Below are 144,179 nucleotides of genomic sequence, written 5' to 3' on the forward strand. Positions count from 1 at the left end.
CTCAGCGATAACTTGCAGGGTCCGCTTTAATATAAGGCAACATGTATTCATGTATGCGTTTAGATAGAGCGAAGAGGTGATAGAGCGCTTTACAGTAGAGCGAACAACATTCTCCAGTGGGACGATTCCACATATATTGCTGTAGGAGATTTTTACGGAACTGGAGCAGAAGGGATTAACGTAATGTGTACAAAAAAAAATATGGTGTTGTGATATTTTATTGCACACATACTTTAACCTGTTCTAGCAGGTGCACAGACTGGGAAAGGTGTAGTGAGTAAGTACAATGTGTTAGCTTGTATCCTGGCTTCACAACTCACCCCAACAAACCGTGTGATTCACGGCAAATAACGTTGCCCTCCGATCCCTAAAAAATGGAGAAAAAAAAAATAACTGCTTCAGTTACATATTTTCGCACGCTGGTTTAGGTTTCGCCTGCTGTTCTTTGTACAGCACCTTGATTTCGAGACAGCCTGTTACCCAAAAAAAGAAGAAAACAAGCACCTCGGGCGGCAACAGGAGGAGGCGCGTGCGCGCACCTTGCGCAGCAGCAGGGGGGAGGTGGGGGACCTGCGCGATTCACTTACGGGAGCGATAATTGCTACCATATGGCGCCACTCGCTCCCGCAAGTGAATCGCCACACGTGCACGTGTTGCCATTGAAGGCAATGGAACGTGTGCAAGTTTTTAGCTGAAAAGCTGAAGCTATTGCTAAAGGTCTTTTTGCCTATATTTTCGCACGCTGGTTTAGGTTTCGCCTGCTGTTCTTTGTACAGCACCTTGATTTCGAGACAGCCTGTTACCCAAAAAAAGAAGAAAACAAGCGCCTTGCGCGGCAGCAGGGGGGAGGTGGGGCGCCTGCACGATTCACTTGCGGGAGCGATAATTGCTACCATATGGCGCCGCTCGCTCCCGCAAGTGAATCGTCACACGTGCACGCGTTGCCATTGAAGGCAATGGAACACGTGCATGTTTTTGGCTGAAAAGCCGAAGACATTGCTAAAGGTCTTTTTGCCTATGCAGTGCATGTGCGCTGGTAGGCGAGACCTAAAAAACACTTATTTAGCCGGTTGCTGCACTAGGAAAGTCAGAGTCTTCGGTAGGCAGTAACCAGCTGATAGGATTTCCCCCTGCTGTTGGCGATGTGCTTGGCTGGTAATTGCTTCTAGTGACTTAATCGTGGAGTGGGGAGAACTCCAGGAGCAGAGGGAGGAGGTTGGGCAGAGCAACGAAGGCAGCAGGAGGAGGAGACAGTACGGGACTGCTTAGGCAAGGGTCAGGCATGCTCATGTTACACTGCTGCCTGCTTCTGCTCCTGGGTTCGAGCTGCCTCCTCTGTGCTCCTCCATGGCGGCAATAGCGTATGGTCAACAACAACGCCAGTGCTGGTTGTTCTGACAGCTAGATGGTGGTGACATCAACGCAGTGAGAAAGAGATTGCCACGATGGGACATGCAGTGCCTGCAACTAGTGCTATTGGTGCGCTTAATGCATTTTTTTATTAAAAAACAATGTCCCGGAATTCAGTGGCACAGTGTTTGATTTCCTTGACCAGTGAAAACTGGGGAGCCTCAGGGAGAAAAGGACAATGGCGAGATAAATATGAATTTTATGGATTAAACACAGTGACATGGGTGTAGGTGGGCATGTAGCACATGGGAGGAGGTGGGAGACATAGAGGGTGAGGGATGGGAGAGTAAGAAACAAACCAGTAACCTAGTCCCCCAAATGAGAGTAACGATACAGTAGTTAGTCCCTGCTCTTAAGGGGAGAAATAAAAGAGAAAAGAAGGAACGATTGAGCACTAACAAACACATATTTTTAAAGGACATTGAAACAGACAAATGAAAGCAGTGGGTGGGCTGAAAGCCCATATATAAGTACATATATAAGTATCTACTAAAGAATATGCAAGAGGTCTCAACTGCACGACCTAAAAATGTGTAACTTTTGCCCGATATAAATTATACATCTGCATAGGTGCAAGCCACAACTGTTAGTAGGTTCACAAAACTATCCGCCTTCTACAGGTGAAACTTCTACATATGAAATGAAAGCAATATGTTCCAATTTAAATATTTTGCCTGGCACTGTTCCTGTTCTTTTTACCCACTGGGAAAACTGCAACAACTGGTACACATTTGTCTTGGAGTTGCCCTGCCCCTGGCACACGCCTAGGAATTGTCACTAGAGCAATTTACATTAAAATGTAAGACTGCAAAATCTACTTATAAATTAGTGACAGATTATACCTATTGCATTTAGAGATGTCTCATTTTATGAATAAATTTTACAATTCAGTTGTGAATTACACTCTTTTCGGATGTACAAGTCACACTTACAGATTGGTAAAATTGGGTAAAATTTGCATAATTGCCTTCTTGGAAATTATGTGAAATTTCCCAACAATTTTTGCATTATTAGTTATTATCCCAAATCCTGATCCACCAGTTTTTGCTATTTTTTAGTGTGAAATGCTTCCTCTCATCCATTTTAGATGCAAGGATTCATTTCACACAAAAAATAGCGTACCTGGCACATGACACAAACAACAGTCAGTGGCTTTTGGTTCGTTTGTTGTTCCCCTGCCTCCACTTTAGGATTCTTACTGGAGAGAAATCTCAATTTTGTGAAGTGGTGTAATGGGCATAATCTTGCAGATTTTATAATCTATGCAAACTTCTGAATTTGTTCGTTATGAACCGGATACTCTGTTGAATAGAGCTGTCCGTAGTGATGGAGAAAAATCCGTGAGACATTATCCCTATCTGATACAACTTGTTCTGTAACCGGATCCCTGATGGAAGTAATTAGGGAGGATTCAATTTTTTTCCTGGAGGAATTGGCTAATAGCTTCCCCATCCGCTGACTCTCTTCATAGATGTTTTGCTGATAGATTTTAGAGTTACATATTTCCTCCTGGATAAAAAAATCTCTTAGTTCCCTGCTAGCTTTATTAAAGCAGTTGGGGGAGTGCACTAGGGCCCACAAAATCGTTAAGATGTCCTTGGTCTAATATAAAAAAATGTAGGCCCTTACTTGTAATCTGGGAAAACCATATCAAAGTTTTCCACCAGGGAGATACAGATACAGTGGTATTTCAAGTTTTGACCCACTAAATGGGGAATACAAGTGCCCATGGGGAAAGAAAAACAGCTGTGTAAATTCAATGTACAACTTCTGTCAGAAACACTTCTTTCTGCTTGCATCCTATTGTCAATAAAGCCATAATAAAGGCTTCAGTTGAAGGTCAGAAATGTGTAATTCATAGACTTGTGCCTATGAGTCATGGTAGCAGAAACATTTGAAGTAATTATCACCTGCCAAAAATATTGCATCCTAAATGGCATTTACAAAAATATCGCCCCACTGGAGTTAATGATAGGAGTGATTCTGTAAACGTTATTTAGACCAAAATACGTGTGTCATAGCACATTTTTATTATCTATATTCTGACATCCACCTGACCCAAAAAAAAATTAGATTTCTTACTTTCTGGAGATTTAAAAAAAAAAAACAGATTAGTAAACTTTAAAATCTATGCAAATCACACAATTCCATACATACACCTCGACAAAAGAACATATGCGGTAGATTGTTTGCTGACAATCTGAAAAGGCGTAAGTTTCTCGTATTTATGAATAAGGAAGAACATCTACTTAAAAAAAACATCACGGAAGAATTCACGAGTAAGGAAACCCCTTCACCTACAGCCCAATGCTAGTTTTTGAATTTCTCTTTAATTTCCCGTTATGCAAACACATCTACTCCTACCTACCGCAGCAGCGGTTTTCCGTGTGTTTACAGGTTAAGAAATGCCGTACAAAATTGTTGTTAATACACATAAAAAATTGCAAAAAAAATCTAGGGTCTTCCATCCATTTTGAATGACCATTGCACACGTCCACACTCTAAGGGGCATATGTACAAGCCCCTATCGCCAAGAGAACGTCACTTTTTGTGATGTTCCCGTGGCGAAAGGGACCTTGCCTTATGTACAAGGCAGCGTTAATCCACTTAACGTGGCTTAATGCTGCCTTGAACTTAAGGCACCCTTTCACGCTATGTTTAGCGTGAAAGGGGCGAGCAGTGGTTGTTGTGGTGGACGCTCCACCACAACACCCATTGTATTTGACACTGCCCCCTATGTACTAGGGTGGCGTACATAGGAGGCAGCTCCAAATTTAAGACCAGTAAAACCCTGGTCTTAAGGTGGCGATACGAGGAGAAATGCGTTATTTCTCCTCGTTTTTGCTTTTTCCATGAAAAAAGCAAAATGCCATGGTTTGTTTATGTACAGGAAGGTGTCCCTTGCTGTACATAAATAAACCTTTCTTTAAAATGCCATTTTGTAACATTCATGTGTGCTGCATGAAGCAGCACACATGAAAGTTACAAAATGGCATTTTAGGATTGGTTATGTGCAGGAAGGGACACCTTCCTACACATAACCAATCCTCCCCTGCACACAGATACCCTTGCACTCTGATGCAAGGGTACCTGTGTTGGTGCTAAGTTGTGGAACTTAGCGCCATCGCAGGGGGAAATGCAAAGATGCACCACATTCTTGTAAATATGGTGCAGCCTTGCGTTTCTGAAGTGGCGTAGCGTGTCGTTAAGCTCAGGAGGCTCCGCCACTTCGTCGTACATATGGCCCTAAGTCTTCTTATTCGTGATTTAGCACCGTAAAAAAATCATAGCTGCTTAGCAGGCCAAACATAATTTGACTATTTTAGACTATGTTTAAAGCATAGATTCACATTAATCAAACCTGCCCTGACTCAAGAAACATTAATTGTAATGAAGCCCTGGCGAATTAAAATATCTCCCAATCAATCACGACTAATCTTTTGACCTTTACTTAAAATTGATGTACTTAATGTCACACACAGAACCAAATCATAATTAGAGAGTGATGTAAAAAAAAAATCCAAATGCATTCACACGGTAAGGAATGTGGAAAGAAAAACATCTCTAATTTCACCTTTGCCCTTTTCTTCGCTATGTGTGAGATTGAAAAGAAGGTGCAATTTTTCCATTAATTTTTATCATTTTCTGATACAGACAGATGTTTTGCAAAGATATTTTCGTGCTTAAAATGAAAATTCCGGTTCACAGTCTTTTATGGAAAAGGTGTTGATAACTAGTCAGCACATCGTGTCCTGAAATCCAGCCAGCAGAGTTGTCAGTGGTAATGAACTTATGTTGATAATGTACGCAATCCCATTTAAGTGTGACACTAATTTTGCAGAACCCATGTCAATCAGTTTGCAAAGTTGTACAATCATCGGATGTGGTTGCATAATAACCAACATGGCCTGTTTTCCAGTCGCACCAGGATGTTATTGAGAAGAGTTCTTGAGGAAAAAATATTAGGAACTGTGATGCACAAATGAAGTTGTTTCACAAAGCAAGTGTGGCTGACCTTGCAAATGCAAAGTCTCAATTCAGAACAAACTTTTGCATTGCAATTTGTAATGAGCATTACATATGGCAATTCAGAAGTGGAGAAGTGTAATCTTGATCCCATCTGAGATATTGTAGGAGTGTGTCCTACTCATGAGTAGTCAGCACTGAAGTACCGGGGATTTTAGGACCCCAGCGGTGCCAGGGGTAGCACCCTATGACTTCGTTTTCCATGTTGGCGTAGTATTATAAAATTCCACTCTCATGGTAATATAACAAAGAACTTGGCAAAGAAGCTGAAATATGAAAAGACATCTTTATTAAACTCAAATGAGTGAGACTACGTCGCACAGAAGCCTTAGCAACTGAATGAGGCAGTCTCCAGAACAAAAACCAGTCTTCTCTTTTATACAGAATATTACGCTTTGGGCAACACCGCCCCTGTTTCACAAGTGGTCATTCACATATTTTGGCTTCAAAGAAAAGGCAGAGTCATGATGACAATCCCACATTCCAGTTCGTTCAGCCCACAATCTTTTAACCCAGCAAGGCTCAGAACCCTCATCAGATATCAGCAGACCCCAATAAACGGGCACCTCCTGCTCGTAAAACAAGCCATAAAGTAGGAAACAGAGTCAGATGTGAAAGAGATTAGTCAGGGAGTGTGGGAAGAAGGAATTTATGGTGCCTCGGGCCCTGATGCTAATCCCATTTGGCCGCAGTAAAAGGAACCGGCCGGACAGGGCTGACCTCAGGCAGTGGAGTCAGTTTGCACAGGTCACAGAGAAGTCACAGAAGGTGTACGTGTCCTTTAGGGCTAAGCATGGCCTTAGCACACAGCCTATGTGAGGGCAATCACAAAAATGGCTACTGTTCTAATATGGAACCCAAGGGTTCAATGTGTAGTATTATATATATATATATATATATATACGGTGAATTCATTGGTTTAAACATGACAAAAACACTTGTACATACCGCATTTGTCATTTGCCGTTTGTTAATACCAAAGTCGGCAGGGTAGGCAATAACTATTCTCATACTAATCTCAGTCCAGGTCTATATTCATAAAGTCATGAGGATGTTGCTGTAGCATCATCCTATTACTTAGCAACTCTCTCTCGGGACACATCTCCTTACACATGTAGTAGCACATAGGCCTCATATGGCAGGAAAAAATAAGGAATACCTCTATCTGTAGTGGGTGGCATCAGATCACACACCCAACAATTAGTGATATTCACTACTAACTAGTGTTGATGCAGAAGCTGTACAAAAGAATTGCTTACGAATTCTGATCTTTTAACCTGCTCATGTTCGGGAAAAGGGTGAAAAGAATGCAAAGAAGCAGTAGTAGGAAAGGACATAGGTTGGGAAGCGGGTGCAGAAGTCAATTGACAACGTCATGTTTAAAAAAACTCTAGAAAACACGTTATTAAGAACATATAGGCAACGGGAGAAAGTAGTGACCACTATTACAAATGAAATAATAATTTTTCACAACCCTAAGCAGAAAGCAAGTCCTAAAATTATCTAGTAACACCTTTAGGGCTCCTATGCATTTTATATGTTCAGGTGAAACAGTGGTGACCCTCATCAATGCTCTGAGGTGAAAATACTCTTTCCACAGAAAATTGACTTTATTCTGCTTTTACTAAACAGAATAGTACTTTAAAACAATGCCAGCAAAACAATCAGTCTCCTTAACACCTACTCTATACAATCACACGGAAACCTCTTGTGGAACCACCTATGCCCAGAGTCCGTTCAAAAAGCCTCTCTGGCAGGCTTCTATTGTCCATCAAATCTTCTTCTGTTGTTTTCTTTCGCATGGGCCTCTTCATTCAAGCCTTACATGAGAAAAGTACTGCTTAGTTGGAGTGCCCTCCTGGCAAACACCCACAGCTCACTCGAGAGTCTCAGTGTCTCAAGGCAGTGCACCTGTGTCTTTCCTCTGCTGCAGACACTACAAATAACATGCTCTTCATTGGTCATGGGCACAGATCATCTTGTGCAGACCCGGGACCATTCTCAGGATCCAACACTCATCATTCGGTGTCAGAGGACGCTCAGGCTGCTCTTTCATGGGCCCTAGAATTAGTGCCTTTTGTCAATCTTGGATCCGCCGGTGCACTGCACTTCCATTGGAGAAAAGGAAAAGAGGGGGTGTGTGTGGCCAAAAACTCAGGCCAAGGGGCTCAAGGGACTGCACACTGTCAGAGGTTACCAGCACATGACAGGCGCTCTTGTGCACTGAAATTCTGGTTCTGTGGCAAAACCAGCTCCACCTTCTTTTCTGATGTTGAACGCCTTCTGATGAAGCAAGTGCGATGCTTTAAACAGTTCATTGTATAACAAGGAGACTGCAAACAGGTGGTCTGCGAGTTTCAAAGGAGTGGCCACACGCCATGGGACAATTTTGGTCTAGAATATACTGTCATTCTCAAAAAGCAATACAACTATAAAGACAGTAGGCAAAACAGTGTCTCTAATCTTTTCAATTTGGTTTCCGTGTGAGAGCCTCCATCATCTAAAGGTAGATAACTACACGAGGATTCTATCTAAATGGATGACTTCACATATGGTGGCATTGTCTAACGGGGCAAACACATTTTTTTTTTCTGAATGATTACATCTAGGTGTTCCTAAATTCCTTATCCAGAACATCTCAATAGAGAAATCACATGGTACAAATTATCATGGGCATGTAGAAAACTTTCACATCAGGCGCAATATGCAATACACAGGCTAATAGTCAAATATTCAAACAAAAGACAAGAACTAGAGGGTCCTGATATTTGCATGATTAGAACACATCTGATCCCACCACAAATTAAAGCAGCAGGAACAAAAGGGTAAAAACCACATTAAAAATAGACATTGAAAATTCGTCATGTTCAAAAAGGTAAACGTAAGATATCTCCTATTGGGATGGAAAACTTGTCTTACTATAATATAATATACTTGAGTCAGTTAACCAGTCTATCGCTACCCTGACAGTCAGGCTGGAAAACATTGAAGCAGGCCTAAGGAAAATTCTTGGAAACCAGTCTGGCCATACAAAAGGGAATTATACATAAACATGCAGTCTGGAAGTGTGTACCTGAACAATACACCTACAATAATAAAAGGGCTGACTGGTGAAAGGAATACGGAAAAGGGAATTGGAACTAGGACACAACTAAAATCCCCAATAACTAAGCATGATGCGACATTGGTCAGGGGAGAAGAAACAAAAGAGAAAAAAAAATCTATAGGAAGACCAAATATTATTTGGGTGATAGTCAGGCATGTGACATAACACCAAGAGTACGGGTGATACACAAAGGCCAAAGTTACATACATTTTAACTCTACCGCTGGCGGCTACACCATATACCGTAATCCTAGCTCATGTTCCAGTTCCTTCTTCAGGGAAAAATGAAAACCTAGTTTTCATTTAAGGAACAAAAGCCATAGGCTACTTAGGAAGCAAAACATCATTAACTAATGTAATATAGAAATTAGGCCACCTTGAGTCACAGATCTATAATTTCATCCTTGGGTCCAATCAAGGATACATAAACGTAGGGCTGCCTGTTCCTTTAAGGGAAGGGGCAGTAACGTGACTAACTACAGGTGACACACTTCGATCCTGTATATCTCTTTTATTTTCCTTACCATTATAGCCAAATAGACATGCACTGGTAAAGTGTTGTCTCTCATGTTCACAGCATGAAATATCATTAGCTGTGGAATTTAGTAACCAGAACAAGTTCAACCAACTGTTGCGTAGCGATGGGCATCGTCATGACCATCCCCTCACAACACAGGTAAACTTGTAATAGTATCAAAAGCAGCAACAAAAACAACGAAAACATGCAAAAAATAATAAAAACGCACAAAACGTCAAGCCATCAGATATACTTGCTGTATATCAAGCACAAAAAGCATAGACAAAACAATAGCATATGTAAATAAGCGGTGACACACAACACCATGTCATGTACTTTTATGCACTGTAAACCTGCAGCCCAAAACCCAATATACGGGCCTGTTTAATTTGTCAGGTTTAAAATCTTTACCCTCCTTTTGACAGCAGATCACCAGGCAATGGAAATCTGCTGTCAAATATAACTTTACTATTTCTCTTCTAACGTACAGGACCAGCAAGAACAATTCATGATAGGACCAAATACACAAAAATAAATTTCCATTACTTAACTGTTACCCTCTCGTCAGTTACCTGGCAACATCAAGCCACCGTAGTTTTACCTTTCTGAAAGTAAAAATCGTTACATGACACTCCATATTAATTTGGCACCTACAGTTTCCACTTTGAAAAAGAAGTCTTAATTGGCGATACGTTCTCACTTAGGCATGTAGCCTTAAAAATTTTAGAAGTGGGCTGCATCTTATTTTATGTCTAAGACTTAATGCAACACTTCGTTTTCTGTTAATTAACACAAATGTGTCTGTTCTGCAAAGCATTTAACATGATGTTTGGGCTTTCAAAGAAAACCCCTTTTCTATATTTTCCCTTTGGAATTAAGTTCTTTAGTTTTAGTGATGTTGTTATGGAGAAACCAGAAACCCCACCTTTAGAGGCCCGTGTAGCAAGGTCATTCTGCATTCCACAGAGGCAAGGCCCTAATTTAAATGGTCATAAATGTCAACGTGGCAGCCTACTCCATTGTTTACGGGAAAACTAAAGATAGTATCTCAGCAGCGTAACGTGAGCCAGCCTCTGCAGCTCTCCTTAGCCCCCAGCTTCTGCCACTCTGAATTTGTCAAAGCCAGAAGGCCTTCCTAATTCCTCCTACCTTGCAATAATTCACTCTATTTTGTAAAATAATTTCTCCTTTTTAGGCGCTAAAAAAATTATCTCTATTCCCAGATTCTTAAACTACATGTACTGTGAATAATTCACAAAACGTAATAACACCCATACCAGTTTTAGAATGAATGCTCGTTGTAATCTTATGCAATGGTACACATTTCATCAACCTCAAATTAATGAACTTCTCAGTAGGCCCAGTTTAAGTTAGAACATTCAACCTTGATATTGAAACAAGCCGTTGTACTGGCACATTGACTCATTGAATCATAAGAAGGCACAACCTGTAAATATATATCAAACCTAAATGTAAGTATTTACTGAAGCCTGAGACACTTTAAAAAGTACTCTGAATGAAAGAAAATGCAGTTTAAACAGTGTTTTTACCCAAATTCGACTTTGATATTTCAGGCATTAAAAAATGAATATCCTACAATTTTCTTGCATAATATGCATTACCAGAATGTCTATTACATAACCCATGAGTCAGGCATTGGAAATAATAACTTATACTTTATAAAAATGAGCTTGTTTGCGCCTGCACCAAGGGAAAATTGTACACGCGAATGCTTGTCATTTTAGTGAGGCAACACAACTTAAATCAAATTTTAATGCTAGGAGGTCATAGTATGAGTATTAAGCTTTATAAATATCAAAAAACGATTTTGAAAAGCACTTATTTTTTTTAAAAATGATTTTTCCATGATTAATAATTTTCTTTAAAAAAAATCCCAATTATTCGTTTTTGTGATAATTCCATGTATAACAAGCAAGCTGCATCTCTTGCCTATCATATTGGACACATTAACTCACAAGCCTAAGCGCATAAGCCCAACTTGAAATGCGTCACATTTTTGCGCCACTTTCATTTAAAAGGACGGTTATGCAAAATTCCACCCGTGTTCAAACTGGGAAGGTGCTGGCTGAATGAACATTTCTATCAAATATACTGCAGCTGAAAAGTTTGCCTGTGAACATCTAATACAATGCATCTAAGGAAAATGCTGTAAATTTATTTTATTTTTGCAAAAATAGATAATTTCGTTTTTGGGGCCTTATTTATATCTACTGAATGTGTTTCTAATTTTATCCTTTAAGCATTTAACAGCAGTTTTGTTATATGTTAACAAACGCTCATTCTATAAATTAAAGAGCACCATATAGCTATTTTAGCACATCACATGGTTCATTTCTGGATTTCTTTTCTAAGTTTCTACTTGATATTAATTAACCAGCAATTTACTCACAGACTGAAAACATCAGAAGACCCACAAACACACATTGAGCTCATTTCAGACATAAACGGAAAGGGGGTCAAACAGACAATACAGCGCGCTTTAGCCATTTTTCATAAATAGCGCCGTCGCAATTTACTTACAGAAGTTGCACTAATGAGAAAACCACATAGACATTTAAACACACAGTTGACTTACAAATCAATACGCATGACAGAAAGAAAGAACAGCTCACAGACTATACTTGAACCAAACCATTTGCAAATACTAGTTGTAAGTCATATTTACAAGAAACGCTTCTCAATAGTATTCCAAAAGGCCGCATAAACAGCCCAACAGACAGATGTATGTCCAAGAAGTAGTGAATGCGCTCAAGTCACTAGCTTTGCCTAGCAGAACACCACACAAAATCGTTCTGCATATCTTTATTCATAAAACTGAGTACCACAGCACTCAAATATATTCTGTGTAATTAAAAATACTAAAAGGAGTGCCGTATTTCACATTTAAAGTATTCCATACTAGTGCATAGAATGTGATTAATAAGGTTTATGTGACATATATAGAAATTTGATAGGATACGTTAACATAGATTTGTCCCATTGTGAGGTTATTCAAATTAAATATGTGTAAACTAATATTTGAGCATTTGTACGGGTAACAAGAATTTAAGTTATGCAGGTGCATTTAGAATGACATCCTTGTAACTCTTTACAACTTATATCTGTATTAAGCAGCTGCCTTCATTGTGTGTGTAGAAATGTGCACATATTCTGTAACCTTGTGCAATACTTAAGTTGTCTGGACTGGGCCTCGAGAAACAGTTTGGTCCATGCTCACAGTTTAACATGTAATTGGTATTTAACTTTCAATGTGGAATGTGTGTACTTGTATTTTATTTTCACTGCAGATATGGGAAGAGAAAGCCTCATTAGTTAGCATAGAAGGGTTTTGTTTTCTTCAGATAGCAAGGTATGAGAAGATGAAGTTGGCAAGGAGAAGAGAGGTAACAAGCAAGGAGGTCTCATGGGAGAGGAGAGGAATGACCAAGGACAAGCGAAATTGCAATTTATAGATGTGGAAAAGCTGGTGAAAGTTTCCAGTTGTACTGGAGTTATGGAAATTCACTGGCAAAGATCAAGTAGGATTGTTCACTCTGATTGCAATTGATATTTTATGCTGAACAAAGTGAGGGAAAAGAGAGTCATCTTAGGTTTTCACAGGGAGCAGACCTATGCTTCTGCTTGTGTTGATTTATGCTACTTGACCCATGGTTAGAGTGTCTTCTTCTGAAGACTCTGACAACTGCCACCTTTCTGAGTTCACCCTTATCTTTGAGAGATTTGGTCTTATCTTGGTCTTTCTGTTCTTTTATATGATTATGTTGAGACTGGTCTACATTAATTAGTTTCTAAATTTATAATGAAACCCTTCTAAATTCTGATTAAGTTGTCAAGTGGATTATTGTGTGACCACATAGGTTGCACTGAAATGAGATGTTAACAAGTGACAGTTTCCTCCATTACCTCTCCTGCTGCTAGAAAGGTCGCACCTCTAGAGATAAATATTGGACTGGACCCAAGCTTTAACAGCTTCTACAGTTATCGGATGGTTAGCTCTCGAAGTAAAGGGAGTTAGAATCTAGCCTGGAATGATCTAAACCCCAACCCCAGTGGCCGTAGTCCAGAACACAGGTTTGAGATGTGGAGAATAGAGGGAGCTCCAGTGGTGACTGTTGAAACAGCAACACGGAGGAGTGAGTATCATTAGGGATGTGTGTCTGTGAGAACTATGTTTAGGTTGCTGTACAATATTGATTGTGTGATGTCTGACAGAAATTTTGTGAGAGCCATGTGAATGTGGTGTTAAATTGAAGAAGTTTTTGTTGCTATCGGGTCCAACATGACTTAAGATTCCAGGATATTTAATAAAGGTGAAGAAGACACTGTGTTGTAATTGTCTGCTAAAATGTTTTGGGGTTTGTCGTGAGACGTTATCGACAGCCCAATTGAGATTGGAAACTGTTGCATGCAAGAAAGAGTTGCAATTAGTCTGGAGAACCTTTTGCGCAGAAGGGAAACTCTAATGATTGAAGTGATTCCCCGCTGCTCCAAGTTTCATTTGTGAATATGTGTTCTTTGGATGAGTTATTCTATTGATTCTTCTAGTAGAGCAAACAATTGTTAGTTAATGTTTTAGTATATACAGAAGTGAAAGAGAGAGAGAGTGTGGGAAAGATTGTGAAGGAGGATGAACTGCTGCAAGGAGTGTGAGTGACGTCAGAGTGTGCCAGGCTGGGATAGGTTGGTTGGTGTATCGTCGCGCTGGGATTGGTTGAAATTGTCTCTTGAATACTGAGCTGCTATTGGAAATTGTATTGCCTTTGAACTTGAAAAATTGCTTGATTTGGATAGAATTTAAATTGTTTTAGATCAATAAGAGATTTGTTACGAGGAGATGTAGGTGTGCCAACTAGGATTGGCGAAGAAGTGCCACCAGATGATAAGCCAGCTCATTATATGGTGACAAAAGAAGAGCCCCATACTATTACATGGATTAAAAATTGCCACAAGATCACAGTGAAAAAGGTGCATTAATTTTTCCATTTTACAGTACTTTAAATCTGAGAATAATTGATCATTTGGGAGAGATATTATTTGCTATGAAACTATTACCTACACCTACACAGTGCATACAAAAATGAGAGACACATATCAAGGGAGGATGAAGAAAGCAATACGTGCACACTCAGACGTGAGATGAAGAGTAGACATGATTGAGGGAGTGTTATTATACCCTGCCATAACAACCAAGGGAAATGATGCTGAGAGAAGACGAAAGGGAAGGAAAAAAGAGGGAGAGGGAAATGCAGTCAGTGACAGTAAATGTAAATGTAAATGTAGTATACTTGTAAAGCGCACAGCTGCCCCAGCAACGGGGCGTCCCAGCGCTGTATACCGCTGGGGAACCCATCCTGGCTTTCCCTGTGAGATGGTCCCTACTGGGCATCTCCAAGGTGAAGACAAGCATCCCCGGCGCTGATGGGGCCGTAAGTGGAGATTAAGCAAGCTATTGCCCAGAGTTGCTGAGTGGGATCCATGGTTAGAGTAGGCACCGAGGCGAGAATTATCGAGTGCGCTGACCTTGGCCCAAGATAGTGATACAAGTGACAGTTTTTGGGATGGACAGTTAGCTGAACGTCCACCCCCATATCATCATACACACATGGGAAGTGGGGGAAATTCGAGTCTTACTGGTAGATCTAGAAGTGCTTCATCAATGGTTACTTCTAGTCCTGGTGTTGTAGAGGTTATATCAATTGGCAAGACACAAAGTACAGAACAAGCGACTATGAGAACCTGTGTCCAGGTTCTTTGGGAAATTGTAGCACTAATTTGGCTTAGAAACATCTGGATACTCTTGCATTACTGGTTAATATTAGGCCTATACTCCCTATGTTATGTATGATCCTAGTCTTGTGGGAATGAGAGTCATAGAGTGCCTGCTTCTACTGAAGCGAAGGGACCCGAAGTAGGAGCAGATAATCAGTAAATTCAATTTGTTCCATTGGTTCCAATTAATGCGAGCTCACCGTGTGCAGCAAGTGCAGATCCTTCAGTACTACAAAATGGATTCAGACCCATAAGGTCTTTTCCAAGACTGGCAGCAAAACTCTACCAAATGTACGAAATAGTATGCCCCAAGACAGCACCACACAAAAAATAACTTTTAAGAGTCAACATCTATTTGATGTCCAGGATTTAGAGTAATGGTTAAAGGAGCAAAATAATAATTCAAATGGAAATAGGAGTGCAGAGGTGAGTCAGGGGACAATAAAATCAGCTGTGAAAGTAGATTTAATAGATGTGGTTAAATTGAAAACTGAATTGGATGAAATGATAACTGGGAGTTTGGCGCTTTTTTGAATAGATACCTACCAACAGAATGAATTGTTGTTCATGAGTAAAGATGTCACTAGGAGAACGAGACAGGCACATGAGAAATTATCTGTATTGGTGAGAGATATGATGTTGATATAGAACAAATGATGGCTATACAGAAAAAGTATAGACTTGTATTTAGCAATCAGGACATAGAGAATCTGAGATTACCGGGATTGAAGATTCAAATTTGAGAATTAATTTTAAACACCCGAATTTGGACCAATTTAGACAAGTTGTAAGAATGATTGGCAAAATGAAAGGGTTCTAAAAGAACAATGGGAGAACCTCTTCCTTTGGGAGAAATGGGAATGGGTGTCAAGGCTTTCCCTTTGTGGAAAGTACAGAGTGAGGATATGTGCATGTACCTTGGAGTAGAGGTGATCGTGCAGCTTTTACTAATGATTTCACGAGGCTGAGAGAGAAGCCTGTAGAGTGGTTCAAGCAGGTTGATTGATTTGTGAAAATATCGAAAGTCTTGTGGATCAATCTGAATACGTTTTTTGAAATTGTGGTTCCTAGTGGTCTATGTTCAGCATGAAAGATAACTATAAAATGGTCTGAAGGAGACCCTGTGACACATGAGAGTCACCTGTGGTGATGAAGAAATATGAGCAGGCGATCACTTGGTTGGAGGCAAAGGTGCTACAGCAGGATATTGATTGGGTGAAGATTGAAAGGATGACCCAAGAACCTAAAGAGACGATTCATGCACTCTATGTAAGGTCGTTACAGATTTTCAAGCAGTATAGCAGGATGGACATGCTAGAACCCAAGGATATGGGAAAGTTTGTGTTCCGATTTGTGACTGGGTTGAGACCTAAAATTAATATGATGATAGAGCAACACTTGATCTGTTGGCAGAATAAGTCTGTTGATGGAATTTTGCATTATGAAAAGTACTGTTGTGATAAAATTGAAATGAAACACATAAATCTGAAGGAGAAATTGATGGTAGAACAGATGAAATCTGGTCAAAGGGATAGGGACAGACTTATTTAGGGAATACTACCTCTATGCAAGGAGTCTGGGACTCCCAAGCAACAAGGTGGGGGATTTCAGGGACTAGGAAGGGAAAGAGATATTCCTATAGATCCCAAGGCTGGGGTTGATGTTGCCACAGTAAAGAAGTCAAAAATGTCACTATTGAAATACATTGTGGGTATTGGAAGCGCAAATGTCACTTTAATCCTGCAAATCAAGAACAGCATGGAGAGTTAAGTCAACCTCAGGGTAATGTTACACAACCCCAGAATGTGCCCTGATTGACATTTCTAAATGCAGCTGGTTCCCAAAGTCATATGATGCAAGGGCCACAGCCCCCGATGCCACAGCAAGCTGCGAGCAGTGCCTGATTTAATCGGAATGCAGACATAAATGGAAATCAGAACATGTCCCCTTATTATGGTCCATACCAACAGTTTCCCATGTTTGAACCATCAAATGACTACGGTTCAGATCAGTCCTTATGACGTTGCCTAAAGGGGAGGAAGATTGTACACTTGGCGCAGTCTTAGAGGTAGACCGGAGTGGACCATATGTTGATGCTGAAGCAGATGGCCACAATGTCACTTTCCTGATTGACCCTGGTGCTACTCTGTGAAAACAGATAAGGTTACAAACCTACCCCTCTCAGGAAAAACAATCCAAGTTGTAGGAGTTGCAAATAAGAGATTGTCAATCCACCTTACTGAAGAAGTGTAGATAGGGACATTTGAGCATAATCATCAATTTGTAGTATGTGATTCTAGTCCTGTGTGCCTGGTAGGACATGACTTGCTGTGCAAGTTAAACTGCAACATATATTGCACATCAAAGGGCACCGAGCTTCAGACAAATGATGAAGACTTTGCTTTTCAGCTAGCAAGTCAGAATTTATGCGTCTCACTGTTTTCCATGTTGACAGTGGAATACTTACTGTTAGATCTCAGAGACACAGTAAAAGATCTAGTTTGGGATTCCTCTGGAAAGGAGATTGGACTCATCCGAGGAGTCAAGCTTGTTTGTATCCAGTTTAAGAAAAATGCAGAACACCTGAGGACACCACAGTATAACCTGACACCCGAGACAGTTGCTGAAATTACCCCTGTGATTGAGACTATGATTCAGCAAGGCATGTTGAAGGAGATCCTGGGGAGTCCATGTAACTCACCCATTATGGGCTTGCAGAAGCTGAGCGCTAAGTATCGCATTGTGCAGGATCTTCGCAAGATAAATAACATAGTGGTTCATTGTTGTTCCATGGTACAGAATCCATCTGTGATATTGTTTCAGATTCCATGTGAGGCTGAATGGTTCACCTTCAATGATCTTTGTCAGGCTTTTTTTCCATTCCCCTCCATTAGGAAAGCCAATACTTATTCACTTTCCGGCTGGGGAATCGTGTTTTAACATGGTGCCATGTCCCACAAGGTTATTTGGAGAGTCCTTCCATTTTTAACCAGATCTTGAAAATCTGGAGTCTCTTGTCATGCCCTCTAATTCTGTACTGGTTCAGTAGATCGATGACCTGTTGGTAGCATCGAACACTCGAGATGCATGTAAAATGGATACAATTGCCCTGCTGAACCAATTGGCTGAGAATGTACATAAAGTGTCCCCAAGCAAGTTGCAGTACAGTCTGAAAGAAGTTCTCTACTTAGGACATCATGTTGTGAAGGGTGCGAGAATGGTGTTACAAGAAAGAATATCGGCGATCATACAAATGAATCTACCTCACATGCAGAAAGAAGTAAGGATGTTTCTGGGAATGGTGGGCTACTGTCACCAGTGGATACCAAACATTTCCATGATGGCCTAGCCCCTACAGTAGCTGGCACACCAGGATGTGTCTGATCTGGTGCCTGGGGACAATGATTGCTTGAACGCATTCCTGGAACTCAGAGAAAGCCTTTTTAGTGCTCCTGCAGTAGAATTGCCGGATTACAACAAAGTGTTTTCGCTCTTTTGTAGTGAACGAGAAGGTTGTGCACTCTCAGTTTTGACATAGAGCCATGGAAGTGCCCACAGACCAGTTGCCGATTTCTCAGCTACTCTGGATCCAGTAGCATCTGCGCTGCTCGGATGTCTCAAATCCATTGTCGGCTGAGATCCCTGACGTACCGGGAAGACTGACAGCGCATCGGTTAAGCTCGTAGTGAAAGAAAAACGTGAAGCGAGCCGCGTTAATCACAATTGAAACCTGTGGACCAGAAGTATCTGAAAACAGGAGCATGTAGAAGTCCCGTCTGGAAATGTTAGACGTTTGTTCCATCATCTTTCTACAATCTGCCAAAAGAGTGACAAATTGAGAGTTTGGGAACACAGTAGAGATCGGCTGATCTCACAGCATATAATAAGCGCTTTGGTCCTGATAAGAATCCCGTATGTAAATGGGTTTGAAACGTGTCGATCTTTTTTTGTGGCCAATCAAGGAGATAAAAAATTTCTGTAAAAATTAAAAGTATTTGATTTAGCTAATTGTTATATGTTTAGCCCTGTTGTATATTGAACTTCTTTTTGAATCTTCACTTGTAATTGTTTAGATTGGAAACTTTGCAAGATGGGTATGGGTGTGCTGGTTTGTGAGAGGAATGTATTGAATGTATGATTGTATCGTTCAGTCTGACAGAGAAAGTAGTTTTTTGTGAGTGTGCATAAGATAAGTTTATATGGGTGGATGGTTGTCCCAATAGAGAGTCTGTGGGTTAAGGGAGCTTGGATGTTTTTCTAAACTTTTAAATTGACTGTTCTTTGGAGTTGGTAATTTATACATGTGAATTTTGAAAAACTCGATTAAATCTAACGGAAAAAGAGGTTTACGGTGGCATTGTTTCATTTCGATGCACTATGGGTAAGGTAGGAGTTGAGCATTAGCATTGGCACTTTGTTGCCAGCATAGAGAGTTGCGAAAGCATGGTGATGGGTCACCCTTTGACTGTCTATGTTCCCCACTCTTTTGAGATATTGTTGACTCAAACTCGTACTCAAAACCTAACCAAAGTATGAGCAGATACTTTTTGCTGCAGAAAATGTGACCCTGAAAAGATGTTCGGTCCTGAACCCTGCTACTCTGTTACCTTTACCTGATTGTGATGCAGATGAGACTGAAGTAAAGCATGAATGTCACTGAACTATGCACCAAACCCTTTACTGACAAGCCATTGTCTGAATCTGATTACAGCCTGTGTCTTAGGGACAGTGAGGGACACCTGAGGGCTGCTTATGCTCTCTGTACCGTTACGGAGTAGTGAAAGCTGCCTGGCTACAAGGAGTATTCTCCGTGCAGGTGGCAGAGCTGATTGCCCTTACCAGAGCATGCTGCATTTCAGACCAGCTAAAAGTGACAATATTTACCGATAGCCTGTATGGGATTTATCCCGGTCCACCGTGGATAAAATATGAGAAAAAAGTTAGAAGCCCTGTAGATGCCAGCACAAGTTGCTGTTGTTAAGTACTCTTCTCATTGTAAAGGAAATGATTTTGTGACAAAAGGTAATCGTTATGCTGATGAAGTTGCACGTTACTCTGCATTAAATGTTTGTACATCCAATGGTGAACACAAAAATAAGGGAACTGATGAAATCAAGTTCAGCCTTTTGATGATAATTGCTGATTCATGGGAGTAAGTGAAGAGGTTGTAAGAGGAAGATACTGAGGAGGAACAGGAAGGATGGGTCAGAGCAGGATGTGTAAAACAAGATGATGACATTTGGGTTCCAGAAGATGGAAGACCAGTACTGTTTAAAAGTTTGTCGCCACCGATGACGAGGTACTATCACAGGTCGATGCATGTAGGAAGAGTGCCTCGGTAAGGGGGTTTTTAGGCAGACTTCAATTAACCCGAAGTTTCAAGGGGTGGATGAGACATTGTGTTATCGATGTGTGATTTGTCAGCAAATTAATGTGGGAAAGCAAACTTCTGTTACACCGAGTCACATAGGGAGATCTGAAGGTCCTTTCAACAGAATACTACTGGATTTCATTGGGATGCCAGTGTGTAATGGATTGAGGTACATTTAAGTAGTGGTGTACATCTTTTCACATTGGGTAGAAGCTTACCTTACTCGAAGATGTGATAGCCTCACGGTCGCTAAGCTGTTATTGAGGGAACTCATTCCTAGATTCAGATTTCAACCTCGTTGAAGTCCAACCGAGGAACTCATTTTATTAATAAAGTCCTGAGAATGCTATGTGCAGTGTTACAAGTGGAAGAGACATTTCATTGCAGTTATCGGCCAGAAGCTTCAGATATCATGGAACAAGTCAACAGCACTTTGAAACTAAGACTTGCTAAAGTGTGTGCTTTAGCAAAAGACACACAATTGATGGACTGAATGCAGAACAAATCAAAACATTCACCCCCAGTCAAGAGATCTGGGTTAAATCCATCATTCTTTTGCTCACCATGCCACCCCAGTTTAGACCTGGCCATATGCAAATCAGTCTTGACCCTGTGCCTCATGGGAACAGTCCAGCCGAACTGCAAAGCCAGGTCCGCCCTTGACTGGAACCAAGCATCCTAGGACCGGTTTCGGGGTTTCACCCCTCTTCAGCCAGGATAGCTTGAGTCCAGTGGCATGGAGAGCATGGGACTCACGTCTGAGCATACCCGTCCCACTCACAAAGATTTTATATATTGTGAAAAAATTAGAGAACAATCGAAGACTACTTTGCAACTTGCATAGTTGGAGATCGACAGAGAAGATTCCCTTCCTGTTATTTCCCTACCCACTTGGTCTGTATTCAGATAGTATGGAACTGAATATTAATAGCTGTAGTTGTAGGTAGGCCTGGGCGGTAAATTCCTTTCCGCACGCGGAATTGCCCAAAATCCTGCGTTTTGCTGGTTCACGTTCTCAAAATGCATGTTCGCGAGATGTTTTCCCCGGAGCACACAAACAGCGTTCGCGAACAGGAAAAAAGCCTCGCGATCAAGCAATTCCACGTGTTTGCGGAATTTCTGCGTGCTCGCGGAGAATTTTTACCATTTTGCAGAGCTTTGCATAGCACGATTACGCAAATTCCAACCACCCCTAGTTGTAGGTACATAATAGCTATAATATTAACAATGCTAGTGATAGGCTTGGTTGAAGGGTTATATTAATTAGATTTGCACTGTCAGGATTCCGCCCACAGCTCACCTCTCTCAACTATCAGAATATACCAAACACAAGGATATGATGGACGGAGTGCTGAAACCTTTCAGACACTCAACCCCAGTCACAGATCTGGGTTGATTCCATCAACGTTTTTTAGCTCACTTCACCACCCCAGTTCAGACTCAGCCATATGCAAATCAGTCCTGACCCTGTTCCTCATAGCAACAGTCCAGCCCGAAATGCCAAGGCAGAACTTCCCTGGACCAGTACAAGCATCCTGGGACTGTTATCGGGGTAAGACGCCTCATCATCCAGGCTAGCTTGAATCGAGTGGCAAAGTGAGCAAGAGACCCACGCCTGGGCATATCCTGCCAACTTAGGGCAAACAATGCAAACACAAGGAGACGATGGATGGAGCACTGGAATGTTTCAGACACTCATCCCCAGTCACAGATCTGGGTTAATTCCATCATCATTCTTTAGCTCAGTTTTCCACCCCAGTTCAGACCCAGCCATACTCAAATCAGTCTTGACCCCGTTCCTCATGGGAACAGTCGAGCCTGAACTGCCAAACCAGGTCTTCCCTGGACCACAAACAAGTATCCTAGGACCGGTTTCAGGGTAGCATAACTGCCAAGCTTCGCCGGACTGGAAACAGCTGTAGCTGGTGTTTCCCAGTTTGTTGGAAAAGACTTAATAGCTTTTACAAATGTTTTACCGTGCATATGCAAGGTCAGATTTCAGGTCCACAGAAACATCAAGAAAATCCACCAGAATAAGCATCAAGCAACCGGCATAGATGACCTTAATATGAATCTTCCGGCCATCATCAAATTAATCCCCTGCACCTGTTCCTTGCTTTAAGCAATTAGAATGTGACCTTTATGAATGTTCTAAAGCAGTCTTATGTAAAAAGCGCCCACTCTCCTCTCCTTTGCTTAGCCCCCTCACCTGCCACTTCCCTGTTTCCTGACTTCCAGGGCTCTGTCTTGCCAGCTCACTTGATCCTCCCACTTTGACCTCACCTCAAAGAACATCCTGCATTAGTCTTGCACCTGGATGGAAAAAAGAACAAGAAGAAAAGGAGAGACGCATTAACAGAATTGATTTTACTACAAGTTGAACTCAGTCTCAACATCATGCCACAAACAAGATTAACAGTGTTGTAGTTCAACTTGTACATCCTGTTGGCTGGGCTCTTCCAGAGAGAACTTGGTTGACGCTAACCCTGTCTAAATTTGCTTATGGGTTTGATGCTGAAATCATGCACACTACAGTTTTGAAATGTTTGATAAAGGAGCCTCTCTAAATGAAAACAAAACAACAACAAAACTAAAGGTTGTTTGAGATTTGAAAAGCTTTTCTGAGGTCACACCTTAAGAGATAGAGTTAATACTAGACTAAAGCCTTATTATTTGTTTGTCTATAGTTACCATATCTGCCAGTACCATTCATCAGACTGGTGTGAATGTCTGATGCAGTGTTGCGATTGAGTAGATGACTCACAGCATCTTTGACTCTATACACTCTCTCCATCCCAGCCCCCTTCTCCCTGGGATTTGCCACCGGAGCAGTGTCTCCTCCTGTAAACCGAGGGCAAGTCTCGGGAGGGTTCAGGAACTAGAGTTGCCACCCCGTTGGAATCATCTTGGATCCAGGTAGGTGGTTTATGACAGAAGGCTAAGCCACACACCTAACAGTCCTTTTGGGCGGCACCATGACCAATCAAGACCAAATATTCACGCCCGATCTAGTACGTGCGTTATCAGGGGACCTCAATGACGCTAACAATCTATCTGAGTTAATGCAGCAGTTGCAACTAGATCTGAATAGGTTAAATGCAGAAAATGCACCACTTAAGGAAGAGTTGCAAAGAGAGAGGACACATTTCATACAATAATAAAATGCATAAGGACAGGTGGACGGGGTTGGTATGCTCTAAGTCGTGAAAAAATCATACCGTAAACAGTAATATCAGAAAATAATTGCTCAAAGGATATTGGGTACGACCACCCTACATTGCCAACTATGTAGACAGAAGACCACATATATACAAAACTCAACAATTAATATCCTGAGCAAAGAAAGAGTTCATAATAAATTGATAAGTCCACACAGTTTTTCTTCATAGAAGTCTTCTTAGGTCTTGTTTATTCCAAACTCTGTTCGAAATTGGTTACTTCGGCCATCAGCAAAAGAATATTTAGCCAATTACTCTGGTCAACATGTGTTTCGTCTCTGTGGAAGTATCCACTGACTTCTTCAGGGCTAAAATTAAACAGGTGAGCCCACATTATAACCAATATGGCCATAACAAAGGTTGTCTGTACATGCAAAAGTCACAGAAAAAAGGGCAAAGGCAAAGGGTCACATGAATCTAGTATCCATTATGCAAAAAATAAAGTAACGCAACAGATCAGAAAAGGAAATATCACCCAGTAACACCAAGAATACTGCCTCAGAAAGACACCCAGTGAGTGACTGAAATAACAGAGAAGGTGCTCTGTATAAACTAATAAACAAAAAGGAACCAATTAACCAGTGCACACAAACAAGAATCTTAGGAGTATCACGCTCCAGGCCAACTCACCAACTACTGCAAATAGTCTGGCAACATTAAGAGTAAACTCGTGTCATCATATTCAATAAGTAAAATCCCACAATGTCATCTAGGTAAAATCCTGCAATATAATACGCTCAATCATAAGCTATAAGCCTATCTTAAAAACGTGAATCATTGGGTATATAAATCATAACTAAATTCGGGAAATACTAGCTATATAAGCAAAGTGTAATAGTCATGATATGCGTAAATCAAGCACAGGAAAAAACAAGTATCCAAGTGTGACAGGATATACCACCAAGCCGTCATAGTAATTCATCCCAATCTGGAAAAAATAAATAAACTGAGAAGGTAACCCACCCAAGTGACAATTAGTTATTAATCCTACGATAAGGTTCTAAGGACCTGCTCACTTATATCACTACTTTCATTCGACAGGTGGTGGAAACGTGCTGGCCGAAAGAGAAAAGAACATCCTTACTCTATCAAGGGTTAAGAGATGATGATAAATATTCCCACTTGCACATCGTTGATACGGACAACAATTTTGCAGAATGTATTGATCTTGTGGTTAAGCTAGATCACCGATTGGGCGCGCGAAAGGGGGACCAATCTCGCAGTGACATCAGAGTAATTGTTCTGAAAACCGATAAGAAGCAGTTAGACAGTAAGACTCTTGATATTGAGCCTATGCAGATAGAAAGTATAATAAGGGGGTGTTGCGAGCCACTCACCTGAAAACAAGGCTGTTCAAACGGTGCAACTTTATTGCCCGAATATCAGTCAAAACTAACGGGGCAGCAATGAATAACACTTCTACCCCGGGTGCTCCCAAGGGAAAGGGAGGTTGGCATGAGTAAAAGAGACATGCCAGCTTCTTTTAGGATGTGGACCCTTTGTGTCAGAACAGGTGGGGTCAGGTCAGGGTAGCGTCTTGGCTCTGGGTTCTGGATCACAGGATGTTTTTTCTGTAAGGAGAAACATGCAGTTATACTCCTTAACTGAGAACAATTTGTTCAGTATTAGCTCCCATTTGTCAGAAACATACTCAGAATGCCTGTCTAAGAATAGCTTCATAAATCCATTGGTCAAGGTGGCAAACAACAGGAGATTTATAGTGATTATCAAGAAGTTGACAAGATGAAAATAGAACACAATCCAAATCTTAAACTTATGAAACCTGGTTTCAGTTCTGAATCACACCATACCATAACAAGTCTTTTAGAATTCACAATTTTCTGCAGTAGTTCCAAAGTTCACTTTGTAATGTTGCAGCTATTACAATAAATATGGCTTTCCAAATTTCAAATGCACTGAGAATGAAGGCAATGTCTCTTTGTAGATTCCAGAAACAACAAAGTTCCTAAATAGTCAAAATGTGCACTTTTTTAATGGTGCTGCTATTAGAGGAAATACGTCTGTCCACTGGGTAAATTCACCGAGTGAAGGTAGATACCATAAGCAATCAAGTGCCTTAAAACACAACAGTTCCAGTCTCTGTGTGATAATACAAAAAATAGGATTTGTTTGACCTGTTTCTGATCTGCAGTATACTGTCTATGCGACCAAACCAAGAGTCACCTTTTAAATATTATTCCCTCTTTTCTGATGTTCTTCTATTACAGGAACTATGGGATCTTGCAACCTGGCAGAAGAAAGGAGGAACACAACCAACTCTTGAGGCTGCTGATGCTGTGCTGGGGAAGAAGACCAGAGAAGAAGGGTGAAGAGCTGTCGTTGGAGAGATGCCAATGCTGGAATCAGGTAAGAAGCTGCTGCAATGTAATGAAGCCAAGCGCTGATTTCCTAATAGCGCGTCTTTAAATAACCACGGAAGGACATTGAAAAGCATGTGCACGTTGAGGTATTAACATCATTGGCCATATGCTAAAGTTATTAACATAATGGCACATGTTCAGAATAATACGGGAGTAGATAGGATAAAGGGGTGCCCAATGAACTGTTATGCAAATGCATCATTAGGGAAATGAGACACGTTGTTCCTTTTGACAGTTTATACAAGTCTATAATCAGGCAAATCAAGCACTGTATGTTGCTCACATGCACAATCTACCTTTCAACAGGCATTAATATATATACACCGTCTATCTGACAACAAGCATTGGTGCATTCAATTGGTTTTACATGCTTTATAGTAATACAACCATTGTTTCTGGGTTTGCATAACCAAACAATAGCACCTTATTGTTATTGCCCTAGGGTGCAGAGGAGTGCATTTGGTCAGGGGCACAAGACATGTGCTGAGGCGTTATACTCATGACAGGGGCCCACTATCGAATGAAGAAAATGATCGTCGCCGCAAATTAAGCCTATGTCTTTATTGTGGCAAAGCTGGTCATTTTGCTAGGGAATGTTCTTCAAAACAGACTAAGGCTGTGGCTAGTGTAGAGGTCGATCAAGAACAGGGAAAACTAAGGCTCTCGACCAGAATATAAATCGTCTTGTCGAGGGAAGCAATGCAGATCTCACAATATTTGACCAATGTAGGAACACAAATTCTGCGGCAACTTACTATTCGAGTCACAGTAATCCATTCCTCACAGCGGGGGCACATAATATCCATGCTTATTGACTCAGGAGCCACAGGCAGTTTCTGTGATCTGACCCTAGCTGCCAAGCTTGGCCTCACAAGAGTTCCCAAAGAAAAAGCTGAGCCTGTGCGAGCAGTAGATGATTCACAGTTGCCTTCTGGACAAATTTTTTTCAGAGAGAGGCTCTAACCTTAGTGTGCAATACTGGGTATACTGAATGACTTGTCTTTGATCTTATAGGCACTCCCACCTTTGAGGCGCTTTTAGGAGTATCTTGGTTGGAACACCATAATCCAAAAATCGATTGGGTACACCGCATGGTAAATTTGGATTCATCATTTTGCACTTCTCCCTGCTACCAAGAGGCTTCAGAGGTGGGAATACCTCTGCATTGCACCTTGGTCCAAGGAACAGATAATCTTAAAACTACCCAAAGAATACCAGGACTTTCAAGATGTTTTTGACCCCATGAAAGCCACCCAGCTGCCCCCGCACAGAGCCTTTGATTGCCTCATAGATCTCCGGGAGCAACGCACAGACGGAACCTGAAACTCTATATCAATGCAAATATCTGGATGAACTACTCGAGATAGGTTTTATAAGCCACTCAACGTCTCCGGTGTCTTCCCCACTCTTCTTTGTACCCAAGAAGAATGTGGAGTATATGGCTTTTATGAATTATAGAGCAGTCAATAAGGTGACTATTAAGAACCACTATCTTCTTCTGTTAATTCTGGTACTACTTGATCAGGTCAGAAATTCCACCATTTGCACAACTCTAGATTTACAAGGAGCTTACCACATAATCCATGTACGAGAAAGTGACGAATGGAAAACAGCCTTCAGGACTAAGCGGGCTGGTTGAGTATACAGTTATGCCCTTCGAGCTATGTAATGCTCCAGCAACATTTCAATAATTCATTAACAAGGTCTTGAGGGAGTTTTTGGATGTTTGTGCAATCGTCCACATAGATGACATTGTGATTTACCCAAACTCAGAACAAGAACAGGTACAGCATGTGTGAGCCCTCTTGCAGTGCCCAAGGGAAAACGCACAATAACGTCAAAGCTGATGCTTCTCAGGTAGCCGTAGGAGGAATTTTATCTCAAAAGCACTCAAGAACTGGCCACATGCAGCCCACATCCTTACCAGCAGAATAAAACTATACAGTGGCTGAAAGAGAACGTATTGCAATCAAACTGGTGTTCACTGAGTGGAGTTATTACCTACAGGGGGCTAAACATACAGTTACAATATTCTTTTTTTAAGTTTAAAAGAATTTTATTAAGTAATGAAAAAGGAAAATGCAATACAGAGTATCAATTAGGAAGGGGGGAGAGGGAGAGAGGGGATAGAAAAAGGGGAAGAAAGGGGATTGCAAAATACAATATGTAAGAGAAAGTACACAGCAAAACAATGATCATGGGATCATGGGTATTGAAAAAAAACAAAGAAATTACATCAATCATAATTAAGTGGTTAATTGCAAAGAGCATGAAAATAAAACAACAGGTTGGAAAATTCTGAACGTGAAAAGGGTATCATGGGGGCTTAGGAACTTCTTGTTGAGCAGGTGATGGACGGGAGGGGCGAGCAACACAGTTATCTAAATATAGCGTAATGGGGAGCCACAAGTCTGCACGTTTAGCTGCTAATTGAACAGGAAAGACAAAGGCATTATCAAGTCTATGGTTATGACAGACATTATACCACCAAGCTTTGAAAGAAATATCATGTGAAGTAGGGTAGCATTGGGAGCATCACACGACCAGCATTTGTCTGGGGTAGTAGGAAATCGCTTGTGAAGTGTAGAAGGAGTATGAAGTAATCGGTTATAAATAAAAAATAGGGATTGTGTCAAGGAAGCTGCTCTGGAAGTTTTACGTAGCTTTGTCCAGATTTTGTCCCATAGAGATATCGGCCAATCTATACCAAGGTCAGTTTCCCATTGAAATTCAACCTTGGATTTAGGTCTAAGTGACTCATGTGTGTGAAGGTGTTTATAGACAAGAGATGCTTTGGGGGTAGTGCGCAAGAGGGAGTGAAGTTGAAAAATAGGGATGCGTGAAATAGGGGAAGGAGGAGAAACCGAGAGTCGCTCATGGATCTCCAGGACAGCAGCTTTAAGTAGAAGATATTTGGAAAGAAAGGATTGGGGTAGGCCAAAGGAAGAACAGAGATCAGGAAAAGAAGTAAAGGTAGAACCAGAGAAGAGCTGCGAAATCCAAATCAAACCTCGGGATCTCCAAGATTTCCAATAAAAGGGCTTACGACCAATTAGGAGATATTTATTATGCCAGATAGTGGAAGAAAGGAAATCAGCAACGGTCGTAGGGGGATCAGGAGCAGCCGATAATAAAAGCTTAAGGGTATACTTGTGAATGGAAGTAGGAATCAAAGAGGGTTTATGGGAGTAGGCAAGATACTCTGCAAAAGAAAATGGAGAGAGGAGAGTACGTTCAACCTTAGTCCATAGAGGGCAAGGGGAAGTGGGATCTTGTAACTAGAGGGAAGCTTGACGCAATAAAAAGGCCTTTTGATATGCAGGGAAGTCAGGAAAGTTGACACCACCCTCAGAGGCAGGACGGATGAGTCTAGCAAGAGACAATCTGGGTTTTTTGAGGTTCCATAAAAATGAGGATAACGTTGAGTTAATCTTTGTAAAGAATTTCGTTGGGATGGGCACTGGGATATTGGAGAGCGTATAGAGAATAATAGGAGAGATCATCATTTTAATAGTATCGAGACGACCCCACCAGGAAAGGTATAAAGGATGCCACCTAGCAGTGAGGTCTGCAATCTTTTGAGCGCATTTGGACATACATAAAGAAACAGTGTCTGAAATTGAGGGGGTAATGTATAGACCCAGATATTTAATGTGAGAAGGACACCAAGTAAATCGAGAGGCACTAAATTCTTTCTTGAAAGTAAATTTGGTCAGGGGAAGGATCTCACATTTGTCATGGTTAAGCTTATACCCAGAGATAGAGGAAACATTTCTGACTTCATTCAGAAAGGAAGGGATGGATTCTGCAGGGCTGGAAAGAAAGAGTAAAATATCATCTGCATAAGCAGCGAGTTTAATATGAGAGTCTGCAATCTGGAAACCATGGATGGCAGGATTTTGACGCAGCCTGGACAGAAAAGGCTCCAAAGCAAGGTTAAAGAGAAAGGGGGATAAAGGGCACCCCTGGCGAACACCTCTGCCTAGGTCAAAATAGGAGGAAATTTGACCAGTCGCAAATACTGCCGCTCTGGGACGGAAATATAACAGGGAGACTAAAGAGATAAATCTAGGGCCAAAACCAAACCAGGTAAGAGTGTGAAATAGATAACGCCACTCAACCCGGTCAAAAGCCTTTTCGGCGTCGAGGGCAATCGCTGCAAGTGAGTGCTGGCAACGGGAGGATTTTGACAAGATGTTGAATAAAAGTCTAGTGTTGTCCGTAATATGTCGACCCTTAACAAACCCAGATTGCTCCTCGCCAAGAAGATCGGGGAGAAGGTGGTCCAATCGAATTGCCAACGCTTTAGCGAAGAGTTTGTGGTCAATATTGACTAAGGATATGGGTCTGTAGTTTTTACAGTATTGTGCGTCTTTCCCAGGCTTAGGTATGAGGCAAATATGGGCATCCGAAAATGTCCCTGAGGAGGCACCGCAGGTAATAAAAGTATGGAGAAGAGAGTGGAGTCGTGGAATCAACAATTTAGAAAAGTGAAGGTAGAATTCGACGGTAAAACCGTCAGGGCCAGGGGCTTTGTTGGGTTTGAGATGTTGCAATGCATTTAGTAATTCCTTTTGTGTGACGTCTGATTCTAGAGAGGAGAGATCTAGAGGGAAGTTGGCTGGTGCATGAATAGTAGAGAAAAAACGAGCAAGGGAACTGGGAGAAGATTGAGTTTCGGAGGTATACAAAGTTTCATAAAAACGTGAAAATTCAGCGAGAATATCAACATCCATATGTTTAAAATTATCATCAGAGTCAAAATCAGATTCAATATTTAACTTATTATGCTTAATCTTCAAATAATTAGCTAAAAGCTTTCCTGCTTTGTTCCTACCCCCATAAAATTTAGCAGTAGACCTCAACAGGTACAAGGAGGCATCCTCTGTAGACTTCTCATTAAACTTCATTTTTGCTGGAACAAGGGCTGTCAGGCTGTCAGCAGAATGGGAGGTGAAATACGCATGTTCCAATTTCTTAATGTCAGAAAGGAGGTTTTTAGTGAACCTACGGGCATTCTTGCGTTTGTCCGCAACGTAACTAATAATAAAGTCACGTGCTGCTGCTTTAAAAGCTTCCCAAATAGTATGATCAGGGAGAGTAGCGTCATCATTAAGGAGGAAAAATTCATCAAAAAAGGAAGTGAAGGTGGTTGTAAAATGGGGATCTGCAAGAAGGAAATTGTTGAAACGCCATCTCCTAGGGCCAACATGTTTAGGGAATACATCAACGCTTGTGAGGACAGGAGCATGATCAGAAAGCAATATCGGGCCTATCTCAGAGTGTAAGAGTGATTGAGCGAGATTGTGGGAGACAAAAATGTAATCAAGTCGTGACTGGGAATGGTGACAGGGAGAGTAAAAAGTGTACTCTCGCAGCTTTGGATTGCAAAGGCGCCAGGAATCTACTAGCTTATGCTGGGAAATAGCATGACTAAACAGTTTGTGGGGTTTGTTGGGAATATGAGGGGCCATAGACATCCTATCGATAAAAGGATCGAGAGGTTGATTTCAATCCCCCGCTAGAATAAAATTGTGGTCCATAAATTTAGTCAAGAGTGGAGAGAAATCAGCCCAAAAAGAAGGTTCACCCGTGGTAGGACCATAGACATTAAGGAGAGAGACTGGAACACCTCTGAGTAATAACTTGGCATAAACCCATCGACCAGAAGCATCCGATTCATGGGTAAGGACCTGAAAAGGAAGAGACTTGCGACAGAGGACTGCCACACCATTGCGTTTACCATCACCTTGCGAGTAACACAGTTCACCCACCCAACCACGTTTAAGCTTAACAGATTCTGCTTCAGTTAAATGCGTTTCTTGGAGGAATGCAATATCAACATTCAATTTGGCAAGGTGCGACAGAATCCGTTGACGCTTAATCGGAGAATTAATACCCTTCACATTCCATGATAATATATTCAGCGACATAACAGTAATTTATCTACAAAAAATGTGAAGAACAGAGCTAGTAAAAGAAAAACCCATGAAAAGTAGAGAAGACAGAAAGAAAAATGAAAAACTAGTGGAAACACGTTGAAGTAGAAGAAAGAAAGTAAGTGATCAAAAATGTGAGCCATAGCAAGAGAGGAAGAGTAGAATGGAACATTGTCAAGAATGACCCAAAAAGCCAAAAATAAGGAAGAGGTGGAGAGAAAAATGGAGCTAGAAAGACAAGGAATGTAAATCTCACAAAAGACAAGAGCAAAAGCATTAGCGCAGAGAGGAGACTATAGAAGAGCAATATAGGTGCTGGAGTAAGAAGTCAGAAAAGGGAAAAAAGTTGAGAAATGAGTGTACCAAGAAGAACAAGGAATGCAATCCTTACATGAACAAAAGACTTCGATCAGAGATAATAACTTACAATAAAAATGTGTGAACAAGAACATGAACAAGAAAAAAGGGAAAAGGGAAGAAGAAAGGGAAAAACCAACAGGAAATAGGGAAGAAACATACCTACGAAGGAGAGATACGAGAAAGGGTGGAGGGAAGAAGGAACCACAAGGGTGGGGCAGCACATCCGGGAGCAGCGAGGCAGGGGTCGAGAGACATCATCAAACACAAGGACAAATTCCTGTAAGACGAAAAAAGGAGAACAAAGGATTAAAACATACCGGGGAGTCATGTTGAAACTATGACGAACAAGGAAAACAAAGAACAATCGTCATGCCTAGACAATAAAGAGTTAACAAAGTGGGCAACTGGAGAATCAGAAAAAATTCAGGTGAATTACAACCAAGAAAAAGTTCTGAAGAAGCACAGCAGAAAATGCAATAGCCATATGAGAATTACAAAAGCAGCAATCAGCCATAAGCAGAGGAAGATGATCCGGAGGCATCCATGGCAGATGATTTGTGCGCATTGATGAAACTTTGTAAACGTACTGGATCTTCATAAGTTATAGTCTTATTATTGTGAGTAACTTTGAATAAACATGGGTGATAAAGGCCATATCGCGCCCCCATCGCCCGCAGATCCGCTATTAAACTCAAAAAAGCCTTTCGCCGAGAGGCAGTAGCCTTAGCATAGTCCTGTGCGAAAAATAGGGACGAGCCAGACCAGGTTAAATTCGGAGATGATTTGGCCGCCGCTAAAACCATCAAAAGGTCAGTATACTCTAAAAAGTAGATGATGACCCCTCTGGGCCTCTGAGATGAAGAAGTAGAGGAAGGTGGTCGACCCAGCCTGTGAGCTCGTTGAATGTTGAGAGCCTTGTCCTGTGCCAGATGCAAGAGCTTGGGGAGGAACGACTTGAAGAAGGTGATTGGGTCAGATCCCTCAAGTCCCTCAACCAGGCCATAAATACGAAGGTTATTGCGCCTGTTTCTGTTTTCCAACTGCTCCATTTGTTGTTGAAGATCTGAAACTTGAGCTTTCAGGTTGGAGACCACTGAGGATGTTTCTTGGAACGACTGAACAGATTTTTCAATCGAAGTTACCCTCGTTTCCATTTGCGACCAATTATCCGTGAGGACCTGGAGCTTAACATTAGTCTCTTCCATAAAAGGACGCAAGGACCTTATCTCTTCCAACAACAATTCCAGGGATACTTGCCCCGAATGCTTTGGAGGTGAAAGAGAGTTTGACTTGAGTCTTTTCGTGTTAGACTTAGAAGTATCCTGCGGGTTCCTGGGAAGATCCATTGGTGTATCTGAGCCAGATGAGTTAAGAGAATCTTCTAGTTGTGAAAAAGCAGAGAAAACCTTGGAGTTCTTCGCAATCTGAGGCTTGGTAGAGCGAGGCAAGAGCGACATTGACTTAAGTCTGCCCATGTAGCAAATCTGTGGAATGGTTAACACAGTGGAGGTCACAGGAGGCAAGAACGAAGACAGCACAAGAAAGAGCACAGCAGAAATGCGATGGTATCAGAATACTGCAGGAAAGGAATGCAGCCAACTTCACATCACTTCAAGTGAAGGCAGTCGTCAAAGCGCATACGAAAAGTGGAAGAGGCCGTCTCACAGGAGTCTGCAGTGAGTAATGGCGCTGACAGCAGAGGGCCACCTGGCGTTTTATAATGAAACAACTTGCCGCTTACAAAGAAAATCAGAGAGAAATCCACACAGGGCGACAATAAAGTTGTGGCTTAAGAGAGGGCACAGAAGCAGGCAGGTGAAACAAGAGCACTTCACAAGGAGACGTTATCTTTTCGCTTTAGAAGGAAGTAGCAAATTAATCATAATGCAGACGCTCCGTGTGGGAGTGAGGAAACATCCAGGCAGGCAAATTATAAGCCATTGGGAACGTGTGGTTCCAGGCATGCGGAGCGTTGGGCTTACATTAGAAGAACCACATCGTAATGCGCTTCGCTCGACGGGCCCAAGATGGCGGCCGCATCCGAGAGAATCCTGACAGGACTTACGAGTGACTGTAACAGCGTCGCGCGAACTCCGAAACACTTTCGTCGAAGACGGATGGGGTCAGGGCATGTTCCGACATTCCGTCAGTTAGTCATCTTTGGGAAACAGAAGCAGGAACCGGCGTGTCTCCCAACACCGCCCCGGAGCCTCACACGAGTGCCGCCATCACCCGTAGGCGCCTAGCCACGCCCCCCCAGTTACAATATTCTCACATCCTAAATGTTTGCAATTCTTCAGCTCCGTTAGGGCTCTCACCCCCCATGAAATGCGATGGCTGCTATTCTTTAAGGGGTTCAATTTCATCATCACCTATCGCCCAGGGAGCAAGCAATTACAGCCTGATGTTCTTTCTAGAGTGGGTTATGCTCGCTCTTCCCATTCCACATCAGACTCCCCTACTATCATTCCACTGGAAAAGATAGTCACAGTCAGCGAGGGTGACACCTTTATGGTGGACTTACATAACGAATATAAAAAACCAGAGACGGGAGAATGGATAAAACACCTAACCATACTATCACAGACAAGCTGTTCCTACACGGTCACAAACTATACACTGCTACTATAGAAAGACAATAAAGGGTGGTCAGAGTACACCTGTGTTATCACTGTTAATTTTGACATGTTTACCAAAGAGTTAGATCAGTGTGCAGTGTCTGATAGTGTGTACCTAATCACACCTGACATAAACTATACCAGGGGGGACCAGCCTGTTGAACCTGTCTGCTGGACTCAAACACGCGGAACTATGTATGATATACAATTGTTTACAATAAACTGTTTAACACGATCATAAAAAATAAAATTCACTGAGTTTTGTTCAAAGTTGGGAAACTATTTTACTCAAAAGTTTTTTTAGATTCAAAAAGCATCATCACCATAATGCTCAGTTAAGCACAAAATAATGATTACAGTCATTAAACATAAACAATTTTTTCGGCTGTAGATTTTATACAGTGAACAACGTAGATGTCTTAAGCCCAATGGATTTTGGGGCTTAATCGTCCCTTCTTCAGGGGAAACACTGCAACATACACAGTTACGTATCTATCAGCACCAAACCCATCAAAACTGGTGGAAAGTTAGATATAACATGTGTTCAATTTTTAATAAAGCAAAAAGCAATATAGGCTTCAGAATGGACTGCTCATGCACCTAATCCGAAGTAAATGGAGTAAAAAGACTGAAACCAACGTGAAAGCAGAGTAACTAGTGTATAATACCATCACCAGTGCTCAAGATAACAGTGAACCTTAGAAAACTCACTCCGCGTAAAAATACGAATCACGTTTCGAGTGATGCCGAACAGAGGAAATAAAACCGAACGTTCTGTGGAGTGAAGTAACCTATTGTTAGAAAACACAGTTACAACAAAACTAATGTCTAAGAACACCGAAAGAGTACGGGACCTTACTTACTTGCAATCAATGCTGAGTGAATGTCCAACCTAAAAAAAGAGAAGAAACAATAAAATGCGAACCCGTTAGCAACCAGTTCCTTATAACAACCCATAACACTTTACCTTGGAAAGAATATATATTCATACCGTAAAATAAAACCAATGTGATCTTCGCATTCTGATGCATCCGTTTCGCCATTAGATGAGTCTTGGACGCCAAGAATCACGTGGTCAAAGGACGTTACAGCGTAATTTCCAAGGTAACAACTAACCAATTAAAGCTTGCGCTCTTTATCACATGGTGATCAAAACCGGAAGACGCAGAGAAACACGTGGTCAAAGAATATTACAACGTGGTTGCCATGGTGAACAACTAACACATTTAGGCATGCACTCTATAGCACGTGTTACTCAAGAAAACCGAAGAACTTTATCAATGCCACTCAATGCGACAATGTGTCAAAACACAAACTAAAACCCTGTATTACCAGCAAACATCAAGACCGGACAGCCATTCATAAAACCGCTATCCTAAATGTAAGACCGATTACAGATTCAACGCAAAAAAAATGTATAAAGAAAGGAAAAAAGTCTACACAAAAAGTCACCACGTTGTGTGTAAAATATCTTTACGTGAACAATTCACATATTGCAAAAAAGTGCAATGTGTAATTTGAGAAACGTTAGATAGTGTAAGAAGAAAGTCAACATAAAAAGTAAGGGTGGGCGTCGTGCTCCGCTTCTCCCACGGAGTGCACGTAGCGCTGCCTGCTTCGCCGTTTACGAAGCCCTCATTTTAAACTACTTGAAAGAATACAAAAAGTAAAAAAATGTCCTTACCTGTAGTGCGGCGTCCCGGGGCTCCCTCTTCCAGCTTGCCGGTAACTTCTTACACAAATGCGCATGCGAGGACACCCGCACATGCGCATTTCTCGCAAGAAATGTGCATGAGCATGCGCATTTGTGTAAGAAGTTACCGGCAAGCAGGAAGAGGGTTCCCCGGGTCGCCGCACTACAGGTAAGGACATTTTATTTACTTTTTATATTCTTTCAAGTAGTTTAAAATGAAGGCGGGCGGGAGGCGGGTGGCGCATAGTGGGGCTACGCGGAGCGCGCGAGTGTGCGTAGATTTTGCCACACTACGCGCTGCTCCACATAGCCCCACTACGCCCACTACGCCCAGGGTTAATAAAAAGACATCCCTTCATATTTAAATTAATTTAGCATGAGCAGTTTACATATTACACAAGCCGAGAACATACATTATGGCTGTAAGACATTACTTTATAAAAAACAGCTCATTTCAACTCGATCATTAAGACCCCCTGGGATCATTGTACTTAGACGTTTTATCCAAAAGGTCTCTCTCTGAAGTAACCGTTTATCGATGTCTAAACCTGGGTAATCTCATACAATCTCAATAATCTGAAATCTAAATTGAGCTATCGTATGGTGTTTTTCAGACCAGTGTGTTGCTAATAAAGAAGTTACGTCTGGGTACAATGAGCCCAGGGGGTCTTAATGATCGTGTTGAACTGAGCTGTTCTTTATAAAGTAATGTTTTATAGGCATAATGTATCTTCTCAGCTTGTGTAATATGTAAACTGCTCATGCAAAATTAATTTAAATATGAAGGGATGTCTTTTTATGTTGACTTTCTTCTTACACTATCTAACGTTTCTCACATTACGCCTTGCACTTTTTTGCAATATGTGAATTGTTCACGTAAAGCTATTGTACACACGACGTGATGACTTTTTGTGTAGACTTTTTTCCTTTCTTTATAAATTTTTTTGCGTTGAATCTGTAATCGGTTTTACATTTAGGATAGCGGTTTGATGAATGGCTGTCCGGTCTTGATGTTTGCTGGTAATACAGGGTTTTAGTTTGTGTTTTGACACATTGTCGCATTGAGTGGCATTGATAAAGTTCTTCGGTTTTCTTGAGTACCACGTGCTATAGAGTGCGTGCCTAAATGTGTTAGTTGTTCACTATGGCAACCACGTTGTAATATCCTTTGACCACGTGTTTCTCGGCATCTTTCGGTTTTGATCACCATGTGATAAAGAGCGCGAGCTTTAATTGGTTAGTTGTTACCTTGGAAATTAGGCTGTAACGTCCTTTGACCACGTGATTCTTGGCGTCCAAGAAGACTCGTCTCATGGCAAAACAGATGCATCAGAACACGAAGATCACATTGGTTTTATTTTACGGTATGAATGTATATTTTTTCCAAGGTAAAGTGTTATCGGTTGTTATAAGGAACTGGTTGCTAACGGGTTCGCATTTTATTGTTTCCTCTCTTTTTTTAGGTTGGACATTTACTCAGCATTGATTGCAAGTAAGTAAGGTCCCGTACTCTTTCGGTGTTCTTAGACACTAGTTTTGTTGTGACTGTGTTTTCTAACAATAGGTTACTTCACTCCACAGAACGTTCGGTTTTATTTCCTCTGTTCGGCATCACTCGAACGTGATTCATATTTTTACGCGGAGTGAGTTTTCTAAGTTTCACTGTAATCTTGAGCACTGGTGATGGTATTATACACTAGTTACTCTGGCTTTCACATTGGTTTCAGTCTTTTTACTCCATTTACTTCGGATTAGGTGCATGAGCAGTCCATCCTATATTGCTTTTTGCTTTATTAAAAACTTGAACACATGTTATATCTAACTTTCCACCAGTTTTGATGGGTTTGGTGCTGATAGATACGTAACTGTGTATGTTGCTGATATATGTATATATGTTTTATTGTCTTGCAGTGTTGTCCCTGAAGAAGGGACGATTAAGTCCCGAAATGCATTGGGCTTCAGACATCTGCGTTGTTCACTGTATAAAATCTACAGCCGAAAAAATTGTTTATGTTTAATGACTGTAATTATTATTTCGTGCTTAACTGTGCATTATGGTGATGATGCTTTTTGAATCTAAAAAATCTTTTGAGTAAAATAGTTTCAGAACATTGAACAAAACTCAGTGAATTAATTTTTGATGATCGTGTTAAACAGTTTTTTGTAAACAATTGTATATCATACATAGTTTTGCGTGTTTGAGTCCAGCAGGCAGGTTCAGCAGGTTGACCCGTCCCCTTGTATACTATAGAAAGACGACATGAGGTAATTTAAAGGAAACATGACACAGCATTAGCAGGGCACCCAGGTATAATGAAAACCTTCTGGTGGAACAACATGTGGAAGGATATACAAGAATACGTTTCTGGTTGACCAACTTGTGTACGAAACAAGAACACCCACACTGCGCCTGCAGGCTTATTACAGACTCTGCCTATAACCCCATTTTTTTGTGCACACCATTAGTCTGGGTTTTATTACTAACCTTCCAGCAAGCACTACCTTCACTACCATTTTAGTAGTTTTTTGAAATGTTATCAAAATGGCACATTTCATCCCCCTCAAAAAGATACCCATCGCCGCAGAATTTAGTCAAATATTCAGTGATCATAAGATTGCATGGTCTACCAACTAAAATCATCTCAGATTGTGATATTCAGTTAACCTCTACATTTTGGAGAACACTCTGTGATAAGTTAGTGATAGAGGTAGCCTTATCATCTGCCTTCCACCCACACACCGACGGGCAAACTGAACCGGTCACACAATCTCTAGAAATTACACTAAAATGCTTACAATCCACATACACAGGACAATTGGATGAGGCCTTACCCCTAGCTGAATCCATTTATAATAACATCTTCAAAAAAAGGGGGTAACCCAAATAAATAACCCTCCGGCATCTGGGTAAATAAACATAATTATATAAAGATAACAATGCCTTAGGATAAATAACCACAATGTACAATAGGATGAAGAGATAGTTCAATTACCCCTTCCTATGAGTTTTATTCTCTTTGAAAAATCTATATTGCATTTCAATCAAAAGTCAAAGGCAATTCCACAAAAAGTATGTTAATTTTTTAAAACAGGCTTTTCTGTATGTATTGTACACTTTTCATGATCTATATAATTATGTATTCATCTTTTTTCATATGTACAAACATTTATATCACAAAAATCTATATATAATATTTACATTTACACAAACAAACTAACATGTATATTTACACCTTTCTCATTGCCCTACTAATCAATAAGGATGCTCCTAATAATTTTTCACGTGAGCATTCCTTTGGACAGAAGATCACTCTTCAAGAGACACTTCGAGGTCCATTACTCCATCCTCAACTTCAATTTAACTGTCGACGGTTTTCAGCCTCAATATTCTCAGGCCTCATCAGGACTAGGGCAGTTGAATGTGTAACTATTCAAAATTCAACCTAGAAAATCAAATACTCCTTTTTATCCATATATACAATATATCCAATCTTGTTTATATACATACACATAGGAACATAAGGCTCAATAATCTTAAGTAGATTTCATTACATTATAATTTCTGGGGTGGCGGACCTCAAAAGATTAATTAATTAACACACCCAAGTGTGCACTTAAAAAACTCTTTTATCGTGCTGTACATCGCAAAGAAAGGGAAGTGTGTCTAGAAAAGCCTCTACCAACCCCTCTTCTTAATCTCATTCCCATTTAAAATCACTTAGCTCCATGTCTAAAGGAATACCAATAATATGTACCAATTCTCAGCAGTTTCACTCGGACTATACGGATATCCACTTTCTTTTTTCCTATATCTTGAAGCACTAGAAACCAAAAAGTACTATATTAGACATAATTTCCGTTACTCAGTGACCTAATAGAGACAGGTAAGTCTTCTCACTTACTGGTAAGGGGCGGTATATTTCCACCACCACAGCCTCTTGGGAACTTTACTTTCCAGAGTTCTTTAAAGCCAGTTCACTTTGACTTCACCTTCAAATTCACCACTACAGCAGAAACGTGCAACGGATAAATGAAAACTGCAACTCAACCAAAGAGCTTTATAAAATAGTAGAAGAACTTTGTAAACCAACCAGCATGTCCCAAACCATTCCCCCCTCTGCAGAATCCTGCGAAAAAAATAGTAATTTCTTTTCAGACAAAATTAGCCAAATATACTCCACTTTTAATCCTACCACAGAATTAGATATCTCGAATCAGAATTTTCAGACACCACACCCAGAAGCAATGTCTGAAATGAGCAAATTCGCCCCCCTCACGGAAACTGAGGTGCTGAAGGCAATGGGCAAAGTTAAGTCAGGATCCCCTCTGGATCCCTGCCCACACTTCATTTTTGCTCGGACAGCCTCTACCCTCTGCCCATATGTTGCCCAGCTTCTCAATAAATCACTTAACACTGCCACCTTCCCAGATATTTGGAAACAGGCAGTAATTACTCCTCTGTTAAAAAAGGCAGGGAGAGATGTTCTCAATCCCGAAAACTACCGTCCAATCTCCCAACTCCCATACCTATCCAAAGTTCTGGAGACACTGGTGAACAAGCATTTAACCAACTTCCTTGAATCTAATGACCTACTGGACCCCTCGCAGACGGGTTTCAGGGCTACCAACAGCACCGAGGCAACACTACTGGCAGTATCAGACAACATCAGGTCCTGTACCGACCAGGGAGGAGCCATCGCTCTGATACTTCTGGACCTGTCAGCAGCATTCGACACGGTTTCCCACAATAGATTGTTGGAAACCCTCTACAAAAAAGGAATCCACTCTACAGCGCTAAAATGGTTTGGCTCGTTTCTCAAAAATCGAACACAAACGGTCTGACTAGGTCAGCTCCAATCCAAACCCAAGATCAGGGAGCTTCGCTAAGCCCCACTTTATTTAACACATACATCTCATCCCTGGCAGAAATTAGCAGAAAATGGGGCATTGGCATTTGCTCCTATGCCGATGACACACAGCTAATGGTAGCCCTCGAAGAAAGGCCCGAAGCCACCAAAATAAAACTACATAACTGTCTCTCAGAAATGGCACAGTGGATGCAGAAGCACTGCCTGAAACTCAACACAGGGAAAACTGAAATCCTGAGGGACCAAGGGGATCTGGGACGCCACATGGTGGCCACAAACACTCGGGACTGCCCCAACCCCTAAGCATTGTGCAAAAAACGTAGGTATCTTCATTGATGACACCCTATCCATGAAGGACCATGTGCGGGCCCTTTGTGGCAAGGGTTTTGCCACCTTGAAACTGCTACACAGGCTTTTCCCTGGATCCCACTAGACTGCAGAAGAACAGTCACGCAGGGCTTGCTTATGAGTCAGCTCGACTACGGCAGTGCTCTATTTGTGGGCATGAACGAGTCTCTCTTCACTCGGTTACAGGTGCTCCAAAATGCCGCAGCCTAGCTGGTATGCAACAAAAACAGATTAAGTTCAGCATCAAAGTGCATGAAAGGCCTGCACTGGCTTCCCATGCGCCAAAGAGCGGTTTTTAAACTGCTCAGCCATGCCCACAGAGCACTATTCCAAAATGGCCCCAAAATACTACAGGGAAGACTCGAGTTCTATGTCCCGACAAGAAACCTGCGGTTCTCATATCTGGCACTGGCCAGAACCAAACGTATAAAGAAAGTGAGGTCCGGAGGGGGCTCCTTCTCATACTTGGCAGCCAGAAGATGGAACGATCTCCCCACAGACCTACGACTCACACCAAACTATCTGGAGTTCCGGAAAAAATTGAAAACTCATTTGTTCCCCATAAACTAACACTTTCCTGCCTGTTCCAGTAGCCTAATACCCTTGTTTTTGCTATCAGCGCCTTGATATCCCCTGGGATGAATGTCGCGCTCTATAAATAAATAAATAAAAATTAAACAACTAATCTAAATGTTTCCTTTCATAAACCATGTCTATATCTCTAGAGTAATCCGTAGCGGTTCCTACCTTCCATATATCAAATCTCCATCAGTGTCTCAATCCGTCACACTCTCCACTTATGTAAGGCAAATCCCTTTAACATCGCCACTGGGGGGGGGGAAAGAACATAAGGACACTAATCTAAGTGCTTCCTCTCTTGTTCAATTTCTTTACCTGTGGCATATTACGCAGCGTTTCCTACCTTAAATATCCCAGGTGTCTAAACCAGTCTTAATCCGTCTCCGAACCGCGAACTCGACTCGCGAGAAATCATGTGACGCGGAAGGACATGTATATACGGAAGCGGGAGCCCTCGACACTGAAGAGGGACCTGTTTTTTTTTGTATTAATAAAAAACGAGAAAAGACTCCCGGTTTCTAAAGGGCCCATTGTTTTAGCAAGAAACCAGACTCATGGTTACTGTATGTTTCAACAAATGATTGCGAAAGAATGAGTATATCAAAAAATGCTAAACCTAATATATTATAAACAACTTTACAAACAAAATAAGTGTGAGTGATTAAAGAACACCTTATAGCCCACTATTGTACCACCACTCCTTACAATCTTCACATCTATAATGATTTTCCATAGACAGTTGACAACCAAATATGTAGGACTATCTAATTCAGGCCTATGAGCTGGTAAGATATTGTATATACATATCTCATTGACTCCCACCTACTCTGATGGAAACAATATTACTGTAGAAGTGCCCAAATGTCATCTTTGTCATTGAGGACCATTGTAGCAGTGTGGTATTTTTCAATCAATCTAGCCTCCAATCTGTTGAGTTTCATTTGAAGTTCTTCTCTTCCCACATTTCCAATCACACACAGTACTGCCCATTTTATATCATTTTCAGAATGGTTTTGATTCTGAAAATGATGTACTAAAGGAGCCCCCTGTACTTTACATTCTATCCTTGATTTATGCTGTAAAATGTGTTTCTTTGAGGCTTGTGTCGTCTGGCCTATGTAATATTTATTACATGGGCATTTTACGCAATCTACTGCGTTCTTAGAATTGCAGTTGGAAAACACTTTTTGATAATGTGCCTGACCATTAATATCCAGCTGTTTGGAATCTTCTGTTAGCCTACATGCCAAACAATTTTGACATCGGAAGTGGCCAACCACAGGTGGTAGACTAAGTAGGCCCCTCAGGTCTCTTTTAGGTGATTCAATATGTCTAGCTGCTCTCACAAGTTGTTGCCGAATATCTTTTTCTTTTTTAAAAGCAAAAAGTGGTTTTGGAATTCCTACGGGTTCAATTAGTTTCCAATTTTTTGGGATAATTTTCTTGACTCTATTGGCTTTTGGATCGTATGTGAGTACACATGTCAAAGGAGTGTTCTTATCATGTTTTTTGGGGATCAGTAAAACTTCTCTAGGTGTATACCATGCTCTTTTAAGTGCACCCTTCACTAATTTCTTTGGATACCCACGGGCTATCAGTTTATTCTTAAGTTTCTCAGCATTGGTAAAATAGTCTTCTTTGTTGGTACAATTCCTCCTCACGTGAATGAATTGCCCATATGGCAAATTTTCCTTTAGCGTACGTGGGTGACTACTAGCAAAGTGTAAAAGGGTATTCCTGTCCGTAGGCTTGGTATACAAACTAACCCCTAACTGGTCATTCTCCTGTTGAATAAATACATCTAGAAAATGTATCTTTGTACGATCCCTGGACATGGTGAAATTAAATTCTACAGTTCTTGAATTTAACAAATTATGGAAGTCAGTTAATTGTATTTCTTCTCCATCCCAAATCATAAATATGTCGTCTATATAGCGACACCAAAACCCACCTGCACTATAAATGGGTTGGTGTCGCTGTATATTCATTTCTTTTCAAATTCTGCCTGTTAGACCTGGCATCATTGGCATGAGTCCCTCCTCCATTTTTTTCTGTTTGCCTCCTCTGTTTACGATGTTTTTGCTGGATTATTGCTTTGGGCACTGTGCCACTGCTGATCAGTGCCACAGTGCAAGTGCTCCCTATGCTAAATTGTTACGTTGATTGGTGTTACCATGATTGGCTTGGTTGACTTACTGTTCAGACCCTAGTCTAGTGCACTGCGCGTGCCAAGGGCGTGTAAGTTAACTGCTGCTGGTGGGCTTGCAGCACGGGTTGTGCCACCCACAGAAGCAGCGTGCAAAATGTGTCTCAGGCCTGCCACCGCGGCGCCTGCGTGCAGTCCCTGACTGCCATGTCGACTTGGTAAGGAAACCTACTTACCAGTCTCTAAACCTTCCCTTTGCCACATTTCAGACACCTCTATGGTAGGCCCTAGGGCAGGGTGCATTGTTGGTAAAAGGTAGGTCATGCCCTGATGTGTGTGGCATGACCTAATAGTGAATTACAGCCATTTTCGTTTTTCACTATTGAAGGGCTACCTGCCTCCAATAGGCCAGACTGGGCAGACTGATTATTAACTCCATTATAATCTATCTGACTCAGGGAGCATGGTAGCAAGTCGAGTTTAGTATCCCTGAACTCAGAATTTAATAACACACCCTTTAGGATGGATGGTTTTTAAATTCTATGTTTGAAAATAGCACTTTTAGAAAGTGGCTATTTTCTTGTCCAACTATCTACCGGTCTCTGCTGGTTTGGTGTGTGTGTCAGGGGCTGGGTGGCTCCAGAGGTCTGAGTGAGTCAGTGTGGGGTGAATGGGGCGTTTACACGTAGAGTGAGGGAAGAGTAGCCTGCCCTGCCTGACACAATACTGGCCCCGCCTCCTGCTGGGCGACTGATAGCCCTGCTCCTACCAGTGACAATACTGGCTCCGCCTCCTGCTGGGCGGCTGAGGACTCTGCCCTGCCCAGTGAATAGGCCAGGTGCCTCTGCCTGGCAACACCCACAACAAACCTGAGATGGTGGGAATCGCCCTGCTTGGACAAAGGGAACAAAGGGAAAAAGGGGTATAAGAGAAGGACCCCTGAACCAAGAACTCAGATCACTTCTGACAAGGAAACCTGTACCAAGGACAAGAAGCCTGCTGATCTAAGGACTTGCCTCCCCTTTCTGCCAGAGTGCTGTTTTGCTGTGGAGGAACCTGAAAGCTGCTTCTTTATTTTTGCCAAGGAACAAGGAGAGAGGAACTTGGTGTGTACTCTCTGAACACTTGCTAGGAAATCTCCAAGGACTGGAAGAGTGCCAGTCTCCTGCTGAAGTCACAGGGCCAAAGGACTTCACCATTTGCTGAATTGCTGGAAAGTGTTGTTTCCAGTACACAAGGGGAAATCTGCAGTCTCGACGCCGCCGACGCCGCCGAATCCAGCTCGACACCGTGAGTAACGGCTCCAGTGTCCCGAGCCTTCGACGCCGGCCGCCGGGCCCGATCGACGCCAGCAGCAACGCCAGTGAGCAGTGGGTATCGGCCCCGGCTCCAAGTGACCCCGTCTCGACGCCGGTATCGACGCCAGTGAGGAGTGAGTATCGGCTCTACCTCCAAGCGACCCCGTCCCGACGCCGCTGCTGATCGCATCGACTCGACGCCCTTCTCGACGCCGTGAGCGCTGCTCCGGCCCGACATCCCTCGACGCCGCTGCGGATTGACCCGACTCCGAGGCACGACCTCGACGCCGATCTCGACGCCGTGGATCATCGTTTTCTTCGTTTCTCAAGGTACTGTACTTGTGGGGTCTGTTGCAACTCCAGGCTCGACGTAGCGCTCCTCGCGGTCGACGCCGAACCTTGGGAATCTTGTAGACTCGACGTCGTGTGACTCCTGTGGGGGTTACATTGTTGCCGAAGAACTGTGCTCAGAAGAATACTTTGCTAAAGAACTATTTGCCAAGAAGAAACCTTACTTGAACTATTATTTTTTCTTCCAAAGAGTATTTATTAAGACTGTGGTATATTTTTGTCGTTATTTGGTCTTGTGCTAAGCCTTATATAAAAATACTATTTTTATAATAACTTCTGTGTCGTGTCCATCTGTAGTGTATTCACTTTATTACTGTATGTGGTCATAAATGCTTAACACACTGCCTCTGAGATAAGCCTGTCTGCTCTGCCAAGCTACCAAGGGGGTAGCAGGGGTTATCTGAGTGTGTAATCCCCTTTCCCTGACTAGAGTTGGTTGGTCCCTATTTGTCAGAAGTGTATACCTCTGCCAACTAGAGACCGCCGGTTCTAACATTGGTGGTCAGCGGTGAGGATTGAACTTTGCATTTATGACTCATGTGCAGTGATTAGTGTACGCTACATAGTGAAAGCAGACCATAACGCAGCCACAGTCTGTTTGGTAGGATATTCTATTTTTGTTCTCCGCTTTCCTGGAGCTTATTTTCTTAAACACTGCCAGTTTTGACCATGGAGAATGCCGGAGCTGCTACACCTGTGGAGAATGTTGTGGGGGAATTCGATAAGGAGAAGATAGATTCCTACACGCTAAAAGATCTAAAAGGATTTTGCAAGCAGTTTAAAGTTCCTACCACAGGTGTCTCCAAGAAAGAGGGCTTCCTCAAAGCGCTGAAGGCCTGGTTAGAGGCCAGAAATCCCTCTGATCCGGTGGTGGTACCGGAAGAGGAAGAGGAAGAGCCCACAGGTGGGCCAGTGTCATCTCCAGGCAGTAGTGCGTCCTCTAGGAGCCTTTCCCCCGAAGAATTAGAAGACAGGGAGAAGGAGAGGGGGTACAAGTTAGAAATGGCGAAACTTAAATTAGGAGGGCAGTTGGAATTAGAGAATGCGAGAAGCAAGAGAGAAGCTGAAATGGAGAGCAAAAGATTAGATTTTGAGAGAGAGAAATTAGCGTTTGAACGTGAGAAGATGGTGAGGGAGATGGAGCTTAAAACTAAGAGTTTAGAGTTGAATCCCTCTGGTGGCAGCACTCCATCTATGCCTGCAGAAAGTAGGTTTTATTTTCCTAAGGATGTGATCAAAGATTACAGTAAGAATGAAGATATTAGCCAATGGTTTAAAGCGTATGAGTTAGCATTGTTGGCCCACCGGGTCCCTGAGAAGGATTGGGGAACGGGGTTGTGGAGCCGCTTTACAAACGAGGGGAGAGATACCTTGTTGAGCCTTCCTGCTGAGGATAGGATGTCTTATACTCATATGAAAGATGCTTTAATGCTGAGATATGGCTTAACCCCAGAAAAGTACAGACAAACCTTTAGAGAATGTAAGAAGTTGCCTGGTACTACGTGGGTTGAATATGTGTCTTTTTTCTGCAGAACCATGGATGGTTGGATAAAGGGTAGCAAGGTTGATAGTTATGACGCTCTTTATGATTTGTTTGCTTGGGAGCACTTGTCTAATAACTGTTTTCCAGAGCTACGCCAGCACCTTGTTGACAGCAAGCTATCTAACCCTAGAAAACTTGCTGAGGAGGCGGACCGCTGGGTCAGTACCAGGGTCCACAAGGGTCCAGTGGGAGACTCAGCCAAAGGTGGGCAGGGTCCCCAGCAGAAGAGTGGGGGGGACAGGGGTAAACAGAGGGAGTTTCAGAAAGGGCCCCAAAGTAGTCCCCAAGGGAACCAAGGGAAGGGTTCCCAGCCTCCCCCTGTAAAGAAACCAGAGGCCCCGACAGGTAAACCTGTTCACAGGGGCCCCATGACCTGCTATGCCTGTAAGCAGGTGGGACACCGTTATTATGATCCCCAGTGTCCCATGAAGGATTCGAATGCACCGCCGCGTGCACCCCCTCGTCAGGTAGCGAGTGTAGCCCTGGGAGGGGAGGAGATGGGTGCCCCCGGTGGGTGGGGTCCCGCAGAAATGTCCCTGGTCTCTTTAGGAGACGTGGAAATGGTCCCTCCAACCCCTCTGCCTAGTAACACTAAGAAATATAGGCAGTGGGTGACCATTAATGGCCATAGGGTGGAAGCTCTCAGAGACACCGGAGCGAGTGTGACAGCTGTCAAGTGTCACTTGGTGTCCAGAGAGCAGGTGGTCCCTCATGCATTCTACCCCGTTGTAGCTGCTGACAACTCACAGAGTCAGTGTGGGGTAGCTCAAGTTCCCTTTGAGTGGGGGGGGGTCTCGGGTACTCTTCAGGTTGCTGTGAGGCCCGCCATGCCTGTTGATTGTCTCCTGGGCAATGATTTGGAGGACTCCCCTTGGGCTAAGGTGGAGAGAAAAGCGCATCTGGAAATGTTGGGTCTGCCTGAGTGGGTGTGTGCGACCACCCGGTCCATGTCAGTCAGTAAGGGTGTTGATGGGGGCCCGGAGCCTGAAAGTATGGCCCAGGTCCCAACCGTGAAGAGAAGAGGCAGGGGGCGCGGGAAACCGTCCCCCATCGTTCCCGCGGTCCAGGAGGGAGCAGACCCTGAGGGGGATGCCCTGGAACCGACAGGAGAACAAGTGGCCGAACTGGGAGACCTGCCCGAGCTGACCCATTGGCAGCAGGATGGTGGTCCCTCCAGGGAGGAATTTTGTGCTGAGCAGAAAGTGTGCCCTTCTCTTGTGGGTATGAGGCAGCAGGCCTCAGCCCAAACGACAGGTGATCAGTCAGGATCACATTGGGTCTACTGGGAGAACGACCTCCTGTATAGCGAGCCTAAGGCTGCTGAACCTGGGTCAGCCCGTGTGCTGGTGGTACCCCAGCGCTTCAGAGCCTTCCTACTGGGGTTGGCTCATGACGTTCCGTTAGCTGGACATCTGGGGCAGGACAAGACCTATGACAGGCTTGTCACCCATTTTTATTGGCCCCAGATGAGAAGGGATTCAGATATCCATTGTAGGACCTGTCAAACTTGCCAGGCAAGTGGGAAAAGTGGGCGGAAGCAGAAGGCTCCCCTCCAACCTTTTCCCGTCGTCAGTACCCCCTTTGAGCGAGTGGGAATTGACATTGTGGGGCCACTGGACCCCAAGACAGCCATGGGCAACAGGTTTATCCTGGTCTTGGTGGACCATGCCACCCGGTACCCGGAAGCCATCCCTCTCCGAACAGTGACGGCCCCCGTGGTGGGACGGGCACTGATGGGGGTTTTCTCCCGCATGGGGTTCCCCCGAGAGGTGGTGTCAGACCGGGGCACCAACTTCATTTCGAATTATATGAAGTCTCTGTGGAAGGAGTGTGGGGTAACCTACAAGTTTACCACTCCTTACCACCCTCAAGGTAATGGGCTGGTTGAGAGATTCAACCGGACCCTAAAAGGCATGATCATGGGTCTTGAAGAACCAATGAGGCGTAAATGGGACGTCCTCTTGCCATGCCTGCTGTTTGCTTACCGTGAGGTGCCACAGAAGTCTCTAGGGTTCAGCCCCTTTGAGCTTTTGTATGGTCACCCGGTAAGAGGACCTTTGAGTCTGGTCAAAGAAGGCTGGGAGCAATCCCCCAGGAAACCTCCCCAGGATGTATATAGTTACATGCTGGCCTTTAGGAACCAGACTCGGCGCTTCAGAGATCTTGCTCAGGCAAATCTGGAGGCCAGCCAGGAAGAGATGAAGCGGTGGTACGATCAGAATGCCACTCTGGTTGAGCTTCAACCTGGTCAGAAAGTTTGGGTCATGGCCCCTGTGGAACCTTGTGCGCTCAAGGACAGGTGGACTGGACCGTTTGAGGTTGTGGAGAAGAAGAGCGATGTCACCTACTTGGTGGACTTGAAATCTCCCAGGAACCCCTTAAGGGTCCTGCATGTCAACCGGTTAAAGCCCCACTTAGAAAGGTCCGAAGTGGGCATGCTCCTTGCCACAGATGCGGGGATGGAGGAGGAGAGTGAGCCTCTTCCTGACCTCCTGTGTGCAAAAGAAAAAGATGGGTCAGTGGATGGTGTTGTCCTCTCTGACACACTGACCCCTGAGCAGCAGCAAGATTGTCGCCATCTGTTGGTACAATTCCCTGATCTGTTCTCCTTGATCCCTGGTGTCACTCAGTGGTGTGTCCATGATGTGGACACTGGGGACAGCACTCCTGTGAGGCACAAGGCCTACAGGGTGACTGACAAGGTCAGAGCATACATCAAGGAGGAGGTCTCCAAGATGTTTGCCTTAGGGGTGGTTGAGTCCTCTAGCAGTCCTTGGGCCAGCCCAGTGGTCTTGGTCCCAAAGGCTGCAGCGCCTGGTGCTTCACCAGAACTTCGGTTCTGTGTGGATTACCGAGGACTCAATTCGGTCACCAAGACTGACGCGCACCCCATCCCCAGAGCTGATGAGCTCATCGATCGGCTGGGGGCTGCCCGGTACCTTAGTACGTTTGATCTAACGTCTGGGTACTGGCAGATCGCCTTGACTGATGGGGCAAAAGAGAGGTCTGCATTCTCCACACCAGATGGGCACTACCAGTTCCGTGTGATGCCCTTTGGGATGAAGAATGCCCCTGCCACATTCCAGAGGTTGGTTAACCAGGTATTGGCCGGGCTGGAAGATTTCAGCGCCGCCTACCTGGACGATATAGCAGTGTTCAGCGCCAGCTGGGAGGAACACTTGCGCCACCTCCAGGAAGTGTTGTTGGCCCTGCGCAGAGCAGGCCTCACAATCAAGGCTAGTAAGTGCCAGATTGGGCAGGGTTCAGTGGTGTACTTGGGGCACCAAGTAGGGAGCGGCAAGGTGGCCCCCCTGCAACCCAAGATAGATACCATCCTGGCTTGGGAACCGCCCAAAACCCAGACTCAGGTGAGAGCCTTCTTGGGTCTCACGGGTTACTACAGGAGGTTCGTCAAGGGGTATGGCAACATTGTGCACCCCTTGACCTCGCTGACTTCCAGGAAGCAGCCGAGACTTGTGATCTGGACTGACGCCTGTCAGAAAGCCTTTGACACCCTGAAAACTGCAATGTGTACAGCACCGGTCCTCCAGGCACCCGACTTTTCAAAAGAATTCATTGTCCAGACGGACGCTTCAGAGCATGGTGTGGGGGCTGTTCTAGCACAGATGAATGAGGAGGGCCGAGACTTACCTGTAGCCTTCATCAGCCGGAGGTTACTTCCCAGGGAACAAAGGTGGAGTGCGATAGAGCGTGAGGCATTTGCTGTGGTCTGGGCGCTGAAGAAGCTAAGACCCTACTTGTTTGGGTCTCACTTCCGGGTTCAGACGGACCACAGGCCCCTCAGATGGTTAATGCAGATGAGGGGTGAGAACCCAAAGCTGTTGAGGTGGTCCATTTCCCTACAGGGGATGGACTTTACGGTGGAACACCGCCCTGGTACAGATCACGCCAATGCTGATGGTCTGTCCAGATTTTTCCGCCTTAGTGATGAGGACTCCCTGGGTGAAGGGTAGTTCTCCCCACATTTCAGCTGGAGGGGACACGTGTTAGACCTGGCATCATTGGCATGAGTCCCTCCTCCATTTTTTTCTGTTTGCCTCCTCTGTTTACGATGTTTTTGCTGGATTATTGCTTTGGGCACTGTGCCACTGCTGATCAGTGCCACAGTGCAAGTGCTCCCTATGCTAAATTGTTACGTTGATTGGTGTTACCATGATTGGCTTGGTTGACTTACTGTTCAGACCCTAGTCTAGTGCACTGCGCGTGCCAAGGGCGTGTAAGTTAACTGCTGCTGGTGGGCTTGCAGCACGGGTTGTGCCACCCACAGAAGCAGCGTGCAAAATGTGTCTCAGGCCTGCCACCGCGGCGCCTGCGTGCAGTCCCTGACTGCCATGTCGACTTGGTAAGGAAACCTACTTACCAGTCTCTAAACCTTCCCTTTGCCACATTTCAGACACCTCTATGGTAGGCCCTAGGGCAGGGTGCATTGTTGGTAAAAGGTAGGTCATGCCCTGATGTGTGTGGCATGACCTAATAGTGAATTACAGCCATTTTCGTTTTTCACTATTGAAGGGCTACCTGCCTCCAATAGGCCAGACTGGGCAGACTGATTATTAACTCCATTATAATCTATCTGACTCAGGGAGCATGGTAGCAAGTCGAGTTTAGTATCCCTGAACTCAGAATTTAATAACACACCCTTTAGGATGGATGGTTTTTAAATTCTATGTTTGAAAATAGCACTTTTAGAAAGTGGCTATTTTCTTGTCCAACTATCTACCGGTCTCTGCTGGTTTGGTGTGTGTGTCAGGGGCTGGGTGGCTCCAGAGGTCTGAGTGAGTCAGTGTGGGGTGAATGGGGCGTTTACACGTAGAGTGAGGGAAGAGTAGCCTGCCCTGCCTGACACAATACTGGCCCCGCCTCCTGCTGGGCGACTGATAGCCCTGCTCCTACCAGTGACAATACTGGCTCCGCCTCCTGCTGGGCGGCTGAGGACTCTGCCCTGCCCAGTGAATAGGCCAGGTGCCTCTGCCTGGCAACACCCACAACAAACCTGAGATGGTGGGAATCGCCCTGCTTGGACAAAGGGAACAAAGGGAAAAAGGGGTATAAGAGAAGGACCCCTGAACCAAGAACTCAGATCACTTCTGACAAGGAAACCTGTACCAAGGACAAGAAGCCTGCTGATCTAAGGACTTGCCTCCCCTTTCTGCCAGAGTGCTGTTTTGCTGTGGAGGAACCTGAAAGCTGCTTCTTTATTTTTGCCAAGGAACAAGGAGAGAGGAACTTGGTGTGTACTCTCTGAACACTTGCTAGGAAATCTCCAAGGACTGGAAGAGTGCCAGTCTCCTGCTGAAGTCACAGGGCCAAAGGACTTCACCATTTGCTGAATTGCTGGAAAGTGTTGTTTCCAGTACACAAGGGGAAATCTGCAGTCTCGACGCCGCCGACGCCGCCGAATCCAGCTCGACACCGTGAGTAACGGCTCCAGTGTCCCGAGCCTTCGACGCCGGCCGCCGGGCCCGATCGACGCCAGCAGCAACGCCAGTGAGCAGTGGGTATCGGCCCCGGCTCCAAGTGACCCCGTCTCGACGCCGGTATCGACGCCAGTGAGGAGTGAGTATCGGCTCTACCTCCAAGCGACCCCGTCCCGACGCCGCTGCTGATCGCATCGACTCGACGCCCTTCTCGACGCCGTGAGCGCTGCTCCGGCCCGACATCCCTCGACGCCGCTGCGGATTGACCCGACTCCGAGGCACGACCTCGACGCCGATCTCGACGCCGTGGATCATCGTTTTCTTCGTTTCTCAAGGTACTGTACTTGTGGGGTCTGTTGCAACTCCAGGCTCGACGTAGCGCTCCTCGCGGTCGACGCCGAACCTTGGGAATCTTGTAGACTCGACGTCGTGTGACTCCTGTGGGGGTTACATTGTTGCCGAAGAACTGTGCTCAGAAGAATACTTTGCTAAAGAACTATTTGCCAAGAAGAAACCTTACTTGAACTATTATTTTTTCTTCCAAAGAGTATTTATTAAGACTGTGGTATATTTTTGTCGTTATTTGGTCTTGTGCTAAGCCTTATATAAAAATACTATTTTTATAATAACTTCTGTGTCGTGTCCATCTGTAGTGTATTCACTTTATTACTGTATGTGGTCATAAATGCTTAACACACTGCCTCTGAGATAAGCCTGTCTGCTCTGCCAAGCTACCAAGGGGGTAGCAGGGGTTATCTGAGTGTGTAATCCCCTTTCCCTGACTAGAGTTGGTTGGTCCCTATTTGTCAGAAGTGTATACCTCTGCCAACTAGAGACCGCCGGTTCTAACACTGCCATAACCAGATTTGCTATTTCTGGTGAAAAACTACAACCCATTGCTACTCCTGATACTTGTAAGTACAAACTTTCCTTAAAATTAAAAAAGTTGTTCTTTAGGCATAGGGTTGCTAATGATATTACAAAATCAGTAGGAACTTGATGGGGAAGGTCTCTTTGGTCCAATGTATATCTCATTACCGCCAATGCCTCATCTTGGGGTATGTTAGTGTACAATGATTCGATATCGAAGGATACCAAAAATTGTTTTTCTATATTGTAAGGTAAACCTTCAACCTTCGATATCAAATCCATTGTAACTCTAACATAAGACCGAGTTTCTTTTACCAAGGGAATTAGAAAGGTGTTGATGTACTTTGCAAGTGGCTCCAAAATTGACCCACACGCGGACACTATAGGCCTGCCTGGTGGATTAATCATAGATTTATGTACCTTAGGTAAAACATATATATTGGGTACTTTAATTTTGTCACTATTGAGAAAATCAAATTCATTTTGGCATAGCCAACCTTCTTCTAGCACTTCTTTGGTGATCTCTAAAATCACTGATTTCAGTTCAGGTGTAGGATTGGTTTCTAGTAATCTATAGTGTAAAGTATTAGACAACTGGCGTATAACTTCCTGGTCATATTTATCCGTGTCCCAGAGGACAATTCCTCCCCCTTTATTAGCCGGCTTGATTATTATTGCCAGATTCTCAGATAAATCTTTTAAATCTCTCATTTCTTGCTTATTGCAATTAGCATTATAAAAGATCTTCTTTTTTTGTAGGGCATCTAGTTCATGTAGAATCTATTCTTCAAATATCAGGATTTCTACTGGCAGTAGTACATTCTCTGGAATTAACTTTGATTTATTTCTTAGTGCACTGATGTTAATTTGTTCCTCCCTTTCTCTTTCTAAGAATAAAGCTTTAAGTCTAACTTTTCTCAGAAAATGCAAAATTTCAGTTTTAATATCTACAGGATTTTGTAAAGCAGTAGGTACAAAAGACAACCCTTTGTATAACACTGATCATTCCATTTCCGTTGGAATGTAGTTAGATAAGTTATAAATAGGTATAGTCTCTAATTTATCTGGCAACCGAGTATTGTTTCCATTCAGCTTCTGTATGTTTTCTTTCGGGTTCGAAAGGGCTCTGAATCGTGATTCTGGTATTTTTCTGGGGTCTGGTATTGGCCCTGTTGTTAGTATTGGCCTACCTGCGGGTTGTAGCCTCTCCATCCTACTCCTCCTCCTCTTCCTCTATACCTGCCTCTGCCAAAAAAAGGTTGGGATCTTGGATACTGGGGGTATGGATGATAGCCACTATATGACCCTTGATCGGAATCTGAAGAGGTACCTGAAAAGGTGATAAATTTACTTCGCGATCTACCTCTGTATTGGAGATTTAGTGAACTTGGATTGTTATTCTGATAAATGTCTTCTCTCAAATAGGGATATATCTCTTCTAACTTAAAGTTTTTTTATATCCGTAGCTACTTTAGTAGTTTTTTGATTTGTAGTGAGTACTTTAAAATCCGCAATTGTTTTTTCTGCAGATTCTAATAAAGGTTTGGAATCTTTAATGGTGGTATCTCCTAACATTTCTTGTTCCAATGCCTGAATTTCTTTAAGTTCTTCTTCGTTTAATCTTAGGGCGGTTTCTATTGATAATGCCAACCAATCTCTTGAACATTTTGTTCCCACACCACCGAATCTACCCAAGTAAGCTTTTTCTGTAATGAAAATTACTGGAATATTTCTCACTTGGAGTCCTATTGGAATACTATTGTTTTTTAAATGTTCTAACAATACTTGTGTGTGTAATTGAGTTCTTATATTTTTCTTTTTCAGTTGTTTTAATCCCTCTATTTTGTCCACATTTATGACTTGTGCCACTCAATATTGAGGGAATTTTACATCAGGCACTAATTTCTTCTTCGGTGTAGCTCACTATTACAGGCTCTGACATGTCAATGAATATCTACAGATATTCTATAAGTGTTCCAATGTGTATTCTACAGTATATTATTACTTAAACTGAACTGCCATTTGACTAGAGATATTCCTATTTCATTATTTTTACTGCATACTCGCTAAAGATGTATCTATTTCTCCTGCGCACCCTCACACTTCAACAAGTGTAATCTAAACCTCTTCAAAGGGGGTAACCCAAATAAATAACCCTCCGGCATCTGGGTAAATAAACAGAATTATATAAAGATAATAATGCCTCGGGATAAATAACCACAATGTACAATAGGATGAAGAGATAGTTCAATTACCCCTTCCTATGAGTTTTATTCTCTTTAAAAAATCTATACTGCATTTCAATCAAAAGTCAAAGGCAATTCCACAAAAATTATGTTAATTTTTCAAAACAGGCTTTTCTATATTTATTATACACTTTTCATGATCTGTATAATTATGTATTCATCTTTTTTTATACGTACAAACATTTATATCACAAAAACCTATATATAATATTTACATTCACACAAACAAACTAACATGTATATTTACACCTTTCTCGTTGCCCTACTAATCAATAAGGATGCTCCTAAAAATATTTCACATAAGCATTCCTTTGGACAGAAGATCACTCTTCAAGAGACACTTCGAGGTCTATTACTATAACCTCAACCTTATTGTAGTACTCCTTACTTATTTTACAATATCTTCAATTTAACTGTCGACGCGTTTCAGCCTCAATATTCTCAGGCCTCATCATGACTAGGGCAGTTGAATGTGTAACTATTCAAAATTCAACCTAGAAAATCAAATAAACCTTTTTATCCATATATACAATATATCCAATCTTGTTTATTTACATACACATAGGAACATAAGGCTCAATAATCTTAAGTAGATTTCATTACATTATAATTTCTGGGGTGGCGGACCTCAAAAGATTAATTAACTAACACACCCAAGTGTGCACTTAAGAAACTCTTTTATCGTGCTGTACATCGCAAAGACTGTGAAGTGTGTCTAGAAAAGCCTCTACCAACACCACTCTTCTTAATCTCATTCCCATTTAAAATCACTTAGCTCCATGTCTAAAGGAATACCAATAATATGCACCAATTCTCAGCAGTTTCACTCGGACTATATGCATGTCCACTTTCTTTTTTCCTATATCTTGAAGCGCTAGAAACCAAAAAGTACTATATTCAACATACTTTCCGTTACTCAGTGACCTAATAGAGACTGGTAAGTCTTCTCACTTACTGGTAAGGGGCGGTATATTTCCACCACCACAGCGTCTTGGGAATTTTACTTTCCAGAGTTCTTTAAAGCCAGTTTACTTTGACTTCAACTTCAAATTCATCCATTTATAATAACAGCACCCACTCAGCCTCAAACTACACACCCTTCTTCTTAATTTTAGGACAAAATCCTCAGGCCCTTCAACTACATGAGATTCAAAAAACACTCTAGGACAAGTTTAGCAAAAGCCAAATTGTTCATAAAGACACAAGCTGACAAGCATGGACCCCAGCACCTATATACAAGAAGGAGACAGGGTATGGATTTCAACATGACGCCTACAACTAGAAGGCCCAAGGAAGCTATAACCACGGTTTATAGGTCTTTATGACATTATCAAGGTAATTAATTCAGTTCCCGTCAAGCTACGGCTTCCCCTCAATACACTATCCCCCCAGGGTTTCCCGTTTCACTGATCAAGCCATACCCCCTGCCACACGAAAATAATCTAACCCCCACCCATTCTGTTTAATGGCGAACAAGAGTACGAAGTTCACCGTATTCTGGACTCTAAACATACTCAAGGAAAACTATTTTACCTTATAGATTGGAAGGCTTATGACCCTTCAGAGCGTTCCTGGGATTCACCCTCCTCGGTTCATGCCCCCCATCTGGTGAGACGATTTCATGCCCTCCATCCCACCAAACTATGGCCTGTAAGACTGCCTATGGGAGGGGCGACTGTCAGGATTCCTGCAACAGCTCACCTCTCTTGACTATCAAAATATACCATAGCAGCACTAACCAAGCCACCCTGGGTCAAAGAAAAATAGGAACGGAGTGTGGGGAATTCCCTTTTAGAGGACGAATTCCCTCACCAACTCGTAGGTGGCATGCTTCATCATCGGGAACCTCCTCACACTGCGAACCTGGTCACAGTGCAGGCTACAATCCCCTCACTGTGAGGAAGGATCTCAGGGATGTTTTTAGTTGTGGTTAATGAGAGGTATACTCAAACCTTCAGATGAGCCAGGTGTGGAGGGAGTGTGTAGAAGTGGTGCAATAGGGAGATGGTTTGCATATTTAGGAAATGGTATAGTCGATTCTATTTTGAGACCGTTTTTGATTATTGCACTTTGTGCAGTAATCCTGATTGTGGGTGTGAAGGTGTACTAGATATACAAGGAGCAAACAAGGAGCTAAACAAAGGTTTAACTTAATCTGATAAGATCAAGAGATAAGATAAAAGATTCTGTGATGGCTTGACTCTATTAGAGGGGGGGATTGGAGAAGTGTAATCTTGATCCTATCTGAGATATTTTTGGAGTGTGTCATATTCATGCGTAGTCAGCAATCAATGTGTGTAATTAATGTTTTTAAAGGCGGTGGAGAACTTCACATTAAAAGTATTCCACATGACATATTCGTGTATAGAACATGATTAATAAGTGTCTATGTGACACTTATATATTAATGTGATAGGATAAGTTAACATAGAGGCGTCCCATTTTACTAATATTTAATCATTTGTGCGTGTAACAAGAATTTATTTTGTGCAGGCGCATTTAGAATGACATCTTTGTAACTCTTTACAGTTTATATATGTAGAAAGGCACTGTATTTATTATCTGTGTAGAAATGTTCACATATTCTGTAACCTTGTGCACTACGAAAGTTGTCTGGAGTTGGTCTCGAGAAGCAGTTTGGTCCATGCTCAGATTTAGAGTTTAACATGTAATTCGTATTGAACCATAAATGCAGAATGTGTGTATGTGTATTTTGTTTCCACTGCAAGTATGGAGAGAAAAAGCCTCATTAGCTAGAATAGGAGGGTTTTGTTTTCTTTAGACAGCAAGTATGAGAAGACGAAGTTGTCAAGGATAAGCACCATGACAAGCAAGAGGAGAGTTCTAATGGGAGAGGAGAGGAATGACAAAGGATGAGAGAAGTTGCAAGTTATCCATGTGGGAAAAGTGGTAAAAGTATCCAGTTGTACTCGAGCTATGGAAATTTACTGGCAAAGATCACATGGGATTGTCTACTCTGACTGCAATTGATATTTTATGCTGAACGAAGTGAGGGACAGGAGAGTCATCCTAGGTTTTTATGGGGAGCAGACCTATGTTTCTGCTTGCGTGGCTTTATGCTACTTGACCCATGGCTGGAGTGCCTTCTTATTATTATTAAGTATTTTAATGCGCCTGGCTACCCTTAGGCATCCCCGCCCTGTCAGTGACAAGAAGAGTCGGAAGGCAGGCTGATTATGGCGTATTTTGGAACAGCCAAGTCTTCAACTGTTTACGAAAGGTAAGATGGTGTGGGGTGGAGCGCAATTGAAGCAGGAGGGCGTTCCAGAGCTTGGCTGCAAAATAGGAGAACATGCGGCCCCCGGATCTCACTCTTTTAATTTTTGGGACCACTGCCAAAAATTGATCTGCAGACCGGAGGCATCTCATTGGGTGGTAAAAATCCACCAGAGATTGATTTATCTTTGAACCTGTTCCCCATAGCGTTTTATGAGCTATGCACAAAGCTTTAAACTTGATCTGCTCTGTTTTTGGCAGCCAGTGAAGTTTTTTTAACACAGGCTTCACCGACTCACCATGGGGCACAGGCAAGAGCAGTCTAGCTGCACAATTTTGTACCACCTGTATTTTCTTTATAGTGGCCTTTGTGGTGCCCAAGTAAAAGGAATTTCCATAGTCCAGCCATGAGAGTACCAATGCCTGCACTATCACTCTTCGAGCTGGGACTGGGAGCAATGGGAGGATTTTCCTTAACATTCTGATGATTCCAAAGCATGTTGCGGCTAGCTTAATTGCTTGGCTATTGAAGTTACGAGCTTTATCTAGCCATACTCCTAAACTTTTTATCTGCTCTTTGGGGGTTGTTGGAGGACCAAGGCATTTGGGCCAGCTTCATTCCGCTGCCTCTATGGCCGCCCCGGGGTGGTTGCTTAAAATCATTAGCTCGGTCTTGTCTCCATTGAGTTTGAGTCAAGACTGATCCATCCACAAGGCCACCGCTTCCATACATGCTTCAACGTTGATCCGTGACTTCTTAGGGTGCTTTAGGGCTACCACCATTTGCGTATCATCCGCATAGGTAATAATTTGAATCCCATAAGGTAGGACTAATTCGGACAGGGGTTTAAGATATATCTTAAAAAGAGTGGGACTCAATGACGAGCCCTGGGGACTCCACATCAGAGCTGTAAACATTTAGAAATGCACTCCTCCTCGAACACCTGGAATGTTCTATCCTTCAGGAATGATTTGATCCATGACAGGGCCTTGCCCGAGACTCCAACCAATCTGAGCCTGTCAATCAGAATGTTATAATTAACAGTGTCAAATGTGGTGCTCAGGTCCAGTAAGATGACCGCCACTGTACTTCCTTGATCAAGACTTTTCTTGGATTCCTCCACAACTGCTAACAAAGCTGTTTCTGTCCCATGGTTTTCGACACGCGGCTCCCTTGACCAATTGGCTGTTTGCCCCAGCTCCCTAATATGTTACTTTTGTTTGGCGGGTATTGGGGATGTAGGCCCGGCCTCTGTAGTACTTCCATTTTTCTCCCTGAAAATAAGTGGGATAAAGCCAATGAAGGTATTATAATCATAGATGTAATCATATTCTATCGACTGCAGAGCACCATGCAGTGTCAATGACTGATTGGAGTGATACGGAGATCTCAAAGAAGTAAATTGTTAATGCATTGTCATGTACAGCTCTTTAAAGAGGTGTATCTTTAGCTCGTTTGTGAGCAGGGTTTGTGAGGCCCAATAGAAAGAGGAATGTTGTTTCAGAATGGTGTCCAATCTGTGTGCCACAGTACCGCAGTTGGCCATCAAAACTAGCCATGGGTGCTGCACACAAAGGGTATCAGTAGAGGACATGAAGTGTGGAAATGAGTGTCACTCCGTGTTTGCCTCCTGCTCTTGTGTGATTCTTCTGGCTTTGTGTAGCTCATAAGCATGTCTCCTTCCATGAGAACTATGTATATTATCACATGTATGCACCTGTCAGTGCCCTCAGCTACACGACAAATCTGTGTGCCTTTAGTTTCTTTCAAAGAAAGATTAGTAGCAGATAACTATCTATAAAACTGGCCAACAAATGAAGAAGCAGAAAAGCATATCAAGCAAACAATTGACAGGGTTTAATTCACTCTAGGCATTTAGTTTCTCTGCAGGACTTGAATGTTCCTGGTTCTGTGTCTTCTTGTGTGAGGACTTTAGGATTGGTACATGACTTGTGGCGTATCTCTGTGCTTGTTACATGACTGCTGTGGCATGTTTCTCTTCTTGTTGTGTGATTGCTGTAGCAACTCTCCATTCTTGTACCAAGATTGTATTGGCATGTGCATCACCTCTGTGGTTGTAACGTCTGCTGTGGCATATTGTTGGCCTCATGTACAGTGGGTTCCTGGATCAGCTTGCTGGGTTCTTGAAGTTTAAACACATTTGTAGTCGTTCTTCTCAATGTCATGTTGCTCTTTTGTCCACAGGATCACAGTTTGTGTTTGATTGGGGCGAATTAGATATATTATGAATTTATTTGTGCCCCTTATGGGCTGCGCGGCATGGTGCCAGCGACCTTCTCCACACTCCTATCCACTGAACAGCGGCGATAGTGCGCTCCATGGGGTCTGAGCTGCTGCCCACAAAGCAAAGCTAATTGAGCACTGAGCAGTAATTGTGAAAAACTCTGTTGTGGCACCCCCTGCCAGTACCAAGGTTGTTTTGGGGAATCTGATTTTGTGGTAGGAGCAGTGTCAGCCCCCCACATTCCAGTCTTTGCCTGCACAATACTCAATAATACTTTTTATCCTGATGATGAAAGTCTGAGCTCACCCTCTGGGCTTTGACTTTGTGCCCATATATATGGGAGCGTGTCAAAGAGTGATCCCTGTATTAAATGTTTTCAACGAACACAGGTGCAGCTCATATCTTTTCTGCAGATTGACGCCCCTCAAAAAACGCACCAGTCACAAATTGTAATGTTATTTGGATTGCTGCAGCCCCTGAATAAATGGCATGATTTTACAGGTCTTTTCCACTGGCTCTACCAGAGAGCATATTTACCCTTGCTGGAGATGAAAGCAAGAACGCATAACTTATTGAAGTGTCACAAGTTCATGCCAGAACTCATCTGCACTCCCGTCCCTCGGAGGTCAAAGTGCAGCTGGGCAGGTATTTTCAGTGTTTTGTTTATATTATTCTTCGCTTTGCAAGGCAATCTTGCCTGTTCGGTCCACAGAAGTTTAACGGAATTTCAAAATAGTTGAGCAGTCTCAGAACTTCCCTAAAGTAATGCCTATACAAGTTCGGGCAGTGCCTTTCTCTTAATTCACTACTACACATTAGGGTCTAAAAATACAGGTAGTGATGGGTAGTACACCCTGCAGTGGTTCCCCAGCTGTGTGTTTGGTGCGCGCGCCCCTGGCAAGTTTTGATGGCGCACTGGGGTGCCATGGTGCACAGATTGGGAAACACTGTATTAGCTGAATGGCCTGCAGACTAGGTACTAAGTCTGCTGCTTCCCCCTTGAAGGTGTTCTCTACATGTAAGTTCAGATCACCTAATAAAATAAAGTTAGGTGTTTTACATGCTAATCTAGCGGTGGCATCTATTAGTGATTTTATAAAGTAACCACAAGGGTCCGGGGGACGGTAGACCAGGATCCCTGCAAGGGAGCGGGTTGCTGTAAAAGAAATTGAAAATTACATACTTTCAGTCTAAAATAATTTTCGTCTCAGTGCGTCCCCTAAAATGTTTTTTCAAAATGATGGCTATTCCGCCTCCCTTTTTTTGCTCCCTATCTGATCTTAAAATATGATAGCCAGGGGCCAGCGCTTTTATTACATCTGGGTCAGAGTCCTTATGAAGCCAAGTTTCTGTGAGAAACAGGATCTCTGGCTGTTCCTAAGTCAATAGAGTGTTGATTTCCACCGCATGTTTCGGGAGGGACCTGCAGTTAAGGAGGAGCATTTTGTATTTATTTTGCTGTTGTGTTATGGCCTGTGTTGATGTAGAGTTTGCCAGGTCAAAATGACAGGGTGCGCAAAGTGTAGGGCCTTATGTGAAGCTGATGGAATGGAGGCAACTGTCTATGGTTGGGGGCTGCAATCTATACAATTTCGAGGCCAATTACCTTTGATTGTCTTTCAGTTCTGGGCCAGAGGGTCTTCTACTGAAGACTCTGACAGCTGACACCTTTCTGATTTCACACTTATCGAATGCTTCTTAGCTTAGGGTTGCCCCTTTAAAGGTAGTGTAGGGAGAGATACCTTGCTCATGCTTACTTTAGAGAATCATCAAATGAAATGTAACACTCAATTATTTTTTCTGATCATTTGCATCATCGTCATATAGTTAGTCATTTGCTTTGTATTATATAGGGCAAATCTCTTCAGGAGACTTGCTCTTATCTTTGTCTTCCTGTACTTTCATATGATGATGTTGAGAGTGGTCTACATTGATTTATTTCAAAATTTAGCTCATGACAAGAGCAGGCAGTAAACATTCAGAAAGTGTAAGCTCTCAAAATTTGCTTCTGCAGAATGTAGACTTTGGGTGGCATGAACAATGGTGCCATGTACCACTATATGTTCTCCCTAATGTCACTTTCAGAAAGAACTACGTTATGTGATTATGGGAGAGACAGAGATTGCAATGTAGGGGAATTTTAAATGAGAATGCTGCAGTGCCATCTTAAGGATTTGAGGGGTTCTGGGCAATATATATTTTGGGGGCCCCGTTTGAATAACCTTTACATTTATTACTGCCTTTCAGATCATTTAAGCCTTCATGCTGCAAAAAAATATTGAATTATATGCTGAACTTTCAGAAACAAGTACTCACTTTGATAAGGCAGTTTATTTTTCACCTTGGATGTACATTATTTTTATGTACAGCAGCTATAGCATCTTATGTGGAACTCAGGGCCTTATTTAGAGTTTGATAGACAGGGTACTCTGTCACAAATGTGGCACATGTCCTGTCTGCGTCTTACAAGTGCATTATATAGCTTCTTGCAATTGTAAGACTTTGGAAATAATATCAGATACATTTCTATAAGAGCAATAGGCCTTCAGTACAAGTTTGGTGGTAAATACCACCAAACCTGCACATAGGGTAAATACCGAGACTGCGGGGTTCGGTAAAAAAAATGTGTGTTAAATAACACTGATTATGAGTCTTTATAGTGCACCATGGAATAGTTTTGTGCTAAATACTAGGGGGCAGATTTACATGCCCCTGCGCCACTTTTGCGTCACTTGTAACATGAGAAAAGTGACGCAAAAGTGGCGCAAGTGGCTTGTAAATCTGCCCCTAAATGTGTTATTTGGCACATGTGCTCAATGCCTCACTGATGAATAGCACAGCCACAAAGCATCAGGAAGTGGCCATTTTTAGGGAGGTTATGCCCAAAGAGGTGGTGAGACACCATGGCCGTCTAATGTGCCATCTCATGCTGAAGGCGCCTCCAAATACAAAGAAAAACATGTTTGTTGAAGGAGCTAATGGACAAAATCAATACTGAATCAATAAATCCACATGATGTTGAGAATATTGAAAACAGGTTATAAACCATGAAAATCTAAGTACTTAAGTGAGTAGCATGGCAAGTGGTGTTAGTTCTCCATGTCAGCTCTACCTCAAGCTATAGAAAGAAACAACTTTGACCATACTCAACATTCCTGGAGTGGAATACATGAAAGAAGGCCTCGTGGCTGGAGGAATTTAAGTTGACAGTCACAAGAGTCATAATGGAAGTACATTTTGTGTTAAAAAGTTGACTTTGCTGAGAATCATCATCGTTGTGAAGAGTGGCCAGTGTAATTTGTTGCACATATTCACATTGTTCCATGTATATGTCACAGGGGCTAGAGATTCTCTAGGGGCACTACTGACGTGATGTATAGAGAATGGTCTACAGCACTCATAGCGCACTGTAATCTTGATGATGTAGTACTGATTTGTCTGCCTAATATCTTACGTAAATTGTGTTACCACTATATGACTAATGTGTCTGCTTATCATCATCATAACATTATGGTTTTCTACAGAACACCTAACATACCTGTTCAGTATATGCCGATCCACATCACACAGCTTTTGCACATAAATAGTGTGTGTAATTATACGCTTTCAGCACTGTTCTTTCTGTTTACCTGAGGTCACCACAAGTACGAGTGCAGCCAATTTGACCCTAGGATATCAGGAAATTCTTTTGTAGCACAGATGTTTGATTTGCTGGCATTAGCTGTGTGTGTGTCCAAGGGGAACTGTATATACTGTTCACTCACTCTATGCAAAGCATTCATGACTTAGCAGAATATTTTGCTAAAAGGTTGACTGAGAAATGCGTCGCACGAATCCTAATGTCTGCTGTAATGTGCCTGTTAAAAAGAATTTTAGTTCTTTGATGATTTTCAGGAAGAGGAGATGACTTTGGATCCCTATATTGGGCTCTAGGGTATCCGAAACAGTGAAAATATGTTTTGTATGGTGCCCAAATTGAGCCTGTTCACCCTCTGCATCTCAAGGTGACTAATGTTTATAGGTTCCAGCCTTACTCTGTCAATCTTGGCTCCTATCTTGTATTGTTGCACCATTAGAGTTCATTGATTGGTAGCCTGGGCTCCATCGTCATGCTGCATGGTTTGTTGTAGCAGAACATGGATCTGGCATAGAATGATATAGTAGCCTAACTGTGCTGCATCAGTTTGGGTGCACGGTAGAATGGAAGTCTGAGCAGCTGCAATCAACCTGTGAGAGATTCATCTGTCCATAGCTGGTACTGTAGGTATGGGCCTCTGTGCAAGTGTGTGTGCTGTTTTATTATTTGCAGCTGAAACAGTCCATTTACCTTGCTGTTTGTGCATTATTGAGTTGGTGTAGGTCTTTGATTTTTTTGATCTTTTTAAAAACATATTTTCAGTGTACTTTTCTTTATAACCACAAGAGGAGAGTAAATAAATACAAGCAAGATTACATGAATGATGAGGGGCTAAAAGTCAACACTTCTAAGACGTATATCATGGCCTGTGGGCACGGTTCCAAGAAAGTACCCTGTTCTATATACCTTGAGGGTAAGAGGTTGGAGACCACCGATAAATTTCCCTACCTTGGAATAACCTTTGACAGGAAATGCACCTGGCACACAGCGGTAAAAGCGAGAAAATTAGCCTTCTCGAGAGCGGTTGGCGCACTGCACAATTTTGCGGCTAAACTTGGTGGCAGACCAGTCAAAGAACTAATTACACTATATCAGGCAAAGGGTACATCCACGGCCATCTATGGATCGGGTGTCTGGGGTATTGAAAATATAACACTTATTCAATTAATTGAAAATCAATAGCTCAGATATCTGCTGGGAGCCCCAAAATCCTCAGCCACTTATCGTACCCACATTGAATTAGGTATCCCTTTTATTTCTGACACCATTAAAATTGCACCTATTCTTTTATGGCACAAGGTGTGGGTCACCCCGGAGACAGCTTTTAACCGCAACTTAATTATTGACTGTCTCACCTTGGATGGAGTTAGACATATTAAATGGTTGTCCCACGTGCAAGACCTGTTGACTGAGTGTGGCCATCCCGAGTTTTTCTCTACCCCATCTACTGTGGAATTGATTTCTAGAAAATCATTGAAACAACTGGCCATGAAAAATCTAGCTAACAAAAGATGGTCTATAGAAAAACTAAAAAACACTGTGTTGACATATCAGGAAATTACCATCAAACCTGGGCCGCAAATGTACCTCGCTGGTGACCTAACCTATTTCTCAAGAATGTTGCTAACACGCTTTAGATTTGGTACTTTCTTCCGTATTGTTACTTTTCCATCTTGCAATAATTGGTCGAGGGATTTGCCCACCTGCCCCTGTGATGATTCATCGCCCCAATCTAATTTGCACTGTCTCTTATTTTGTAAATTTTATTCTTGTCCACGAAGGATTATTTTGAGACCAATCCTTAAAGAGTGGGAACCTCCGCTCTTGAAGAGCTGCTTATGTGAGATTGCAACAGCTAGAGAACCACTCAGTGGCTCACGCTATATCCAGCTTTTTAAAACTCCTGATAAAATTCAGAAAGTCTATGTAATGCACTTTACTCATGTACACATCAGTTTTTATATGGTTTTTATTATATCTGTTTTTATCAAATACGATATGCTCGATCTGTATCGACACTGTTTTTAATCCTGTTTTTCATCTTGGTGATTTTTTGGTGTGTGTCTGTTTGTTAATTTGTATGCTTTTATGAATTCAATACAGAATATCGAATAATGCTTTGAAATTTGAATTTGAATTTGAAAAGGAGCAGTGATGTTCAGAGAGAGGGATGTAGAGAGAGTTGACATAAAGTGAGGGGAGTAACAGTGATAGAGGTAGATGTAGGCACAGAGAGTGATAGAGAGAGGAGCAAGGTCAGAAGAGAGGGGTAGAGGGAGATGAAGTCAAGTAAGGTAAATTGGGAATATTGAGAGATGAGGTAGCCAAAGATGAACAAAGAGAAAAGGAGCAAGAGTCAAGTTAAGAGAAAGAGTTAAAGTAAAAGACATGCGCTGAAGTAAAAAAGTCTATTCATGACCACTGCGATAGAGTCTTTCCATTGTTCTTTTAGTAGGGCACTAATGAAGTCCAGGGTAAAGTCTTCCCTGAGGATAGGGGTAGGGAGCGGCTGGAGATAGCTTCGCGTTTTAAAGTGATATGACTTGGCTCTGTTAGACGCTTCACATGTGTGAATATAGGTTACTACGTCTTTTCTCCAGCTTGGCCACCAAAATCTTGAGGTGACTAACTTAAATTTTCTGGTAGGACCAGAGTGACCTGCAAAGGGTTGATCACAGCACAAGTACATCATTTGGTGTTGTAATTTTTTGTAGGAATATAAGCTGCTTACCTTGAAATGGAAGTCCATCAATAATGGGTCGAGTCTTCCCTCTTGTTTGCCACTGAATCATTTCACGTACTGGGATTGCTTTCCTGATTCTGTCAAAGAAGATAGCAGAGACTGCTGCACCAATAATCTGTTCTTAAAACACCATATGGCCTGAATTCTTGTGATTTTTGGTCATAGAAGTATAATAGCGTGACAGAGCATTGGCCTTGTTGTTTGAGGTTCCTAGACAGAATGAGATGGGAAAGTAAAATTCTGCAAAACACAATGTCCATCACAATTGCCTTGGTGCTAGGGCACGCATAGAGCAATAATTGTAAGCTGCGGTGGTTGGTATACACTGTTACTGAGCATCTTGCACCTAGCAGGTAGTGTCACCACTCTTTAAAGGCCAACTGGATGGCTAATAGTTCCTTTTCAGCCAAAGTGTAATTTTGCACCACAGGTAGATGTTTCTTAGATAAATAGTCCACTGGGTGCAGTTGGTTTCTGTCACTGTCTCTTTGGAAGAGTATGGCTTCTATTGGAGTTTCTGAAGTGTCCACTTCAACTATAAAAGACTGTGCAGTATCTGTGTGCTTAAGAATAGAGGTGATGGTGAAAGCAGACTTTAATTGCTGGAAGGCTTGTTCTGTATCTTGAGTCCAAACACATTTTACCCCCTTTCAAAGTTACTTGGTTAGATAAATCATATATACAAATTTGCAAAGATCCAGAAAACGTTTAATGTTTTGGGCATTTCTAAATTGCTTGGATCTTATATTCAGCTATTGTGATTCCTTGGGAAGTGATAATGAATTCTAGAAAATCTACTTTGGTAGAATGGAATTCATATTTTGTCAATTTGCAACACAAGCCATGTTGTCTGAGCTTACCTAGAATGGTTTTAACATGCTCTACATGTTCCTTCCAGGAAGTTGAATAGATGTGAATGTCATCTATGTAGAGTATAACAAATCTGTTATTTACAAAGAACTGAAATGCCATTGTGGCATTGCACAACCCAGATGGCATGGTACAGTACTTAAAATGCCCTTACTGTGTGAAAAAATCTGTTTTCCACCCGTGTCTGGCACGGATGCATACCTAATGATATCCTCCATGAAGATAAAACTTAGTATAGATAGTTGCTGTTCATACTTGATCAAGTAATACCATAATGAGTCGCAGAGGATCTCTGTTTTTAATTGCTATATTGTTTAAGGCACTGTAGTTTATGCACCCTCGTAGTTCTCCCTTACTCTTTGGTACAAAAATAGGGGTGATGCAGCAGGCAATTTTGATGGTCTAATAAACTGAGTTGGCATATACTTACTTATCAAGATAGTTTCATAAGTGTTGATTTTCGTGTTCTGTTAGGGCATAAATCCTGCTTTTTGGTATTTTTGACCACTTGTAAAAGATCTATCTGAGAGTCATAATTGTAATGGGGTGGTAGAGTCTCAGCACTGGTGGCACTGAACACCTCCCAGAGCATTTCATATTCATCAGGTAATTTAGTTTCTTGTTAAGAAGCAATGGCTATCAAATTCATCTTTTGGTTTTGCAAGTATTTTTTCTTGGTCTGTATTGGAAAACGGCCAACTGTTTATAGAAAGGCATATAACTAGCAAGTGCCCCTGCAGCAATAGGCAATTGTCCATGTTCTATCGCCCTAAGAAGGGAAATTCATAAAGGTATTGATTAGTCTACCCTGGCTTTAGACTGGAGAAAGGATTGTGTTGGAAAATGACTATCTCTGAAAGGTCATCCCAAACTTTTTCCTTCTTCCTCCTCTTTTTTGACCTCATTTTTACTGGATTTGGTACTCTAAGCACTTTACCACTGCTAACCAGTGCTGAAGTGCATGTGCTCTCTCCGTAAAACTGGTAACATTGGTTCATAACCAATTGCCATATTTAATTTAATTGTAAGTCCCTAGTGAAGAGCACTACATGTGCCCAGGACCTGTAAATGAAATGTGAACAGTGACCCTGCAGCACTGCTTGTGCAACCCACCAAAGTAGCTGTCAGAACACAACAATGTAGTGCTTACCTGACAGCCCACACTGCCTGCTTCATAGAGACACTAGGAACCCAGCTCCATATACCCTACCTTGCTGCCTGTGATATGAATTCCCACGACGAGATGGGGTAGAATCTAGGAGAAGGGCTTTGATGGACGTCATTGTGGATGCCAGGGTATAGTTGTCGAACCTTAAAAACACTAAGAGAGTAAGGAAGGGAACTATCCCACATGTACTTGTACCCTCCCTGGCATATTGTACTGCAGTGTGTGTAGTCTCCCACCTAGCAGTGATCAACTATTGTAGTTGTGACGTCTGTGTAGTTGTAGGATTGGAAAATGTCCAGTCAGATTTGTCTCCGGATGGGACAGAAGTGGTGGTAAGTTTAGGTTAAAATATCTGTAAGCACTAAGCCTATAGACCGATGCTCCTCGAATGTATCTTCTTTCCTTTGGGATTATGTCTCACATTTTCTGGTTTGTGAGCAATTGTTCATGAATTCCAAAAATGAATGATTCTGCAGTTCTAAGTTGCTGCTGTACTCCAGCAAGTTCTATGGCATCATTTTTGGTTTGCTGCAGGCACCAAGTTCTGTTCACTTAATATAACAATTAGTAAACTATGTTCAATCGTGACTCAAACTATACATGCAATCACATCCTTTAGCATTAGGCGTAGCCTAAAGGGGTTATGTCCGCCTTGGTAAGCCTAGTTCTCAGTGTGGAAAAGAGGTGACTGGGCTTGCTACATGTGCTTGCTTGCATTGGGTACCTTAGTTATGTTGTTTGTTTCTTTTCTTTCAGATGTTCAGGAAGGCCGAGTGGCATTACTCTTCTGCGGTGAGCAAAGGACCAAGATGGCTGCTGGACGACTCTTCCACAGGTAAGTGCTGGGTCGAGGTTCCCCTGGAGCACAGAGGTGTTGCCCCTGAGAGTCTTTAGGCAAAGCAAGTTCTAGGCTGTTGGGTGTGGTTTAGATGGGAAACCATACCCAAGATGGCCGCAGATAGTTGCGGTGGTCTCGCAAGATCTCAGCAAATCCTGAGGTAGTTTTTGTAATGCAAATACTGAAACACGGAGCAACTGGCTCAGTTGCTATACATACCCTATGCGTCTGTCCTCAAGTCGGTATGCACTGCTGCCAATTCCATGAACGGGATATAATACAAATGTTACTGTGTGAATCAGAAAATAAGATGCAAGTACTAATACCGCTTCAACCCAATGTGTACAGCAGTCAATACATATGCATACCTGAATCACTGAATACCCTCAGTCACTAACTACATATGTATACACTAACACATGTGTGGTGCACAGCTTGGAGGGCAGGTTTTTCAAGCATGGAAGGGTAGCCATTCCTGTTAGTGGGTACCCATGCAGTGGCAGTAGTCCTCTGACCAAATCTCAGGTCTGCCATTTCAAGGTCTTAATGTGCAATTTACTGCCACTTCAACTTGGCATTTAAAACTACTTGTCAATTCTTAAACTACCCTTTTTTTAATTACATATAAGTTACCCTGTTTCATATGTTTGGAATGGTCTTGATACATCCCTTTTACTGGTGAAGTTGGATTTAAAATTACTGTTTTAGAAATGCACTTTTAGAGAGTGGACATTTCTCTGCTCTTAGCTCTTTTGTGCCTTAGAGCCTGCCTCCAATACACATCTGGATTGGGTGACAACTACACTTTGTGCATTCCCTCTAGACAGCCACAAACACATGAAGGTGAGGCTCATCGGCATTTGTCTGTATTCTGATGGATCTTCCTGGGCAGGGAGGGGTGGGAGAGTCTGACACGTCTTAAGGAGAGCTGGACTATGCCTTCCTTCCAAGTGATCTCCAAGGGCTTTCTGGATTGCCTCCTGCTTTCTGAAGTCTCAGGAACACAAAAGACTTCCTGCAATACTGCTTGTGCTGCTGGACTCTGCCTTCTATGAGGCCTACCCTGGCCTGAGGTGCCCCCTCCAAGTCCTCTGGCTCCTTGGAGCAGGTTCTGCAGCTGATTTGATACAAAATCATTGCATCATCACTACTGCACTGATCATAACCTACAAAATGCCCTTTGACGCCAACGCAGTGCTGATCTGGAGACAGCCCTAAACAGCTCAATGATGACAGGGGATCTGACTGCGTGGCTCAACTTCAAGACATAAACCCGACTGGGATGTTCGACGATGATACAACGCTGATCCGAGGTCCCTACTGCGAGTCTTGACTGTGACGCATCGACCCACCTGCATGAGTCAGAATTAACACATTTAATGGGACATTTCTTACCAAAGTGCCCTTTCTTAACAGACTACAGAGAATGCCTGCTCTTGCAACGTTGTTTTTTTTCCTCCTGAGTGAGTGGATTTCGAGCTCACCTATTTCCATAGGTTTACTATGCTCACTTGTAAAGTTACTTGGTCTTTCCTTAGGGCATACATAGACTTGTAGATCCATTCTTTTTCTGTATCCTATATTGTCTGGCAATCAATGATCTAATTGCAAGGTAAGTGCAGTCAGATTTCACAAATTGTAGGCCACGGGTCGATTTGGGATAGAAGATCATTGATGTTATCTTTCAAACCCTGATAGTTTAGGGCAGCCTGCTTACCCTCTGGACAAATAATTTAGGCTATTAAATGATTGAACTGGGTCAAATAAACTACCAAATTTTCTTTACCTTGTCTACGATCTGAAAGCTCTAGATCTGCTGATTCAGTAATGGTTCTGCAGATAAAAAGCTTCAGTTTTGAAATCTTTAAGGTGATATAACAGGGAGCCATCTGAAATAACCAATGGAACTGCCCACATTGCAGCATCTCCCTCTAAGTATGAAACGAGAAAAACTATGCGGGATTGGGCATCAGGGAAGACCATAACATGCAATTGGTCCTGGGTGAGAAAGGTTTACACATAGGAGGGGTCCCCGGTGAATCATTGTTGTGAGACCAATGGTACTGAGGTTGGAACCATTACTGACAGTGTGGGAATGGTTGGAGCTGGACCGAACAAGGGTGCGGTGTGCGCACTGGAGTGGAAGTGACCCTTGAACCTATTTGTCTCTTCAACTGAGCTACTTAACTTGCTAAAGCTGCAGTTTTCAAAGATTCAGAAGACCACTTTTTCTGCATGTTGACTGTTATTTTACATAATATGTCAAGTGTGGACACCTTGGCAGTACTGCTCTAGAGGAACAATGCATTATTAGAAATGGGGATCTCTAGTTGGGAGAGGTAGGTACCTTTGTCCAAATAGGAACCCTTCTTCCTAGTCAGGATAAGGGAGTTACATTCCTAAAATATTAACCCCTGCTTACCCCCTCTGTAGCTTGGCATGAGCAGTCAGGCTTATCTTAGAGGCAGTGTGTAAAGCATTTACACATAACCAACAGTAATACAGTGTAAGCACTACAAAAGGACACCACACCAGTTTAGAAAAATATCCAATATTTTGATATACTCAAGACAAGACCAAAAGCAATCCACAATACAGTACTTAGAAATCTTCAGTTATCAATATAACCTTAAAATACAGTTTCTTGAAGTCAATAGCTCCGTCCGGGGCTATGGCGGCATCGTGAACAAACAAATCCAAACAGTTCTGGCTGAACGCGGCGTCGCAGGCCAGCAACGGTGTCGGGAAGACCCGCAAAACAGTACTTTTAGAAATGCAGGGTGTCGGCGACCGCTCGTTGAGATTCCCAAAGCACGGCATCCACAGGCTTCGGTTCCGGAGGTCGGTGCAGGAGTCGTCGGGCCCTTGAAGTCACATGCATTGCAGATCGAACTCCTCGCAGTTGAAGTCAGGAGCGCTGGCGTTGGTGGGCATCAGGTGCTGCTGTGCGAAGTGCAGCGGTGTGGCATGCGATGCCCTCAGGTTGCAGTGCAAGCAGCGGCTCTGAAGTACTGGGTTTTTAAAACCCAGCGGTGCAGGGTAACACACCCTAAGACTTCGAGTTCTTCCTGTTTCAGACCCACAGAAACACAGAGTCTTCTAGGTGAAGTCAAAGATCGATTTATTGGCTGCAGACCAATTACAGGTATCCGAGAAGTACAACACAATGTATGTTCTCAGGAGACTGCTTAAAATTACAGAAACGGGCTTCTCCTTAAATACAAAATATCATGCTTCAGGCACACATTCCTCGTTTTACGATATGGTCATTCATATGTATTCATTACAAACGAAAAGGCAGAGTCATGATGACCATCCCACATTCCAGTTAAGCCAGCCCACAACTATTTACCCAGCGAGGCTCAGATCCCACATCAGATATCAACAGACCCCAATAAACACGGGCATCTCCTGTTTGCAAAACAAGCCATAAAGCAGGAAGAGTCAGATGTGAAAGAGATTAGCCGGAGGCTTGTGTGGGATGAAAAGGCTTTATGGTGTGTCAAACCCTGATGCTAATCACAGGTGGCCGTAGGACGGGGAGCTCGTGAGACCGGACTGACCTGGGGCGGTGGAGCCAAGCTGCACAGGTCACAGAGAAGTCAAACAGAAAACACATGTGTTCTAAAGGCCTGTGGTTATTTGTAATGTGTAGCCTATGTGAGGGCAACCATAAGATGGCCACTGCTCCAAGATGGAACCCACGAAGTTAATGTGTAATGTCGTATACAAAGTGCATTTATCGCTAAAACGTTATACAAAGCACTTGTACATACCGAATTGGCCATTCGCGGTTCGCTGATACCGGGATAGGCAGGGGTAGGGCCCTGCCTCCTACGCGGTCCCAAATTTGAAAGTACCACAGACCCTCCTTTTGCCCGAGTCCGGGTCTATATTCATAAAGTCATGGAGATGTTGCTGTAGCATCATCCTATTACTTAGCTCGTCCCTCGATACAGGTTTCCTTACACATAATGTAGCACAGAGGCCACATATCGCAGGAGCATACTGTATACACAGACAGAACAGGAAAAGAATGGCTAAGATCATTCCAATGACCATCAGAATCTTCCGAACCCAGGCAGATATCAGTTCCCAGAACCACCCCATCAGTGACCAATCTCCTTTATCCTTGTGTATAGATTCAGATATTTTATGCAGTTTGGAGATGGCTTGATAAACTGTTGGAGTGTTATCTGGTATGAAAATGCAACAGCTAGATTGGATAACCTTACATACCCCACCGCGGTCTGCAAGTATGACGTCTAGAACCATACGGTTCTGCAAAGTCATGAGGCGATCCGCTTGGAGCTCAGCTGTCAAATTACCAAGGGCACCAGCCGTAACATTAACAGTGGATTCAACCACACGAGTCAGTTGTCTCAGGTTCCTACTATTGACCATAGGTCCCCAAAACGGCAGGAAACCCAGAAAGAAGTCTCCCGCTTCCTGACCGGCAGTATCCTCCTTACTAACCACTCCTCTCACAACTCTGGTTTTGTGGTAATCAGAGGCAGCAGTAAATGTTGGCGGAAGCAAGTTTGCAATATAACATGTGCCCGAGAAATCAGGGGGCAACCATGTATATGCTCGGTCATTGCAGACAAAATATGTACCCTTGGCAGCCAAAAACGCAGGGGAAAACTGTGATGGAAAAGTGTACGTTTCAGTACAGTCACTTTTCCCCAGTTGGGCTCTTGGATTCTGACCATTACCTTGTAAACAGAACCGACCTATGTGGGGTACGACCCAAATTGGGGATGAAATTTTCCGCTGCCTTTCACCCAGACTAATGCTATACCCCGTCGCGTTCCAACCTACATAAGCTCGCAATTCATCCTTGGGAATAGATGAATATGCGTCGATATCTCTGCTCATATCGGCAACTCCTTTCATTAAGGCTTTATTGTTTGTGCTGGGTCTGATGGAACGCGGTTGTCGCGGGGAGTAGGCATCTAATGCAAAAAGAAACATGGTCTGGAATGCCCATGACGATCCATTATAGCTAAACGGCAGCACTAGATAAGGAATACCCTTGTTAATGGTGTGTGGCATTAAACCACACACCCAGCAATTGGTTGTATTCATGACCAGCTGGTGTTGGTGCAGGAGCTGAATAAATGAGTTGTTTACGAACTCAGACCGTCTAGCTTGTTCGTGTTCAGGCAGAGGGTGGAAAGAGTGCAAGGAGGCAGTAGGAGGAGGTATAGGCTGTACAGTGGGTGCAAATGGCACTTGAGAGGAGAAGAATACATAACCTACAGTAAACACCATCATACTAAATAATACAAACAGACATAATAATATAAAACGTTTGCTCTTCATGATTCTACATATTTTCGTTTTAAAGTTCATTTCCTCAGCGAGTCTCTCCATCTTGAAAAACTCCATCCTCTAATCGTGCCGCTCGCGGCGGGTGAGTATCTTCTGCTAAGGAGTACGCCTGTCAGTCCAGGGAACACCCTAGACCAACCAGAACCGTTGACCTAACGTCTTCGGCCTGTACCCCAAAGTCTTGGCACCGCGACCCTGCGGCTGAACCCGGATGGTGGTTCGAAAAATAAAAATCAAAAAGTCCTTCAGATGGGAGAGCTATAATATCAAAAAATAGTAAGGGAAGGGAATTTTAATTTGTCCATAGGCCTTGGTCTCAAGTTATATCGGTTTCCGCCAGGTACTGTCTGGTCTTGAAACAAGAGTTCAGGCTCTGTGGTGTCCAATTGAATTGACGGTCGCACAGCTTCTTGCAAAATATCGTCACTTTCTTGTTCTGAAGTTGTGCCTCTTACGCGTGCATCACTAAATGGTACAAAACGGGGTAAAGTGTCTGTTTCAGAATCAGCGATACCCTCCTGGACCCACTGGTCATATGGTAGGGGCAAAGGGATCTGTTTGCAGTGGGCGCCGTGAATCCAATTCTTTTTCCCTTTTACTCGAACTGCTGATCTTGTTGATAGAAGTACGAGGTGAGGGCCAATCCAACGGGGCTCATCGTTGCTCTTTCGCTGAAAGTTCTTCACGAGAACCCACGTGCCAGGGTCGATATGGTGTCCTGGAGCTTCAGAGGCTTGGTGAAGAGTATTGTGCACCTGTTGGTGTAAAACACGCAATTTAGCCGTCAATTCATACAGATAGTCAAGCAGTACTGGATGTTCGATTTCGCTGAATTTTGTCGGTCTTGGCACACCCCATACATTGGCCGGGCGGCCAAAAATGATCTCATATGGACTAAGTCCCACTTGTGAATGCACAGTCATTCTTGTGGCTAGGAGTGCTAAAGGCGGAGCGTCAGGCCATTTAAGACCGGAGCTCGCCTGGATTTTGGCCAGCTTGAGCTTCAGGGTGCCATTGTAGCACTCTACTAATCCAGCTGATTGGGGGTGATTTGCAGAGTGAAATTTCTGCTTTATCCCTAATCCCTCACACACATTCTTCATCACTCGACCCACAAATTCACTCCCATTATCACTCCACACCATTCTTGGCATTCCAAACCTAGGGAAAAATTCTTTCACAAGGGCTTTGGCTGTGGATAAAGCAGTGTTGTCTTTTAGGGGATATGCTTCTATCCATTTTGAAAAAGCACAAACAACAACCAGTACATATTTCAAATTGTTGCACCTTTCCATGTGGATAAAATCTAGCTGCAAAACCTCAAATGGATATGATGGAGGCGCAAAATGACCAGCTGGAGTCGGGGTTCCTCTACCAGGGTTGTATTTCAAACATATCATACAATTCTTGACCACATTCTCTGCACACTTGGGAATTCCAGCGTTCTGCCATACTGGAGCCAACAACTTACAGATTCCTTTCACACTGATATGTGCCATTCCATGTGCCATAGTAACCACTGGAAGCACATATGCATCAGGTAGCAACCATCGCCGGTGTTCTGACAAATCAATCCAACAACCATTCTCATCCAATTTACCCGCACTTTCTCTCCACTTGCTCAACTCTTTCTCTGTGGCTTCAGCTTGAAGGGACTTCACACTCTCTATCGTGTCTTCACACATTCCAACATCACCAACCCATCTTGCAGGGCCTGCCACATACATTCGAGTCTTCACATCTTTTGCTGTTTCTTTCGCGATTTCATCAGCAAATGCATTACCACGACCAACATCATCAGTGACTTTCTTGTGCGCACTGCATTTCATAATTGCAACTTGTAACGGTAGGGTCAGTGACTCAAGGAGATCATTCACCAACTTGCCATTCTGAATTTTAGCTCCATGTGAAGTCAGGAACCCACGTTCTTTCCACAATCGCCCAAAACTATGAGCCACGCCAAAGGCGTACTGGCTAACAGTATATATGTTCACTTTCATTCCTTCAGACAATACGCATGCTCTTGTAAGGGCAATTAATTCTGCTGCTTGAGCCGAATTATGCGGCACACGTGCAGTTTCAACGATCGTGTGCAAAGTCGTGATAGCATATGCAGCAGTCGTGTCACCATTCGGAAGCTTGAAGCACGAACCATCCACCCATAAGGTACCATCACACTCAGTCAGGGGAGTATCTTTAAGATCTATTCTCCCTTTTGTCTCTTCTTCTGTTCTGAACAGACAATCATGCTGCTCAATCTCATCTATGTCTGCTGGAATCGGCAATAATGTAGCTGGGTTCAACGTGTTGCATCTCTTTATGTGTATATGGTTTGCCAACAGTGTCAATTCATATCCTGACAATCGAGCACTAGTTAAGTGCTGTGTCTTGGTCCGGTTTAACAATGTGTCCACAGCATGTGGAACACTTACAATCAATGTGTTATCCATTACCAATCCAGCAGACTGTCGGATAGACATACCTGCTGCGGCTGTAGCTCTCAAACAACTTGGCAATGCCCTCGCTACCGGGTCCAAGGTTTTTTTTTTTTTTTTTTTATTGAAATTTTGCAAAACGGCCAGTACAGCCAACAAACATAGTAGTCCACATCAGCATGATAACGTAATACAGGGAGCTGTCAGGTTGTATAGAAAGAAGACATAATTCAATGGTCAACATGTCAACATCTGAAGACATCATTGGGCCAGGGAGTTAAATGCAATGGCCCGGGGGTCCCACCATCCCATCTCACCACGCAGGGCATTCCGGACAAAGAAAAGAAAATATGGGACTCGCGGCTGGGTGTCCCAGCTCGGCACGTATCATCAGCATGTTCTGAGACATCCGGGCTTCAGGCCGCTCTCTCCACTCCCCAGCACTCCGCACTCACACACTCACAGCTTCGTCCTCCACTGCCCCCTCCTGATGTGCTCGGGTCCAGCTCACAAACGGTTCCCAGATGTCCCGGGGTCGGGATGCAACAGGCAGCAACTCCCCAAACGTGGTTAGCTGCGTATGTCCATACGTGATGTCAGCCAGCCAACCCTTTACTGTGGGTATCCCACTTCTCCCCCAGTGGACCGCCACCCGCCTCTTAGCAAACAGCAAAAGCAACGCGTGCAACCTGCGCGCCTGCGGTGGAGTGTGTTGAACATAACCCAAGAGCCCGAGCAGGGGGGAAGGAGCATCGGAGCGACCCACAATCTGATTGATTAGGAGAAAAACCTGAGTCCAGTACCCCACCAGTTTCGGGCACGACCATGCTATGTGCAGAAAAGAGGCCAAGGCGGCTCCACAGCGCCAGCAGTCGTCGGTTTCCCGCAACCCCATCCTTTTTAGGCTGATGGGGGTTCTGTACACGCGATGAAGGTATTTAAAATGTATGAGACGTAGCCTGTAGTTCGGCGAAAGCTCTGTGAGCTGCCTACAGCAAAACTCCCACTGGTCTTCTGTTATCTCAGGCTGGAGTTCACCATTCCAACATTGCATGGATTTAGGCGACCCCACCAGATCGGTGTGCTGCATGTGGCGATAAAGACGGGTTACCAATTTCCGGGGAGACGGGGAGCCCACCACAGCCTCCAAAGCCGTAAAGACCGGAGGAGCATCAGGGAATTCTCCGGAGAGCGCCCGGCACGCCGCTTTCAGTTTGTGGTACAAAAACAACTCAGAAAAGGGCACCGCGCCCCCATCCTCCGGCTCCGGAGGAGGCATGAACCGGCCCTCAGGAAACAAGTCCGCGAACGTGCGTAGACGCCGCCCGACATCGAGGCGGCCGGCTATGCCATCCGCTACACAGGGCAGTAACGGATTGTGCCTCAAAGGAAGCGACGGTGCATACAACAACGGCACTCCGGCACTCTTGCGCAACTCCTCCCACACCCACTGCAGCATCCCAGCCGTGTCCACATCCACTCCCGGGCGTCGTGCCTTGGCACAGACCGCCACGCTCAATGGCAGGGGCGCAACCGCGTCCCGCTCCACCGCAACGTGGGGTTGGTAGGGGGTAGGGTGGGCCCAAAAATGTACGAACTGAGCCTGCGCACAGAGGGCATACAGCTTCATGTCAGGAGCACCCAGGCCTCCCTGTCTCAGCGGCAGCACCAGGGTATCCCACGCCACCCTGGCCTGTCCGCCCGACCATACCAGTGCCACCAAATGTGACCGCAAAGTAGCAAAAAAATGCGAGGTCAACGGAATAGGTATATTGGCGAATAAGTAAAGAAATTTGGGTAGTACTACCATTTTTGTCAGTGCAATCCGCCCAACAAGCGACAGGGGCAGGGAGGACCAGGATTTTACTTTCTCACTCAACCACATCATAGCCCTGCCAAAGTTGAGGCTCCATATTGCCTGTAGATCTCGGCTAATCCAGATCCCCAAGTATTTAACCTCTTCCGCCTCCCAACGCAGAGGGTAGTCAGAGTGCACCTCAGTAGTACCGTCCGTAAGGGGAAAGATGACCGATTTGGACCAATTAATGGAAATGCCCGCAAGGCCCTAAAAGCGGACAAATTCCCGCAAGACAGGATCCAGATTATCGGCCGGATTGATAAGATAAAGGGTCACATCGTCGGCGTAAAGTGAAATGAGTAGACTTCTAGAGCTGAAGCCTATACCTCTCGCTGTGTGGTGCTGTCTGATCCGGGCTGCGAGCGGCTCCATAGCTATGGCAAACAGCAGCGGAGATAGAGGACAGCCCTGCCGAGTGCCGCGGAGGATAGGGAACGGCGTCGACACCAGCCCATTGACTCTCACCCTTGCCCTTGGCATGGTGTAGAGCAGCCGGATTTTTTTGAGCAGTAGCGCACTGAACCCCATCCGCTCCAATATCCGGAAGAGGTAAGGCCATTCTAGAGTGTCAAAGGCCTTAGTGGCATCCAAAAATACCACTGCAGCTCTGACATCAGGATGTAGGTAGTGCAACGCGGCAAAGACGGTGCGCAGATTATGGGAGGTCGCTCTCCCCGGTATAAATCCGGACTGGTCTGGAAGGGCGATCAGCGGCAACATGGGCTGCACCCTGTTCGCGAGCAGTTTGGCTAGGATTTTCATGTCAACATTAATCAATTATAAAGGCCGATAAGAATTAAGATCGTCCGCCGGCTTGTCCGGCTTCAACAGTGTGATTATCAGCGCCTCCCTCATGGTGGCCGGTAGCACCCCCTTCTCCAGGGCCTCCTCGTACACCGACAACAGCCTCGGCGCCAGCTCGTCGGCGTACGCCTTGTAGAAAGCAGTTGTCAGGCCATCTGGTCCTGGCGCCTTGTCAGGCGGCAGGCTTCTAATAACTTGCGCCACGTCAGTGGCGTCGATAGGAAGGTCCATGTATTCCCTGTGTTTATTGTTGAACCACACCAGTGCGATGGAGTCAAGGAAGGATGCGAGACTGTCAGGGCACGCATCCTGGGTGTTGGTATATAGTTGGGCGTAAAATTCCGAGAACGCCCCCAAAATGTCTTTTTTATCGTGTAGGTGCCCTCCGTCCAATGTACTCAGCTCGTGAATATAAGTCGCGGATCGAGGCGGTTTAAGCATATTGGCTAAGGACTTCCCGGGATGCCCGCCCTCGCCATATCGCCTAGCCTCCGCGTATTTCCCCAATAACTTGACCTCCCTCATCGCCTCTTCATCATATTTCAGCAATTTAGTTTTTAGCTGCCCCGCCACCGCAGATCCACCATCTGCGAAGAAGGTGCTTTGAAGCTTTTTGATGTCAGCCTCCAGCGCCGCCAGAGTGCCTCGTATCGCCCGCAATACTCCTGCCTGCCGGGCAATACATTGGCCCCTAATAACGGCCTTAAAGGCCTCCCACAAGGTCGATTCCTCCGCTACTGAGCCTGCATTCTGCTCAAAGTAATCCGTGATATCAGTCCGTATCTCTTCCCTGAACGCGTCATCAAGCAAAGCATGAGGCGGGAGTCTCCACGAAAACGCCGGAAAGGGGTCGCCCGGGAGTAGCAGACGCAGCATGCAGGGGGCATGGTCAGATAGCGAGCGGGGCATGTGCTCCACCTGTGTCGTCCACAGCGCGACGTCTCGCGACACCAACCAGAAATCTAGGCGGGACCACGCTCCGCTATGTGCCGATATACAGGTACCCTCCCGCTGGGCCGCATGTCTCCCCCGCCAGACATCAACCAGTGCCCCATCAGCCAAAATGTCTCCTAGTGCAGCACTTGCCAGCGGGTTCAACGTACGAGCCGCTCCCCTTCTATCCATCTTGTCGTCTAGAACCGCATTGAAATCCCCTCCCCAGATAATCGTCTCACACCCAGTGGCCTTCACCTGTCCCCACAACTTATGATAGAAGCCCGGGGAGTCAACATTCGGTCCATACACCGCCACAAACACCACCGACACACCGCATACAATGCCCTGGACCACCACAAACCTACCCTCCGGATCACACTGAACCGGGCCCTCCCTCCAGTCCAATCCCCGACGTATGAGGATAGCTACCCCGCGTGCATAGTTGGAATATATGGCTGAATATACGTGTCCCCATCTAGTGTGTCGCAGGCCGCGGGCGGGGGCGGTGTTCAGGTGTGTTTCCTGCAACATGAAGACATCCACCCCATGGCGCACCAGATACGCATGCATCAACCGAGTCTTCCTGTGGTCGTTGAGCCCCCGAACGTTCCATGTTAGGCAGTTTAGAGTTTTATCTACTCCTGGCATTCTACATATCTATTCAGCAAATTGCAGTAGGACATGTTGACAGTTGGCAACTTCATCGCTACAGAACCCATAGTGACAGCTGGCAGTGTAATCATGCAGTGGACCTCAACCCAACAAAGAACAAACCATATCTCCCACCCCCCATCCACACCAACCCCCCAACGGGATTCTCCTTAAATACAAAATATCATGCTTCAGGCACACATTCCTCGTTTTACGATATGGTCATTCATATGTATTCATTACAAACAAAAAGGCAGAGTCATGATGACCATCCCACATTCCAGTTAAGCCAGCCCACAACTATTTACCCAGCGAGGCTCACATCCCACATCAGATATCAACAGACCCCAATAAACACGGGCATCTCCTGTTTGCAAAACAAGCCATAAAGCAGGAAGAGTCAGGTGTGAAAGAGATTAGCCGGAGGCTTGTGTGGGATGAAAAGGCTTTATGGTGTGTCAAACCCTGATGCTAATCACAGGTGGCCGTAGGATGGGGAGCTCGTGAGACCGGACCGACCTGGGGCAGTGGAGCCAAGCTGCACAGGTCACAGAGAAGTCAAACAGAAAACACATGTGTTCTAAAGGCCTGTACTTGTTTGTAATGCGTAGCCTATGTGAGGGCAACCATAAGATGGCCACTGCTCCAAGATGGAACCCACGAAGTTAATGTGTAATGTTGTATACAAAGTGCATTTATCGCTAAAACGTTATACAAAGCACTTGTACATACCGCATTGGCCATTCGCGGTTCGCTGATACCGGAATAGGCAGGGGTAGGGCCCTGCCTCCTACGCGGTCCCAAATTTCAAAGTACCACAGCTCGATGGTGGCTTCAGATGGCAGCGGCAGTGAGACCAGGGTCAGGGTGCAAAGTGATACAGTGCTCGTTCCGGTGCTGGCATGTCACGGTGCAAGCGGCGTCGGCGTTGTTGCCGAATCGCTGTCGTCAGCTGATGAACTGGAGTCGATGGCACCGGCGTCAGTAGGCCAAAGCTGCAGTGCGGGATGAGGGCTGTGCCCTCTAACCACGGTACAAACAGCGGCGTTGATTTTGGCGTGGAGCAGCAGCGTTGTGGATACCAAGGCGGTGTCGTGAAGTGAGGCAAAGAGGAGTGCGGTGCCAACAGGTCGCGGTGCGAGCAGCAACTCGGTGGCGGCATCAGCAGGCAGCGTCAGTGAAACCAGGGTCGCGGTGCGGCATTGCGGAGGTTCCCTCTGCAGTGCCTTCAGGACACGGAGTTGGCAGCGGCATCGTAGACGGCATTGGGTTGCTTTTCCTTCTGTTGCAGCACACAACACACAGTCTCCAGTGCTGAGGGCAGAAGAACTTGACGTCTTTGCTGTCTCTGAGACTTCTTGAACAGGGGGCAAGCTCTACCTCAAGCCCTTGGAGAAACTCACAAATAGAGATTGCAGAAAGTTTAAGTCCAGTCCTTTCACTGCCCAAGAAGGAAGCAGCCACTGCAGGTCAATACAGCAAAGCACTCAGCAAAGTGGCAGTTCCTCCTCACAGCTTCTCCAGCTCGTTTTCTTGGCAGTCTTCTTGGTCCAAAAGAGTTCTAAAGTTCTGGTCCCCAATATTTATACCACCAAATCCTTTGTTCTCTGAAGGCAGAGAGTGTCTGTACCCAGCCAAAACCAGTTCTGGCCTCACTGGTGCAGCTTCTTGGCAGGGGGTGGAGATGGAATTGTGCAAGGCAGACCAGGCCCATTCAGGTGTAAGGAAATATCCCCCCACTACTCTAGATGAAACCCAGGTCTATTCAGCCCAGCCCTGACCAATCAGTCTTCTGGAGCTGCTGCCCCTCTCTAGCCCCTGTCATCCAAAAGCCAGACATGCAATACACAAACCTAGCAGAGGCACACTGAATGGTTAGGCAAGGAAATACCTACTTTCTAAAAGTTGTATTTTCAAACACAGAATGTAAAAATCACCCTCACTAAAAGATGCATTAAAAAATCTGAGTTCAGGCATACTATACTTTATTTTCCTACCTTCCTATGGCCAGTTATGTTTATAAGATGTTATAAACAAACTCCCCATTCTGTCCTATGGGAACAGGCAGCCTTGCAATGGTGAAGAATGAAATACACTGTAATTCACCACCGGGACATGTCACATACAACAGTACATGTCCTACCTCTAACATACACAGCACCCTGCCCACAAGGGTACCTTGGGCCTACCTTAGGGGTGACTGGCATGTAGAAAAAGGGAAGGTTGGGGCCTGGCAAGTGGGTGCAATTGCCAGGTCGACATGACAGTTACAAATTGCACACAGACCCTGTGCTGGCAGGTCTGAGTTACCTTTTCAGGGCTACTTCTGTGGGTGGCACAACCAGTGCTGCAAACCCACTAGTAGCATTTGATTTACCAGCCCTGGCACTCTCAGTGCACTTTACTAGGGCCTCACCAGTAAATCAAATATGCCTATCATGAAAACACCAATCCATAACATAATTTACAACAGGAGCACTTGCACTTTAACACTGAATAGCAGTGATAAAGTGCGAAGAGACACTAAACCAGCAAAAAACAGAGTCAAAACCAGGAGGTCAGAGAGCAAAAAGACAGGAGAAACACGCCAAAAGATGCCAAGTCTAACATGCATCAGTTGGGCTCATTTTCCAGACAGGGCTGTTAGTTCCGCAGGAGCAGTTCCTTCAGTATGTCCCCCTTCTGGCAGCACCGACTCTGCAGTTAGACCTGCCAGAAGATCTGAGAGACCAGATGAGGGAAGAGTTTTAGGGATAGTACTATGGGGAGGGTGATCTGGAATGAGAATGAGTTCTCTGTTATGAGGGCCTCACTTACTGCATCACTCTGTCATTATTACCATAAATATAATTGCTAACCGTTAACATTCACTATGAATTCTCACCTGTGAAAATAACCAAAATGATACAGTAGTCACTGAGAAATCCCAAAATTCTGTGGCAGACCTTGATATTGTCCGATACCTAGTCTTTCACTGAACATGCTTGTCTTTAGCAAAATCCTGGTGCAGTTCAATAAGTCCAGTGTGTCTCAAAAGTTAGCAATGTCCTGGCACAGTTCAATATGTCTTGTATGGTGATTCAATAAGACTGATACAATCACCAGGGCAGTTCTCCTACCTTGGTTCAGTCGAGTTTGACAAGAACAAATGGTTTCATATGCATTTCGGCATTAAAAACTGGTCACTAGAACAGGAAATGGTCACGCTTTTTCCTGGACTGGATCGCTCTGAACTGCTCTCATAATCAGCACTCGGGTGAAAGGGCGGGGCTACAATTTATTGAGGGTGATTCCAAGATGGCAGCCAGTAATTGAGGAAGTCTCACGAGATCTTGTTGCAGCGTGTTCTAACAAGATCTCACAAACTCAAATCAAAGCAGCAAGAGAGCTCCTGAATCAACAGCCACGGAGCACTGCGATCCGAAAATGCACCCAAAACAAAAGCAAAAGCTTAACTCAAGATACTTGTACAAAGACAAAGCAAATATACATACTATGTAAAAGGTGTGTATAGAACTCATAAAAATTCATTTGCACAATGATTTCTTTTAATGTTTACTTCACATTAATCATTGCATATGCTTGGAAGTATAATCCGCATGGCACCTTCAGTTTCTATTCGCACCTAAAGCGTCAGTCAATTGGAGGCAAATTGTTCATGTACCATGGGCATCTAGTCTTTAGAACCTAAAGCACCAGTCACTTGGAGGCAAACTGCTCTGGCATCCACTGGTCCAAAACCCACCCGTCCGACCAACCTGAAAACGCCTGCTACGCCCAGTCTGGCCCTGGTGGCTGCCACTGGAATCAGGCAAATGTCGATGGAGTTGGTAGATCACGAAGAACCGAGGGGCTGATTATGATGACGGTGGGACCGCCAACGTGCAAAACCGGCTCCCTGTACCAAAAACGGCCCCCACTGGTCCAAAACCACTCCCCACCCTTCCGGCCCACTTGGAAAAAGTCTGCTACGGCCAGTCCGGTCCTGATGGCTGCCACTAGAATTAGGGAAATGTCTATGGAGTAGGTAGATCACCAAGAACCGAGGGGCTGATTATGATGATGGTGGGACCGCCACTGACAGCTCGTCGATGGTGGTCCCACCTCCATTGTGACCATGTCCTCCGCCCATCATATTAAAATTGTGGGGCGATGGTTGGCAGTCAGAAAGACCGACCGCCACACATCCGACAGGCTCCTTGAGCCTGCCGGTGCGGTAGAGGGGGTTGTATTCCCTAAAATGGCAGGCACCGCCATAGAGATTACAATGTCCATATCTGTCCGCCTTTTCATGGTGGTTAACCCGCCATGAAAAGGCAGGCGGAAAGGGAATTTGGGGGCCCGTTGCAGGCCCCCTCCCCCCTGGCCCTCAGCTGTGGGTTTTGGGCAGCACCTATGGTGTCTCCCCACATATCCCTGCACCATGTGGCAGGCACAGCATGGTGCCTGTCATGTAGTGCAGGGATATGCTAAGTGTCCCCTTTTTGCACTGCGGCTTGTGCTGCAGCCAGCAGCATGTGCCTCAATGCAAAACATAGGCATTGCGACTACCATGGTGGCGGTTGCCTTCTAATGCCTCTGGCAGCATTGCCAACAGCCTGTCGGGTGGTCCCATTTGTGAAAGGGTGGCGGTCGGATGAAAGTCTGACTGTCATCTTAATCAGCCCCTTAGTCCGGCAAGGAATGGAGGGAAGAGGGCATGGCCAAGGAGGTCCATGAGAAAAAGAGAAAAATGATACTGAAAGAATATTTTTCAATTTAATTTCCACCATCTGCCTGAGAGTGGAAGTGTTAATGCTGGGCAGGTCTGCCATGCACACTAAGAGACACAGACAGATTTATTATTTTTTAATACAACACATCATAGCAATTGAAGTTGTTTCACTGTGGGAGTGGGATAAAACAGAGCAGCGCTAAAAAAAAAAAAATTGCCTACTGCTGGTCACAAGAACTGCGCTGGCACAGAAACAGGCTACCTGGCGCCAAGCACAACCCGTGCACCATGGTGCAGGTGTTTGGGCAGGCTGTCTACCATAGGATTTGTACTTTGAACATACTCTTCCAGTACAAAATGCTATGCCTAGACCACTCATACACATACCACACATTGCATGTGTGCTGATCAGTGTAGCACTCATGCAATGTGTGGATTGTTGGGTGAATCTAAGCTTTTCTTTATTTTAGCACCTGCCTCAAGGAGGCAGTATTTTTTATTGAAAGCCTAGTCTGGCGAAGAAAAGAACACCGTTCCAGCGCAAAATACTTTTGGATCTGGAAAGTAACTACCCTAGCAAACCTTCCTACTTTTTTGCATCACTTCGTTTGACTTTGCCTTGGTGCAAACCCTCAGTACATCTGGCCCTAGGTTACTGTTAACCATGCTCATCTGTCAAATTTTAATTTAAAAAAGTTTCTTTTTTATATGAGCACCTTAATTATGGCCGAAATTGTGCCTGTTCCTTTTAGTTTACCATGGGGCGCCTTGGAACGAGGGGGCCCTGGGCAATTGCTCGCCTTGCTCATGCCTGAACATGTCCGTGGCATGCTGCTGTCTAAGGCAGTCCTCCATCCCAGCATTTTCCATTTCTCTCAAGGAGTTACAAACTAGGGGGCGTGGCTTGGCGCCCGAGGGATATGGCGGCGAACGAGTGAGGCTCTGCGACTCACCATGAGGATGTCGATATGCGAGACACTTTCCCCTGTGCTGAAGGCTTGAGCAGATGTTGGAAGATGCCAGGAGCGTAATACAGCGCTCGATACTCTTATTCTGAGGGAAATAACAAGTTTCATGCCGCAGTGAGTGTTCAACGGTTCTGTTTTCGTTACGGCCGCCATTTTGTAATACTCGCGCGATTACGCGCTTCTTCACAAGGAACCTGCTATCAAGTCCCCCTTGCCTGTGCTGTGTCACCGCGCCCTCAATGACTCTCACTTGCCATTTTTATCCCCTTTATTGGTGCAGGCATGGCGCTGGGTGCTGGGTCTTACTGAAGTAACCCATTCTTAGCACTCCCATTGTAACACTACTGACAGCCATTTTAGAGCATGTCTCACCCTCATATCTGTATTCTTTTTTTCTTTTTTATTTAGTTCTTTGCACAATGTTACTGCGAGGCACAACATCTGCCTACTTCATTTTATGCTCATCACGGATGTGAAATTTCTCATTTGTTGTCTTTAACCCTTCCAAGCTGGGATTTACTGTTTGTTGCATTTCCACGACTGACTTTCATATAAACACCGATGAGGAAAGTTTTATAGTGGCCTTTTTAGGCTCACCATTAGACTATCATCGTGTACTTTTTTGCCTCTCGCACTAAGATCCTAGAAGGGATAATCTGCTGTTTTATGACTAACTTTCTAAATAAAAAGAGACTTTTGTGTTTTTCGCTTTACAGTTCTCCTTTATACAATTACATTGTGTCTCTCTTTTATGACTTTTTCTTTTTTGTGTGGCCCTCACTGCTCAACGTCATATTATCCCTTAATTCACGAAGAGTGCGTGGTGTGAGATTTATGGGCAGAACAAAGGTGCCATACCATTCATCTTCCAAACCAAAGCACGTTTTTGTGAAAAATTCGAGGATTTTTTCTGAATTTTCCAAATTAGAAGACTCTTCATCGTCATCTTCTCAAAGCTTGGATGCAATAATGGAGCCCTCTCAAGCTGCTTTGGGGAAATCTAATACTAAGCGATTGAAAAAGGACCCTCCTTCGCCTCCCAAATCGGCGTCACCAGTGTCTATGGAGTTATTATTGGAGGAAATAAGAGCTCTTCGTCTCTTTATGGAAGAGACTAATACTAAATTGTAGGTTTTAACAGACAACTGGTCTCAACTTGAAACTAGGGTCTCTTCAGTCATGCAGAGTGTTGCCTCTTTTAAAGAATCTTGTGTTAAGGTCTCCCATCTCCAATCTCAAGTTACGATGCTCCAAAAACAGGTTGAGGATTTGGAACATCGCAATAGGAGGAATAATCTACGCATTTATGGTTTGGAAGAAGGACTTGAGGGGTCCGACTCCCTCACTTTCTTTAAATCATTTCTTCCAAAACTCCTTCACATGCCAGAGTGTAGAACACTAAACATTCAACGAGCGCACCGGCTAGGCCGTGTACCTTCTCAAGCCTCGCCTTCACAAAGACCAAGAGGAGTTATCTTGTATTTTTTAGAATACACAGATTTGTTGAAGGTATTGGCGGCGGTTAAATCTTTTCCAAAGGTTACTTGGTCAGGCTCCTCCCTGTTTTTTGCTCAGGACTATGCCTCAGCTACCACCAACCGCCGTAAAGCCTTTCTAAATATGAGAGCTGATCTTCGCTCCTTAGGAGCCAGATATGGTCTTTTTCACCCTTGCTTATTCAAGGTTACTTTCAAATAACCGAACAACTACTTATGAAGACCCGCTGCGTCTGCAAAGTTTCATAAACTCATGCAAACCTTCTGCCATGGAGTCCTCTGGCTCTTCCTCATCGGTTAATGTTTGAAACTTGTTTGTAGCTTGATGATGTTTTATTTCTCTCTAAATTGTTGATTGTATTTTTGCTCTCCTCACTACTATTTTTAATGGTTTGAAAATTGAGTCTTTTAAGTTTGTATAGCTCTTATCGTACAGTATTCGCAGTTTGATTTTATACAATTGTTCCTTTAGATTACTACTATTACTGCTGTTGTTCGTCCCAGTTCTCCTTTATCCTAATGTTTTTTCTTATCATTATCTTCGCTTCCACAGGTTCATTATCCTTGTTCGTGATGTCTTCCTGGTCCATTCGTTCAGCTGACCTTGGATGTGTCGTCTATTCCATGTGGTTCCACCCCTCCCTCTTGTCTACTTGTCTTCTCCTTATGTAGGTATGTCATTCTCCTACATTTTTATTCTACTTCTCTCTTTGGTTTTCTTTCTTCTTTTTCTTCTAACAAATCCTTCTTTTCACTTTATGGGTGTCATTGGCGTCTCTTCTTCATATGATATTTACCTTCTTTTTATTGTCTACTTTCTGTTTGATTTTTTTATTATTTTTGTCAGCTTCCAGCATCTCCTGTTAACAATTTTTATTTCTTTTTATTTACAATCACATCTCCTCTATTCATTCCATAACCTCTATTATGTTTCATCTTACTTTATTGAATTCATTTACCAAACATCTCCTCACCCCTTACTATTTTTGATATCTTCTTTTTTCTTTCCTCCAGTCATGGTTATTAATGGTAAGGTATTCTTTTTCGTAGGTACTTCACCTATTTGTTCAATTATTATGCACTCTCATTGGTTATTTTTATCAATTTCTATTCTTTCTAATCTGTTATGCCGCTAAGATTAGTATCATGGAATGTTAGAGGGCTAAATTCCCCCATTAAAAGACAAAAGGTTCTATCCCATCTGGCCAAGTTAAATGCAGATATAGTGTTCTTGCAAGAGACTCATCTCATAGACACTGAAGCCTTAAAATTAAAAAAAGGTTGGGTAGGAGATGTATTTTATTCAAATGGTGATGGGAGGGCGTAATGGAGTCATGATACTATGTCGTAAATCTCTCTCCTTTAAATTCATTTCGCAAGAATCTGATGCAGATGGCCGTTGGCTTAATGTTAAGTTGCAATTGAAGGATGTTCCAGTCTCTTTTTTTAATGTTTATGCCCCTACTGCTGGAGACTCTTCTTTTTGGCTCTCAGTAGCTAAGAAGATAACTTTACACATGGACGATAACTTCGTATTGGCAGGAGATTGCAATCAGACTTTCGATCCTTTCATAGATCGAAACTCTAAAGTCTCATTTATTCCCAATAAAGCACATAAATCTTTTATCCATACGATCACACAGCACAAACTTCTAGATGGCTGGCGATTATGCAGTACAACCACACGTGAATATACCTTTTACACCCCGATGCATCATTCACAATCAAGACTTGACTACTTTTTTGTATCGCATAACATTTCGCAAGCGCTTATGTGCGCAGAAATAGGGCCTATTTTGTTATCTGATCACGCTCCTATTTCAATGGATTTAGACTTTTTACCCAAAACTACTGCTTCTAGAAGATGGCGTTTTAACAATTCTCTTCTTCTTGCTCCAGTGTTTTCTTCCTCATTAAAGGCCTTTTTTGTTGATTATTTCCTTAGTAATCACTCTGAATCCCTACCGTTCTCAACTATTTGGGATGCTTTTAAAGCCTCTGCAAGGGATTTTATCATAAGTTATGTGGCAAAGAAACGTAGTGTTGCTCGCCACCGTACTCGTTCATTACTTCAGGACATTAAGAGTCTGGAGCATTCTTTTTATACATCTAATTCAAAAGTTGTTCTCAATCCCTTATACAAGCAAAGTTACAGTTTAACAAGGAATCAACGGATAATGCCTCGTTATATCTACTGAAATCTAGCACTAAATTTTATGGGAGTAGAAACAAGGCAGGGAAACTTTTGGCTAACTATTTAAAAACTAAACATAACAAATTGAATATTGATTCTATTTACGATGATAGTTCAGTTTGAAAGTTCAAAGATGTTGAAATTTTAGATGAATTTGCTTTATTTTACGAAAAATTGTATTCCTCCGAAACTCATCCCACAGACCCTACGCTATCACAATTTTTCTCAAACATACAAAAACCACATTGGCTCTCTGCTGATTTATAATTTCTGGAAACTGAGGTAACGCAACAAGAACTTCTCGATGCACTCAAACTCCTCAAAAAAGATAAAGCTCCTGGACCAGATGGTTTTACTGTTGAATTCTTTCTCCATTTCTCCAATCTATTAATGCCGAAACTTCATCTTCTAATTGACTCTTTTCAATCTTTAAAAAAATCTAGTGCCTTTTTTTCTGATGCTCATATTTGTTTAATACCTAAAGAGGGAAAAGATTCAAAGTAAAGTAAAAAAAATTAAACCCATATCGCTGGTTAATATAGATTACAAGTTTTTTCCAAAGCACTAGCTCTACGCCTAGACCCTTACCTCCCAAAGGTTATAGGCAAGGAACAATCTGGCTTTGTGAAGGGGCATGTCATACAAGATAATACCAGACTTTTTAAAACATTTTATCTAAAGCTTCGCATTTTAACCACTCCCTTGCAGCTATAGCCCTAGATGTTGAAAAAGCATTTGATAGAGTAGAATGGCAATACCTATTTTATACCCTCAAATGGTTTGGTTTTGGTCCAAATTTCATTTCTTTAATCTCACTGTTATACTCTAACCCTCGTGCTGCTGTGTGTGTTAACGGTCTAATATCACCATTCTTTGACCTTGGCAGAGGAGTACGTCAAGGATGTCCTCTATCCTCCTTCCTTTTTAATTTGGCACTTGAACCCTTTCTTTCGAAAATTCATCAAAACGCCCGAATAAAAGGTTTTCAGACTCCCACTGCCAATGTTAAACTTGCAGCGTATGCTGACGATATTTTGCTCTTCATTTCGAGCCCCAACAAATCGATCCCTGCCTTTTTAAAAGACACTAATCTCTGGTTACAAACTAAATAGCGATAAATGTGAAATTTTACCCTTGACAAAGTTTACCTTTAAGGCTGATTTTGCTTCAACTAACTGTACCTGGAAGCCATCTTATATCAAGTACTTGGGTTTAAATTATACACCCACAATTAAAGGCACGGTAACTTTATGTATGAATAATTGCATCAAAAACATTTCTGAGCTCACAACTAAATGGCATCCCCTTTATTTATTTTGGTGGGGCCGCCTGGATACTATCAAGATGATGCTATCTCCCATAGTTTTATATACCATTTCCAATATCCCGGTCCCTATATCTACTAAAGTATTTAAATCTGTTAACGCAATACTGTCTTCTTTTTTATGGAATACCAAGAAATCACGAATCTCTATCTCTAAGTTAATGCGCCCTAAAGCCGAAGGAGGAGTGAATTTCCCAATTTCTCTGTTTATCATAAAGCTTTCCTGTTGCGACAAGCCTCCTACTGGTTGCTTGACTCTGTGGACGATTGTCCCTTGTGGACATCTGTTGAACTTTCTTTTCTCTCTCCTTTTTCATTTCAAGTGTACCTTTCCTTTTCCCGTAAACCCCAAACATTATCTACCTCTTTGTTTATCATCATCAAATCTTTATTTCGGTCACTATGGACCATAAAAGATACAAAGAAGTACAATATAAATTTGGCAATAAAACATGAGCAATAGTAATTTCATGATGAAATAAACACTTTTTAGATGTATTGTTATCTAGCATAACATGAACAATGAAAAACTCATAAAAACAATCATAAAAACATTTAAAATGTAGTGTTATCTAGACATGAGGCGATTACGAATAAACCATGCTGTAGTTAGAAATTTGGCTACGGCACATACAATAGGGGCAGACAGATCAGATTTTAAGATTCTATATGCAGGACGATATTCCTTGAAGCCTAAGTTCCTAAGGAGTGGGACAAGCCAATATTTACGTGTGTTGTTATATGCAGGACAGAAAAAGATCATATGTAAATCGTCTTCTCGCATAAGAGGGCAAGCCTGGCAATTAGGTGTAGTCTGCGTTTTAAGCCAGTGCTCTGTGTGAGCCCTCAGCGGGAGTGTTCCATAGCGCCACTGCAAGTACAGTTTACGTGTTAGTGGTGGACCAACATCATCGAGGACCAGCTCCAGATGGTAATGGTCCTTAAGAGCGATGAAATGTATGGACAACGAGTCTTGGCAAAGTGATTCAATTACTGCCTGTAACTTGTACTCGCGGTAAGCGTCCGCCAGTGATCTACGAGAGATCCTTGGGCAGGCACTCCGCGGGTCAAGCCACAACTCTGGCTTCCTCATCATTTCAAAGGTGTTCTTGATGTATTTAAACCAGGGTATATGCAGCACCTTAGGGAAGCGCAAAATTTCTTCTAGTTCTGCTCTATAACTAGATAACTCTAGAGAACTCCAGACTCTGCGCCAGTACATCAAGGGCCTGAGTCCCAATTCTTCAGAAATTGGTCTTAGGCTGAGATCCAGTCTCAGCGGGAGGAGCGGGGTGTTTGGTGGTAGGGCGGTCAGTTGTCTGATGAAGTTGTTCTCGGTTATCTGCAACTTCTGACACGCTACATGTCCCCATATCTCACCCCCGTAGATTACTGCCCCTCTAGCCTGTGTTTTATAGATGTGGAGAGGTGGGCCAAGTGGCTTGTAGGAGGACCTAGATATCAGCCTGGTTATACCACCTGCAAGTTGGGTAAGTTTCAGATTTACTCTGGTAATGTGCGTATCCCAGGTCAAAGATTGATTCAGGGTGACACCTAGATATTCAAATGTGGAGACCCGGTCCAAACTTTCATGTCCAATCGTGGGGTTTGGGTGGGTTGAAGGGGGTGGGTTGAAGGTCATGAACTTAGTTTTAGTTGCGTTCACCTCCAAGCCACGAAGCTCGCAAAAATTAATGAATCCATCCAAGATTCTCTGAAGGCCCATTGGTGATTTTGAAAGCAGGAGGGTATCATCCGCAAACATAATTGCGGGTACCCTCCTGCCATTCAACACTGGGGCGTCAATATAACTTAGCCCTGTCAGGAAGTCTATGACACCGTTCACGAAGAGGCAGAACAGGGTCGGTGCGAGCACACAGCCCTGTCTGACCCCCGTGTCTACGGGAAAATCCTCTGTTAGAGCACCTCCCTTGCCACATCTGACTTTAGCATAATTGCCCTGGTGGAGCCTCATCAGCATAGTTAAGATGTCGCCCGGAACATCTAGATCTTTAAGTACTGTCCATAGTTTGGCACGGGGCACCAAGTCAAATGCTGCCCGCGGGTCAACAAAGACCGTATACAGCGTGCCTCTGCCCACAGTCACAGTTTTCCAATATAAGTAATTGAATCGGAAAATCTGATCTATTGTAGAGTCGCCCTCCCTGAACCCGGCCTGATATGGGCTCAATATGTCCCTCTCTGCAATCCAAGTTTGGAGACGGTTCAATAATAGTCTACCAAACAGCTTTTGTGGGACGTCTATTAGGCTTATTGGTCTATAATTGGAGGGGAGCAGAGGGGACCCCTTTTTGAATATTGGGACAATCTCTGCTCCCAACCAAGTATTTGGGTCCTCCAAGCCGCCCAGAATGGAATTAAATAAGCACAGCAGGTATGGCGCCCAGACGGCTGGTTCATTTTTGAATAAGTCACCAGGCAGGCCATCTAGACCAGGTGCCTTGCCTGGTGCTAGTCTGTCTATCGCCTCATGTACCTCCCTGAGGGTAAAGGAGTGCCCTTTGATATTTTCAATAATAAAATTGGACGTCTCCGGTGTATTTGGTGTGCTGCATAGGGATTTAAAATGATTTCGCCATGCAATAGCTGAAATATTTGGTTCAGTTGCATCAGGTAGTGTATCTGTCCCTGTGTTTACAAGGCGCCAGAATAAGCGGGAATCACCTTTTGCTAATGTCATTTTTAGTTTCTCCCACCTATTGTGCTCCCATTCCTTTTGTGCAAAGCCAATCATGCGTTTGTAAGCTGAACGCCTAGCCCTGATAACCTCAATCCCTAGACCCTCTTTCAATGCAGCCAGGAGGTTCAATTTGGCCTTCCGGCATGCAGAGTTATACCAGCTGGGAATGTGTAAGCATTTAGTGGGTCCTTCCTGTGTTGTAAAAAGGATGTCAGATAATGCCTGGGTTAAGTCTGTATGAAGTGTCCCCCACTCAGTCCAGTTATCGGGGCGATCATCTCGGTCAGTGATTTCCAGAGCCTTAATCAATATGGGAATCGCCCGGGCATAAAGACTGGGGAGATTGTCTGGGTTTAGAAGTAGTCTTTCCCATCTCACTCTCCGTCTATTATTGGCAAGTGTTAGACCCGCCCGAAGGGACGTGGTCTGCTCCCTCATAGCCGCGCAATCTGAAAAAATGTATTCTGCTTCAAGAGCGCGGTGGTCACTATCCACACCTGGCAAAACCCTAAAGTCTTTGATGGAAGACCAGGATGCTAAGGGGACAAGAATATAGTCCAATTTTGATTCCCTCCCACTCCTGCTAAATGTGTGTTTTGGTGGGATATCGGATTTTTTCCGGCCGTTGCAGGCCCGTAAACAGAATTTTAAGGTTAGTGTTGTGATTTGGACCGCAAGAGGTGTCCATGCTTTTGGTCTGGGCGCCTCCAAAGGGGGTATGGACCAGAGCGCATCCTCTTCTTCGGCCAGACCATCTAATAGGCCAGAGAGGGGCTCATAATGACAATTGAAATCGCCACCAATTAAGTAGGGCGTATCCGCAGGAATTTCGCTTAAAACTAGAGCGAGTTCCTCTATAGTACGGGATTACAGCCCGTTAATTACTGGGCGGGAATAGACATTTACCAGCATGAGTCTATTAGAGTTAGACCATTCCAGTAATACCACAAGGATATCCTCTGTGGAAAGTGAATGTAGGACAGCACTGCATCCCAAGTCTGCTGCTAACCATATTGCCAGTCCACCCGAGGGTCGTCCTTTTACTCCCCATTTTGCTTGCATGGTAAATGATGCGTATCCTTGATACGTCACCTCATCACAAGCCCAGGTTTCCTGGAACATGCAGATGTCCTTACTCCTGATGAATATATTCCATTCTGGGCAGTGCAACTTGTTAACAAGGCCCGCCACATTCCACGATAGCACTTTTAGAACGTGGGGGTTAGTATTGCCAGCAGATTCATCTGTAAATAGGGTACTACCCAGATCATTTATTGGAGATGTACTCATAGCAGGGACAGGGGTTGTGGTAATCACCACCTCAACTGGCGGGATATCCGAATATAAAGAATTGTGGTCTACCAGGTTCCTGGGCTCAACCTTCGGAGGGTTGGGTTCCTTTGTTAGGGCAAATGGGACACATTCCTCTTTATTGCTTGTCCAAATCAGTCAGTCCACCCAATCTAGACTCCCAAATCTATTCTGCGTGGGGAAGTAGTCATGGTGTGATTGGTCGTTCATATAGGGGATACCCCTTTTCACATAGCTCCGCCTGCAACCTCTACTGCGTACAAGTTCCCAGTCGCCCTCACCCTGCACTTGTACTAGAGGTGGGTAAAAGAAAGATAATGGTAGAGCTTGGATTGTGGTTCCCCTGTCACGGTAGGGCCAATTAGATATATGGGAGACTGTCCTAGGGTCCCGAAAATTGACCAAGACACAGTCTCCCTGTATAGATTTCTTTAGGCCACCCAACCATTGGACTCTTCTTACCATCAGAACCTGGCTACTTATTCCGACGGGGAGTGGTCTGTTAATTGTGAGCCAATTGATAACCTTATTTTTGAGCGATTCAACTGACTCTTGGGTTGGTTCTTTTAGGGCAGGAATACCTGCTAGAATTACAGTGTATGGGCTAGCCTCGGGCGGCAGATTAATGATCGTTGGTTCCCCACTAATGCTCTTGTTCAAGCCCTTAGTGCAACGTACAGATGAATTCTTATTTGGGCTTCTGTTTAGTATTAAGTCAGTAGCTGGTAATTTGGGTGGAAGAGGCGGGATATAAGGTTTAGAGGGAAGGGTGGGAGGATTCAGGCTGGTAGCTGGGGGGGTAGGTTATTCGTCGCACCACTCGAGACAATATCTGGGGCTGTAGTGTCTTTTACGCAGGCAGTTGTTAATTTAGTCATTTCATTAACAATACGATTTAGGGAAGTTTCAATTTTCCCCAGACGTGCTTCCAGGGGATTAAGTAGTCGCCTCATCAGATTATGGATATCTGAGAGTGTGATATCCTCCTCCCCCGAAGTTGGACCAGTATTATCTGGTTTATTCGATGGCAGATTAGATGACAGGAGCCCTTTGGATTGTAGTGGTGTTTGGCGTTTGTTAGTAGACTCAGATTTCTCGGTCTGTGGTGCGGTTAATAGTTTGGTATTTTTACGTTTTTTCCCCCATGACGTCTGGGGCTTCTTGCTATTTTTAGGAATGGCTCCTTCCCTCACCCCTATCCCGTTGCGATCAAGCTGCGTAAACCCCAAGCTATTTTCCTCCCTGCGAAGTACGGAAGTGTTGGAGCTAGTCTTAGAATGGGGAGGCTTAGGTTGAGGGAGGGGGAGGGGCAGTATGCTAAGGTCAACGTGAGATAAGATAGTACAATCAGAGTTGGGAGTGCCTTGTAAAATGGGGCATGGCAATCTAGCCGATTCAAACATTTCATTTAAACCCTCACTCCCATCCATTTGTTGACTGACATCAATTCTCTGAATCGGGGTTGTTGCTGCGGCTAGAGGGCCCAACGATGATCTTCTTACCCATTCGATTTCTTGGGAGATACGTCGTTCCAGTGTGGTAATATACTCAATTAATAGTGTGCCAGCTTTGGCAAAGTATGAATCCAAGGTGCATTGGGAATTCCCAGCAGCGCTCTGAGTCTTACTTCGTGTCTCCCTCATGGCCATTATTCCGAGGCTATCCTCGGACAGACAGCAGGGGGCACGGGAGGGCAAAGAAACAGGGTAACTGACCGAAACCGATCTCGACCGTCCTCGAATGGCCTCAAACGGCCCGCTCTTTGCCCGGTCTTCGCCCCGGGCTGCGTCCCGCGCGCGTACCGCTGGCGCGTAGGGACAGGAAAGTTAGTAATAGGAGGAAGGGCGTGGAGGAGGCGGGGCCGGGAAGAGGGACCAGGTGTGCAGGAAGAATTGGCAGTGTGCACCCTGGGCCTCGCAGTCCCATGTGATAAGCCTCCTTGGTGGGTCCCTCAAATGTCAGCAAAGCGTCCTCACAAGGCAGGTAGCAGCGAACCCAACAGTGTCCCAGCACTTTTTAGCGGCACAGGAAACAACCGGCCTACGAGCGGCACCCACGAAGCGGGGGCCGCGAGGCGTGGAGTCGGTCAGCAAAGCGTCCTCACAAGGCAAGTAGCAGCGAACCCAACAGTGTCCCAGCACTTTATAGCGTAGCATGGAGTCGGTCAGTGGAGGCGGGGCCGGGAAGAGGGACCAGGTGTGCAGGAAGAATTGGCAGTGTGCACCCTGGGCTTCGCAGTCCCGTGTGATAAGCCTCCTTGGTGGGTCCCTCAAATGTCAGCAAAGCATCCTCACAAGGCAGGTAGCAGCGAACCCAACAGTGTCCCAGCACTTTTTAGCGGCACAGGAAACAACCGGCCTACGAGCGGCTCCCGCGAAGCGGGGGCCGCGAGGCGTGGAGTCGGTCAGCAAAGCGTCCTCACAAGGCAAGTAGCAGCGAACCCAACAGTGTCCCAGCACTTTATAGCGTAGCGTGGAGTCGGTCAGTGGAGGCGGGGCCGGGAAGAGGGACCAGGTGTGCAGGAAGAATTGGCAGTGTGCACCCTGGGCCTCGCAGTCCCGTGTGATAAGCCTCCTTGGTGGGTCCCTCAAATGTCAGCAAAGCGTCCTCACAAGGCAGGTAGCAGCGAACCCAACAGTTTCCCAGCACTTTTTAGCGGCACAGGAAACAACCGGCCTACGAGCGGCCCCCGCGAAGCGGGGGCCGCGAGGCGTGGAGTCGGTCAGCAAAGCGTCTTCACAAGGCAAGTAGCTTTGTTTAAACTTACTTCCAAATTATTAAGCCCTGTATGCTCCCTGTCGCACGATACTCCGGATTCTTTTTTAAACTCACCCATTTGGCACAATTCCACCCTATTGATACGCAACAAACCCATTTACTGGAGAACATGGAGGCAGCGTGGCTTAATATGGGTTCACCAATTATTCTTAGATAAAGAATTTCTTTCTTTCTCCTCGCTTCAACAGTTATACTCCTTACCTAACTCGTTTAGCTCTAAATATTACATTCTTCGTAAATTGATTCTTGATACTTACACAAAGTTATTGGATAAAACCTCTAACGATCGGATCACTCCTCTGCATAAAGATCTATCTGCCCTTTTACGCATTCAACCCAAAGCATCTATCCTATATGCCTTTTTCCAGTTCCCTGACACACTGAGGCCAAAATCAAACACTGAAGTGGCATGGGAGCAGGACTTTAATACTGTGTGGCCCTTACACTTGTGGACTAAGATTTGGACTAAGAAACGCAAATCCTCAAGAGCAGCTAGTTTGACGCAAACACTGTTTTATATATATATTAGGCTTTTGTTAACTCCGCAAGCCATACATAAACGATTTCCTAATACACCAGACAACTGCTGGTCCTCTTTATCCCCAAGCGCTGATTTATATCATATGCTGTTCTCATGTTCAACAGTATATAATTTTTGGAAACGGATCTGGTCTCAAGTTAATTCAATTTTTGGCGCTAATGTTCCGTTCTCTGTTGCAAATATCTTCTTAGGTAGCCTCTCACCGGTTTGGGACAACATTAAGACTAATGTCAAAATAATTGATTTACTAATAGCAATCGCCTTTCAACAAATCACTAGGCATTGGAAGGATTTTACAAAAATTTCATATAAGGCCTGGTGGTATGATGAATGCCACAATCATAGATTGGATACGTTCTCTAATCTACCCACTTCTATGGTTACTAAAAGACTTCAGTTATGGTTACCTGTTACTACATTCTTTGAAACTCATGCCAAGCAACATTTCTCTCCACATCCCTCCCAACAAGAGGTACTTAAACCTCCGTAAACCCTCTAGACATTCCATTAAACATTATGCAAATATTATGTAAATCTATATCATTTCTCTTTTTATTTTCTCATTATAGTGCCTGTTATTTTGCATTTTTATTCATGTATTTATGCTGGAACCTCCTTATGACATGTTGTTTGATGATGAATCATTTTTTATTGTATATCTACACCTGTTTATTTTTCAATAAAGTTCCTCTTTAAAACCTGAAAGGAGTTACAAACTAATTCCTTCCTCATTCATATTCATCAGGTGAGTGGGTTGTGACTTTTTGCAAAAAATAAAAAAGTGTAAGTGGGTTTCCTCCCTCACACCACAAAGGAAGCGGCTGACCGTGGTGCAATGCAAAACTGCTTTGCAAACAGCCTATTTGTGTATCAGAACTCTATGTGAATCGGCTCATCATTAGAAGTGCCTTTAAAGTGTTTATGTTGCACTGCTGTAGGACAGCGTGGTGCCTGCTGTCACTCTTGTTTTAAGAGTTGTTTTTCAGTTGCATGTGCATCCGTGGCAATAAAAAATATGTTGTCATTATTTGATGCTAAGCTTCCCACAACTCTGTAAATTCACGGATTTCCAGAGGTCAAAGCCAGTAACACAGGACAACCTTGCACATACAAAAAACAACACATGCTCGAGTCCACACTTGAGGCCTTCAAGCAGGGGTCGGAATATATAGCTGTGATTGGGAGGTATGTAGATTCCTATAATAATAGATGGTCTGGTTTCGTTGCTAGGCTGTGGACTTTGCTTTCTAAACATCAAATCCTCGTCTTAGCACACCAAACATTACTTTAACACGTAACATTTCCACTTTGATGTGTGAGGTGTTGACTTGTGGCCACCTCCTACAGATGTAAGGCACCCAGTCATTGCACAGTATTGGGTCTGGGCTCCACCAATCAGTTTTACTGCATAGTGCTTCACTTCCTGTACTGTTTTGCCCATGCAATTTCCTGTAGACATTATCTGGAGAAAATTGTGCATGAAAAAAATTAGTTCTAATGGAATTTGAACAACGCCACTGATTAAAAATGAGGTGCAAACACCATTAACAGCCAATGTTAGTGCAACACTCAGAATGAGTCTGTCAGTGTGACTTTAGTGTAACCTTCTGAAGCCTCCAAACCGTAGACACTTCTGGTAGTGGTAACTAGGCCCGGGTGTAAATCAATTAGGCATGAGTAATCAAAGTAATTTTGGTAATTACGCATTACTCTTTGATACAGAATTATCGACAATTACCTGATTACTCCTGCTTGCGTAATTAGGTGTCATTTGGGAGAGGGGATCCTTCCAAGAGAGCACATGTACGGAGCATGAGCAGCAGCTCCTAATTCATGTTCTACTGTATTTAGCGCTATTTCTGAGCGCAAAATGCTTCGTCATGTCCATCGTGGATGCGAGGGTGCATTTCTCACTACGCAAATAGCTCTAAGTGCTGGGAGTTGGTTGGGGAACAATCCTACTCCAAGAGTCCTCTTAGCGAATATGAATGACCCCTTACACTCATTATTTGTGTTCTGTTTCATTTAGCACTATTTCTCAGTGCAAAATGTATTTTCGCACCACTTTGGATGTGAGGAGTCATTGCGCTAAAAATAGAATCACACTTCTCGCATAATTAATCTCGCTGAATTCTAAGGTAATTCTGTATGTTTACGCTGCACTGAATTATGCGAGTTATGGCCACCCCTAGTCGTAACTCTAGGAGAAGTGATCAAAAGTGCTCACTACATTTTTCCAAGTGAGATTTTCACTCTCCTCCAGCAGTTCCAGCTTATCGAGATAACCATAGACTGACAGTTTCATTGCATGATGTCTTTATCTCACACCTTCTGAGAAGCAAGGGCGTAACACAGATCCTTGCACCTCTGCAGCGCAGGAAGGCCCCATGCTTCAGAAGAGCTCCCTCCAGTCAAAAGCATGTCGATAGTGGTGAGATGTGGGAGTCTCAGGAGCAACACCTTCTAGAAACTGGAGAGTCATTATGCATTACAACACTTCCGCGCAGTACACTCTTTCCTGTGGTTGCAGAGGGAGATCAGAGTGGCACAACATGCCCATACTTTTTTTAATTTAAGAAAAAAAGTTCCCCGGTCCCCCACTTTCTTGTGAAAAGACAACTGCCCCAGGACGGTATTCTGAGAGTTCAAATGCTTCAGATGAAATGTAAGACAGGCAGTGGTTAATTTGTAAAATAAATAGTGCCGGGGCTCTCCTCGGTAGGCAGCGCTAACAGGAGAAATGTGCTGGTGGAAACTGCCTCCTGACTAGAGCCCTGGCATTTATTATTCTGGGGAAGACTCTACCTAATGGCTAAAGCTGCGGATTTCGGAGCTGGGGAATCCAGGTTCGAGTCTCTGCGAAGCGCAACACCCTGTGATTTTGTGGAAAATCATGTGCCTTCTAAACGAGTGTCTTTAACTGGTGCGATAAGCACCGGTGCTGAGGATTAGGTGCTGGTGCTGAGCACCGGAAAGCACCTGCTCAAATTAAGCACCGAAGACAGGGAGTCTTTGTGCTGAGAAGCCAAGGCAAGGGCAGAAAGCTAAAAAAGTCTTCTTGCTAAGGTGCCTGCTTGCTTGAAAAAATGTAAATGTGCACAAATGTAAAGGATGATTGGAAGCCGGTATTGTCTTTAATTGATGGAATCCCTTGAAGCTCCCTGATGAAACAGATTGATTCTTTTAGAGTGGTATTGCAAGGGAGTTACCAGCTGAACTGCGAAGTGTATGCTTTTAAAGGACAGTCATGATAAAAATTCACTATCTACAGTCTGGGTATTACTAAAACCTAGATATTGGAATCACTTTTTTATCTTGAATCCTTTTTGCGCATTTTGTAGCAGCCTATCTCATACTCTGAGTAAGGCAAGTTTAAAATATTGACTTACATATTCACAGCGCTTTCTGTCACAGACTTGAACCTCGTAACACTAAACATACACAAGTCATTATTCTCCACTGCACCAACCACTATCCAATTCTGTGGCTCACTGGCTACAGACACAGATCGCTGCAGTGCATTAACTAATAGGGGTTTTATAATGTACAATAATGCATTTCCCAATGACTAGCTTAACTTGCATTTATTTTTCATTTAAGCTGTGCCTTATTTTATGTGTGGTTACCTGAAAGGTCGAGAAATATATCAGAAACTTTTGATTTTTTTAGACGCACCTTTGACACAACACCACCCCCCTCACTACCCCACCTCCTCTGCACACAGCATCACAGTTCCCATAATTTTTTTTGTGCATTTCGACCACTGACTCTTTCCCATAGTGCATCTGAAATGACCAAGAATTCAGTGATGCAAATTCACCTGCAGGTGGTTCAAAAACTGTGGTGGAAAGAGGAATGGAATTGTATTCAAGGATAGGATTGTCAGCGATCAGAGTTTCCTGGTTGTTTTTTAAATTCTTAAGTGTGTTTGTCGGAAAAGTTAAAATTATCGCCGCTCTAGCGGCAGAAAACTGCCGCTAAAGCGGCGATAATGGGCTTGATAATATGCTCTATGGAATTCCAATTGAAGCCCATGTTAGATGTGAAGGACATCTAACCTGAGTTTCAATTGGAATTCCATAGAGCATATTATCAAGCCCATTATCGCCGTTTTAGCGGCAGTTTTCTGCCACTAAAGCGGCGATAATTTTATCGCTTGTCTTGATAATATGCCCCTTTGTGAGGACAAATGTAGGAAGCGTGCAGCACTGGAGCTGTAGACAAACCCCCGTTCACCCTCAGGGACTGGATGCAACTTACAACTGCTCAGTGAATAATTAGCTGTAATTAGCGCTAGCAATTGATGCCTTTTGAGATAGCCTGCCAAGTTTTTAAGCACTTTAATACTAATGGATTTTTTTTTCTACAGGAATAAATCGTTATAGAGGAAGCAAGAGCAAATAGATTTTTAAAGAGCCTATCCAACATGAAATTTATCTTTCAAAAACATACGTTTTCAGAAGAATTACATTTACCTTGAAGGTGTTTTTAATGTTTCACACAATGTAGTATCTGATTTATGTATCGCTTGCTATCTTTTTCTCAAATATCACTAAAACACAATTACGGTAGGGCTGGGATTGCATAATTAAATATCATTCTGCCAGATGGTATGGAACACATTATGCTTATACAATCATGTGTTTAAGCAAAATATGAGTACTGTTGGTAAATCTAACTTACCCTAGGCTGCAACTAACTTTTGTTTGAACAGGTAAGGTGCCAGTACAACAAAGGCCCAGAAAGCAGAGCGGCTTCGAAGGGCCGGTGGCTTAACACAGTCGAGAGTCCCGCCAGCCCCCTTGATGGATAAATAAAAGCATGCCCACCCGACATGGTGGGGGAGGGTGTGCAAAAGCTCATGAAATGTGAAAGTGCCAAAAATCCCAAGAAGGTGCAAAAATGGTCAGCCAATGATAGTGCAGGCGGCATTTAAAGGAGACATCGGGACTATGCTGACTTGTACCAAGGCAGTGTCGCATAGTTTTCATGTGTATGTTGTCCAAAAACTCAGGGGTATATTAACAAGAACGTGTGATAACTACCGCAGGAGTAGCTTAACGCAACTCTCAACATCGCAGCCCATCACGGGAAAAGTACGCCGTGCCAACCGAGTATTCACAACGTGGCGGTAGCATGCGATAGTCACCAGATAACGCGTCAAATGTCAGCGGGAAAACCAACGCCACACCACAAAAATGTGAAACACGAACGCAAAAAATCATGCGATAAGGCCAGTCGCGGTACAAAAATCAGCGAAAACCAGCCACAGGCCTGCAAATCCCACGCGTCTGGAGGGTAAATGCACTTTAAAAGAAAAAAAAACAATTCAAACTGCGTAGCAACATGGATGCACCCGGACCTAATACAGAGGGCAAGCAGAACTCCACAAGCCCCACGGATGTCCAGCCAGGAACCCCGTGTCCAGGGAAGGGCAAGGAGAAGAGATAGAGGAAGACAGGTTCAGTCCGTAGGAAGACAGGATCATCGTCATGTAGGTGATAGAACACAATCAACAACTGTTCGGCACCTCCCCTGCGGCACTGGCAACCCAAACTGAAATATGGCAGGCCATCCTCACCAACGTCAATGCAGTCGGTGTGTCGAGGAGGTCACTGGAGGAGGTCAAGAGGCGATGGCATGAAGTGCACAGCCAAACCAAGGAGAAGCTCTCCATCAACAGGGAGGCAGCAAGGACGATTGGTGGTGAGAGTCCTGCGACACAGGAGGAGCTGGAGGAAATGGTGGCCACAGTCAGGAGTGTGGAGACGGTGTCAGGATTTGGGGGCCTGGACACAGCTCAATACGACCTGACCCAACAGCAACAGGGTGAGTAACGACCTGGGCTGGGGGGGACGGGGGAAGATGAGCACAATGGCACACATGCACAATTATGTGTAGCACACTGCACACCCACAACGACCATGGAACATGTCCCTGATAGCCTTGGCACACTGCAGTAGACATAGAACCACCAACTAGGCCCCCGTCCACAATGTGCACAAAGGGGCCCCCTTCATATCACCAACATCACAATGGACCCATGCACATGTGCTGAATCCAGCAAAGCAGCGGCTCTTTGACCCACACTGACTATGCAAGTAACACTGCATGCCCGATAGCATGGCAGCAGCCAAAAAACATGACATGGCCCCTCGAATCGGCATGGAGGTAGCCCAGTGTGGCTCACATCCGTAAAGGAGCAGGTCACACTCTACATGTCCACGTGCACCGACAACCCATGCCGTACAATACACGCAGCAGACGAACAATGCACCAGGCCACAAAATCCGTCAGAGAGCACATATGACCCAAGTCAAAATAATTCAGCACCCGAAAAGCACACAATTCAAAGGCACTCCGCCTCAAAGGGAGAAGGCTACATGAAATCAGAGCTGCAGGGGCAACTCCCCCACAATGCAGCACACACATAGCAATCACAGAACATCAGCAATGACGGCAATGTGGTACAAAGTGCAACACCAACACCACAGGAAAGGGCTCACAACAGGTTTGGCATGTGCATAGTAACTGTCCACTCACATCTGGCATTGCCTGACACTGTGTGATGATAAAGCACGTGTACTACCACACATCTGTCATGTAGTCGAAAAACACACTGACTGCCATCAAATAGCCAGCTCCACCAAAAGAGTCACAATGTACATTGGCATGCAGTCTGAATGTAAACATCTGCAAATCTTCAACATACATGTATAACTCTGTTAACCTGCATCTCCCTTTTACATTGCAGAGGGACAAGCAACACCTCCTGCAGGGCACACCACACTTTCCATCATTGATGATGAAGAGGACAACCTGCACAATTGTCAAGAAACCCTCCAACGGATAATGGACAGCCTCTGCACCCCATCCCCAGAAGCTGGGCAGGCCAGCTGCCCCGAGGTGAGACCACCACCTGCACAGACCACACAGCAGGAATCACACACCACCACGGCTGTCTCCCTGGACCTTCCCGACCAATACATTGAGTTCCAACAACATGTGTGGGGTTGCCAGGTGGAGTTGGCTAAACAGCTGCGGGTGGGTTTCGAGCTCGTGGCAGCCAAACTCGATGCCATACATGGGTGTCTGAGTCCCATCAGGGAGCACGTACAGTCCCTATTGGACACCCCCTGTACGCACAATGCTCCACCACAGACCTTGGCTGACCTCGCTGGGGCCATTAATCGAATACAAGAACTGTCTGGTCAGACAGGCCCAGCGGTGACAGCACAGAGTTGGCACAGATGCGGAGGTCAATGGAGACCATGGAGCGGATGCAGGCAGGAAATATGGCTGCCACGGCTGGACACCGGCAAGTAGTAGCTGGGAACTTCAATGCCCTGCATTTCTTCATCTTGCCATTGCTGCCACTGAGCCGGTCCTAGATGACTGCAGCGGGAATATCGACACACACAGCTCTGTCCCCTGATGTGTCAGTGGCACACAGTGATGCTGCCATCACCCCGCCACACACACCAGACACAGAACCCGTATCAGGGGAGTAAGAAGGGGTTGGTATTTACTGCATGAGGAAGGAGGCAGTAACATCCATCACCGTCATATGTCCTGTCCCTGCCTGGTTCTGACCTATGCATCATGCCCTGGGACAATACCTCCTACTGACCCCCGGATCACTTTGCGACATTCACCTGGACCCCGACACGGACTGCCATTTCTTCACTGCTGGACAATTACACAGCAATCCTGCTGCAGACTGCACTCCCCCTCTTTCTAATCACTTTTCAATCCCCAAAGGACTCTGGTTGGCCCACCACTTGGCTTCCATGTGATATGGGCTTGGATGGCCATGTACAGCTCCAGCTCCGTCAATCACCTGAATGTGAATAAAACGTTCTAAATCACACAGATGTGTCATTACTATGTTCACTCACATATGGTAGTATGGCTGGATGTAGGGACAATGATTGCACATGAAGGTACACTCTGGTAACTGACATTTGTGCGCATGTGTATCCCTGAGACACATGGCCAATTGTATGACTGTGAAGGTGAGTACTAGCTGTGTTCCCATTGCACATCAACAACAATCTCACACCCCCCAACGAAGGCACACATCCATGTGTTGAATAGGGCTGTGTGTAGGAATGACCAAATCGGTAGCAGGCCAGGAGTGGTGTCCTACATCACATGTGACAGCAGAACTTCACGTCGCATACCTACTTACACACATCTGTTGGACACATTCTGTTATGATATATGACATTGTTCCACATGGTCAGAGATTGGACACCATAATCACATTGCTGAAGTCACGTATGTCCACATGTCGGCCAGCACCTATCGCAAAACAATGTCTGGCTCACAGATGTGGAGCTTGCAAAATGGAAACACCCCCATTGCACATGCATCAGTCAAATCTTCCTTGTGTAGGGAGGATGCTCATTGTGGCACACAAGTGGACAATCTAATCAACACACCTCACAGTTAGACACCCGTGGTTGGCATAGCCTTTATTGGCATGTGCGTGTCAGCACGGATGAGACAACAGCCACAACAGGCAGGGACATGCTTCAGAAACTTACACGCAACATAGGTACTTGTCGAGCTTCAGAATATGGTGGGGCAAAAATAGACAAGACAACTATCATCACGGATGGCAACGGTCTCAGACCCCCTTGCCTTGCTGGGTGAGTCATGTGTTGTTTGGCTTCTGCCCAATGCCCTATATATATATATATATATATATATATATATATATATCTATATATATATATATATATATATATATATATATATTGACAAAACCATAGGCTTGAGGCACGTTATAGTTAGAAATTAGAATTTAAAAAACCTTAGAAATTCACTGAAAAAACCATAGGTTTCAGGGACGTTATAGTTAGTTGGACATTTCACTCGTACAAAACCATAGGAATTCCCCTGTTATAGTTAGTTCAGCTAACTACTTGCGCCCCCGCAATGCACTGCTGATGACGTCACATAGTACATCATTCATGACATGGTCAGTGACATCACTGATGACATCACTGATTACATCTCAAATGACATCACTGATGACATCATCCAGTGACTGTGTGTTTCTGTAAAGTTTAAATATGTTTAGATATTTGTCAAGGTGTATTGAAGAATGAGTGGGTGTATAAGTGTCTGGATGAAGGATTTAGTAGGTGTGTGACTGATTGTATAAGTGAATGATTAAATGTGTCTTACTGAATGCATGGGTTAGTGACTAAACTGTCTGAATGTGTGCATCAGTATGTCTGTTGTTGTGTAAGCTGCTGTATGTGTTGGTCAGTAGCAACATGAGTGTCTATATGGGTTATTGATTGGTTGCCAGAGTATTTGTATGGGAGACTGAGTGTGTGTGTGGGTGGGTTGGAGTGTGGGACTCTGTGCATAGATGTGTGAGTGGTTGATTCACTGGGTGTACGGGTTCAAGATTGCATGTGGAAACAGCTGTATGGGTGGGTGAGTGTATGTATGGGTGTGTTAGTGAGATATTGGACGTCTCAGTGGTACATGTCCAAGTAACTACATATGCAAAATGCAGTGTATGTGAGAGTTGGAGTATATAAATGACAATACGTGAGAGTCAGTGATTGTGAGAGTGGCTGTATGGATGAGTGTGTACTGGTATCAGTGATTGTATAAAAGAGTAAATATGTGTTAGTATATGTTTAAAAAGTGAGGTGTTGTGTTTATAACTTTATAGGTGAGGAAATGGGAGTGTGATTGATTCTTTGCATGACTGACTAGGTGTGTGAGTAACTCGATGGATGAGTGGCGGTGGGGGAGTGTCTGTATAGGTGTATGAGTGCATATGATAGTGTTGTATTGATGAGTGACTGTATGTATTAGTGACTGTATGGGTGAATGAGTGGATGTGTGTGTAGACCTAAGAAACAGGAAGTGCATATGTAGTAACTGGTATTGGTGTTTCGATGGTTTAGAAAATGGTAGTCTGTATTTTACAGTGGGTGTATCAAAGGCTATATTAGAGTGTGAGGAGGTGCATCCGATTTTGACGTGGATGATGTCATCAGTGATGTCATTAGTGATGTCATTTGAGATATCATCAGTGATGTCATCAGTGATGTTGCTGACCATGTCATGAATGATGTAATATGTGACGTCATCAGCAGTGCATTGCAGGGGCGCAAGTTATAGTTAGCTGAACTAACTATAACAGGGGAATTTCTATGGTTTTGTACGAGTGAAATATCCAACTAACTATAACGTCCCTGAAACCTATTTTATTTTCAGTGAATTTCTAAGGTTTTTTTAAATGCTAATTTCCAACTATAACGTGCCTGAAACCTAAGGTTTTTTCAGTGAATTTCAATCAATTTGTAAATGCTAATTTCTAACTATGCCTACAAAGGTAGGACATGTGAAGAAAGAGGAAGTAAAGCACAGAAAGAAGCAAGACAAATGCTGAAAGAGTCAACAGAAGTCCAGAAAGACGAACAAAAGTGCAGGAAGAGGCAAGAGATGTGCAGTAAGAGCCAACAGAGGAGCAGAAAGTCCTCCTGTGCCCCCAACCTTTTACTGATGGGTACTGGTGGTAACTGACTCTGACTAACCAGCACCGGAGCCAGTGCTATGCTAAAAGGCGCTTAGAATACAGTGAAAACACTTACATACACTAGGGAACACTATGCGTTGAGTTATCCCTGTGATTAGCGTGACCTCCTCTGTATTTGCCATGAGTTAGCCCCTGGGTCATTGCATGAGTACATGGGTACTGAGCGGATGATTAGAGTACTGCAAGGAGAGTGCATGGTGAATTTATAAGTGCTTGGGTTTTGGCGGAGTGATTGGATAAGTACGTGGTGCTGGCTGGGTGATTGGAGGTGTGTATGGGTAGTGACAAGGAGAAGGCTGGACTGCATCAGTAGTGCTCAGGGGATTGTAGCAGTGCATGTGTTAGTGCCTGGGTCATTACATAAGTACATGGGTATTGATTGGATGATTAGAGTACTGCAAGGACAGTGCATGGTGAATTGATAAGTGCCTGGGTTTTGGCGGAGTGACTGGATAAGTACATGGTGCTCGCTAGGTGATTAGAGGAGTGCATGGGTAGTGACAGGGCAATGTCTGGACTGCATGGGTACTGCTCAGGGTATTGTAGCAGTGCATGGATCATTGCATGAGTGCATGGGTAGTGACTGGATGATTAGAGTGCTCCAGGGGCGTAACACAGGCCCCCGCATCCCCCGCGGTGCGGGGGGCCCGAGCTGCATGGGGCCCCCTCAGCACAGTACTAAGGGCTGAGCGCTCCTATTGAATCTGGAGTGGGGGCCCCTCCGTGTACACTGCAGGGGGGGCCTTAATCTTTCGTTATGCCACTGGAGTGCTCCAAGGAGAGTGCATGGTGAATTTATAAGTGCTTGGGTTTTGGCAGACTCGTTGCATAAGTACAAACTTGTCACATCAGGCCCCGCCCCCTCCCTTCACCACTGTGCAAATGCACCCCCTGGCGGATTCTAAGTTGGGGGATTAATTCCCCTTGAATCCTGAGGGTCCCTGGGGGCCAACTAGCCCACCAGGTACCTCCAGTAATCGCCATAGAGCTGCGTTGTAGAGAACTGGTCTGGGGCCATGCCCCTTTTTACACCTCTCTGCAACGGAACTCTGTGGCGCTTGCTGGAGGTAGCTGGTGGGCTAGTTGGCCCCCAGGGACCCCCAGGACTTCTGGCAGACTTAATCCCCCAAATTACAATGCATCACAGGGTGCGTTTGCACAGTGGTGCGGGGGGCCGTGGCCTGATGTGACAAGTGTGCAAATGCGACCTGTGGCGTGTTTTAAGTTGGGGGATTAAGTCCCCTTGAATCCTGAGGGTCCCTGGGGGCCAACTAGGCCACCAGGTACCTCCAGTATGCGCCAGGGAGCTGCGTTGCAGAGAGGTGTTCAGAGGCCATACCCTTTTTTAAACCTCCCTGCAACGCAGCTCTGTGGCGCTAACTGGAGGTACCTGGTGGGCTAGTGGGCCCCCAGGGACCATCAGGACTCAAGGGGAATTAATCCCCCAACTTAAAACGCGCCAGGGGGCCTAGTGGGTCAGGGTGTTTCTATACTGCCCCCTTCTCTTGTTTTATACCTTTGTTTCTCTGTTTTCTAGCGACGCGCTTCTACCAAGCCACAAGATGGCTGCCAACACTTTCTGGTTTGGAGTGTTGGCAGCCAATCACAGTGAAGCTCGTACACGGGATTTAGGATCCATCAAGATATCGAAACTTTTATTTTTCTAATTTCTCAGCAACTCCTAAACGGATTTACACCATTTAAAAAAAAAAGTCGCTTTCTGGTCCAAGCACTACCTTTGTGCCAAAATTGGGGTAATTCCATTCAGTAGTTTTGACTGTAGCCTTGCACAAAGTTTCCTATGGGAAATTGCTTTTTTGACTCTTATTTTTTCAATTTCTCAAAAACTACTGAACGGATTTACACCATTTAAAAAAAGGTCGCTTTCTGAACCAAGCTCTACCTTTCTGACAAATTTGGAAATTAACATGGGGAAAACGTGATTTGGGACCCCCCTTTTTTCTCAGCCCCCGCTTGACGAATCACCTGCAAACTTTCAGGATAGGAGCTGACCTGGATAGACTCTTTTTTTGGAGAATTTCGCAAAGTTTTGTCAAACGACGCTAAAGTTATTAGCAAATCAAAAAATGCTTTTCCTATGGAAACTAGTTTGGAACTATAACTACCTTATGGCGGCCGCCAGTAGTAAAAAAAAATATATATATATATATATATATATATATATATATATATTTTCTCACACAAAAGGTTGCCCCAAGGAAGATTCCATACACGGAGGGGTGTCCGCAGGAAGCAGCATTCACACCGCTTCAGCACGCGAATACCATGCCAAATGTGTTTCGAGCTTGAACTTTGCTCTTTATCAGTGGCAAACAAGGAGGCTCAAGGTGTTTAGTTGGGACGCCAATTTATTTAAATAGCACACGACCCACCCCTGTGGGCGTATGCAGAACATAGCTTCATGGTCAATGTAGTCCATATTGTTTATGCCAAAGTTCGTGTTGTCCCAATACTGACCCAAGTGGGTGCCGCTGTCCCCATGACATAATATTTCCAAAAATAGGTAAATGTTCAAAATCTTGAATAAGTGGTCGCATGGTGAAAGAAACTGTGTTACTGCCAACATTTACCGGCAGCAATGGCCCCTTCGATCTCGTCGATGCTCGTTTCATCGTGCACCGCAGAACCGCTTTTCTGGCGACAGGGCATCTTCGCGGCTGGACTGGCCACGCAATTTTCACACAAAAGGTTGCCCCAAGGAAGATGCCACACTCGGAGGGGTATCCGCACAAACACCGCAGGTAGCAGCAGTCACAGTCCTTCAGCACACGAATACCATGCCAAACGCATGTGCAGTAACCCTTCCTCGTGTGACGCCTCCATTGGGCAAACCTTCTTTTATATATCTATTTCTATATATATATATCTATATCTATATTCACAGAAAAAAACATAGGTTTCAGGCACGTTATAGTTAGGAATTAGCATTTAAAAAACCTCAGAAATTCACTGAAAAAACCATAGGTTTCAGGGGTGTTATAGTTAGCTGGACTTTTCACTTGTACAAAACCATTGAAATTCCCCCGTTATAGTTAGTTCAGCTAACTATAACTCGGGCGCCCGCAATGCACTGCTGATGACGTCACATATTACATCACTCATGACATGGTCAGTGACATCACTCATGACATCACTGATGACATCTCAAATGACATCACTGATGACATCACTGATGACATCATCCAGTGAATGTGTGTTTTTCTGAAAATTAAATATGTTTTATATATGTATATCTCAAGGTCGATGGAAGAATAAATGGGTATATAAGTGTCTAAATGGATGATTTGTTTTTGAAAAATTGATTGTGTAACTGACTGATTAAGTGTATCATAGTGAATACATGGCTTAGTGAGTAATGTTTAAATATGTAAATATCTGTATCAGTCTCTCACTTTGTGTATAAGTGGCTGCATGGGTTGGTGAGTAGCTACATGGGTGTCTATATAGGTTATTAGTTGTTTTTTTGAGTATCAGTCTGAGTGTCTGCATGGTTCGGTGGGGGGTATTACGTAGTGCATAGGTGCATGAATGAGTGACTCACTGTTTGTATGTGTTGAACACAGCATGTGTGCAGGACTGTATGGGTGGATGAGTGTGTGTATGGGTGTGTTAGTGAGTGAATGACTGTCTCAATAGTGTCTTTATGAGTAACTACATATGTTTTAAACTAGTATATGTGACTATTGGTGTATATATGTGAGTATATGTGAGAGTGAGAGATTGAAAGAGTTCCTGTATGAATAAGTATGTGTTTCTATAAGTGATTGTTTAAAAGACTAAGTATGTGTAAGTTTCCGTAGAAGTAAGTATGGTGGTGTGTGTATAACTGTATATGCAAGTAAATGTATGTTTGATTCTTTATTAGCATGAGTGACTATGTGTGTGAGTAACTCTATGGATGAGTGGCATTGTGTAACAGGATGTATATGTGTATGAGTACATATGATGAGTGAGTACATGTATGAGTGACTGTATAGGACTGTTGGTGAATGAGTGGATGTGTATGTGGATCTTAGAATTACTGAAGAGGTTGTTGTAACTGGTATTGGTATGTCCATTGTTTTGAAAATTTTAGTCTCTATTTTTGAATGTGTGTATCAAAGGTTATATTAGGGTGAGAGGAGGTCTGCCACTCTATCACAAGGATGATGTCATCAGTGATGTCATCAGTGATGTCATTTGAGATGTCATCAGTGATGTCATGAGTGATGTCACTGACCATGTCATGAGTGATGTAATATGTGACGTCATCAGCAGTGCATTGCGGGCGCCCGAGTTATAGTTAGCTGAACTAACTATAACGGGGGAATTTCAATGGTTTTGTACAAGTGAAAAGTCCAGCTAACTATAACACCCCTGAAACCTATGGTTTTTTCAGTGAATTTCTGAGGTTTTTTAAATGCTAATTCCTAACTATAACGTGCCTGAAACCTATGGTTTTTTCTGTGAATTTCAAAGGTTTTTTAAATGCTAATTTCTAACTATGCCTACAGAGATAGGACATGTGAAGAAAGAAGAAAAAATGCACAGAAAGAAACAAAAGAAGTGCAGAAAGAAGCAACAGAAGTCCTCAAATACGAAGATAAGTGCAGGAAGAAGGATAACGTGCAGAAAGAACAAAAAGAAGAGCAGAAAGAAGCCTTGTTGCAAAATCATCCTGTACCCTCAACTTTTTCAGACGGATACTGGTGGTAACTGAGCCTGACTAACCAGTCCTAGAGCCAGTGCTATGTTAAAAGACACTTAGAATACAGTGAAAACACCTACATACACTAGGGAACATTATGCGTTGGGGTCCCCCTGTGATTAGCATGACCTCCTCTGTAAGCCCCTAGTATATAAGAGGGCATGGGGATTAAAACTACCTCTTAAAACAGGCCACAGGGCGTTTTTGCACACGTTAACTCAGGCCCCGTCCCCTCCCTTCACCACTGTGTAAACACGCCCTGTGTCCATTTTTAGTTGGGAGATTAAGTTCATTTGAATCCTGAGGGTCCCTGGGGTCCAACTAGCCCACTAGGTACCTCCAGTAAGTGCCACAGAGCTGCGTTGCAGAGAGGTGTAAAAAGTGGCACGGCCTGGACCACCTCTCTGCAATGCAGCTCAGTGGCGCTTACTGGAAGCACTTGGTGGGCTAGTTAGCCCCCAGGGGCCCTCAGTATTGAAGGGATATTATATCCCCAATTTAAAACGTGCCATAGTGCGTGTTTGCACACGTCACCTCAGGCCCCGTCCCCTCCCTTCACCACTGTGTAAACGCGCCCTGTGGCTGTTCTAAGTTGAGAGATTAAGTCCCCTTGAATCCTAAGGGTCCCTAGGGTCAAACTAGACCACTAGGTACCTCCAGTAAGCGCCACAGAGCTGCGTTGCAGAGAGGTGTAAAAAGGGGCTTGGCCTCAGAACACCTGGCTGCAGCGCAGCTCCCTGGTGCATACTGGATATACCTGTTGGGGGCGCGTTTGCAGAGTGCTGCACGGAGGGGGCATGGCCTCCGGCACGATGCCAGTCTTTTATTTATTTTAGTTTTTTAAGAAGGGGGGCTGTTTGGTTCCCCTTCTTATTCTAATTTATTGGCCCTGATGACCCCATCCCCCAGGGCCAGTCTCCTAATTATATTTTTTTGACCCCAATCCCCAGGGCCGGCCACTGTTTTTTATTATTTTTAAAAAATATATATTTATAGACACACCTAGGACATGCTGGACAAACCGTACGTACCTATCACCATGACGATTTGCGTGATATTCATTAAAAGGCGACTATGCATGCAATGAATCCACGTGGAATGTATTTACACCACTAGTGAAGCTCTGACATGTCTGATGCCCTACCGTGCCTAATCCCGGTAGACACCCTTGTCGTTTATTTATACAAACTTGGGTAGCTATTGACGGGCACATTTAATACACATGCACACCAAGCCATTCAAAGGGGATTCGACAAAAATTCGACCAAAACTATGCAAGAAACCCCCCTCACGGTTAATAAAACACACATCCACTGCCGGATGTGTAATACTTTTTATTTTACTCTCTGGAAAGGGGACGAACATCACTTGAGAGTCACAGCGCGCTCCTGACAGAGCCCAATGCTGTGTTACACCCACCATTGCCTGCCGTGTGCCACACACCTCTGTGTTGTATTCCACTAGCTAGTGCATATGCTATGACACTCTCTAGCCCATGTGCACTGTAACACCACCCCGTGAATATGTCATGCCACACTTGTCTTCGCACGGGTTATATTGCCCCATCTAACGTGCCTTTTTCGATGCCTATGTTATAACGCACAGTGCTATGCCATACATATTACAATCTGGGATCCATATCTTTGTCACAGTGCATATGCAACCTTACACTCCCCAGCACATATTTTATATTACAACTTTAGAGACTAGTTAGGTTACACAACACTGCCCTGTGCATATTACACTCCAAGGCGCATATCGCATAGCACGCGCTAGTGCCTGTGCTATCTCGCGCTCTCCAATGAATCTGTCATTGCGCACAATGTATTGCATATTATATTTCACGCCCGGTTCATCTTATATCACACTTTTTGGTGCATAGTTTATACCATACACTATATCTAGTTTTCATTTTCAATCGTGCTCTCAGGACTATGTTCTATATAACACTGTGTTCACCTACCCTTTTCACAGGCATTACATTTTGCGATAGGGGGTGGAGGGTCAGGGGGTGTTTCTGCCAAGTGAGCCCGGAGTCACAGTCACAAACGTCCTCTTCTTCCTGAATAAAAGTGAGATTATGCTGCATACTTGTTCATATTTTAAGTAGTTCGCACAGACACAATGTTTTAAAAACAATAAAGTTCCTAATACCCGCCTTCTCTGAACAGTTAGCTTGCTGCCCCATCCCCTTCCTCCCTATCCTCTGTTGTGTGAATCCATGGACTAGCCTCCTCCCTCCTGCCATGCATGGTCTGATGTTCTGCCACTGCCCTCAGTATGATGTACCAGTCCACTCCTCCTGCCCTCCATTGCCCAATTCTATGCCCCATCATTGACCTCCTGCTTAAACTCTGTGCTTAGATTGCTGCCCCTATTCTCCTTCCCCCTGCCCTCCGATGTCTTTGTGCATGCCCCTGCTCCATCCTTTTTGCCCACCATGTCCCATGGACCTGCCACTCCTATCTACTCTGAGTGTTCTGTTGAGCTGCCACTCCCCTCCCACCTGCCTAGCATTGTCAGATGACTGTAACCTGTCCCTGCCACCTCCACCCTGCCTGTCCACATGCCATGCCCCTATCCTCTTCCTCCTGTCCTACATGGTCCATTGTACTGCCACACCCTTCTGCCCTCCCTGGTCTGTTGTGCTGCAGCTGCTCCTCCTGCCTGCCCCGTGTGGTCTGTTGTGAGGTCCCTTCCCCTGAACTTTCTTGTCTGTGCACAGGTCCTGACCCTCCCTTCTATCCTCCATCGTCCTTTGTGCATGCCCCTCCACCCTCCTTCTTGCCCATCATAGCCATTGTGCTGCCACTAACCCTCCCACTTGCCATGCATGGTCTTCTGTGCTGCCATGGCCCCTCCCACCTTCCCTGTGTGGTCAGTTAGCTGCCCCTGACCCCCTCCCACCTTCCCTCCATGGTCTGTGTGTATGCCATCACAGTCTCACTGTTGCTCTTCATGGTGTGTCTTGCTTCTAGTGCCCATCCTGCCTGACCTCCATGGCTATCTTGCTGCTCCTGCCCTGCCCCCCTTGCCCCCAGCCCTACTCCCTCCCTCCTGGCTTGTCTGTTCCATTGTAATGCCCCTGATCCGTCCCTCCTGCCCTTTATGGTCTGTTATGCTGCAGCTTTCTCTCCTGTCTGTCCATTATGGTCAGCTAGCTACCATTGCCTCTTGCCCCTCTGTTCTCTGTTGTCCATGTGCATGGTCCTGTCCCCTCCCTCTTGCTTTCTATGGATTGTTGTGCTGCACTCCCGTCCTGCATGCCCTGTGTGGTGTATTGTGCTGCTGCAAACCCTGATGCCTGCCCTGCAGGGTCAGTTTGGTGCACCTCTCCATGTCCCTCCTGTCCTCTGTTATCCAAGTCCATGTCCCTATCCCATTTCCTTCCATGATCCAATGTACCATACTTGCGAACATTTTGAACTTGGTAAGAGGGAGATTTTGAAAAAAAACTGGGGTATTGATTTTCCCCTTTGAGTTACATTGAAAAAGAGGATATTGTAGACAGGAGACAGATCAAATAAAGCCCATTTGAGCTTAAAAACATTGGACGTTTCCTGGCTGAATCGGGTCTGTTGGCATGTATGGTTGTACTACCATTGCCTCTTCCTTCTGCCCACAATGTTCTATTACATTGCCACAGGCTTGAAGGAGGGTAGATTTTGTATCACAGGGGGCCCCTGGCCCGTTCTGTCCACACCTGAAGTATGAGACCCTTGTCCTTGCCCTGCCAGCTGCATTTGTAGGCCGTATTAAATTGACCAGCGGGTCCTGTGTTGCTATATAATTATCCTGAAACATCCTTACCACTCAGCCAGTATAAAACCCCTGTGTAGGCCCTTCTGTTCAATATGTAGGCCTCTTTGTTAAATTGACCATAGCTCTGCAATTTTAGTGTATAGCAGTCTGAAGGCAGGTCTGCGAGGCCTTCTGCCCCAAACCAGTAGCCCCCACCCTACCCGAGTGCTCCGTGCTCGGTATCAAAGTTCAACATCCCCCTGAAGCTGTCGACATACAGTAGGCTGCATCCTGGACTGGTACTTGCTTCCTGGGCAGGTTTCCCACTTTTAAGGAAGTGGCAACCGCAGAGCGTCAAGTTAGGAGAACTGAGGAGATTTTATACATGAATATATTGAATTCCCGTACAATACCCATTATTTTCTGCTTGCTCTATGGAACTTACGATAAGCGATTGGCCTGAGAGACTGACCTTTTCACCCAGTCCATTGTCAGCATTAAGTGGGTAAATGACGAAATGTCTGGTAAAATCTGCAGACGAAGCTTTTGGGTAGCATACGTAGGTAGATGTAGCGTGCAAAGGAGCCCACAAAATGATATAAAAAGGGAGCACCCACAGATATCGACGGACTACCTCGCCGTCTGTATGTAGGTTAACAGGCAGTGCAGGTTTTCCCCAAGAGCTGGGAGCTCTTGTCTTCCTTTGCTTAAAATGTCTTGCTCTGATTTGCTTGAAGTATCTTATTCTATTTTACCTATATGAAATGTCATGTTATGTTTAACCATTGTTTTCTTTACTTTTGCATTTAAAAGATTTTGTATTGTAATTGCAGGAATGCTTGCTCTAAGAGTAAACGTGAGTGTTCCTAGGTAACATTTTCCTTGGTGTAACTTGTTTCTCATGATGCATTTATAGATGTGTTTTCTCTCTCTCTCTGTCAGTACTTTAATTGAGATACAGAGAATATCATGACAGCTGTATGATTATCTGGATTCTGTATTTTGTACTTTATGTCTCTATTCTGCGGTTTCTTTGAAGTTGCATCTTCTCATTAAACTGCCATTGTATTCTGCCTCCAATTCCATGTCTCATATGTCTGTTTTCTTCATTTTTGGAGCAAGCGTTCCTAGGCACCCCGGCTCAAATTAAGGTGCCCCTTTTGTCCCTGACTCACTTTCCTGCTCAGTTCTGTGGTGGCTCCCGGGGATCTGGGGACCGCCCCTAGCTTCCTTGACCCGTAATAGATCTTGCCTCCAACAGCCTCTCTTGCAAGTCCTGTATTGTTGGTTTGTTGCCCCTGCCCCCCTTTCCACTGCCCTCCATAGTCTGTTGTGCTTCCACGGCCCTTCCTGCCTGCTCAGTGTGGTTAAATTGTTGCCTTTGCACCCTCCTACCTGCCTTCAATTTTCAGAGTCCGTGCCCCTGGCCTCTGCCTCTCAACAGTATCCTAATGAACAACTAGATTGCTAACATTCTATATTTATTACAAAAGTGTGGAACGCCTGACATCATCTTGATGTAATCAAAACTGTAATACCTAGAGCATTTCCTTTAGAAATTACATATATGAGAGGGTCTTATTGGCATCAAAATTATGGTTAGTGCTCTAAAAGGCTAAAATAAGGACATATTTTCTGAGTTTTCAAATAGCGACAAAGCACTTTTAAATTATTTGTTATCTTTATGTTTTTTTATCCAGTTGACCACTTGATTAAATGTTGCACTTAGGGGAGATGATGTGGTGTTACTTCCAGAACTGCAGACTTTGCAATTGGGGAACCAGGTTGAAGTTTCTGCTTCAGCTCGACATTCTGTGATTCTGGTCAAATCACTTAGTCTCCCCATGTCTACAACCAAAATGAATGTGTTCTTGTGTGATGTAACCAATGCTCATGTAAAGCACTCCAATACCTGACAAGTCTGCACTATATTACACTGCAAAAACACAAAATAATAAGTGTTTTGCACACTTCTGTCATTGGGCTATATTTGGGCTACATCTGGGTGATTTTGGGCTACATTTGGGCTCTTTTGTCTCCGGTGGCCATCTTGGGAGATTTATTTGTTATGAAGTTTCCTAATTTCCTCATGTACTGCAGTCTCCTCAGTAGGAAATGCTTTCAGTTTTTTACTTTGATTCCATCATGAAGGTATTCAGATATGTCACACATTTGCCATAAATTCTGAATGTTAGCACTCTAGTTGCTCATTAGATCACTGTAGTAAAACTACTGCACCATGGAAGTCTGCTCCTGGTATTAAAAGTGCATGTTTCAGTCTGCATGTCAGAATTTTTTAATGAAATAGAAGAGGATTTGAGAAGTCACTCAAAATGTGCCCTCATTTTCTTTCTTCAGCATTAATCATAATTTCTATGGCAAAATGAACCTCCTCATTGTGTTCCTTTTTAAATTAAATGTTTTAAGTATTACCAGTTTATTCCAATCAAGATGGCTTCAGGTGTGCCATACTTTTGTCATAATGAAGACAGTAAGCGCTCTAGTTGTTTTTAAGAACATTCTGGGACATTCTGTCATTGGGCTATACTTGGGCTACATCTGGGTGATATCTGGGCTACATTTGGGCTCTTTTGTCTCTGGTGGCCATCTTGGGAGACTTATTTGTTCTGAAGTTTCCTAATTTTCTCATTTACTGCAGTCTCCTCAGTAGGAAATACTTTCAGTTTTTTACTTTGATTCCATCAAGAAGGCATTCAGATGTGTCACACATTTGCCATAAATTCAGAATGTTAGCACTCTTTTTGCTCATTAGATCACTGTAGTAAAGCTACTGCTCACCAGGGAAAACTGCTGCTGGTATTGAAAGTGCATGTTTCAGTCTGCATGTCAGAATTTTTTAATGAAATAGAAGAGGATTTGAGAAGTCACTCAAAATGTGCCCTAATTTTTCTTTCTGCAGCACTAATCATACTTTTTATTGAAAAATGAACCCCCTCATTTTGTTCCTTTTTAAATTAAATGTTTTAAGAGTTACCACTTTAATCCAAGCAAGATGGCTTCATCTGTGCCATACGTTTATCATAAGTAGGACTGTTAGCGCTCTAGTAGTTCTTTGGAACACTCTGGGAAGCTGCAGTAGAACACAAAGGAATCAACTGACAGTCTCTGCCCTTGTTGGATGTACATGTTTTACTGAGAATGTCAGACTTCATTCTCACATGACTGAGAAAGATAATGTGAATTTACAGAAAATAAGCTCTCAGTTTAGCTTATACATCACCTTCCAAACCTCTGTGGGAAAAGCATGAGAAAATATTTTTCTCTCAATCATGATATCCCAGCAGAAGGCTTTTTCACCTGGTGAAATCACCTTAGAACATACCACAATTCCTAAAATGAGTATGGTACCATCAACAAATGATTTATAATGTAACTAAAGTCTTAAAACCTTCTATTAACTGCAATGCTTTTTAATGAGGTGCTATCATGTATATTGGTCCCAAGATGGCTGCCAACACTTCTTGGATGAAGTGCTGACAGCCAATCAGATCTCAGGATGAGATGTGTGGTTAGGCTCCGCCCACATATATATATGCTTTTAAATGCTATTTTCTCAGGATCTACTGAACAGATTTACACCAAACCTACAAAAGGCACTTCCTTGACCTGAGGACTACCTCTCTGCCAAATTTCAAGTAATTCTGTTCAGCCGTTCGGGCTGTAGCTGTGTCTAAAGGTCCTATGGAAAAATGCATGGGAAAAACGCGTTTTGGGACCCCCCTTTTATCTCAGCCCCCGCTTGACGAATCCCCCCGAGACTTTCAGGGAAGGAGCGGAGCGTAGCGCCCCACCTATTTTGAAAAATTCGCGAGGATTCGTCAACCGGCGCCAAAGTTATTCAAAATAGAATGTTGCGGATTTCCTATGGAAACGTGGTCCTAACTATAACTACCTACTGGCGACCGCCAGTAGGTAATATCTATATCTATCTATATATATATATATATATATATATATTCCAATTTCTTGTACTGCACACCATTCCTTTTTGTGGAAAACAGACGATACGGAGCCACATTCGTAGTGCTATAATTTATTTTGATTTAACGCCAAGCACCAACCGCCATTACGCGTTTCGGTCTCACACAGACCTTGATCACATGACGCGCTCTCATTTTCCTGAGTGCTATTTAAAGTGACAGTGCAATACAAACTTCTAGTATAATAGACATAGAAGATAGATTCAAAGCAGCAATATAACGCCAAACGAAGGATTGTAAATGCAAATAGATGTCAAATGCATGAATAATGATAAAATATCATGATCAACAATATTATAAATAAATAAATAAGTATTTAAATATTTCAAATAATTGTAAAGCTGCTAAAAACTGCCCATAAACAGCATATTGGTAGCTAAGAACAGGTAAATATACATTAAAAAGAAATACATTCATAAAATATGAAAACATTTTCTCATTACTGAATATTTTTGATCAAATACCCATAAGTATATACCTATAACAATCTATTAGCAAAGTTGGCTGCTGCAATTGTTGTGCCCGAGTGGGCCTAATGAAACCATTATGTCTATAACATCAAGTGCAAATATCAGTGCCACCATATGTGCAAAAGTGCAAAATACAAATACATTAAAAAAGGAAAAATTGGTTAATAAATTCAAGGGGAAGCAGCCAAATATTGATATTGATTATTTACAAGCAGATAAAAATAATCTCAGTCCTATATGTTCATAAGTTATATACAGGTAAAGAAATCCCCACTGGAGTTGAGACCATTTGGTGTTTTGCAATCTAACTCTAATATGTATCTAGTTTCTAGCTGTCTAAGAAGAGCCTCACGATCTCCACCTCTTCTTAGCGGGGGTACTGTGTCTACCACAAAGTATTTCAAGACACTCACATCTTTGTTATGAGACTCTCCAAAATGCCTGGCAACGAGGTAAGCCTGATCACCATTGATTATTGCTCTCATGTGCTGGAGTATCCTTGTGTGCACCTGCAATTTGGTGCTACCAACATAACGCAGGCCACAAGGACACTCCAGCACATAAACCGCAAAATCAGTTGTACATGTTAGTTTTTTATCAATGCGTACAGGTTCCTTCTTAAATGGAGTTGTATAATCAAATCGATTTATCCCGTATTTGCAGGCTTTACAGGTGGAACACTTTCGAAAACCTTTACTTGTATCCAACCAAGCTGCACTCGATCTCAACTCGGGACTACTTTTCACTAAAGAGTTATTCATGGATTTAGCTTTCCTGAACGTAATATTGGCCGGGTGACTTTGTTAACTCACTGCCCAAAATCGGATCATTTTTCACAAGCATCCAGTTTTTATTAACTATCTTACGAATAGTCTTATGCTGGTTACTGTAAGTCACGATAAATCTCGAGGGTTGTGCCATTGTGTTAGATAACTTAGTAGCATTTGTGGTTTTACATACTAGAGCCTGTGATCTCTCCATTTTGTTGGTTTTTTCTATGGCTAGATTTATTTCACTCATAGAATAACCCCTGGCTAAAAATCTAATTTTGCTCTCATGTTGTGCTCTTGTGCACTCTGAGTCAGTGCAACAAATCCTCCGTATTCGCAGCATCTCCCCATATGGGATGCTGCGAATTAGGTGGGCAGGGTGGTGGCTGGTAGCATGTAATACTGGGTTGCCAAATGTTGGTTTTCTAAACAATCTAGTTTCAAGATTATTATTGACAACCATTATTTCAACATCCAAAAAGAAAATGGATTCACAAATGATATGACCGGTAAAATGTAAGTTTAAATTGTTAACATTGATCTGTTCCATAAAATGGCGAGCACCCGCTTCGGTGCCCTTCCAAATTATGAACAGGTCATCAATATACCGATACCAGTGCATAACATGATTAGATAAAACATCAGCAAACATGATTTTTAAAACCATTTCTTCCCAGTAACCCAAATGCAAGCAGGCGTAGCTTGGGGAAAAGCAAGCCCCCATAGCCACGCCTCTTACCTGATGAAAGACTTGATTTTGGAAAAGAAAATAGTTATGATCAAGGCAAATAGAAATCATGGACAAAAGCATCTTATTGTGTTCATGAAACAATAGTGGACTAGTATCTAAATAATACTTTATTGCCTTGAGTCCATCTCTATGATTGATGCTTGTATATAGTGATGATACACCAAGCGAGATACTCCTGTTGCCATTTGATGTTTGTCAATTTTCTCAGTAGGTCGCTCGTATCTTGCACATAGGAAGGAAGACTTTTTATAAAATCCTGCAGAAAAAAGTCAACAAATTTAGATACATTTTCCAATAGGCTTTTGCAAGCTGAAATTATCGGTCTGCCTGGTGGAATTTTTTCATCTTTGGGAATTTTTGGTATAAAATATACCACCGGCATGACAGGATGGTCATTCTTTAAAAATCTAAACTCATCATCAGTGAGGAGCCCAGCACTTTTCCATGCAATCAAGTTGGTGTATAGTAAGTTCCATGAGGATTTGACTACCAACATGGTACTGCGGCGATAGCAATCTCGATCATTGAGTTGCTTCAAATCCTCATACATGTAGAGATTACGTGGCCACAACACCACATTTCCTCCTTTGTCTGCCTGTCGAATAATGATATCCTCATTAGCCTGCAATTTCTTCATAAGTTGATAATACATATTGTCTTGCTTTGTGTAGTACTTAGTGGTGGACAGTAGCTTAGTGTATAAACTTTTGAGCTTTTGAGTCACTTTGTCATTGAACACGTCAATATTGTCCCTTAGCATTATTGGACAGAACTTTGACTTAGGTTTAAATGAAGTTTTCACTGTTGTTAAAGCCATAGCCTGTTCGTGACTAGTTATTTGACTGATGTTGTCAGATTCACGCTGAAGACAAATAAGATCATTCAATAGGTCTGTATCACCTGTTGTTAATATCGATGGACTGAGTACATCACTTGTTGGTGTTGATTTAGGATTTAATTTACCTGGTCCTTGCAGTAGGTGATATTTACGCAATTTTAACTTTCTTATAAACCTATATAGATCAATTTGCGTTTGTGAATAATTGAAATTGCATTGTGGGCTATATAACAAACCAAGAGACAAAATCTTATGTTCTTCTTCACTGAGTTTCATTGTTGACAAGTTGATCACAGTCATTGCAGGAAATCCAACTTCCTGTGTTATTTCTAGCGATTCCATTTTTTGGTGCGCTTCTTGGTATATTTTCTTGCGCCGTTGGTTGCACTGTCTTCTCTCACCACGTTTTCTGTTATCCCTTTGCTGTTTTGAACATTTTGGACACGTGGGCATAGAGTTTGTCGTCTGTCCTGGTGCAGGCAATCGACTTCCTGCGCCAGGGAAAATTTGGTAAACCCCAACCTCTGTATGCGTAGTTGCTCAGTATCAGATTCGCTGTCAGGAACTGAGCTGAGGTCTGAGGCTGAGGTGACAGGTACAATCCCAGTGCTGGTCGATGCTGTATTTGGGACAATGGGCGCTACTTTTCGTAAGGATTTAAGTTGGTCAAATTTCTTTGCAAAAGTAAACACCTGACCGTGTTCATAATCTAATTTATCACGTTGGAATTTAATTGCTTTTCGTTTCTTTATCACGTCTTCTTCACGTTGCAGACGTGTAGTCATTTCGTCCCGATATTTTTTCAATGTGGCCGAGTCTTCAAATTTATTGATCTCCTCAGTGACTTCATCAATCTTAAGTTGGAGTGCCTGCCGGTCACTTTCAGCATACTTAACAAGGATTTCCACAAGTCTCCGTGAGGAATCTAAATTAGTCTCAGCCCATTCTACCAGCATACGGGGGTCTGGATTCTCGTAGCTGGGAGCTACCATAATCCTAAACCCACGTGGAATCCTGCCCACCTCCAAATAGCGGGAGAGAGAGCAGTGTTCCCACCACTTAGCCTGCTCGGATTTCATTAATTTTTCTAGTTTTTTAATGTTTCTTTTATATTGGGGCTATGCTCGAGTGCGCCACTTGCTTGTAAAATAATAGTCTTTTCCCCACTTGGGGTGTCATCAAACATGTCTTGGGCCGCCGCCTCGCGACTTTTCAGCGCTTCCGCGGTCATGGTGCAATATTGGGGGCAAAATGATAGTTCTAGTGTATGTAGTGAATTAATTAATGTAAACACCGCATACACACACACTTTTCCACCGGAACAATTCTCGGACTCCTACCTCCGTCAGAATGTTGAAAAACGCTGCTGTAGTCAGCCGACCATTGACGCGTTATTCATTTCGCTGTAGGAGTCAAGTATACAATCTCCTTGTAAGAGTCCTTTGATCCCAACGATGTTGAGAAAACGCTTCTTGCCGCACTGCCCAAACAACGGAGAAGGGGTTCCGCACAGTATCGATGAAGCCACTCGATAAAAGTATTCCAATTTCTCGTACTGCACACCATTCCTTTTTGTGGAAAACAGACGATACGGACCCACATTCGTAGTGCTATAATTTATTTTGATTTAACGCCCAGCACCAACTGCCATTACGCGTTTCGGTCTCACACAGACCTTGATCACATGACGCACTCTCGTTTTCCTGAGCGCTATTTAAAGTGACAGTGCAATACAAACTTCTAGTATAATAGACATAGAAGATAGATTCAAAGCAGCAATATAACGCCAAACGAAGGATTGTAAATGCAAATAGATGTCAAATGCACGAATAATGATAAAATATCATGATCAACAATATTATAAATAAATAAATAAATATTTAAATATTTTAATTAATTGTAAAGCTGCTAAAAACTGCCCATAAACAGCATATTGGTAGCTAAGAACAGGTAAATATACATTAAAAAGAAATAAATTCATAAAATATGAAAACATTTTCTCATTACTGAATATTTTTGATCAAATACCTATAAGTATATACCTATAACAATCTATTAGCAAAGTTGGCTGCTGCAATTGTTGTGCCCGAGTGGGCCTAATGAAACCATTATGTCTATAACATCAAGTGCAAATATCAGTGCCACCACATGTGCATATATATATATATATATATATATATATATATATATATATATATATATATATCCAGGAAATCAAGTGGTCAATTATTCTCAGAAGAAAAGACTCCCACACCAGGGTCACTGTAAAGTCCAAGTATATTATTGGCGACGCGTTTCGACCGGAACGGTCTTTATCACAAGCCAAGCTATCACCGTCCGTAGCCACCATTTAACGTGCAAAGTAAACAAAACAAAAGACAGACCAATAGAACTGGTTGCATGCATGGATAGTATAAACAGACTATACCAATGTTACATGTGGTTCACATCAGTACATTTTTGTTTGCAGAACATAGAAAGACTTTTTTTGCGGAGTGTGGTTACAATGCCCCTGCAGTGTCAGATAAAATAAATGCTTGCATTGGTGATTTTTACAACTTTATTGACAAAGATGACGAACACCAGTATGTCTTTTATGTCTATTTGATTGCACGTAATGAGCATTTGTTTCTTTAAAAGAAATCGATGATGCGCTAAGCCTTGCCCGTGATAAAGGAGTGACGCAACTCCGAAATACGTCGGGACCTAGTGTTGCAATAAATACGCCTTGTGGCCACGGCTCCAGTGTTTTCATTACATGAACTTTATTCATTGGATTTGGTGTGGATATTAGGGGGTGCTTACCCCTGCCGTGCTGCCCGCCATGTTGAGAGGCTTGGGCTCAGCCGAACTGTGCTTGTGGATGTTATTGGAATCCCTTGCCCGCCCCCAGCAATCCAGCCGGAACAGATGAGACAAGCGTGTTTGAAGTTACCGGGTTGAGTACAGGGAATGGCGAGGGGTGGTCGGAGGACAGCTCCTCTTTTCCAGACTTCGTTGCTAAACAGGTAAGCAGAGACGCGAGTATGTTTCTGAAGGGGCTGTGATTTTCAATGCCTGGGGAGCCATACGGTGTAAGGATAACAGAGTGTAGAACTCTGTATCCCATCAAGAAACTCGTGTTTGCAGTCAAGTAATACTGCCGGTTTAAGTTTGGAGGGAGCTTAACCTTTACCATGGCAACCACTAGAGACAGTTGGAGATGTGAGGCAGCAAGCAAGCTGTTCACAAAATCAACAGTACCACTCGGTAATAACGTCGCGCAACCACCTAGCGAGAACATTATAGAGGACAAAAGGAACTATGGGACAATCTGTGGAAAATATTTAAAAAAGAGCAATCCAAGTGGTGGGAGGCCACAGCTTTACAGCAGTACGTGGAGTGCGGTAGAATACCACGTGGCCTCCGTATTTTCATCACTCCCACACTTCAAAAACCCGATCCTGACATGATCGAAGAGTGGATTATGAACAATCATGATTGCTCTATGAACATGTTAAAAATCCTGATAAGCTATGCGGAAAAAGAATGCATCAAACTAACTGAGGACAGAGAGGACATTATTAAGAAATTGAAAGCTATATACACCAAAGTTGAATTTGACACAGAAATGGAAAAAATGGAGAAAAGACTTGAAATTAAGGCTAAGAAATTACGCAAATTTCACCGTGATGAAATTGACTACGACAAGGGTCAAATTCTCACTTTTGGCAAAATGTTCGGTCAACTAAGAAAAGAAACCGAAGAACCTTGAGAACTGAGGTCCTGTAGCGATCCGAACCCGTGAAATCGGTATCGTAGTACTGACACGATTTTGGTACCAATGAACCGCAAATGATCCATTACATACATGACAGTGTTTTCGCTACGCAACTAGCATGAATTCTCTGAGAAATAGGGCATTCTGTTGTAAAGTCATGGCATCCATTTTAGTTACGGCATCCATTTTGTTTCTTGCCCTCACATAGTCAATGAACGGGCAATGACCCCGACAGAGTCACCTTGTTAAGGACACGTAAGCTCGAGCCCCGAGAAAGGCTGACGCTGCATGACTAGGCAGAATCAAGCTGCCTCCCTTGCCTGAGGCCAGTCCTGCTATACTGGTTCTCGTGTCCGTTGTCCTGACTGAAAGGCCGAAGACGGTAGCCATGCCCGTTTATGATCCATAAACACCTCTTATCCTACTTTTCAATCATTTGCATCTGGCTCTGCTCCTCTCCTTCTGGGCTTTTACAATGGGGAGGTTACGATTTTTATGATGGGGAGGATCGGGTAAAGAATGGAAAACTGACAAGGGGACCTGATCGAATACCGAAAACCTACGACTAATTATTGTTTGATGTCTATTTACTGTTTATTTGGGATACCGGGTTGGGCATGAGAAATATTCATGTAATGTTGCCTAAAGACATTTTCCGTGTATTTAAGGAACAACCCACTTAATGTAATTCGAACAGTCTCGTAGATTCTGCCTCTGTGTGGTTCCTATGACTTCTGTGTCCCTGCAGTAAATAAACCTTGGTCTTTGACGCCACCATCGAGAAGCCCGTGTCTCTGTTTATTTGTGCACCGAGACAGGAGGAACTCAGGGGTCTTTGGGTGTTGTTTCCCTGACACCTCTGGACTCTTAAAAGTCCAGAACCTCAAATTGGCGCCCACGTGGGGCGACGTCATCCGGTACCGGTCCAAAGCCTGAAAAGTTTGAAAAGTTTTGTGTGAAGATTCCGGAGGGAGGTACCCCGCTTCATCGATCCCTGCATGTCGTAAAAGTGGCCCGACGATCTCTTCCACGAGGGTTCCCGTTCCCAGACGGCTACAGAGGACCGCTGCCCTGACTGTCGCCCTGTCTTGGACCCGAGGTGCAGACCTTAGTACGGCGAGACGTAGACGGGTTCTCCTTGGTGACGTCTTCCACATTTCAGTTAAGTATTAAGTGGGTTACACTCAGTTTGGTTGTTCTTTGTTGCTCTGGTTTAATTCATAGATTATCATTGGTTGCTCTTGTTTAGATAATCTTTGTTTTGGTAATAGTTTATTTTGGTAGGCCTAAGTTCTTTGCGCATTTTGGTTGGAATTTGTCTTTGTTTGTCATGACTACCAGTAGTAATTGTTTCCTGTCCTGGTTACGTTGCAACGGGGATTCCCGGTTGGAGGATTCGTGTTCGGTTCCTCCGATTGGAACTCCTACATATGAGCTCTATTGTAAACATGGTGTTGGTCCTATTACGTATAATAAAGTATGGGTCCGTTATACCAGAAAAGATGGTGTCCTTAGTTGGCCACCGCATGGTAGCTTCGAAACCGAAATTCTAGACAATCTAGAAATTAAGTTGTTTAAGAGAAAAGCCCGGCCGGCAATGTTTGATTCTTTTCGCGTATGGCGCAAAGAAGCCAAACAGAGAGAAATTAGGAAGACGAAGAAAGAACAGAAAGAGAAAGGGTTGACTTTAATGGAGTCTGCTAGGCAGCTGCATGTCAACGAGACTGAGAAAGCAATGGAGATGGCGAATAGAAAATATAATTTGGCAATTGATAAATGTTACCCTGTACTGCCATCTTGTCCTACTAAGCCGATGGAGGATCATGAAAAGGATCCTCTGTTGTCTTACCTGTTGAATTCACCTCCACCGTATGCACAGGGTATTACAGTACCACAGTTACTACCTGTTGTACAGCCAGCTGCTGGTCAGCCTGGAATAGTTGCTCCACTTCCTTTGATGCCAGTTCCTGTCCTTCCCGTGGTTAATGTTCCTTCGGCACCCCCTCTTCCTGGGTCGCCTGTTCCGCCTTTGCCTGTCGTTACGCAAACTGCTTTACCTGCTACTCCCACCCTTACTATTTCATCTGCTCCAGCTGCCCTATCCCCGAACCCTATGAACATTCTGACTCCGCTTTCCGTTCGTCGGAAAATAACCGACTCTGTAACTAATATCTTAACTCCTCTCTACAGGTCTTTTATTGGGACCCCCGTTTCTGACTCAATACAGAGACGTAGCCAGCTTCCTGGTCCCCAGGAACGAGAAATGTTAGATTCGACAGCTCTTAGGTGGATGTCGAAAGCTGCGAAGTATGATGCACGAAGAGTGTTAGATACCTTTATGCAATGGAATGAACCAACTCAACGTTATGTTTTTGACGTGATGTGTTCTCTTGTGCGTGAAGAATGGGAAGATGATGACTTAGATTCCGTCCCCTCTGATCTGATAAATATTCAACAGAAGTTCGCCGCAGGAATGGTGATAGGTTCAGGAGTAAGGGGAGCGATAGAACTGATTTTAGCTTATAGGGATGATTCCCCTCTTCGAGCGACAAGGGACCCTGATGGTTCACCGATTACTACTAGGAAAAAACGAGGTCAATATCCGATGAAGGAAGTTCCACCGATATGGCGTGATGCAGTTCAAGCTGATGCGGCTAATGGTATTGCAGCTGCCCCGGCACAATTCCAGAGAGTGTGGATACACATCCCTTGGAAACGGGCTGAAGTATTAGCAGTAAAACAAGCGTTGCCAGACCCACGTAAAAATCCTGCTGGTTATTACAAAGAGTTAACGCAGACAGTTCAGGCGTGCGTCATGAATTTGGCAGACATTGAAATGTTATTTGGTAATGTAGTGCCACAGCCTATATGGGCCAAGATTCGGCAAAAGAACCACCCAGTCGCCTTAGGAGGTGATTGGCCAGCTATTGTAGCAGCAGATGCGCAACAAGTTGGCGGTGCTAAACCTGAACCTCTGATTGCTGCCCTACCTGGCAGAATAATTAATCTGATGAAAACGCTGATGCCAGCGTTACGAGTTAATTGGGATAAACTATCGGCATGCAAGCAAAAGAAGGACTAAAGCGTCTCTGACTTTTTCACTAGATTTGAAGAGACCTTCGTAGACCACAGTGGGCAAGATATGAGTACTGAGGGAGGCCAGAGATTGTTTGTCGACAAGTTCGTGTTTAATTTACTACCTGAGCTTAGTAACAAGTTAAAGGATTCTGAAAGTGCATGGGCAGTGTCGACAACAGCACAGATACTTGCAACTGCTCAGTATTACGAGAATAGAGAGAAAGAAGAGAAGGAAAAGTCAGAAAAGAAGACAAAAGATTTGAAGACTAAAGTACTATTGCAACAGGCGTATCCGCCTCGCTCGAATCAGTCAGATTCACAGCAGCGACCCCAGTTTCAGCAACAGCCACAATTCCAGCAAGGGACGTCCCAAAGATTTAATTATGGTTTTTCCCGACAACAGTTAGCATGGAATCAGTGTGCCTATTGTAAAAAGGAGGGTCATTATAAGAATGAGTGTCCGGTACTGCACGCACAGACTAGTGGTGTCCCGGCTCAGAGAGGTACTGTTGGGTTTATGCAAACTCCTAGAGGTAGAGGACGTGGTACAACGACACCACAGGCTGATCGCCAATCGAATTATTTCGATCAGCGAAATGCACAATCTGCGCAAGCAGGTAGATCTCCACAGTATCATGTTGAAGATTATTATGATCATAATGAAGAGATTCAGAGAAGCGAGTACTAGGACAGCCACAGGCAAAGAGAGGGAGTAGTATCAGTTCCAGTTGATCAGAGTGGACCTTATGTCGCAGTAGTTACATCAGGCGTGGTCGAACCGTTTCTGTTGGATACTGGTGCGGCAAAAAGTTCAATTATGCATGCGAAACTCCCTGGCACACTTTTGTCTGGCTTAACGAACACTTCAGTAGGTTTCTCAGGCGCCCCTGTTCACAATCCTGTTTCTAGTCCTTTATCAATTTCTGTTGGGCCATGCGAACTAGAAGCACCCCTTATTCTAACAACCGGTTGTAATGAGAATCTGCTTGGTTTAGATCTGTTGAAACGCCTACATGCGACACTGTACTGTTCTCCTTCGGGAGTACAGCTCACATTAGGCAAAAGAGTAATCTCTCCAATGTATATGTCGATGGATAAGCTCCCACCGGAGCTGCGTTCTCTCCCTGATACTCTTTGGGCAACTGGTCCTAACGATGTAGGCCTCTTGGAAATTCCCCCTTATGTGGTAAGTCTGAAAGCGAATGTTAAATTCCCACGAATCCCACAGTATCGGATTTCGAATGAAGGGGAACGTGCACTCTTGCTGATTGTGAAAGACTTGATACAGAAAGATGTGATTGAGGAAACTAGAGGAAATGTCTGCAATAGTCCTGTTCTACCGATTTTGAAACGCACTGACCCGTCCAAACCTCCAATCTACAGATTTGTGATTGACCTCAGAGAGGTTAACAAAATAGTGATTCCACAGTTTCCTGTGGTACCAGATATCACTGCATTATTGACGTTGATTCCTGCCTCAGCCTCATGGTTTACAGTTATCGACTTGAAAAATGCCTTTTTCAGCATTCCGATAGCCGAGGAAAGTAGAGACATTTTTGGTTTCTCCTTAGGAGGTCGCAGTTTCAGATTCAAACGCGCTCCACAAGGTTATTGTGAGAGCCCTTCAATTTACAGTCAAGCATTGAAGAGTCAATTAGATGCTCTTGTTCTTCCTCCTGGTGTTGCTCTGATCCAATACGTAGACGATCTTTTACTGGCTGCTGATGACAAGGAAACTTGCAAAGCAGCTACAATTTCTCTATTACGTCATTTGTCAGACTTACATCACAAGGTGTCACCTTCTAAACTGCAATATTGTTGCCAAGAAGTGAGCTACTTAGGTCATCTTTTGTCAAAGGAGGGAAGAAGGTTGACCCCAGAGAGAATCAAAGCAATTTCGCAGATGACTGTACCAAGCACACAGAGAGAAGTACGCGCGTTTTTGGGTATTACGTCATACTGCAGGCAATGGATCCCAAATTTTTCTCTCATGGCAAAACCATTGGTAGCCCTGACTGGAAAAGGTGTTCCGAGCCCTTTGCCATGGTCTGATGAATGTCAACAGAGCTTCTCCGACTTACGTGATGCGCTGTGTTCAGCTCCTGTGTTGGGTACTCCTGACTACAGTAAGCCGTTTACTTTATATGTCCATGAAAGAGAAGGTTGTGCGTTGAGTGTATTAACGCAACAATTTGGTGACAAACAGCGGCCTTGTGCATATTTCTCATCCACATTAGATCCGGTAGCCAGAGCATTGCCAAGTTGTTTGAGAGCTACAGCAGCAGCTGCAGTGTCTATCCGACAGTCTGCTGGACTAGTCATGAACAACATGTTAGTAGTCATGGTTCCACATGCTGTGGATACACTCATGAATCGAACGAAAACTCAGCACCTCACCAGTGCTAGACTATCAGGCTATGAGCTGACGCTTTTGGCAAGTCACATTCAGATTAAGCGATGCAACATATTGAATCCAGCAACGCTGTTGCCGACTACTCAGGAGTCGAGTGATTCAGAGCCCCATGATTGTTGTTTCAAAACTGAGGAAGAGACAAAAGGTAGGATTGATTTGAAAGACACTCCGTTACTAGATCCAGATGGCACTTTATATTTCGATGGGTCGTGTTTTAAACTACAGAATGGTGATGTGACGGCCGCGTATGCAGTTACGACTTTGAGTACGATTGTTGAGACTGCAAGAGTAGGTCAGAATTCTGCCCAAGCTGCAGAATTAATTGCATTAACAAGAGCGTGTGTTTTAGCTGAGGGAAAGAGAGTGAATGTGTTTACTGATAGCCAATACGCCTTCGGCGTAGCACATAGTTTCGGACGTCTCTGGAGAGAAAGAGGTTTTCTCACGTCCCATGGAACTAAGATCCAACATGGACAGTTAGTCAGCGATCTATTGGAATCCCTGACCCTACCGAATGAAGTTGCGATTGTGAAGTGCAGTGCACATCGAAAGATTACGGATGATGTTGGCCGTGGGAATGCGTTTGCTGCTGAGGTCGCTAGAGAAACGGCCAAGAACATGACGAGCCGAATGTACGTTGCAACGTCTGCAAGATGGATTGCTGAATCAGGGATGTGTGAGAATACGATTGAAAGTGTGAAGGCAATCCAGAATGAAGCAACTGAAAACGAGAAGAATGAATGGAAGGAGAAAACGGGTAAAATGGATTCAAGTGGATGTTGGGTTGATTTGTCTGAGCAGCAGCGTTGGATGTTACCTGATGCGTATGTGCTCGCAGTAGTCACGATGGCGCATGGAGCGTCGCACATCAGTTCGAAAGGGATCTGTAAAATGTTAGCTCCAGTATGGAAGAACGATGGAATTACTAAGTGTGCGGAAAGAGTGGTGAAGAACTGCATGATATGCCTGATGCATAATCCTGGCAAGGGAACCCCAACCCCAACTGGTCATTTTGCTCCCCCTTCTTGTCCCTTTGAAGTGATTCAGTTGGATTTCATCCACATGGACAGGTGTAACAATCTTAAATACGTCCTAGTGGTAGTCTGTGCCTTTTCAAGATGGATTGAGGCATATCCGTTAAAGGATAACACTGCTATGTCCACTGCCAAAATCCTCCTCAAAGAGTACTTCCCCAGGTATGGTATGCCACGGATTGTTTGGTCGGACAATGGAAGTGAGTTTGTAGGGAAAGTTATGAAGAGTGTGTGTACGGGTTTAGGTATTACCCAAAAATTTCACAGTGCGAATCACCCACAGTCAGCGGGTTTGGTTGAAGGGTACAATGGCACTCTAAAACTGAAACTTGCTAAAATTCAAGCTTCCACTGGTCTATCTTGGACAGATGCACTGCCTTTAGCTCTATTGTCCACCAGAGCGACTGTACACTCTCGAGTAGGGCTTAGCCCATATGAGATTGTGTTCGGTCGTCCTGCTAATGTTTGGGGAGTCCCTAGGCCAAAGGAATTCAAACAGATTGAATACCCAATGTTGATTGATTATCTTTATGACCTGACTGCTAAATTAAGCCTTATTCATCAACAGGTATTTGAATCCTTGCCTAAACTGCCAGAGAGTCCAGGCCACACGTTGAAACCAGGCGACCAAGTTGTAGTACGGAATTTTGAACGAACTCGGAACCTCCAGCCAAGATTCGTGGGTCCGTTCCAGGTACTCCTCGCAACAAGAACTGCTGTACGCCTAGCTGGAAGGAAGAATTGGGTGCACGCTAGCCATACGAAACATGTCCCTCTCCCACTTCCCTATGACAACTGGGTTAGACAGGGATTTGGCGTATCCGAGACAGAACCTGTTCCTAGGCACATCCCTTTCAGTGATGCAGAGTATATAACGGACCACCCACGAACTGAAACACAGAACTTTGACACCTCAGCAGGAACCGCTCCTTTGAATCTTGAACCGAGTATTGTACAAAGTGAACATTTGTCACCTGTGGAGTCGAACATTTCCGCACCTGTAGACCAGCTATTTCAAGATCAGACAAGATCCGGAAAGTACAGATATAATCTACGTTCTCATGTTATGAACTAATGACATTGCATAATTACCTTCCTGTTTGAAAACTGTTTTGATCTTACCGCATTCCATTCAGTCAGGAAGTTTGCTCTAAGTTTTATCTTTTTGTTTTTGTTGTTTCTCTCACCTTGCCGTCTGGGTTACCGTAGGGTCGTAACGTGTGCCTTGTTTTAATTTGCAGGGAATCAGACATAAGGTCGGTTTCTTCTGTCTATCTTGGGAACTCCCAGGGTAAACAGAGGCAAGTTTTTAACAGGTACAAACCATCCGTTGCGAACGGTTGTAGAAGATGGAGCTTCCTGAACTGCGACGGGTTAATGTCATAAATGTGCACAAGACAAAGCTATATGACATATTATATAGCAAATGTTTTCTAATGCAATGTACTCTGACACTTCTAATTGTTTTAATAACTTTGGTAGGCGGAATTATTTTTAGTATTCAGTTGATCTTTACACCTGTTACATCTACAGTATCTCCCCATGTTCCTGTTTCTCCGACTGTTGTTTCTCTTCATTCTTTCCATCCTTTTCCTGCCCACGAGCAAGCTCCACGCTCTGAGTTTATAAATAACACTTTCATTCAGCTCTTGCACCAACATCAACTAGTAGTTAACACAACAAACTGCTGGGTGTGTGGCTTAATACCTCATACCATGGACAAGGGCATCCCTTATCTGGTTCTGCCCTTTAGTTATAATGGATCATTCTGGGCATTTCAGACCATGTCCGCTTATGCCCTAGAGACCTATCCTCCACGACCTCTGCGTTCCACTCGGTATAACTCTGCTAATAGAGCCTTGGTAAAAGGAATCACTGACATGGTTAGAGATGTCAATAACACTCCGTTCATTCCCAAGGATGAATTGCGAGTTTACATGGGTTGGAATGTTACGGAATATGGCATTACTCTGGGTGAGAACAAACGTAAAAGCTCAACTCCGATCTGGGTCGTACCCCACCAAGGTCAGGTCTGTTTGCAAGGAAATGGGAGGAATCCGAAAGCTCGACTAGGGAAGAGTGACTGTATCGAAACATATGTTTTCCCGTCACAGTCTTCCCCTGCATTCTTAGCTGCTAAGGGTACCTATTTTGTTTGCCAAGACAGAGCATACACATGGCTGCCTGCTGACTTTTCAGGCTCATGTTATATCGCTCAACTGCTACCTCCGACATACACTGCTGCACCGGACTATCACAAAACTAGAGTTGTGAGAGGTGTTTTCAGTAAAGAAGATACTGCTGGCCAAGAAGCAGGAGACTTCTTCAAAGGTTTCCTTCCGTTCTTGAGGCCTATGGTTAACAGTAGAAACTTACGTCAACTAACACGGGTAGTTGAATCCACTATCACCGAAACTGCGGGTGCCCTTAGTAACCTGACAGCTGAGCTTCAAGCGGATCGCCTCATGACGTTACAGAACCGTATGGTTCTTGATGTGTTACTTGCAGATTGAGGTGGAGTGTATAAGATGATCCAATCGAGTTGCTGTGTTTTTATCCCAGATAATGCGCCAACAGTATACAAGGCCATCTCTAAGTTACACAAAATCTCTGACTCTATTCATGTAGAGGAAGGTGACTGGTCATTAATGGGATGGTTCTGGAGCCTGTTGTCTGCGTGGGGATGGAAGGTTCTGATAGTCACTGGTGTTGCGTTGGTATTTTTATTTTCGTGCTGTCTCATTGTTCAGTGTGGTCCTGCCTTATGTAATCTCTGCATTTCAACATGCGTAAGAAGACCACCTGTTTTTAGAGATACGCCACGGGATAGAGTAATGCTTCAACAACATATCAGTGACCTGATGAACATAGAAATGGACTCCGACATAGAGTAAGTTATTGCCTATGTAAGGGCAAAAGGACGGTCTGAGGTTCTGTAGCGATCCGAACCCGTGAAATCGGTATCGTAGTACTGACACTATTTTGGTACCAATGAACCGCAAATGATCCATTACATACATGACAGTGTTTTCGCTACGCAACTAGCATGAATTCACTGAGAAATAGGGCATTCTGTTGTAAAGTCATGGCATCCATTTTAGTTACGGCATCCATTTTGTTTCTTGCCCTCACATAGTCAATGAACGGGCAATGACCCCGACAGAGTCACCTTGTTAAGGACACGTAAGCTCGAGCCCCGAGAAAGGCTGACGCTGTATGACTAGGCAGAATCAAGCTGCCTCCCTTGCCTGAGGCCAGTCCTGCTATACTGGTTCTCGTGTCCGTTGTCCTGACTGAAAGGCCGAAGACGGTAGCCATGCCCGTTTATGATCCATAAACACCTCTTATCCTACTTTTCAATCCTTTGCATCTGGCTCTGCTCCTCTCCTTCTGGGCTTTTACAATGGGGAGGTTACGATTTTTATGATGGGGAGGATCGGGTAAAGAATGGAAAACTGACAAGGGGACCTGATCGAATACCGAAAACCTACGACTAATTATTGTTTGATGTCTATTTACTGTTTTTTTGGGATACCGGGTTGGGCATGAGAAATATTCATGTAATGTTGCCTAAAGACATTTTCCGTGTATTTAAGGAACAACCCACTTAATGCAATTTGAACAGTCTCGTAGATTCTGCCTCTGTGTGGTTCCTATGACTTCTGTGTCCCTGCAGTAAATAAACCTTGGTCTTTGACGCCACCATCGAGAAGCCCGTGTCTCTGTTTATTTGTGCACCGAGACAGGAGGAACTCAGGGGTCTTTGGGTGTTGTTTCCCTGACACCTCTGGACTCTTAAAAGTCCAGAACCTCACAACCGTCTACTTCAAAAGGCACTACCCACACAAACACAGAACAAACAGAGACTGAAACAACTACAGTAGAGACACTGGTCAGTGACAATAGGGAAAGTGACATTTCTCTGCCAAGAGAGCCAAATGTAGCAAAAGCCCATTTTCTAAAGGAGTTCACGCTGATGGCCAAAGAAAGACAAATCACACAGGCACACAGCTAAAGCCCAGTCAAAGGTCGTGGTGGCAGCGCAAGAGGAGGAAACAAAGTAAAATTTACCAACTGCAACATATCAGACATCCCGTGGGAGCACGTACAAGGGGCCGAAAGGAGAAAGAATTATAAACAACATGACAGTGGTAAATCTCTCCAATTGTTCATTCACTGATAATCAACTAGCGTTAGGGTTATCTTTTTGCCCTACCGCTAACTATGATTACACTGAAACTCGTATTGATCTGTTTTTTTTTTTTTAGGAAACTTAAATAAAAAAAATGGTTTTCCGCCAACAAACAGAAGACATGGATACAAGTATAAGCTAATCCTTTGGCTCTCACTATTGAGGATGTACATATTTTACATACAGTTCATGAGTTAGCGGAGGATGAGTGTGTCACTGATGATCCATTTCTTAACCTTATGAATACTGATATTGATTTGGAAATGGGTGGTGAAACCGGTTTTAAACCTAAATCAGGGTTTATCCCGGAGGTCAACAGCGATGCTATTAACTGCTTTGAAAAAGGTATGATTAGAGAATTACAAAAACTTGAATCTCGCAAATCCAATACAGTGTGCAATCTGAAGAAAACGCATATAACTGCACTGAAAGAATTGGAATCTAATACTGACATTGTTATTAAAAAGTCAGATAAGGGAGGGAACGTTGTGACTCGACATGTATCTGAATGAAGGAAACAAACAATTGTCTGATAAAGATAGATGCTGCCTTATATCAAGAGCAGAGTATGATGCTGCCAACAAAAATGTTTTAAATAAGTTAACAGAGTGGAGAGACAAAGGGTTTTTGAACCAAGATGAATATTCATTCCTAGTTTGTCAAGACCCCAAAATCCCAGTACTATACCTTCTCCCCGAAATTCACAAAAATGCCACCAACCCACCAGGTAGACCAATTGTGTTGTCAAGGGATAGCGCACTAGAAAACACATCTAAATGCGTTGACCACTTTTTACAGCCACTAGTCCAATCATCATCATGGTTTGTCAAAGATACTGGCGATTTTTTGAGGATCATTAACAAAATCACCTGGGACAAAAACTACATATTAATGAGTATGGATGTGAGCAGTTTATACAGGTTTGTACCTCGGCTGGCGGGAGGAGCAGGTTGTCAATAACACCAGACAATTTGCAGATCACGTCGTCCTCTGGATCAGATACATTAAGGACATCTTCTGCATCTGGAGAGGGACCGAAACCCAGGTGCAGGAGTTTGTCGCTATCCTCAATCAAAATGCTTTGAATTTGCACTTTACAAGTGAAACCAATGCCACCACTATTGAATCCTTAGATCTCAAATTGGAGATAAAAGATGATAAAATCACTAGCAAATTGTTTAGCAAAACAACAACGGGCAATAGTTTGCTTCACGCCAAAGGTTGCCAATCTAAAAACTTAATTTGTAGCATTCCTTTTGGCGAGTTACTTAGGGCCAAACGGAATTGCATTACTGAGGAGAGGTATCAAAGAGAAAAAAACATAATGGCTACAGTTGAACCATCATTAAAGAAGCTACCTCCAAAGTAGAAAAACTCAAAAGGGAAGAGCTACTTGTTACCAAAAACAAAGACATTGAAAAGCTGAAGGAGCCCATAAGGTTCATCACAAAATACAATAACCAAGCTTGGGAGATCAGGAGAAGCTTGAAAAGGTTTTGGGAGGGTCTAAGAAGTGATGACGATCTAAGAGAATATGTTGGAGAGTATCCATCTCTCACATTCAGAAAACCAGAATTGTTACGTGATACACTAAGTAGGAGTCTAGTGAACCGAACCAAGAAACGCACTGATATTTAAGGGTTTTTTTACCTGTAAACAGTGCAAAGCTTGAAAATTCAGCACCAGCTGTAAAACCATCAAACTTAGCAAAGATAACCCCCCATACCAAATCAGGAAACATTTGAATTGCAATACTGAATTTGTGGTTTATACTTCAAGATGTCCCTGCAATAGATTCTACATAAGGAGCACGATCCACAAAGGCAAAAAGATGGTACTCGGGCATCTTTGGGCTATAAAGAAAAATAATAAAAAATACCCAGTTGCCCGCCATTTCACTATGAGTCATAATCAAAATGCCAACCTACTTAGATTCTGTGTCCTTGATTGTGTATCACCAAGAACAAGAGGAGGCAATAGAACTGTTGAACTAAGAAGGCTGGAATCTAAAATGATTGTAAAATATAACACCTTATCCCCTACAGGTTTGAATCTTGATGAAGAAATGTCCGTTCATCTATGACATGTTTCTGCTTGCATATCACCCTCATGTTCTCCCCTATTGTCTTTTACGGTTTATTGTTTAGTTTATCTTTTCATTTCTGTGCACTGTTTTAGATGGTTTTAATAGGACTGTCTTTGTCTGGTCTTTTACAGATGTCAATTGGGAATGCAGTGGAGCTCTAATATCTATCGACACTCGAACAGATGAATTGTTTCCTTTTCTTTGAACATTTGAAATGCTCACTTGAGCAGGACTTTTCCGCTAGCTCAATTGGATCAACTCAGAATGATAGGGTGATAAGTTTTGTAACATGATACAACAACCCAATTCATTAATTGCCCACTAGGGCTGCACTGGCTTTTCTTGTTATGAGGTTTTTTCTTGTAATGAGATGCTGCTTGCTTTAGCCATATAGGCAACAATATTCTTTTTAGTTGCACAGACTGGCCCACTTGGGCGATATTACGCCTGGTGAACGGCACCTCACATGCTGAGCGGTTGTTTATAAGAAAATACATCTAGCGGTAGTTAGATTATGTACACCCGCTGATTGTTGCACTTCTATTGTGCACTGGTGTGCATTGTTATTTTGTGTCATTTTTTGAGCCATCAATAAGTGCATTTGACAAGATTTAATGTTTTACAAATGTATTGACAAAGATGATGAACACTAGTATGTCTTTTATGTCTATTTGATTGCACGTAATGATCATTTGTCTCTTTAAAAGAAATCGATGATGCACTAAGCCTTGCCCATGAGAAAGGAGTGACGCAACTCCAAAACGCTTCGGGACCTAGTGTTGCAATAAACACACTTGGAGTTGTGGCCACAGCTCCAGTGTTTTCATTACATGAACTTTATTCATTGGATATGGTGTTGATATATATA

Source organism: Triturus cristatus, chromosome 12, assembly GCF_964204655.1.
Source record: "Triturus cristatus chromosome 12, aTriCri1.1, whole genome shotgun sequence".
NCBI classification, from domain to species: domain Eukaryota; kingdom Metazoa; phylum Chordata; class Amphibia; order Caudata; family Salamandridae; genus Triturus; species Triturus cristatus.